The 144,179-nt window shown below is 35.1% G+C and overlaps 1 protein-coding gene, 1 long non-coding RNA gene and 2 pseudogenes across 16 annotated transcripts; 2 read left to right on the forward strand and 2 right to left on the reverse strand.

Annotated features, from left to right (window-relative positions):
* Positions 1 to 1,276: 1,276 nt before the first annotated feature.
* POT1 (protection of telomeres 1) lies at positions 1,277 to 81,445 on the reverse strand. 6 transcript variants are annotated; one of them, XM_044246502.1, is made up of 20 exons: positions 81,379 to 81,445; positions 80,074 to 80,257; positions 71,807 to 71,879; positions 68,554 to 68,645; positions 55,919 to 56,032; positions 55,106 to 55,153; positions 52,800 to 52,914; positions 37,496 to 37,626; positions 33,870 to 34,160; positions 30,691 to 30,846; positions 24,923 to 25,092; positions 23,738 to 23,826; positions 19,612 to 19,668; positions 17,243 to 17,399; positions 14,753 to 14,958; positions 11,432 to 11,567; positions 8,045 to 8,133; positions 6,142 to 6,233; positions 4,336 to 4,441; positions 1,277 to 2,428 (listed from the first exon to the last, which is right to left on the reverse strand). In XM_044246502.1, the coding sequence occupies exons 2-20, from the start codon at positions 80,194 to 80,196 to the stop codon at positions 2,316 to 2,318; spliced, it is 2,358 nt and encodes a 785-aa protein (XP_044102437.1). In that variant the 5' UTR covers positions 80,197 to 80,257; positions 81,379 to 81,445; the 3' UTR covers positions 1,277 to 2,315. The 6 variants fall into 6 exon arrangements, with proteins under 6 accessions (XP_044102437.1, XP_044102440.1, XP_044102435.1 ...); XM_044246505.1 differs by having other exon boundaries at positions 80,074 to 80,254; positions 81,379 to 81,432; XM_044246500.1 differs by lacking the exon at positions 81,379 to 81,445 and adding an exon at positions 81,267 to 81,356.
* Positions 60,981 to 61,077, forward strand: LOC122905738 (annotated as a pseudogene).
* On the forward strand, positions 81,381 to 121,267 carry LOC122905036. Of its 10 annotated transcripts, none has more exons than XR_006384302.1 (8): positions 81,381 to 81,432; positions 82,489 to 82,622; positions 85,170 to 85,215; positions 97,474 to 97,571; positions 101,185 to 101,439; positions 107,241 to 107,340; positions 108,149 to 108,272; positions 118,572 to 119,331. It is a non-coding gene; the product is annotated as an uncharacterized LOC122905036 (long non-coding RNA). The 10 variants fall into 10 exon arrangements; XR_006384304.1 differs by lacking the exons at positions 81,381 to 81,432; positions 82,489 to 82,622 and adding exons at positions 81,692 to 81,991; positions 121,012 to 121,267 and having other exon boundaries at positions 118,572 to 118,708; XR_006384300.1 differs by lacking the exon at positions 81,381 to 81,432 and adding an exon at positions 81,692 to 81,991.
* A 20,502-nt stretch (positions 121,268 to 141,769) lies between these two features.
* Positions 141,770 to 143,195, reverse strand: LOC122905439 (annotated as a pseudogene).
* Between the last annotated feature and the right edge of the window lie 984 nt (positions 143,196 to 144,179).

A 144,179-nucleotide genomic window follows, 5' to 3' on the forward strand; every position in this document is an offset into this window, starting at 1 on the left:
TCCCTCAAATAAAGCGGTGTAGTGGAGGGTAAAGACAGAAAGAGCGCATGCACAGTGCATTTTTCATTGTGTAGCAGACTGCCTCAGATTTTCTAAGCTACGCCTTCTCTTCCTTATACAGAAGAGTTCAGGGGCTAACAAGACAATCCAGTAATGGATGCTGAAGAGACTGGAAATTGAGCAAAAGGCTGTACACAAACTACACTATTAAATTTATGTAATTTTGTATCTGACAGGAAGGCTACCAGTATTCACATGGACAGTAAAGGGGACATGGCTCAAGTGAGGGAGCAACGAATGCCCGTCTACTTGTTGCTCCTGAAACAGAATTCTCCTAGCTTTCTGGGCTCCTGATTAAGATACATACATCATCACTGGATAAAAACTAGGTATTGACAGAACTCTTCTTGTTCAAAGCTGAAAGTTAAAAAACAAAACAAATGAGGACAATGTGAGGGTTTATTAAAAAAAAGGAGAGAGAGAAATGACCTATCACTGTAAAGATTCATGTGAGCAGTTTTATCAATTGGAGACCACTCTGTGACCCGCTGTAACTTCGGACCCCTCCTCTTCTAGACTGAGTGTTTCCTGAAGAAAAAATGGCCCTCTAGTCTTTGTTTCCCCCATGTACCATTGATATTGAAACCTGTGTCTTCATTTACAAGGTTCCTAAACTTTTCCCTGAAGATGTTTTGAACTAAAAGTTTATATCCCCAAAACAGCAGCATCAGCCTCTTTTTCTACCATCTCCGAGAAGCTTGTAACTCAGTGATGGGAGATGGGTACTTAGGTCTGGGGATGGGCTAATGTACGCAGGAACTAGAATCTGGGGTTGTTATGAGCAGAGGAAATCAGATATTTGCCTTTTTTACAAATAAAATATTAAAAGCCTTTTGACAGTGTAAGAAAACATAACACAGACTCCTCTCATAAATCTGTTTCCAATGTTACTTCAAATACTTAAGGGAGGACTCATGTGCAGAAAACCCCATGCTAGCTTTTGCCCTAGAATCCTAGAGTGGTTAGCAGTGCAGCCCCTGAACACGATCACCTGAATGTAAGAACTGATTTACCATTTAGTAACTCTGTGAACTTGGTGAAGTCAGCTCATCAATCAAGCCTCAGTTTTATCAGGAAATGGGGTGCTGTGAAACTCAAATATATGTTAAATGCTTTGCACAGAACCTATTGTATAGACAGTTTTAAATATCTGCTATATTGGCATTCCTGCTCTGATTCCTTACCTTCAATTACACTTCAATAAAGAAAACACGTGAAACATGTGCATTAATTTATTCTTCATTTATACTGGATTAGGCAGATCTGTAGGTCTTAATCTTTACCAAATAATACACATAAGTCTATACATATATATAAATATACAGAAGTATTTGTATAAACCTGAATAGTCATGATTTTAAACTTCACATTGTCAGATAAAAAGCAGACTACTGTACTGAGTTAATATCTCATCCCATGTTCAATCTGAAATACAGATATAAATTACACAATGCTATTAAAAAAGGGTAATGTAAGTAAGTCAGTGACATTGTAATAAATCTGACTGCTTTATTAGATCAAGGTGGAATGCAGTAAGTTCTAATATCACGTAGAGAAACAAGCAATCAAAAGCACATAATGCAGGACTTAAAAAATGGATTTATCCTAAATTGGTCAACAGCACCGAAAGACAGCAATTCTGCCACATACACTTAAACCACTCCTGTGAGTGCCTTCTAACTCACTCAGAAGAGCACTTCTAGACAAGACTACTTGTTTAAGCAGATCCCTTTGTACAAAACCAAACTGCTAGCTACTACATACCTCCCACTCAGTAAAAGCTGAATGAGTTAACATAAGGACATTTTCTAACTCCACACCTATGCTAAAATCACTAACACTACTGATATAAAAATCAGGGCAAGAAAAGGTCAAACATGGATGATGGCGGGCAGACCAATCAGTGGCTGACAGATGGAAAAACCAACAGGGAAAGTGATTTCTTGTGTAGGGTATCAGAATAGTTTCTCTGAAAGGGCTGCAAGGCGTAAATGAAGATAGTCCTTCTTTATTCCCCTTTCTCCTTTACGCCCCTTGCAGCCACCATACTGGAAATTTGAGCAAAAGGAACATTTTAAACTTATTCACAAGAAGGCATTAAGATAACACAATACTATTTGTGAAAAGAATTTACATTGTGGTTAAAATGGAAGATAAACTATAGTTAAACCTTTTACGTGTTTTGTAACAATCTCACAGAAAATAATGTTTTCTAAAATTACAGTATTTTACACACGCTAAGCTGAATGACAATATTAGATTACATCATCTGCAACTGTGGTGTCAAAAATCTGATAGCAAATTTGCTGCTCCATTCCACTTGTGACATTATATGACTTGATGAAACATTCCAACCATGGATATGCATCTACAAATGAGAAAAAAAGGTTACTTAATCATTAAAACTAACCAAATATCTCTGAAATATATACCTAACCATAATGCTTAACTAGAAAAATCAACATTTAACTTAGCTTGAAAAATAAATACACTTACCAAATTTAATATTATCTACTCTTCCAGATATACACTGGGTTCTTGTTACTGTTCTGTAACAATCCTAATTTTATTTTTTCCCAATAGAAAACAACAATTAAATGTGGAGTTTTCCAAATGTTTGATAGCAAAGGTAGCAGCCACCTCATTCCCAACTTTTCTTCCTGCTGCTAACCACCCCAGGTTTTTTTCCTTTTTTCTCTTCCTTGTTTTTCCTTGGTTGACTGTAAAGAAACTGAACCTGAGGTTCACATCAGCTCAGGCTTTTATACACCTGTTTAGCTGAAACTCCCATCAGGTAGCAGGCACTGTGTCCAGACAATGTTGGCAGCTGTAGATGCTGTTTCCAAGCTTTGGTCATGACTATAATAAATCTGTTTAAAACTTCTAGAAAAGTTTCTTAATGCTTCTTCAAGTTCAAGCTTGAAAGACACTTAATATAGTCAATATTGGCAAGAGTCAAGCAAGACAGGCCTCTTCTCCACTGCTGGTGGTACTACAAATACGTAAAATATTCTTGAAAAGCAATCTGGCAGCATGAATCAAAAGACTACAAAACCTGTGGGGTTTTTTTGTTTTTGTTTTTTAAATACTTTATATATTAATTAGAGAGATAGTGAGAGAGGGAACAGAGGCACGGAGAGCTGGAGAGGGAAAAGCAGGCTCCCTAATGAACAGGACCCTGATGTGGGGCTCAATCCCAGGACCCCAGGATCATGACCTGAGCTGAAGGCAGATATGTAACAACTGAGCCACCGAGGCACCCCACACCTGTGCTTTTTAATCAGAGTTTTATTTCCAGAAATCTATCCAAATGAATTAAAACCAAAATTAAAGTGTTATCAAATAGAAGTATGTAAGTTAAACCTTGTTACAACTGTTTTTTCAGAATTGTTATAAGATGTAAAGACTGACCAAGAGAAAATAAAGTCTGATTAGAAATCATTTTAAAAAGTTAAACTGACAGCATCTAAACCTGCGGCTGGCAGAATTTGTTACTGATGAAAAATTGTTAGAAGAGTCAAACCGTCTTACTATGATTGAGATCTTCAAATTTCAATGTAAACAGAAATAATGGCTACAAAAGGAAGCCAGTGTCAGTAACTGTAATTTACATGATTTGACCTGAAGATCTGGTTGATGGACAAATGTTATCCAGAGAACTAAAGTTGATAAAAGAATAATTAGTAAAATAAAATGCATAAAATCTGAAACTGGTTAATACTGAACAGAAAATTCATGAATGAATTAAACTGGTTAAATGAAGTCTGTTACAGAAAATGATTCTTGAGGAAGTTTCATCTCTGTTGGTATAACTTCAAAAAATATATGTTTCCATAAACACAGTATCAAATGTGCTTGTGATCAAAACGGCCTCCCTCCTTTTTTATTATTTCAAAAAATTAAAAAATTTTTCATTTCAGGAACTATGATTTTTTTTTTTAAGATTTTATTTATTTATTTGACAGACAGAGATCACAAGTAGGCAGAAAGGCAGGCAGAGAGAGAGGAGGAAGCAGGCTCCCGGCTGAGCAGAGATCCTGATGTGGGGCTCGATCCCAGGACCCTGAGATCATAACCTGAGCTGAAGGCAGAGGACAAACTATGATTCTTAACTCTTTTCTCCATGCCACTGTTTTCATCAAAAAGCAGATCAAACAATAATTTACTTAGAATCAGACTTCAAAGTTTTCATCCTCTAAGTCTACAGATTAGACACATGTTAAATACTGTTTCAAGAAAAAGAATGATGAGATTGTTAAAAATATTACTGCCTACCAATTTTTGTTCCTGAAGGACAAAACATATCCATGATCATATCCATACTCTGCTGAAGGTCATCATTGATTAGGACTTCTGATGCTGGGATCTGGAAGAATTTGTCCTTAAAAAAAAAAAAATTACGGAAGGAAAAAAGGAAATTAATGTTTTTTTTTTTTAAGATTTTTTATTTTTTTAATTTATTTGACAGAGAGCAAGAGCGTGCAACTACTGGGGGTGGGGGAGAGGGAAGGGGAGAAGCAGACTCCCCACTGAGCAGGGAACCCAAGTGGCTCGATCCCAGAACCCTGGGATCATGACTTGAATCAAAGGCAGATGTTCAACTGACTAAGCCACTGAGGCGCCTTGGAAGTTAATCTTTTTTTAAAGTCATAATTAACATGAAAGTATTTCAATATATTTTAATGAAAATGATCTAGACTATTTTACTCTGTAAAGATTGTAGAAGTCACAGAATTCTAGTCTGATCTCTTAATATCTAATTTACTACTTTAAAAACAGCATTAAGATACACATATAAAAAATCCAATTACTTTGAATTAATGATAATAATAATAATGGTATTTAGAAAAACGTGAGGTCTCTCATTCTCTTTGTATATAGGAAAAAATGGAGTCTTAAGTTTAAAAGAGTGTAATATATGTTGTATATTTATTTAACTTTTCTTTTTTCTAACATATTATACTATACTTTCTTAAAAGAAAGAAGGGATTTTGTTTGCTTTGTTCACTGCTATAACCCCATCATATACAACAGTACCTAGGCACAGAGCAGGTGCTCATTAAATATTTATTCAATAAATGGACAAATGAATTGTTAAGCAGGAGGAAAAAAATCTCTCAACTTTACCCCAGATTGTTTCAGAATGTGTGCAGTAAAAAAATTCGACCTTACCACTAACAGAAATCTAGTCTCGGCCCTTGGCTTCTGGAAATAATTTCTAAGCCCTTAAAATATGCCTGTTAGGAATGTCCTTGTATGTCACACTAGAGATATAGGGTGGGGAGGTTGGGGCATATGATATTAGCTTGATCTTCAGAGGGGCTGAAAACTAAGATCAGCCATATGGGCTGTCAACCATGACTACATGACAGAGCACCAATAAAAACTCTAGACACTAAGGCTCAGTGAGGCTTCCCTGGCTCTCAATACTAACACATGTGTTCTCCTTATAAATCATTATCAGGCTGGTAACACTGCCTGCTACTCCATGGAAGAGGACAACCGGACTCTGCCCTATGTACCTCTTCCCTTGGATGCTTTTAATTTGTATCCTTTAGGTGTAATAAATCATAACAGCAATAATAACTTATAGGAAGTTAATGGGAATCTTCCCAGGGGATTATCAAAACTTAAGGGTGGTCCTGAGAACCCCCAAACTTGGAACTGTTATTAGAAATGAGGGAGGTTTATGGATAGCTCCCTAGTTTCACATAATATAACCACTGACCTTCCAAAGTAATTTAGTTCCATCTAATATGGAAATGTGGAGACTTCAAAAACCTAGTGAAATGCTGCTAGACAGAAGGTGTGGTCAATACCTCTGTCTTTGACTCCTGGAATAAAACTTCTGAAAAGCCTCTTCTCAAATTCCTATTCTTCAATTTTTCATTATATGGATATTAAATTTACAAAGTTAAACCAAAACAGGATAAATACATAGACACTTCAAGATTTATGTGCTTGCATTTTATTTTTTTAAAGTTGCGTTAAATCCTCTCAGTAATAAAGTGGGAATGAATAAATACATCAAAATTTAAAAATATTTTACTTAGAAATATCTATACTACCTCTGTTACTTACAGAATCCATGAGATAAGCTTCCAATACTCCTGTTCCATCATCAAGAGTAAATGTCATTACAAACACATGTTGAAGGGGTACAATACCCAGTACTAGTAAGGGAAAGAAGATGAAACCATATGAATCTTCTAATCCTTATAATCAAAGTAAAGTGAAAATTGCTTTATGATGTTATGTTAGTTTTGTTTACTAAAATAAACATAAATAACTTATAGTTATGCCTTTTGTTCTCCAATAACAACATATTAAACTCATTTAACAGATTCATTTTAGACATTACACTGTATCTATATAGGGACAATGACCCATAAGCATTGATGAAATATTAATATAAAGTATCTTTGATAATTTGATAGAAAACATAATAACCGATTTACGAACTATAATTCATTGCATGACAGCCTCATGAAAGACAAAATTAAAATACCAGAATGTTCTAAAAAAATTGCATGCAATTCAGTATTTATGGTTTTGTAATATATCTCTCCCCTTTGTATTATAAACATAGGGATCACTTATTTTTTAAGATATCATCTGGTAGAATGGATAAAAATGTTAGAAGATGGGATTTCATGATTTGGTAAGATGAGGAAGAAGAAATTAAAGAGATACTAAATGATATGAAAATTCATAGGTTAAAATGGTACTTTGCATTTGGAAATGGAAGACATTTAATATGTTTATACAATGAAATACTGTCTTCCATTTGTGGAATCCATATGTAAAAGGATTAATTAAGGGGCAAGTAAGAAGAATGAATCAGGGTACAGAGAAATGAATTAGGGCATATAGACATGACTAAACTTATTAATACAGAGGAACCTATTTACAGGATTCCAAAGCTCTCCACAGGTTAAAACTGAACTAAAACCAAGAAGAATGAACATAAAATCTACCCTCAAGGACCACACAAAGACTTGCATTAAGAATGGGATGAGGAGACCATGCTGGAAAGCAGGGAGCCTGGAATTTCACTGGACCACAAACAAAATATGAGATAGCAGTATCTATAGCTAGATTACTAAAGAAAAAAACAAAACAAAACAAAACCAAGTATATAAATAAATATCAATACAATAAAATTTTCAGGCTAGTAGAAGCAAAGTGTCCAATTTTAGAAAAACTAAAGTTTTGTTTATATTCTGCATTGGCCAACATTTGTAGCGCTATTTGCAGCTTTTAATGCCAAACTTAAGAACATTGGTAAAGTGAAATGTTTACTAAGGAGGAGAAACAAAATAGTAGGGAATGTGAGAAAATACCAAGTGAAGTGAGGGTGCCTAGCTGGAGAAATAAAGAGTCAGTGAAGGTTTGACAGGTATCTTCAAATGCACAAAGCCTGCTGATCTTATAGAAGGCATGTACACTAAGTCCAGTGGACAGAATGTGGTCTGTGCTAAAATTATAAGTAGGTGGTTTTGCTTCACTAAGAACTACTTAAAAATTAAGAGGTATGCTGTCTTGCAATGTAATGAGTCCCCTGTCACTGACAGAGTTTTAAGCCAAGCTGGGTGAAGAAGTTTCTTGCTCCAGATAAAGATGTGTATTGGGTCAAGAGCTGTAAGAGCCCTCTCTAAATCTGTTTTTAATCCAAAAATACTGTAAACTGGAGGGATTTTTCAGAATCTGTATTTGTGATTAATAATTAATACTATAACAAATTACTGAACATTAAATATAGTAATGATTAAAAATATTGGCAGAAGCCTGGAAGCAAGTTTTCATATATTTTAAACTTCACTTTATAGTCTTATTATAATCACCGTGAAAGGTTTTGCTTAAGTACAGTTAAACTTTAGCTCAGTCTTTGCTCTGGTTTTACTTGATTGACAACTGAAATAGAATCAGTGAGGTCACCTTATATAAAGACAGTTACAGTTGTAGGACACAGAAATTTGCTAACCTTCCGCCACAGAAGAAGGAATCCATGGTGTTTTATCAACCAGGGAATTTAGATTTTGTATCGGTCTCAAAGTAGAACATTGCTTACATCTGAAATTAATGACAGAAAAAAAAATGGGCATTTTAAAATAATTATAACTCATTTAATTATAACTTATCTTCACTGTTCAAACATGCACAATTTAAAGTTAATTATTAAACAACAGTTGCACCTTTCATAGTGTAATGCACATACTACAAGCAGAATTGTAAAAAAATAAGCTTTTCACAATAGAAGCAATTAAAAAGATAGTATGCTTCAGAAAGATAGTAAGTTGAGAATAAGAGAGAGAGTCCAGATTCAGATTGTTAATTTGGCTGATTTTGTTGGCAAAATGAAAAAGTTGAAAGGGACAATCTCTCAGGACTCTCATTCGATGGCTCTGTGATAACAGCTAAGGTCTTAAGTAAATATAATCAATAGGAGAAAATTATTCTAAGGAAGTCAGTACTAGCAAGACTTTGGATAATATATTCAGTGAATGCATATTCAGAGGTTCACAGCTTATAATGCCTAATATTATACTTATCTTTTGTAATAGAAATTAATCTGAAAATATATAATATACTAAAAATGCACATTATTGTATAGGTATTTTGCTTTACTTATATACAAATAAGTACAAGTAATTACTTTTTACTACATATAATCATAAGATTAGGAGATATTGATAAGAAAATATACTTGAATACAAATATAAAAATCAATGTCCAAAAGGTTCATGCAGGCTCCTTTTCACTTCTAATCTGGAGAAGAATAGAGGGTCCCTATATTAAATATTCTTCTCCTCCACCCATCAAATATATAAATATTTCTTCTTTAACAGAGAAAGGCAATAGAATGAAAACATATTATTTCCTCAAAAATAGGCTGTGATATTAAATTTAGACATTGATAAAGCAAGCATGCAAGCTAAAAATTAAGTATATAAATTAAAATGTAAGGGTAACAAGTAAATATTAAGTACAGAATTCATTACTTTGAAAGCAGTAAAAGCAGAAAAAGGGGAAAATCAAGAACATTTTTATAAATGAATCCAATAGAAGACTACAGGGTAAATAAAAAATCTTAAAAAAAAAGAAAAAACCCAACAACAGAAGACTAGAGGGAAAAATAAGCTTAATAATAAAAAAAAAAAGGAGAAAAAAAAAAGGAGAAAGAGTAATAGTGTAAGTGGAGAACAACATAAAATGTAGAAATAAAACCCAAATATATCAGTAATTAACATATTTAAAATTCATCTCTTAAAAAACTAAAATCTAGTCTTATTTATTTATGAGACTTTCTAAAATGTAACAACAAAGAAACATGAAAGCAAACCAGCAAAAGAGCCTCAAAATATACAAAGCAAATACTGACAGAATAAAAGATCACAAATGTTCCACTACAGAGAACATTAAGCACACTCTCGAAGAAGTGATTAAATAGACAAAGTTACAAAGGAAAAAGAAGTTTGAATATGATTAACAAGCTTGACTAATGTGCGTAACTATACACTATTAAACATTAAACACAACTATTAAAGAATACATCTTCTTTTTTAAATATAGGGAATATATATAAAATGTAAACATATTCTGGGATAAAGCAATGCTAAATGAATCTCAAAGAATCATTATGAAATATAGCAATCTATTTGGTTAAAAAGTAATCTAACTAAAATGCAAAAAAAAGTACCTAATAGTACCTAATATAGTGTGTGAAAACTTTAAAATACACAGCTAAATAATTCATGGGCCTAAGAAAAACCATAATGAGAATTAGGAAAATTTAAGAAGAGACAAAAAAAAACCAAAACACCACTACATATCAAATCTTGGTTTCAAGGGGTGCCTGGGTGGCTCAGTGGGTTAAAGCCTCTGCCTCCAGCTCAGGTCATGATCCCAGGGTCCTGGAATCGAGCCCCACATCGGGCTGTTCACTGAGTGGGGAGACTGCTTCCTCCTTTCTCTCTGCCTGCCTCTCTGCCTACTTGTAATCTCTGTCTGTCAAATAAATAAATAAAATATTTAAAAAAAAAATCTTGGTTTCAAGCTATGGCCATTTTCTCGAGGGAAATATGGGCTTAAATGTACATATTTTAAAAATACTAAAAATTAATAATCGAGATAAGCATTCAATTAAAAACATTTTAAAAAGAAAAAACAAACTTAAAGGAAGTAAATGCTGTAAATAAAGATAAAAAAAAAAAAGCCAAGGAAACCCAAAAAAAGTAAATGCAAAAAATAAAGATATGAAAAATAATATAAAAATAGAGCATGTCAGAACAAATCTAGTTGCTTTGGCAAAAAAACGTTAAAAAAAAAGGTGCAAGTAGTATTTAGTGGATTCAGGAACAAAGTAGAGATTTAAAAATCATCAAAAGTACTATAAACAATTTTATGTCACTAAATTTAAATTTACATAAGAGATGAAGACTTTTCTAAAAAAAATTCATTAATAGATTCAAGAAATAAAAAACCATAGGAGGGACGCCTGGGTGGCTCAGTTGGTTGGACGACTGCCTTCGGCTCAGGGCGTGATCCCGGAGTCCCGGGATCGAGTCCCACATCAGGCTCCCAGCTCCATGGGGGAGTCTGCTTCGCTCTCTGACCTTCTCCTCGCTCATGCTCTCTCTCACTGTCTCTCTCTCTCTCAAATAAATAAATAAAATCTTAAAAAAAAAAAAAAAAAAGAAATGTGTCTTTAAAAAAAAAAAAAAAAAAAAACCCATAGGAGATGGAAAACTGTTAAAGAAACTGAAGCATTAGTTTAAAACTGTTTAAAAAGAATCAGGTCCAGAATTCTGAGTAAAGTAACTAAAGCCTAAGTAAGGAAATCCTATAAGGTTTCACAAGCATTTTGAGAAATATAATCATATTAATATTTTAAAAATTTACAAAACAAAAGAAACCATGAAGTTAAACAGGTTCAAGAGAGACTACAAATTTCTTGAAACACATGCCTTTTTCTAACTCCTAATATATTCTGATTATCTTCCACCTCCTCAGTGGTAACTAAACTGTAACTTCCTGGCACAGAAATTTTGGAATTCAATCACTTAACTTTTATGAGGATATAGTTATGAACCTTTCTCTGTATCATTATCTAAATCTTTGTAAAAGAAAACAAATGAGTGTTAGCCTTTGGGGTAGCTTTATACTTAGTGCATTGGAGGTCACTGATGCATATGCTATCAAAAGAATAAATATTTACCATAAAAATCTAGTACATATAAATTTTACATATATATATGTATATATAGATTCAAAGTATCCATTGAATATATATATATAGCAACTACTAGGATAAAATAATAAAAATTATTGCTATGCAGTCTTCTCAAAACTCCCAGATTTGAAAGCATACCCGTAGTGATGTATTTTTCCTTGTATAAGGAATGGTGCTGAAAGATCAAGGACTTCCAAGTCTTCCTGGCCAGATCTCACAGGAATTACACTATGAAACTTGTTTGCGAGTTTGTAGATTTCACCAAGTGTACCTCCTATTAACAAAGAATAAATAAATCCTTCTAGGCAAAACTGAGTGTCTATTAAGTAACATATAAGGTACAGTAAAAAAGACTAAGGGGACTGAAAGAAAAAGACAATGAAGGCATGAATTTAGATGATTAATACATTTATATATTTATTGTAAAATACAGTAATCTGTAAACTTAGTATCCTGCCCTGATTTAAGAAACCGCTACACAAAAATGCTGAGACTTGAGCAAATACAAGGCTTGTGAAATTTTAACCATTTTCCTAAATTTTTATACAAATTGCTTTTATGCCTGAACACTTTGGTTAAGTATTCAAAAGAAAATAAAACTGAGAGCCAAAGTATAACAGGGTTCTCATTAAATTTGCTATACACTAATAATGTCTAGGTTTAGTCTTGAGTTTGAAATACATCTTTCAAACTTTCAGATCAACATTATATTTAAATATAAATGGAAACAGTTCAGGTATAGCGTTTGTTGCTTTTTCCTGGAAATCCTGTTATTTCCAATTCTATGACAAAGTGGCCATTAAAGCCATCATGTTGGCAGGAAGGAAAGAAGACACCCAGTCGGGTGCTACTACCAGAAGGCAATCTTCTCTCTAATCACTCAGACCTACTGGTACCTCTTCTGGTGTATTTGTCATTTAGATGATAATTCTTCCTCTTTAAGGAAAGAGAATATGACTTATACAAATACTTTTTGTGTACTCCTAAAATTTGTAATGTTAAATTCAATCGTGAGGGGGAAGCACTTCCAGCACAGCAGAGTAATACGAACGTCCAAAAATACACTTCTCCATAAAAGGAAAAAGAACATTGGCCAAAATTGTCAAATTTTACTTTTTCGGAACTCTAGAAATTAACCAAAGTCTTGAAACAATCCAAGGAGTATTTATTCAGAAAAAGGAGATAAATATCGGTAAGGACAGCAACTTCCCCTCTTTCCACAACTTTGTGGAAACCACAGTTCTGCCACGTCATTCTGCAGTTAGATCCCAGCTCTGATTAGGGTTATAATACTCAGAAATATGAAAAAAAAGCTTGCATTTTGATAAAACACTTTTAAGTTTTAAAGTGCTTTCAGATATATTTTCATTTGACTTTCATTAAAAAGTTCTGTAAGGTCAAGTGTTATTACTCTGAATATACCTATTCACTCACTATATATTTACTGAGAACCAGTTGCATGCCTATCCTCCTACCCTATGTGCTGAAGATACAGATTAAAATAAACGTGCATCCTGCACTTAAGGGCAGTTACATTCTATTAAGCAAACAAGTCTATAAACAGACAGAGATAATGCAAATATAATACAAGAAGAAAAGTGATGAACTGAAAGTTCATATGCTATGCAGTAAGAACCACTCAAAACTGCCTGGTGAATCAGAAGACTGCTTGGTACTTGTAGATGCTCATTAAATATTTCAAATGAATTGCTGAGGAAAGGGAATTATTGAGTTACTTATGAACACGTGTTAGAGCAAAATTCTCAGAATAGCAATGGAATGGCAAAGAGGCACAGAGAAATATCCTGGGTTTAGGAACTGCCACCAGTTCGATATGGCTGGAAGGTGGACTGAGAACTGAGAAATCGTATGAGATGAGATTGAAGGTTTGTGGGATGAGTAGTAATTAAAGACAGGATCAGGAGCTAAAGGTACCTCTTCAAGCTTCTTTTGGACTCTCAAATTTAACTTGGCTTCAGCACAGAATTGTAGGAGGCCATATAACCTAGAAGAACTCTATGGTATATCTAATATCCTCTTAGTCCTACAAGTACAGTTCTTATAGAATCTGGTAGGTCCAGAGCTTTATTTTTAGGGTACACAAATAGTCTTATTCCATTTCTTGTGTTTGCAGGTGTCTGTGTCTTTTGTTTTTGTATCTACTTCCTGGTAGAGATTAAAATATTGCTAATGGAATAAGATACCATATTTCACTCATCAAGGTGGATAAATTTTTTTGAGTGCTAGTGTATGATGATGAGGATGGGGGAACAGATAATCTTATATGCTACTAAAGCATAGGAATAGTATGACAGCTTTATTGGAAAGTAACTGGGCAACATTTACTTAATTCCTTGTGTCCCTCTAATTACACTTCATCCAGAGGGAAGATAAACTTCACTGTAGAGTTACTGTGTCAAAGAAATAGAAACCAATTCAGTTCCACTTACTACCTACTGGGAAAAACCTACAATTTCCCTATGTTGCAGCTTTCTCATGTATAAAAAACAGCTTATAATGGTACCAACTGAATAGGATTATTGTGATGATTAAATATATATAAATTAAATAAATATATATAAGTATATAGAAATGAAAATCATTTCTGGTACACCATAAATGTGTTAAAATAAAAGATGTTCATGAAAATAATACCAATGGTAATGTTCATCTGTATTCATACATACATATAGACTAAAACAATTACATATTACTTTTATAAACAGAAAAATGTCAGTAATAAAATGATCATAATCTACTGTAATAAAGGTCAGTTCATTTATAAAATTGAACTAAAGATTTCTCTGCAACTTAAAGATGATGTTCTCCTTTTATTATGGAATGTTCTCATGGAATAAAAGTCTCAAGGAAAATAATGAAGTTTTAAATTTGGTAAAGGAAAAAATATTTGGTATATATATGAGATAAACATCAGATTAAAATTAGACAAAAGTAGAAAGGAAATGCAAAAATAAGTAAGAGTTTCATTCTTTTAAAACATATGTTTTACTTGCTTTTTTTTTTTTTAACAAGTTATTTTTACTTGTTTCAAGGGCCCCTTGACTTGTCTATCATTGATGACTTTAGTCATTCTACTTTAATGGAACAACAGTGACATCCAGAGGCAAAAACAGCAGCAACTGTATATAACAAGCAGCCTCTTGATACTCAGCTCCACAATGAGCTTGGATCTGATTAAGATTATATCCAACATCTAAGATGGACAAATACAAACATCTGAGTTCAATGTATAACTTCAAAATGTCATTCAGATTAATTTATATATGTGTGTATGTATATATTTAAATCTACCTATTATATATAATATATTCCATTTTATGGGATTTAAAATAACATTTTGACTTTATATGTCCTAAGTTGCCCCAACGTATATTTAACAATCATTAATCACATAAACAAAAGCTGTATTCTAGTAAAACAGTTACTTAAATACTTTACCTTCTATCAAAATCAGACAGTCATTTGAAAGTGGAAGAATACCGTTATTTTTTACAAAATGAACTGCTACTTTTCGTCCTCCTTGATCTGTAGTGGTCCACATTTTCGAATCATATAATGATGTATTTTGTAGTCTGATATCTGGGGTTTTATTTGCACCCTCTTGTAAAATTGTATCCAAATCACCCTCATGTGGAACTTCTTGCCTAAAATCATCACAACGAAATAATACAAAATAATTGGTATAAGCTTAGAAATTCAAATTTAACAAACTATCCAATTAAAAATAATTGTTCATATGCTGATGGGCCAGCTACTTATTTTAAAATACAGAGATAATTCACTTTGCAGATTAAATGACTCTTATTCAACCAAAAAGGTAACTGACTGAGTAGATCCATATCATAATTACATTAACTGCCAGCAATTTCCTTATCTGATTTTGTAATAACAAGGATCTTACAACTATTTCTAGCACCAATTCATTCTCCTCTTGTAAAGAACATTAAACTTCTCTGTGGGGGATAGAAAGACAGCTGCCCATTAAATATCCATTTACCACCTAAGTAATTCCCCTTTCATAAGTGATCTAATTTTAACTTAGAATAGTAATTTCAAAAAGTCCCATGGTAAAGTATGTATACAATAGAAATGGCATGATCTGGAATCAAAAGGTCTATATCCTCATCCTGACTCTGTCCCCAACCAGCTGTGTAACTGTAGGTACCATCTCTTAACCTTTGAGATGGTTTTATTTGTTTAAAAAAATGCTCAGAGAGGATGATTTTGTTTGGCAAAGCTATATGACTTTAGAGAATCTGACAAACTGTAATTTAGTCATACTTCAGCAAGTACCTAAAATCTGTATTTATATTTAATTCCAACTATCATTTTAAGCTCAAATGAACAGCAGATGGTCCCCATTTTATTTAAGGTTTGATTTGATGATCAAAAATCTCTACACACATGGGGCACCTGGGTGGCTCGGTAGGTTAAGTGGCTGCCTTTGGCTCGGGTCATGATCCCAGCATGCTGGGGATCAAGTTCCACATCCCTGCCAAGCAAGGAGCTTGCTTCTCCCTCTGTCTCTTCGTGCCTGTGCACACACTCTCTCTGACAAATAAATAAATAAAATAATTTTAAAATAAAATTTCTACAAATAGTACCATACTCAGATTTTGAAGGGAAAAATATACATATATTAGTATTAGTATACACACAGATGTGTACATATAAATAACATACACACACACAAATATGTGCTTTAAAATGGAAATGTACTTTATTTACACATTATAAATTTAGAGGGAAGACAGTCAAATTGTATAAAAAAGAAAAAGAGCTTAAAAATAATTTCAGATTATGTCTTAAGCTAATAAGTAAATACTCATTCTATTGTCTCATAAATTTATTTATATATAATAAATGATGTTTGGAATAAAGTCTGATGCACTGGGAATTCTCAATGATTAATAAAAATTTAAATTATATTTGCTGTATTTAAGATAGAAATATTGCCAACAAGTCTTTCTAACTTACTTAGAGATTTCATCTAGGAGTGCTTGGGTGGCTCAGATGATTAAGCATCTGCCTTAGGCTCAGGACATGAGCACCCTGTCCTGGGATCAAACCTCAGGTCAGGCTCCCAGCTCAGCAGGGAGTCTACTTCTCCCTCTCCCTCTAACCTCTGTGCACTCTCTCTCTCAAATGAATAAATAAAATCTTAAAAAAAAAATTCTTTTAAAAAGAATTAAAGAAATTAAAAAGAATTTTTTAAAAAACCAGAGTTCTTTAAAAAATTTTAGTTATTAAAGGTTTACTTATCTTAAAAGATATTATTTATTTGACAGAGATCACAAGTAGGCAGAGAGGCAGGCAGAGAGAGATGGGGGTGGAAACAGGCTCTCTGCTAAGCAGAGAGCCTGACGTGGGGCTCAATCCCAGGACGCTGGAATCATGACCTGAGCCGGAAGCAGAGGCTTTAAAGGTTTATTTTTAAAAAGTTTTGTGAAAAAAGAGTCTCACCAAATATATATATTTCTCTTAAGATTTGAGAAAGAGTGCACACCCTCAAAGAAGGAGAGTGAGAGGGAGAAGCAGACTCCCCACTGGGCGGAGAGCCGGACATGAGACTGGATTCCAAGACCCTGAGATTATGACCTGAGCCGAAGGCAGATGCTTAATTGACTGAGCCACCCAGATGCCCCTCCCCAAATATTTTGATAGTTTATTATTTGTTCGCATGTATCAGAGCTACTAAATTGAATTTCAGATTTCAAAAAAGCACCTAATTTTATTTACCAATAAAAGAAATATCAGAACGATTTACTAAGATTTTAGTATTTTCTCTTAAAAATGTTACCACTCTTTCAAAATACAATACACAAAGTCATAATCTACTCATTGCCAGGACTTAAACTGATATATTTGAAACCATGTATTCATGAACATTATGAAATAAAAACTTGTTTTATTATGGAAAATACTTACAGTGCATGACATTTAGGACAATGAAGTTTAACAGACTGACAGAGTATTCTGGGCTTATATGACCTTAATTTTGCTCGAATACGATACTGTTGAGGAGCTTTTTGTTTCAAAATAGCACATATTGGGGTTTTCTCCAAATACTGATGATCTGTAAGTACTGAAAAGAATTTTTAGATTAAATTAGGATAATCTACAATAATAAGAATATTCATCGTATGAACTCCCCCAAACCAGATACAGAATTGAAATATCTTGTCAGCTTTGTTATTTTGCCACATTTATCATCATCTGTCTTTAGCTCTCTCCATATATATCTCCTTACAGATTCATATATATGAATCATTTGAGAACAGTTTGCAGATATCATGCTCCTTTTCCCCTAAATATTTCAGTGTGCATTTCACAAAAAATTTCATTGACCTATTACAGTGTAATTTTCAATCTCAGAATCTGTAATATTATCAGAATATGTAATATTATCACTGAATCAACAGACATTATTCAAATTTCTCCAAATGTGCCTATAATGTTCTTATTTTTTTTTTTCAGGTCCAGAATCCAATCCTGAACCACGCATTGCATCTGTTTTTCCTGTCTCTTTGGACTCTCTTGATGTAGAACGGTCTCTCAGCTTTCCATCTTTCATGACATTGATAATATCTGGAGTAGAGGCCATTTATTTGGGTGTGTCTGCTTCTGCTCACGATAAGATACAGATCATGCATTTTTGGCAGGATACTATATAATAAGTGCTACAAGTGTCCTTCTCTGTATCATATTAAGAGGCATATATATATGTTATATATGATATGTGTAATAATTTATAATTTTATGTATAAATTTATATAATCTATATAAATTTTTATTATATATGTAATTTATCATTTTAGTTACATATATGTAACTAAGTGTGTGTGTGTGTGTGTGTGTGTGTGTGTGTGTGTATTTTTTTTTTTTTTTTTTAAAGAGCCATATATCTTATGAGTGTTTTCACTCCTGGGAATGTTAACTTCGCTCAGTTGGTTAGGGTGGTATTCAGCAGGTCTCTCCACTATAAATTTATTATTTTCCCCTTTATAATAAGAAAGTACTTGGGGAAATACAAATATCCCACTCCTCAGTAACATTTAGGATCCTGAAAGTTTAGGGCCCACTGATGATTTACAGCTAAATCAATTACTACTATCATGGTTGCAAAATGACTTTCTTCCCTAACTTCATCGTTCCTTTTACATTTATTAGTCGACATTCTTACTTTAACTAAGAGCTTTCCATTTCATCTCATTTATTTATTCACTCATTTGTTCTTTTGTTTATTACCCACATGGACTAACGGATTCCTACTTTATTCAGTTTTATTTCATTAGTGTTTTTCATTTTGATGCTCAAATTATATCAAATTTGGTATGCTCCATCATTCACTGAGCATGGCACAAGATGTTCCAGACTCATCTTGTAGTTCTCCTGCCCCAGTCCTGGAGTCTGGTATTTCTTTAAGCTGCCCTGATTCCTTTTAAGGAGTAATATTATTTATAAGCCAAGATTTGTGTACTAGGTGCATTCACTGCTAGTGGGCTGTGCCATTATTTTGAAGCCCTTTAACTGCACAGACGTACGGTATATATACACACATGTGTTCATACCTATACTTGCACACATGCATCTATGTATGTATGAATATGTATTTGAATGAATACATATATACAAGGACCTATCTACATCTACTTCTGTATCTATCTATAAAACCATGAGTACATATAGACACTTCCTATTCCAGTAATACCACCACAAACAAGCTTCTTTCTTGGAGCTTCCCTCATTTCATAGTTATATGTTCTTTCTCCAATAATGAGAAACTTGTATTTTTATAAGTATATTACAGAATTTCACTTAATAGACTTCTGCTTAAAAATATTTTTTCTTCAACTTTTTAACCTTAGCTGAAATAACAGAAAGAGGGCATCTGACAGATTTACTCTCACTGCTAACATTAAAGTTTTGGGGTATATTGTAAGGAGCTTCTTTATGAGCACAGAGCTAAATACACAGGGTGAGCAGATAAAAATTATGTCATATAAGATAATTTACATTCTCAAAATAAACCCCATTGCACTGTTAAATAGATTATATTTTATAAATCTTACAGCTATGTAACTTAAATATATAGCTGATTTAAAAACATTTATTTTTCTGAGTTCCATTTTATGCCACTTACTATGAGGGAGGGAAATAAAATATAAATAGTGCTACATTTTTGCCCTCATGGATATCTGCTGTCAAAATTAGATAGAAACAAATTTAGTTGGTAACGACAGACTTTATTATGCACAGTATTACACCCACATTTCAGAAATGATACACGGTCTTACTTGTAGCTGATAGTTGCTGACATCTTTCTACCTCATATAGCGATACTGATCCAGAGCCTACATGAAGAAGGGAAAAAGTTATACAGTTTTAAAATCCATTAAAAAATCCCACGTGGCACTGAAAACTATAAAACATTGACAGGAACTGAAGAAAATCTAAACAAGAGTAAAATTTGCTAAGTTCATTGCCTAGAAGGCTCAAAACTGTTAAGACATCAATTTTCCCCAAATTGAACTATAGATTCAATATATTCCTAATCAAAATTGAGGAGGTTTTGCTGCAGAAAAAGACAAGAGGTTCTATCACTTAAGTGAAAATGTAAAGAACCTAGAATATAAAATACAATCCTGAAAAAGGAACAAAACTGGAAGACTTATACTACCAGACTTCAAGACTTACTATAAAGCTGTAATAATCAAGGAAATACATGATACTGGTGTAAAGACTGACAAACCTAGCAACAAAATTACAAAGAAAGCCTACAAAGAAATCTGCATTTCATTTTTGATAAAGGCAGCAAGACAATCCAAAAGGAGAGCAAAACTCTGGTACTGCAACAACTGGAAATTAGTATGAGGGAAAAAAAATGCTTACTTCACACCATACTATTAAGTATTTCCAGCTGGACAGCCCAGAAATAAATCCATGTTTATATTCACTTGATTTCTGACAGACACACAAGTAATCTTATAGAAAGGAACTAATGGTGCTACAATGACTGGAAATTCGTATTTAAGAAAATGTCTACCTCATACCATACTACTAGGAATTAAAAAGGAACAAACTATTAATACATGCAATATGGATGAATTTTAAAAACATACAGTACGTAAAAGAGTACATAATATATTATTCCATTTATTGGAAGTTCTGGAAGAGGCACAATTATCTATGGTGGAAAAAAAAAATCAATTCATGGGGCTGGAGTGGGGATAAGGATTGACTGGGAAGAAGCACGAGGGAACTTTCTTCAACAAGGGTAATGTTTAGATTTTTAAAGGGATTTAACTTACATGGGCTTATATATAGCCAAAGCTCATGGAATGGTACACTTAACATATCCATTTCACTGTATATAATTTTACACCAGGGGCACCTGGGTGGCTCAGTGGGTTAAGATGCTGCCTTCAGCTCGGGTCATGATCTCAGGGTCCTGGGATCAAGCCCCACATCAGGATCCTTGCTCAGTGGGGAGCCTGCTTCTCTCTCTGCCTCTGCCTGCCTCTCTGCCTGCTTGTGATCTCCATCTCTCTGTCAAATAAATAAATTAATTAAATCTTTAAAAAAATTTTTTTACACCAAAAATTAAAAAAAATCCTCAACAAATATTGAATTTTAGTTAATGATATTTATTCTGAAGTGCTTAGGAGGTACATTTACATCTGCAACTTACTTTGAAATATGTCAAAATATAAGATGGACTAATGGATTAAAAGACAGAGAAGTATATGACAGAGCAAAGACAACCCAGGTAGTAGGTATTTGAGTGCTCACTGTACAACTGTTTCAACTTTTCTGTATGTTTGAAAATTTTTATTATTTTGGGAAAAATACATTGCAAATGAAACAAAGGGAGAAGTAGGTAAGATATTAATTAAACTTATTAAACTGAATAGGATGACTTGACGAACACCATAACATAGGATTTTACTTTAACAAGAAAGCAGAAGTAGTGAACAGAGCAGTAGGTTTTAATAGTACTTTCATTTTAAAATGAAGAATTTGAGACTAAAAAGGTATCCATATTTTGCAATTACTTTAGCTTACATTCTATTACAGATAATAGTATAGTAAGTTCTAACTTATTTTATGTGGCATCATATATAAACATACGATTCATTGTCCTTCTTCTTCAACATTACTAAGAAATGTTATAAGAATCCATGACAAGAGAACTTGAATGGACAACTCAAGCTGGCAAAGTATAATTTCAATGAATCTGATTCCTTAGTATCAGCCATTCTGCATGAGTGAAAACAATGGCAAAAACCTTAAAAGCAGTCAAATGATAAGACTAGAAGTGTAATAATAAGTGTAAAATATATACATGGTCTCCCACAAACTGAGGGGAAAAAAAAGGTTAAAAAATCCAACAGAAAATCAGGTAAAGGATAAGAACAGACAATTCAAAGAAGAGGAGGTAAAAAGGGCTGATAAATATGTAATATTTTCAGGTTTCCAAGTACTCAGGAAACTAAGATATCACCTTATACCTGCCAAACTGTCAAAACGTAACGTATACTGCTAACCTCCAATACCACTGAGAGTATGAGGAAAGGACATTTTCCTAGAGTGTTATTTGCATATGAATCTTACGACATTCTGTCATATAATCTGACAGCATCTATTAAAATAAAAGATGTGCTTACCCTTTGATTTGCCAACCTGTCTTTTAGGAGTTTATTTTAGAGAAAGAAAAGCAGGAACATACAATTGTTCAAGGATGGTTTTCAAAGCATTATTTGTTAAGAGCTAAAAACTGGAAACAACCTGAATGTCTGTCAAACGGAAAATAGCTGGATTTACAATGTTAGAATCACATTATCATATTTAATAGTATACAATACTGTATACTATTAAAAAAATAAGTTCGAGTAACATGGATTAGACCATAAAAGGTCTATTATCCACTGATAAATAAAACAACAGTAGAGTATGGTCCCATTTTTAAAATTTAAGTAGGCTTTATGCCCAGCGTGGAGCCCAATGCAGGGCTTGAACTCACAACCCTGAAATCAAGGCCTGAGCTGAAATCAAGAGTTGTTACGCTTAACCAACTGAGCCACGCAGGTGCTCCAAGTTGACAGATATTTTAAACAGAGGGGGAAAGTCGTGTCCGTCTATGTATAGGTATATATATTTGTATAAACATGAAAGTGTTGAAGAAACCACACTAAACTATTAACATAACCTCAGAAGGGGGCACAAGGACATGGGGAAACTTTGTAACTTGATATAATGACATAAGTATTAACTTTATAATTTAAAACAATTTAAAAATCTTTGTAAAAGGAGAAAAGACATTTCAAAAAGCATAATTACAAATTATGCTGTCCCCAAATGACTGTCAATTGAAGTAGATTGGCCTGTTAATGGTAGTTTAAGTAATCACAGATGGGCTAAAATGCCATCACCAAGATGCTAGGAAATGTGGAGAGACTAAATAAGGCAGAGAGAATAAAGAAATAAACTTAAAATACGTACAAAAAAATAAATAAGCTGCACTTGAATCTGACTTTGCCATCAGTTAATAGTTTAGTAACCCTGGGCAAATGACATGACCCCCATCACTCAAAGCCTCAGTTTCCTGTAAAAGGGACAAAAAAATTTCAAACTCAATGGAGTGCTGTTAAGATTAGGCACTTAGTAAGTGGCTAGCCCAAGTAATACATGTTAATTTTAATGCTTATCATTACTGGTATAGAAGAGAAAATACTCATGAAATAGTTAATATCATAATGGAAGGAGTTACATTGAAATAAAAAATATGGGATAAAAACATGACATAGATTCTAGGCCCCAGAAAGTACCAGCATATATGAAAGCAAAATTGTGAAGGAGAAAATCTGTAAAATTTCAATTTGGATTTGAATAGTCACCTATTCAGGTAGGCAATAATATAAATATAGAACCAAGTGTTTGTTTAAGATCCTGTAACTAGGAACTTGATGAATTCGATAAAGACTGGAGACCATGTGTATTTCTAAAATATGTATGATCAAAAAGTAATCTAGCTCTTTGAAATGAAGCAGCAAAAACAACCACTGTTCATTTTAGAAACTGGCAAGTGGTTGCCTAGGAAATACAGAATTTTAATGAATAGATACACATGTACATATATATACACATAACATATCATATATACATAAATAACTACGTATATCACAAATTAAGTAATCACTACCATTCCAATTTGAAAATGCCATTACACAATTAAGGCAGAAATAATGTTACCTTTACATAGGACACAGATATAGATTTACCCTATTCCTTTACAATGAATATGGATTTAACCAAAAAAGAGAGGCAGAGATGGGATGATATTGAAAAAGAGAACTAATACTGATAAAGCCATTTATTTCAGTTAGCAAGGACTAAGCCATTAACATTAAAAACTGTCCTTACTTGAAAGAGTCCGAAAGCTGTCCTCGTGTTCTGAATGGCATATACCATCAAAACACTGATTGGCTGTCAAATCGGCAGCTTCTAAAACCCTACAATTGAAAGAATATAATTTCAAATCAAATTGCATAAAACAAAGTCAATATGACCAGTTTAGTTCTATCCTTAGAAACCAAGAAATCACTGAAACTGTATAAAAATTATGTGTGTATGTGTATAACTTCTTCAGTAGAAGGTCTATGGCTACCCCAAAGGTAACTCTAAATATAAAAAACCGGATTCTACAAAGATATGAGTAAAACAGTAGGATGATGAAATGCTGCAAACAAAAATAAACTGGGAATTTAATGATGGCATTCTGTTAGAAGAATCTCATTCCAGAGTCCAAAGTGAAAGTGCTCTATATCGGGCAATATAAGAAATAAGTAAAACTGAAACAAGATGATTAAAATAGCTAATTTAATTGGTTTTAAAAGTCATGCTGATTTCAATACGTTAAAATGTAAAAATATTATTTCATTTCAACTTACTGAATGGGGTTTATTTTCTAGAGCTCTTTGAAGATAGGCAGAAGATTTATTTTTACTTTTGTAGATTACTGGTGAAAGTTTCTGTACACAGTGAACATTAGGGATGTGTCACAAAAAAGAAAACTGCCAATGTAGCAGGACTTAAGATACTATTCACTTTATGGGCACATCGAAAAGTTTTTAAAATATGATACTCCAAAACACTTCTGATACCTATTTTATCAGTCACAGGCACTTTAAATAGATAATATTTTTCATGGCAGAATTATGTATGTTTGGAATTCTAGATATGTATCAAGTCTTCCAAACTCTAGCTAAACTCCAGTTTCAACTGTCTGTTGGTGTACTTGGGAAATGTGCCAAACGGTGGAAAAAAAAAAGAGCACAAGCACAGAGTAGACCTAAGTGCACAAGTAACTACTGGAAACCTAAGACTACATTCCTCGCTCTATTATTTAGCTATTTGAACCTGTGATTGCTTGATTTCTATTTCATTTGGTTCATCTATTTAAACAAATGGATAGTTGGCACAAGTTATGAGGATCGATTACAAAGAACTTAGCAGATCCATCCACCCCAGTCCAGTACAACAGGATCTTGGAAGCAGCTTCATTAATACCTTATTTACAATTTCTAAATAGGCATATAATATACTTACTTTTTCAATTGATCCACATCAGAGTTACTCTCTGGCAAGACTCTGATTCCCCGGCCGTAACTGGTACCACCATGGAGATGAAACTCTAGAGCTAACAATGTTGCCTGGTTCTCCGAATTCACTGACTGAAGTTTGGTATGGAGGCTATAAATTCTAAGAAAGCTTCCAACCTAAAAATATATGATTTATTATTTAGAAAATGTCAAAAGATCAAACAATTTCTGATACATAAAATACTTAACAAAGCAATGTGGGGCATAAGACCAACAATCAGGGGTACTTACTGATCAGAAAGGTCCTGGTGTGTTATACCGGTCTGTGCTAGGTAATAGCCCTAAGGACACTGTATCAAAACCAAAATGTGTGTGCATTTCTGTGTGTGCATGCACACATGTGTATACATAGAAAAGTATATGGGTGTGTGTGTGTGTGTGTGTGTGTGTATCCATATATATATACACACATAGATATATGTTTACCTAAATGCATGTATACACATCTACATACAATATATAAGTACATGTAAACATGCATGTATCTCTCTCTATATATATGTATCCATCTGTATGTTTTTTTTCCAAATGGAAGAAATATTTCCATGTAAGAGATATTAAAGTGTGAAATAAGACTGAGTCTTAGTATTAATAAAATGCAGTAGTTAAGAAACCATTGCTTAAACTCAAACTCGAGCCCTCTACTTGATTTGGAAAACTGTTTGAGGTTACTGAAAATAACTTGTTTTAGCTACTTTAAGGTAAGATTTGGAACGCCTGGGTGGTTCAGTCTGCTAAGCGTCTGCCTTTGGCTCAGGTCATGATCCTCGATCAGGTGGATCAAGCCCCGCCTTGGGAGGGGGTTCCCTGGTCAGTGGGGAATCTGCTTCTCCCCCTCCTCTCTGTTCATGCTTACTCATCTCACTCATGCTCTCTGTCGCTATCTTTGTTTCTCTAATAAATATAAAAAAAAAATCTTTAAAAAAAGATTTAAATGATTGCTAAAATATTATCATTATGAGAATACTAGAATTTTTTTAAATGTAATATTAAAATATTCCCCTATTCCACAAGTTTTATGGAAAGAAAACTTTTGTAATAAGCACTGTGCCTATACAATTCTGAGTTCAAATACAAGATTAAACCAATTATAATTTTGAACTAAAGATTCTATAATTTTAGATACCTTGCTTAATCTTAAAAATGTCCTTTAAATGTAGAGTATTTGATATTCTTTTAATGTAGAAGACTTAAAATGACAGATACAGAATGTTAATCAAAGAAACTGACACCTACTCAAAGAAAGAAGCTATAGAAACTTTTTCCTCCCAGTACTGTTTTTGTAAGGAGGTAGGGATTTAGGTCTTTTTTTCTCTTTTTCCACTGACCCCTACAATATGGCATGGGTACAGGATAAAAAGAGTCAGAGAAGGAAAACACAGAAAGAAAAAAGAAAACACAACAAAACTGATTTTCCTCACGGTGTCCAAACTAAGACACTGGAAGAAAAAACTTCTATTTACTTTTGTCTCACTCTTTCTGGACATTTATCACTCTGTGATCCTTTTAAAATATAGGTAACACACCAGTATAGTATATAAAAAGAACTTAAAGAAGACCTAAACATGTGCTGGTCCATGGCTGGCTTTGTCAGTAGAGCATGTGACCCTTAATCTTGGGGTCATGAGTTCCAGTCCAACATTGAGTGAAGAGTTTACTTAAAATAAATAAATAAATAAAAAACCACCTCCCTCTAGAGAAATGTCCTACTGTGTAGATATAAAAAAAATTTTTTAAAGGCCTAAACACATGGAGAAAGATATCATATTCATAAACAAAAAACTTCAACATTATAAAGATAGTAATCTCCCCCCAAATTAATTTTTAAAATCAGTGTAATTTCAATCAAAATCCCCAGTGTCTTTTACGGAATTTGAAAAGCTGATCTGAAAATGTGTATGAACGTGAACAGCAAGTCAAGTCTGAAGACTAAACTGGAAAGGGAGAGGGGAAGGTTCGCTTGATCTACAGAATTTTATTTATTTATTTATTTATTTGTCAGAGAGAGAGAGAGAGAGAGAGGGACGGAGCACAATCAGGCAGAGCAGCAGGCAGAGACAGAGAGAGAAGCAGGCTCCCTGCTGAGCAAGGAGCCCTATGTGAGACTCGAACCCAGGACCCTGGGATCATGACCTGAGCCAAAGGCAGCAGTTTAACCGACTGAGTCACCCAGGTATCTCTACAAAGTATCATTTAAAAATAAAGCTATAAAAAATAAAAATAAAGCTATTATAATTAAGAGCCTGTGCTGATAATGCAGATACATATATAAACATGGATTTATCTTAAAAATATAATTTCAAAGAAAGTAAATTAGAAAATAATACATATACCATACGTATTTTTCAGAGATAAGTACTTAAAGCATAATAAACATGGGTGTACATAACTACATATTAGGATAAACAGAAGGGAGGTACTAGGGAGCAAAAACTAAGAATGAACAGAGGTACAAAGAAGATTCAGTATGTAGAGATTTATGTCCTAAAAATTAAAAGTACCTGAAATTAGTGTAGTAGAGCATTTAAAAATGTTAAATTTTAAAGAAAATGTTAAGTTTAGATGATTGATAGGCACATGGATATTTATTACACTAACTTTTCTACTTCTGTCTTTCATAATAAAACAACAAAGACCAAGAAAGAATTTATTTATATAGTCTATCAAGATGACAAACTGTTATTTCCAGAAATTCCTTCTGGAGGCAGCATTGGAATTTTTTTTTAAGCTTGCTAAATATACTATGAAATGTGCCAGATGTTCTACTGTAATAGACACATACCGCTTAGTCTTGTCAGTAATGAGATCAGATTCTAAACAAAGAAGTGAGGGAGTCATAACCAAAATTACAAAAATGCACTTTCAAAAACTGTGATAAAATCATTTCAGTAAACATCAAAAATAAAGCAAAGCAAATAAAGCTATTAAGAAATTATTATCCCTTTAGAAATAATTTTAATATTCCTTACAAACTATCAAGAAATTCCCTCTACATGTCTGAAAATAACCAGTTGAACTATAGCTCTTGGGTCCCTGAAGGCCAAAACATAATTATGACTAAGTATTTTTTATAATTATTTTTAAATTATGTCAGGATAGGACTGATGATTGGGAATATAGCGATTTAATTTCTAGATAAAAAGTTCAAAATATTTGTGTGTGTGTGTGTTTCCATGTATATGTGGGTTTATGCATGTGTGCCTGTGTTAACACTTAAAAGCAAAATTGAGGAAAAATGTTAAGAATGATTTCAATTATAAAACATATATAAAAGCCAATTATATTATACTTTAAGATTGTGTTAATTATTCTTTATTAAAAAATTTTTTCCTGTTCCTATACAACAAAAATCTGTTCCATGTATTTCAGAATAAAAATGCAATTTCGAACAGCTGTCTTCAAGTACTGATAAGAATTCATTTGTATCAATGTCATCTGACCCAGGATTTCTTACTATCAAATTGTATAAAGTTGTCTTAAAACAAATAAACATATACATTAAATAAAAGCTTCCAGTTACATTACTTACAGAGAGAAAATCCTTTTCATTTTTCTATTATATTACAGATAAATAATGTAATGTTATGGTATTTTCAGAAAAAGATTAAGTGCCCTATAGTTTCTTAGTAATGTGTGCTCAGAGCACCCTCTAGTGGGTGAGATAAAGCAGACAAAAAGGGATCTGAAAAAAATCTGACATAAATTCACACTCATTCACTAGTAGATATTATTTACTTCAGCCTTACTATAAGGAAAACACTGTGCTAGCTGTTGTTATGACCTGGACAAGGGAATCAGGACAAGCGAGGGAGAACAGAAAAACCTATAAAAGCAGCACAGAGAAAGAGAAGGGAATTAAATTGTGAAAGTAGAATCTAAAAATGTAAATCTTTTTCATTCATAAGAACTCTATGTGTGTTTTCTTTTTTAAGATTGTATTTATTTTACTTGAGACGGAGCGAGCACACAAGCTGGTGGGTAAGAGAGAGAGGGAAAGGGAGAAGCAGGCACCCCGCTGAGCAGGAAGTAGGATGCAGGACTTGATTCCAGGACCCCAGGATCATGACCTGACCCCAAGACAGATGCTTCACCTACTGAGATATCCAGGTGCCCCAAAACTCTGTATTTAAAAAAGACTCTGAGTTGGTTTTATCATTACATTTGTTTTCAAAATAAAGTAATCAATGTAGAGAAAATTAGGGAAAAGCATCAAAATGCATCTTCAGCGTCATTTTATATGTTAGGTATGAAAGCATGTACACACACACTTAAAAGGACAAGAAAATTCAGTTATCACCTTCCTGGATCCTGACTTTAACCTAATTTATCGATTTGAGTTTATTTGGGTGGGTTTATTTGTGTGTGTGAGAACGATTTCCTTCTTCAAGAACATTTATTTACAAAGGGAAACTGGGCATAAAATTCAGATCTAAAACAACTGCAATTTACTTTTACTGTTTTCTTCCCATAAGTAGGCCATATAACTTTCTATAAGTAGGCTGTATAACTCCCTAAAGGTAGGACAGAATCTATTTGCAATAAAGAAAGTCATTTCTTTACACCGCTTAAAAGGACTGATCCTGGAAACAAATACTATATTCAAATACTGGCTTCACCCAAGTAGCCATGAAATCTTGGGCTTAACCTGTGACTGCTCAGTTTTCCCATTTGTAAAATGTGAAAGGTGGGCACCTGGGTGGCTCAGTGGGTTAAGCCGCTGCCTTCGGCTCAGGTCATGATCTCAGGGTCCTGGGATCGAGTCCCACATCGGGCTCTCTGCTCAGCAGGGAGCCTGCTTCCCTCTCTCTCTCTCTCTGCCTGCCTCTCCATCTACTTGTAATTTCTCTCTGTCAAATAAATAAATAAAATCTTTAATAAATAAATAAATAAATAAATAAAATGTGAAAGGTGACAATACCAACTGCACAGGATAGTACTAAATACATATGATGTGCTTGACAAATATTACTATTATTATTGCTATTATTGATGCCACTTGTTGCTAGAAAAGATACTTGCAAATAAAGGAATTTTAAAAAATAAAATAAAATATTCCCAATATTAATAATCAAGAAGTGCCATATCTGGACAGTTCACTTTTACCTAAAAAATAACTCAAAAGCAGTGAGCAAATTCTAATAAACTATATAGTATATACACACACAATTTATGAGGTGGATTAACAATTTCTGAAACTAGGGCACCTGGGTGGGTCAGGGACATAAGCCTCTGCCTTTGGCTCAGGTCATGACATCAGGATCCTGGGATCCACTCTCCCACCCCCCACACCCACATCAAGCTCTCTGCTCAGCGAGGAGCTTGCTTCCCCCCCACCCCTGCCTACTTGTGCTCTATCAAATAAAATATTAAATCTTAAAAAAAGTTTCTTAAATTAAGGAGTACAAAGTTGTAGGTTAGATTTTGAAAAATCAATTAATAAAGCTTAACATTTAAGCTTACAAATATTTTATACAACTTCATACAAAAAATTTTTCCTGGAAATTTCCAGGGAATTTAATTTTACTTTAAAAAGTTGTTAAGCCACTATAACTTAATGCATCTTCCAATAATTGAGTTTTTTTCCAATATATTTTAAATTAAAAATTAAAGAAAAAATAAATTTGGAGTTAATTTCTAGACCTCAAATATCTGTAAATGTGACTTAACCCGCATTTATAAAAACAAAGAGAGCAAACACTTGCTACTCAACATCACCTTCAGAGATTTTGCCACTTGAACATGATTATCATAGACTAAAATGTCTACTGTCAGATTCTGCAGCCGATGGATATGACTTAAATCTCCTTCAAGTACAAGGTCTTGTATTAAGACTCTCCAAGATGGGAACGGGGTCCTGGTGCCATCCCATACCTGCCATGATAGGGTAGAGCAAAGTTTAATGATCATTTTGTGTAACTGTAAAAGATTTTTAAAAGAGTTTTATTTGCTGTTAATAATATAATTTAAACATCAATAAAAGTATTCCCCCAAATATCTGTTGAACTTTAAATATGGTGTATATTCTGATTGTAAAGGACTGCATAGATACAGGATATGTAGTAAATGTAAACAGGAAAAAAATTCACACTACTTAAAAAGAAGTACTAACATTGTTGAATATATCCTTCTTACCATCTTATATATAAACCCTTATGACTATATCTGCTAATTTTCTTAAGTATAAATCCCTAACTTTTAGGAATGTATTCTAAACTTTGCTCATTTTTTCACTTCGTTCTAATTCGGAAAAGGCCTTTAAAGTACAGACAGAAACATTTGGTTTATGGTAGAGGCTATGAATTCAAATGCCTGAAAATCATGGGTGCTGGAAAAGGAAAAGATATATTGGATTGCTATGTAAACCATGTTGAGACAAAGGGCACAAGATGAGTAAGTATGCACTACATCACCCTCAACATGTCGGCTAGCCTGTGTTGTGCTAGGCTTTTAAGACACTGCTACGCTTTGTTATAAAGGGCATGGCAAGAGACATCTGGCATGAGGTAAGAATGCCTCTGTATGTAAGAAATTTGGCTGGACAAGAGAAACAGGCTTACTGAACAGAAAACACTGATTTTTCTACAAGAGAGGTTGTCTGCCAGGGTCAGCTTACAGAGGAAGTATTCAATAATGTTGGTGACTGTGCCAAATTTCAAATAAACAATCGTTGAGTTTGGGTCACTCACTGTTCCCTAGATTATTCAAAGAACCAGAACAAACACTTTGGGAATAGTTACATTATATGTCCCAAACATTTTTCTCCCCTTGGAAACTGTTCCTTCATTTCATGTATACTGTTTTTGTGACTTCAAAATAGCTTTCTAGACGAAGCTACCAGTCTTGGGGGAGGAGCTGAGAGAGTAGAGTGTTGCTACACTATTTTATGCTTCAGTTTTAATCACTTACAATCTAGTCTTTTTTTTTTCTTTTTTAATAAATTCTAGAACTTTTGTAATTTTGTATCAATACTTAATCTGTTAGGAATTTGTATATTTTATAAATAGATCTGACTCCTTTTTCCAAATAGATAACAATAACTATTCAACATCTGTCTTCATCAATCTGAAATGACGCTTTTTATCATGAATATATTATTCGTACAGTGTACAGTGTTTTTTTGTATGATTATTTATTTATTTGAGAGAGAGAGAAAGAGAAAGAGGGAGCACAAGCAGAGGGAGTGGGAGAGGGAAAAGCAGGCTTCCCACTGAGTAGGGAGTCTGATGTGGGCCTCAATCCCAGGACCCTGGAATCATGACCTGAGCTGAAGGCAGACACTTGACTTAACTTTTTGTTTTTTTTTTTTTAAGATTTTATTTATTTATTTGACAGACAGGGATCACAAATAAGCAGAGGCAGGCAGAGAGAGGAGGAAGCAGGCTTTCCGTTGAGCAGAGAGCCCAATGTGGGGCTCGATCCCAGAACCCTGGGATCATGACCTGAGCTGAAGGCAGAGGCTTTAACCCACTGAGCCACCCAGGTGCCCCAACTTAACTTTTTTTATAGCATGCAATTATTTTTTTTAGAGTATTTCAAGTGTATATAAATGTGCCACTTTCAACTTTAAAAACTTCATCTTTTATTCAGGGATTTCTATCTTCCCCATTCCTTCAAAAGGGCAAGGTATAAATGATGATAAAGCTAAACCCAATACTTGTGCTTTTGTACTGTTTCTTATCCTACTGTTTGAGACAGATAGGAGCAGAACTGAAGCAGTGCTTGTTTAAATGTATTCTGCACAGGATGGGTAGATGTGGATTAATATCAGACAACTGACTTTTTCAGAAGCTATTCATAAGTCGGGGAGCCTGGGTGGTCCAGTCGTTAAGCGTCTGCCTTGAGCTCAGGTCATGATCCCAGGGTCCTGGGATCTGGCTCCTGGGATTGCGCTCCCTGCATCGGGTTCCTTGCTCAGCTGAAAGCCTGCTTCTCCCTCTCTCAGTCTTCCTGCTTGTGTTTCCTCTCTCACTGTGTCTGTCAAATAAATAAATAAAATCTTTTTTTTTTTTTTTTTTAAAGCTACTCATGAGTAAATTGAGGCAGGTATAAACAAATATCAGATGGGTCTTACATTACTATTTATTTATTTATTTATTTATTCAAGATTTTGTTTATTTATTTGACAGAGACAGAGAGATAGGGAGCACAAGCAGGGGGAGTAGGAGAAGCAGGTTGCCCGCTGAGCAGGGAGCCTGATGCGGGGCTCAATCCCAGGATTCCGAGATTATGACCTGAGTCCAAAGGCAGACGCTTAACAGACTGAGCCACCCAGGTGCCCCTTACATTACTTTTTAAAAATTATGCTGATATATATTGCATGGAGTACTGGGTGTGGTGCAAAAACAATGAATACTGTTACGCTGAAAAGAAATTAAAAAAAAAATCATGCTGATTTAAAAACAAAACAGAACAAGAACAAAAATAAACACTTCAAAACTATCTGTGATCTACCCAATGAAACAGGCCGTGAAATGACATGGGAAAAGAACCCAACATGAATTAGCCAAATAAGTAAAAAGGAAGGCTACCCTGACAGGGAAGCAGAAATATGAGTATGTAGAACTGCAACTAAAATATAACATAAAAAACAACTTTATATTTTATTAACACTAATTATTAATTAATACTAATATTAATAAATAAATAAAGCATAAACTATATTTAAACTATTGAGAATGCTATTTTTCCTCTGAAAGTGTAAGTTCAAGAGTAGATTTGCATGAATATCAAGGCTTATCAAAAATGGTAAGTTAGACTTAAAGTTCTTAATATAATACTTAATACTTAATAATAATATAATAGTATGCACATTTATCCCACCAGAATGAAATATAAGCTCTGTTTAGATATGTAGGTGGTGCTAATTTATAATTTCAAGTATTTAAAATACCTACCTTTAGAAGAAATGATGCTCCATCCACTTCTGCTTTGCCCAAGAGCTGACAAGTCAAGTCAAAATACTGCAGTGGTTGAACATCACACAATTTTACCAATGTCGAAGAAGGTGAAATATGAGTTGATGCCCAAACACGTAAAGCTTCTACCATTTTGTGGTCCTCGGCGGTGAAGTTAAAATACTTGCTTGAAGTACGAGGTATGATAGGAGCTCCCAAAGTTCCTTCAAATGTCAAAGATGCAAAGCCAGAGCTGGTGATACCCTGAGTCTCCTTTTTATACACTTGGATCTAAGGAAGTTGGGCAAAGCAGAAAACAAAACAGCTTACTGACGGAGAACCCCAAAACTCAAGAAATTTGAAGATTATAAAGTCTTGCCAGGATAGTTAATAGAAGATATGCTTATTTAATATATTTTACTTAATTAGCACACAAAATTGTAAAAGTCAAGTGGGCTGTAGCAAGATTCACAAGCACCATGTAAACTTAGAACACTATGTAGTATTTATTTCTATTTTTTAAAGGTCTAGGTAGTCGAATCCCTGATCCTACCAGTTGCACTTTTACATTTACTTTTCTTACTAGCGTATAATTTACAAAGGGAAAAATAAGTAAGTGACAATTATTTATGACCATTACAAGGTAAATCAGAATGCTTAAATACAAGACTTCAAAGTGAATAAAAAGCAGGGAGGCAAGGTGTCACCAGTCTGGCTGTGGGCCAAGATAAGCCACAAAGACTGGCTTCCGAATTCTGAGGCCAGGCTGGGAGATGCAGGTGCATTTACCATGGTTACATCTTCTTCATTAAGCAATCTTTTTATCCTTATGAAATCCCCCCACCTTTTAATCTCCCTCAATACTCCGTCTGATATTAATAAAGTGCTTTCATTTTCCTTACGCTTATTGTTTGCTTGGTATATCTTTTCTACAGTTTTACTTATAACTTGTTTGTGAAGTCTTCATTTCTTGTAGGAAATTGGTATTTATTCTTTTTTTATTCAGTCCAGTGTTTAGTTCATTTACATAAAATTATTGATATGATTATATTTAAGTCTATCTTATTTGTTTTCCTTTTGTGTCCTGTTTGCTTTTAAAAACTATTTTTCTATTGTTCCTTTCCTGTCTAATATTGAACTTACTAGTATTGTTTACCTCCTCTGAGCTATAAAAGAATCCTTATCTCAAATTTTATTTGGAATCAATATAGTTCCACTGTATCATCCCTCTTTTCCATGTCATATTCCCCACTTGCCCATATACCATTTTACACTTAAAGTGTAATAATCTTTGAAGGTATGTACTAACCTTTCGGTGGTTAATTCCACTTAACCACCCTAACCATTCTTTGTGCTATCGTTCATATTCTTCTACATATTTTATAAACTCCATGTTTACTAATGTTACCATTTTCCTTTTAAATAGTCATTTATCTTTTAATGAAATTATGGGAAGAAAAACTAAACAGTGTCTTTTATCATTTCCTTTGTTTTTAGTTATTTCCTAACCATCAAGTTTCTAGCTGGTAGCATTCTTTTTTGTCCTGAACACCATCCTTTAGCATTTAATAGTAGTAAAGATATGCTGACCGTGGATTCTCTCATTTTTGAAAAATATTTTCTCTGGATACAAAATTCCAGGTGAATCAATTTTCTATCACCACTTTAAATTTATCATTGCTTTGTTCCTCAAGTGCCATTAATTCTGATAAGAAATCAAAGACAGCTCGTATTACAGTTTCCTATATGGAATGTGTTATTTCTCTGCCAGCTCATTTCAAGTTCTTTTTTCAAATCTTTTTCAGTAGTTTCACAGGGATTTATTTAGGCATGCTTTGCTTTGTGGTGCCATGCATGGAGTGCACGGAGTTTCTAAAATCTGTAAGTCAATGTTTTCCATCACATTTAGAAAAATTCTGGTCATTTCTATGTATTCCTATAAATATTTCTGTTTCCCATTCACACAGTTTTCTTGTGCATCTCAAATGATGTTTCACAATTTGATATCATTGCACAGGTCCCCAAGGGTCTGTCAATGTCTTATTTATCCTTATTCTTCAGATTAGATAAATTCTATTGCTCTATGTTCAAGTAAACATGATACAGCTAATATATTAAGCCTAGCCAGTAAATTTTTCATTAATAATAAAAATATTAATATATATACTCACTAAAAGATATGTATTAGACTGTTTATAGCAGCATAATATCCTCAAACTGAATGCCCCACAGAATATATAAATTCTGATGCATTCACATACTTAACAATGAAAATGAACAAAGTGAAACTATATGCAGTAATATGGTTGACTCACACAAGTATAAGCCAGACATTAAAAACCCAAAACCTAGGGGCACCTGGGTGGCTCAGTGGGTTAAAGCCTCTGCCTTCAGCTCAGGACGTGATCCCAGGGTCCTGGAATTGAGCCCCACGTCGGGCTCTCTGCTCAGCGGGGAGCCTGCTTCCCTCTCTCTCTCTCTGCCTGCCTCTCTGCCTACTTGTCATCTATCTGTCAAATAAATAAATAAAAATCTAAAACAAAAACAAAACAAAACAAAACAAAACCTACAGTCTATTCTCTTTAAAATAAATAGAACTGAGAGATGCATATCCTACTTCAGTTAAACAACAGCAAGAATAACAACTGAAAACATGAGGAGGGAAGAGTGCACTGTCTGAAACAATAGTATGAGAAATAAGTTATTTTTTGAAGTTGGGATAAATTTGCTACAATGATAATATTTCTATTTCCTTTTTAACTTTACACAAATATTCTCTACTATTCATCTATTCTCAGGGAAAGGCATAAGAGATAAAGAAGGTAATTCCCACTAAAACTCAAGAGAGAACACACCAGAATATTGTGCTCATCTATGGGCACTGCACTGACCACGAGGGACATAGATAAACTAAAGTATTAGAAGAAGAAAGACAACCAAGATAATGAAAGAACTTTATGGAAACTCATATAATAAGAGGAAAAGATGAAGGGATTGAAATGTTTAAACCCTAAGGGATTTAAAATATTGAAGTATTTAATTTTTTTAAAAAAATCATATACTATTTGATAGCTTAACCTTCATATTAAAGGTTTCCTTACATTCAGTTGATAGCATAATTTTAAAAGTACCAACATATCTGTTCATGTTTTAACACATTTTTCATAAATGAAGTTCAACTTACTTTGATTTTATACTTAATGTCTCAATGCTTTAATACAACAAATGGAAAAATAATACAACCTCTCAATCACTGTATAATTATTTTATATATAAAAAAAAAAAAGCCCTGTTGGCTTAGCGTGTTTTTTTGTTTGTTTTTTTATAATCAGCTCTACATGGAAACCTTCAGAGCATCAGTCCACATTCAGAAGTGAGAAGACAGGCTGCAACGAGACTAAATTACGGCATCTAATGCATTTCTTGTGGAGGGAAGGCAGAAAGTTTGTCCAAATGAAGAGGTTTCTGAATATTAATATTTGATGTCTAATATTATTTATATTTGTTCTTGTCTCCTGAAATGCTTACTGCCATGTTCTACCACAGCAACTATATAATTAGGGCTAACTAGAAAAATACACAGTTCTCTTCAAACAGATACGAGTTCTGGACAGTACAAACTATACCTTCAACCTATGAAAGCGAACAATATCTCCATTTTTATAAATTATTGGAAGGGCTTCATAATTTCCACTAAAGAGCAGGCAGGTTAACTTTACATTTGTCTGGTCCACAATTGTTACAACTGAGCAATAATCTGGAAAACACAAAAATATTTTACATTTTAGTCCTTCAAAGCTTTTGACAAAGTAAGAATATAGTTGAATTCAAACCACTAAACAAACTCTTATCCCTTCTTTTAATTAAACCTTCTGAGAACAGGATCAAAATACAGAGACAGTTTCTTGGCTCTCAAAATGCACTGCCAAATTATTCTGCAAGAGTATTCCACAAAAATTAATTTTAGAAAGTTTATTAAAACAAAACTAAAATTATTAATTAGAATAAATTGTCTGGAGGGGTAGTAACTTTTTTATTACTTCAAAGTTTAGAAATCATGAAGCAGATAAACATGTTCAATTAAAATATAATTTATAAAGTAAATATAATTAAAATTGGGGTGAAAACAAAGACTAGAAGATATATGAAGCAAATGTGATGAAGAGTCAGTATACTGCATAAAGATTCTATGAAAACGGCTTATAAAGCCCAGGACTTCACTGTGACTATGAAATTCAAAGCAACAAACAATTCATAGAAAATTATAACAATAGCTCAAAAAAAAATAAGGATTTGCTAGTTTCTTACAGAAGATTACACGTAAGAACAAGAAACATATACACTTTAGCTGGCAAAATAAATTAATAGTTGTGATGTTATGAAAATGAAAATTTCAAATACTGGTGGTAGTAAAAACTGTAACAGATGTTGCCTTTTGATATGCATGTTTCAGAAAGTTGCACACTGAGAAAATGTGTTGCCTTCTAGTCTTACCTAATACCATAGTAATTACAATATCAATATTTGAAGAGCATACACCCAGAACAGTGAAGGAAGAGAGGAGAAGGGAGTCAAGGAACAGGGGAGAAGATAGCACTATGTTTCAGGAAGATGGGAAAGCAAAGGGTTAGGGAAAAAAAGTAGAGGGGACACAATCCAGAAGATGGCATAAAGTGGCTACAGTGAAGATGGGAGTCATTGGGATTAAGGGTGCAAGTGAAAAGCAGAGCCAAAATCAAGGTTAATTAAAAGCTGACACACACAACAACTGTTTCAATAACCATGCATCCTGACCTCTACTGCCCAGGAAAATGATTTCAGGTTGGGAGGCAGAATGTTTAAACCGACCAACCACATCCAGGAACACAAGCTGTTTTTCAAGGACATTTCACTGATTAACCAGGAAGTACTAAGGCTTCTGGTGTGGGGGTTACCACCCAGAATAAGACCCTCTGCATTACCACATTAGGGAGCCTATAGCCAGACAGGCAGCTCTCTTCCCACCCACCCCACAGTGCCATTATTAATCAAGGCGCCTTATTAAAATTCTACTTGTTTTGGATTTCCCATTCAAGGAGGAGATAAATAGGAAAAATAATCTTGAGAAAGCACAAAGCTGGAGGTACCACAATCTCAGACTTCAAGATGTACTACAAAGCTGCAGTAATCCTAAAAGTATGGAAAAACAAAGTACTTACATATAAAGCAAACAAGATGAATGTCTATAACCTAGAATAAACCATACCTACATTTTAAAATATGAAGACAGTATACAATTACCAGACATAGAGCAAAAAATGGAAGGAAGGAAGGAAAGAAGGAAGGACAGACAGACAATGCAGATAGAGGGGAGAGAAAGAGATGGAGCAGAAGAGAACAGGAATGGAGGGACAGGGAAAAAGGAACGAGAGGGGAAAGGGAAGAAGAGAGGGGAGGAAAGAGAGAAGGAAGGCGGGAGGAAAAGAAATTTGCTTCTTTGAGGAAGGGGAAATAATTTAGAGAACATTAAAAAAACTTAAAATCAAAATCTTGGTAAGCATCTTCAAAGAGTAAATAATATTACATCTCATTTCTTAATATATCAGCAGGATCCACTGAAACCAAATTTATATTCTGAGTTTGCTTTTTCAGTAGCTCTATTTGTGAGGAGTATTGTTTCAAGACATTTTTCTCATAGCAGTCTTACAAAAAAAATCAAAGATCAATTTTATTTATTTTTAACAGAATGACATTCTTTTTTTGCAAGTATCTTATGGCTCTACTGTACCCTTCTATAAATCCAAGATGCAATATGGAATCTTGATCATCTCTATTCTTGTATCTTGTTTTTGTTTCCAAAAAATGACTTGGTGGACGGCAAAAGACACCATGGGAAACTGAGAATAGGTCCACTATTATAGAGTCTTTATAAGGCAACCCCTAATTTTTGCACTGCTTTCCTGCAAATGAAAAAAAGCCTTTCCATTTTCAAACAGAAATACTGCACAACCCAAAAAGCTTTCCAGAGGAAGTTTACTGAGCCCAAGAGAGGAGAAGTCTTGGCTGCAATCACACATGCATCTACATCTGGCCTTTTCTTAAAAGCCATCAGAAAGAGGGACACAAATGCCACTTGCAATGTACACATTGCTTCTCTAGACCCTTCCCTCTCCCCACCGCCCCAGTATCTGTGTCAGGTTCAGAGTTAGGGTGGTTAGGATCTGTGTCAGGTTCAGAGTTGGGGTGGGAATGGACTGTGGAGAGACAAAAGCAACCTCAGGGGATGCCCAGAGAGCATCACAACAGGTATGTGTGTGCCACATGGGTAAGGGCATGCTCAGAATTCTGAGTGGGTAAACGGGCTGGCTCCATGCACTATGCAGATTTGTGTGGAAGAGGGCAGTCTCCAGCTGCATCAGGACTCGAGTGACAAGGCTAAAATCGCCACACTTGCATGTTTTCATATAAGTGACTATGTGGATGAAAGTGGCATCTCCTTACATGGAGCATATTTGTACACCATTTATCTGAGCTATCATACGCTAAGTCCCTGTTCCTTACTCTTTTTCTCTTGGCTTATTTTTTTTTTTTGGAAGTATCATCCATGACTTTTATTAAGTTTATGATTTCAAATTCTTTAATATGATTTTTATTAACAATTTATTAACAAAGAAAGAAGGAAACAAAAATTCAGATTCAAGAAAACAAGTGGCATTCAGAAAAATCTGTCCAGAGGTGCCTGGGTTTATCCAACTCTTGATTTTGGCTCAGACTGAGATCTTGGGGTCCTGAGATTGAGCCCCAGGTCAGGATCCATGCTTAGCAGGGAGTATGCTTGGGATACTCTCCCTTTCCCTCTGTGCCCACCCCTCCCCCCAAAGATGCAGGCTCTCTCTGGAATAAATAAAATGTAAAAAAAAAAAAATCTGTCCAATAACTAGCTCTCAATAACAAAACAAGTACAATCTAAATGAAATATTAAATAGCTTTCAGGTTCTTTCAATTAACATGATTCATGAGTAGAAACCAAGCTACCCATTTTAACAAATACCAACAAGGCAAACTGCTATATGTTTTATTTTACTGCTTCAAGGAAGTGAAGTGTCTTACCAAATAAATAATCCATCAAAAAAGGCTACATAAACTAATAAAAATAATTTCTTTCCCAATGCCTCATTTTAACTTATTCCCAAATGTAGGAAAAATAACTTGTGAAATTACAACCAACTTACAACTTTATATTTTAACAATGAAGTTACAAAATTAAAAGACAATAGTCCATTTTGATAGTTAACACCAGCAGGAAAGTTAGGAAGAATAGAAAGAGCTTCCATAAATCAGTATTCTTACCTTACCTACCTAAATAGTGCATTTAGGTGCTAATGTAATATAAAAATAAATATAAATTACTTAAAATACATTTTAGGGTATTAAAATATATATTTAAACTTGATAAAGACTTGACTTTCATGCTTTAGTAAGACTTCATATGTAAACTGCTGACAAAGTATTTAACTTTTAAGTTCATGTAACCTGATTAAATCTGGAAAAGATAACAAATGATAAATTAAGTCCTATATTCTGCAATCTTGAGTAATTCACCTAATTTCATCAGCATGATTAAGTGTAAATTGCCTTGGAGTTTTATAAGGGAAAGCTGGTAATTCATCCAATCAAAGAAGCATGCATGCACGTACAAATTATACAATCCACAAGAATATTCCCCCATGAAAGTTGTTTTACCTCCTTTTTATCTACTATAGCACTGTTTATAAACCAATCAGTATTTCAGTAAGTTTCCATTTATATAAAAGTTTATTACTGAAACACCCAAGTAAAAGTTATAAAAGCAAATCACTGAATCAAGACAATATTATATACTACAATCTTATAATTTCACAGGGAAATTTTATATAGTAGCACTTGCTTTATTTTTTATTTTTTAAGATTTTATTTATTTGAGAGAGAGGAGAGAATGGGACAGAGTGAGCATGAGAGGGGGAAGGTCAGAGGGAGAAGCAGATTCCCCACTGAGCAGGGAGCCCCACGTGGGACTCAATCTCGGGACCCCAGGATCATGACCTGAGCTGAAGGCAGTCACTCAACCAGCTGAGCCACCCAGGCACCCAGCACTGGCTTTATTATGTTGGTGTGAAATTACATAAATATCCCCTCATGTTTTGATTATACTGAAAAAGGTAATGGAAGGAAGGAAAGAGAAGCATAAATATTATGCTAGAAATATACATACCAACACTGAAAACAGAGCTACCCTATGACCCAGCAATTGCACTACTGGGTATTTACCCTAAAGATACAAACGTAGTGATGATCCGAAGGGGCATGTGTACCCGAATGTTTATAGCAGCAATGTCCACTATGCCAAACTATGGAAATAACCTAGATGTCCATCAACAGATGAATGGATAAAGAATATGTGGTATATATATACAATGGAATATTATTCAGCCATCAAAAGAATGAAATCTTGCCATTTGCGACGATGTGGATGGAACTAGAGGGTATTATGCTTAGCGAAATAAGTCAATCGGAGAAAGACAACTATCATATGATCTCCCTGATGTGAGGAAGTGGAGCTGCAACATGGGGGGCTTGGGCAGTAGGAAAAGAATAAATGAAACAAGATGGGATTGGGAGGGAGACAAACCATAAGACTCTTATTCTCTCAGAACAAACTGAGGGTTGCTGGGGGGAGAGGGGTCAGGAGAAGGGGGTGGGGTTATGGACACTGGGGTGGGTGTGCGGGGGTAGGTGTGTGCTGTGATGAAGTGCTGTGAAGTGTGTAAACCTGGCGATTCATAGACCTGCCCTGGGACTAAAAATACATTATGTGTTTATAAAAAAAATCTAAAAAAAAAAGATCTCTCCCTTTGCTCCTTGCCACACTTTATCTCACATTCTCTCTCTCTCTCCAAAATAAATAAATACATAAATTTAAAACAAAAACAAAAAACAAAACCCACAGAATAGATAGATAGGTATGTAGGCTGATATTTCATAAGTTCATAAATGTTATTCTGGAATTATGTTCTGGAGTTTTACATTTTACTCCATGTACTGAGCAATCACAATAGATGGTATTCCTAGGTATGAGGATTCATGGTAATACTTTAGCAATGGTCTCTATCCTCACAGAGTCTGTATTGAAAATAAGAAAGACAAAACAATTAGAATAATTTTTTAAATAATTATAAAAGTATACTGATACTCAGCAAAATGAATACATGCTACAACATAAATGAACCTCAAAATCATTATGTCAAGTGAAAGAAGCCAGAATCAAAGACCACATGCTGAATGAGTGCATCTATATGAAGTATCCAGAAGGGGAGAGAGACAGAAAGCAAATTGGATACTGCAAATGCAAACATATTCCTCCAAGTCTTAAAAAAGCACTAAAATGTTAAATGAAGAACTAAAAAACTGAATTTAACAATAAGACTGTATTATTATATCTCCAAAAAGTTTATGTGGAGATTGCAGCAAATACTCTAATGATTAAAAATTGGACAACATCTGAATAGTCCTCCTCTCAGTTATGGAGAACTATCACAGGGTCACATACTGTGAGAAGAAAATTCATCTTAGGCTCTCTGATAAGTGTTGTTTCACAGATCTTTATGTACAGGTATGTATACTGTACGTGACTTACACATCACATTATTTAATAAATGCTTTTAAAATAAGTGAGCTGCCACCAAAAAGATCATTTTGTACTACATACAAAACAAAATTCCAGGAAATATATGCAATATCTGTTTTTAACAATATAAAAGAATTTTAAGAAAATCAGGGCTACTGTTTTTCAGATCTTATAGTGGATGGAAAAGCCTCTCTAAAAAAAATTACAACTCCAAATGCAGGTTAAACATTTGTATTTCAAAGACCATCAGTACTCTAACTAAAATGCTGGGAAAAACATCTTAACACTTATGACAAAAAGAAGAGACTAATATCATTAACACATAAGAAGCTTCCAGAAATTGCTGAAAAAAAAAGACAACCAAACTGAAAAAGAGTATACATTTTGATTTTTCTCAATCGTGATTTGTAAAGTGGAGAGAAAGCAGTAAACAGAAATAGAAGAACTTAAAAATGCAGATGGAAAACAAAGCAATTTGTAACTTGAAAGTAATTTTTGTGAACCTAAATATTACTATAATCCATTTTACCTGAGAAGTAATGTAGCAAAGCATTCCACTGATAGCTGCTTAAAACATTTTATCTGTAATAATTCTGAGTACATCATCTTTTAAAGGCCAACTGCCAACTATATTATAATTCTATCATATAAATAAGGTTACTGGTTACATATTTATTAAAAATCAGTTCTACCATGTATAAAACCATGAATACAAAATATACTTTTAAATTATGGTCTAGAATATAAACAAAGTGTACAGCACAAAGTATCCTAAGTCTTTAATAATGGTCCCTGAAAAAGACTGCAACAAGAGCATGAAATCATGTATCAGTACCCTGCAGACATTCCATTGCTTAAAATTATACTTAAGTCAACTTCTTCAGCAGTTAGCTTTTGAAACTGAAAGTCCACATTTTCATTATAAAAGTCTGACAACTGCTGTTGCAATTCCAAGATCCGCAGTGTTGGCCTCTTCTTCCTCATCTATCAACATCCAATTTATCCTCAAAAGTTCAGCTCAAATTCAGTACCTCTTAGAAGGCTTTCCCCTGTTAGCATTAATCTCTCCATTCTCACTCCCAAAGCACTCTGCTTGCTTCTTTTGTTATAGCATATAACTATGCCTCAGCCAGTTGATTAAATTTAGGTCTTCCTCATCTCCCTCATGATAAACTCTCAGAGAGTTTATCACTTTATCACTATGGACAACAACTAAGTCTAGTACAATGCTATAAAGGCTGGCAAAGAAAATGTTTAATTAAATGAATAAAAGCATGCAACCTAAGTTATAAGAAAGAATGAGGAAATAATAGTACTGGTTTTTATGACCCATTAAAGCAATTCAAATTATAAACTAATGAAACATAAGGGTGGTTTTCTAAATTAGCAGGCTAATAATTTCTTAGAGGAAGAGGTCATAAAAAAAGACTCAGTCCTATGATATGAACTGAAAGCCAGATGGAGACCTCAAGCTTCATCACAGTCATTCCTGAATATAAGCAAGCAAGCAACACAAAAGTTCAGAGACAGGGGAAGAAAGGTCTTTCTCCACCTTCATTTTCTAAGTGGAAACCAACTTCTTACTGTCATGGACAAAAAAGCAGGAAATAGTAATGAAGAGAGGCTTAGCTCACCTCTCCAAGGCCTTAAAGAGGTAAGTAATGACTAACCATGCCCCCTAGATGCCTTCCATTCCTGAAAGACAGTCAAGAACTTGTGAAGAGTCTTATTTCGCTCAACTAGACATAATTTTTTAGCTCTTGGGAAATGGAAAACTCCATGCCTGCCCAATCCACAATCTCTAGCCTTTAGAAGAGGTAAGTAAATTCAATAGACTGTTCAATAGTCTATCTTACATAGCCAACAATAAGTGCAGAAATAAAAGTTGAGTCTTAAAAATTGAGGAAAGACTAAAAACAAAGTGAAATCACAAACAATTATAATCACTGTATTGTAATTACTATCTATCTTAAACATTCCTTTAGGTTGTAGAAACAGTGACTTAGATATCTTTGCGTTTCCCAAGTCTAGTGTAATACCTGGCATATAACAAGTACTTAATAAATGTCTGTTGAATAAATGAGGAAATGAGTGAATGAAAAAAAACTATAAATTTATTTATTTTAAAAACCATGCATTAGGGGCGCCTGGGTGGCTCAGTGGGTTAAGCCACTGCCTTCGGCTCAGGTCATGATCTCAGGGTCCTGGGATCGAGCCCCGCATCGGACTCTCTGCTCAGCGGGGAGCCTGCTTCCTCCTCTCTCTCTGCCTGCTTGTGATCTCTATCAAATAAATAAATAAAATCTTTAAAAAAAAAACCCATGCATTAAACAAAAAATATATTTGTGGTTTTGATATTGGCTGAATATTCATAAGATATTTTTTTTAAAGATTTTTTTTTACTTATTTGTCAGAAAGAGAGAGAGTGAGTGAACACAGGCAGACAGAGTGGCAGGCAGAGGCAGAAAGAGAAAACAGGCTCCCTGCCCAGCAAGGAACCCAATGTGGGACTCGATCCCAGGGCACCGGGATTATGACCTGAGTCGAAGGCAGCCGCTTAACCAACTGAGCCACCCAGGCGTCCCTTGCCTGCATATTCAAATAACATATGAACATACTGTAGATGAGTAGTTTGCAATCTGGGCTTCAGAGGAGGGGGGCATGAACTTTTGATATGGTACGTTTAAGTCTTTAGGCATGCATGTGCATTTTTGTGCGGCAAGCGCTACAGCTGTCATCACATTTTTATAAGGGTAAAGGACTCCTAAAGGGTTAAAATTTCCAAAGATATACACAATTCCGGACTTCAAGCTATATTACAAAGCTGTAATCATCAAGACCATATGGTACTGGCACAAAAACAGACCCACAAATCAATGGAACAGAACAGAGAACACAGAAATGGACCCGCAACTCTATGGTCAACTTTGACAAAGAAGGAAAGAATCTTTGACAAAGAAGGAAAGAATATCTAATGGAAAAAAGACAGTCTCTTCAACAAATGGTGTTGGGAAAATTGGGAGAACCACATGCACAAGAATGAAACTGGATCGCTTTCTCACGCCATACACCAAAATACATTCAAAATGGATGAAAGACCTAAATACGAGATAGGAATCCATAAAAATCCTAGAGGAGAACACAGGCAGCAATTTCTTTGATCTCAGCCAGAGCAGCTTTCTATTAGACATATCTCTGAAAGCAAGGGAAACAAAAGCAAAACAAAACAAACGAACAAAAAACTCAACTACTGGGATACTTCATCAAGATAAAACCTTCTGCACAGAGAAGTAAATGTCAATAAAACTAAAATGCAACCTATGAGATGGGAGGAGATATTTGCAAATGCTGTATCAGATAAAGGGCTAGTATCCAAAATCTATAAATAACTTATCAAACTCCACATCAAAAAACAAAAAAATCCAGTCAAAAAATGGGCAGAAGACATGAGCAGACATTTCTCCAAATAAGACATACAGATGGCTAACAGACACATGAAAAACTGCCCAATATCACTCTTTATCAGGGAAATAGAAATCAAAACCACAATGAGATACCACCTCACACCAGTCAGAATGGCTAAAATTAACAAATCAGGAAACAACAGATGCTGGCAAAAATGCAGAGAAAAAAGGAACCCTTTTATACTGTTGGTAGGAATGCAAACTGGTGCAGCCACTCTGGAAAACAGTATGGAAATTGCTCAAAAAGCTGAAAACAGAGCTACCCTATAACCTCACAATTGCACTACTAGATATTTATCCAAAGGATACAAAAATAGTGATTTGAAGGGGTATAGGCACCCTGATGTTTATAGCAGTATCACCAATAACTAAATTACGGAAAGAGACCAAATGTCTATCAACTGATAAATGGAGAAAGCAGCAGCAGTATGTATATGTACGTACACACACACACACACACACACACACACAATATCAAATACTGCTCAGCCATCAAAAAGAATGAAATCTTGCCATTTGCAACAATGTGGGTGGAACTAGAATATAATACGCTAAGCAAAATAAGTCAATCAGAGAAAGACAAATATCCTATGAGTTCAATCATATATGGAATTTAAGAAACAAAACAGATGAACATAGAGGAAAAAAGGGAAAAAAAAAAACAGAGAAGGAGGCAACCATAAAATAGGGTGCCTGGGTGGCTTAGTGGGTTAAAGCCTCTGCCTTCAGCTCAGGTCATGATCCCAGGGTCCTGAGATTGAGCCCCATGTCGGGCTCTCTGCTTAGCAGGGAGCCTGCTTCCCCCTCTCTCTGTGCCTGCCTCTCTGCCTACTTGTGATCTCTGTCAAATAAATAAATAAATAATCTTAAAAAAAAAAAAAAAAAGACTCATAACTACAGAGAACAAACTGAGGGTTGCCGGCAGGGAGGAGCATGAGAAGATGGGGTAACTGGATGAAGGGCATTAAGGAAGGTATGGGATGTGGTGAGCACTGGATGTTATATGTAAATAATGAATCATTAAATTCTACCCCTGAAACTAATAATACATACTATGTGTTAACTAACTTGAATTTAAATAAAACCTAAAAAAAAAACCAAACCCAAAACCTTTCAAATATGCATTATAAATTTTAAAATATAAAAAATATAATTAATATACATGTAATTTTACATCATACTAGATGCTTTAATCTCTCTTTGATAAATAAGAAGTGTCCTGGATCTAATGGAACACCAATGAGTTAAAATTATTCAGTAATTAATAAATTCTCTTTAATGTGGAATATGTAGTTCGTTATACTTTTAAAAATTGAAAGATACTACATAATCATTTAATATGCAACCAATATTACTCATACAAAAGAAAATAATCAAATAATAATGCTAATGACATTAATGTATATATGTCAAATCATTCTCCTGAGTGAAAATATTTTTACACAGCCAAAAATAGCATTCTATAGCTAGGTGGGATGTTCTATACACAGGAAAAAACTCCCAGGGCCCTATATCCTAGCACCCTATCCCAAGAACTAAAAGAAAAAAATAGACAGGGTCTCTCAAAAGTCCAGTGTTTTGGATACTCCTCTAAAAATTTGATTATAATGCTCAGTTTGCGGCTAAAAGAGGTATCTTTTTATAAGATAATGAATAGCAAAAGAAAGATGTGCTCCTCGAAACACTGTAACATCCAAAACTGTTCAAGATTAGTCAAACTGCTTTCCAAAAATGGAGACTTTTAATGGGAGGCAGGTATGAAAATCAAGTAATTTTGGAACATAACGCATTCCTCTGGTAAGCTAGGGAGTAACAGGCAATGTGCCACATCATGTGGCACAAAAAGGCTGAGACCTGTAGGATCGCAGAGTTTGGGGAAAGAAAAAAAAAGGCAGGAGGGAGCAGAGGTGGACAGTCAAAAAATGATATAAATATTTTGGCTATCCTCTCCTTTCCTCTGATTCGAATATTAGAAAAGTAGCACAGAGTTCCCTGTACTCCTCCAGTTTGCTCACAGAATGAACAGGCATTATGATACTGATAACAAGCAAGGACAAGCCACATACTATTAAGCCAGGAATTATTTTATGGCCAGCTTACATTGATCTTATTTAGCAAGAACAGACAATAGGAACAGAGTAAATGTGTCTCAAGCTTAAAGAAATTGTAGGCTATTTCTTAGAATGTGAGACAAAGCTAAAACTAAACTTCTTAACAAACATTAACTAAAGACATATGTTATCTGTGTAAGGCAAAAACTGACATACCCAACTGTGTCTAGCCAGTTCTCTGAAGCAAAAGTAAATGTGAGGCTTTCAAAGATAATTACTATAAGATCTCAAAATCCTCAGGCAGCAATGCCCTTGCCTTCATATAAAAGAGGACATATCATGTACCCCTGATGAATCATTATCAAAATCAATTTTGATGATGCAATTATCTTTTACTAAATGTTGTTTCCATAATCCTTGAGAAATTCTCGGTTTTCATAATGAATCTTATCACAATTGAGTAAGAAAGAATGTAATTATTTATACTGTCCTTTTAACAACAGGACTGACAGGCTTATAGAAAAAAAGCTACAACTTTTCCAAGACTGAATATAAAGATTGGGGAATAAACATTTGCTACCAGAAATAAGACAGCAGCATGTAGGTCATATGCAATCATTATTAGAATGAAGAGGAAAGTCTTGATGAAAAATTTTAGTCAAGGAGCACAAAGGCTAGAGTGTACCAAATAGCCTCAGTAGCACTGAATTTAACATTTATAAAATAAATCTTAATGAAAAATTCCAGCTAATGATACAGAACAGAATAAACTTCTTTCCATTTACCTAAATTTGAGCTGCAAAAATGTAACTTTCCTCCAAATAACTAGTTATGTACCTCTGGATGTAGTATTTAAAATTGTGGCTCAGTTGGTTAAGCAGCTGCCTTCGGCTCAGGTCACGATCCCAGCGTCCTGGGATCGAGTCCCACATCGGGATCCTTGCTTGGCAGGGAGCCTGCTTCTCCCTCTGCCTCTGCCTGCCTCTCTGTCTGCCTGTGCTCGCTCTCTCTCCCTCTCTCTCTGACAAATAAATAAATAAAATCTTTAAAAAAAAAAATTGTGGTCCCACATTTTCAAAATAATATTGCTTTATGTAATACAAAAAAGGCAGAGCTGTGGATTGTTCCTGCACATTTATTCTGGTACATCTCAGTAGTAATACTAATGAAGTCGATCCTTTCCTCAACACGAAAGTGTTATTTGTCCGACTCTCCTACAGCATGTTGAAGGATGAGTGCTATCAATAGAAATAAAAAGTGTAACTAAAGTTATGTAATAGATAATTTTAAAACTTTACCCTTACTGGCAGTAAAGACATGTGACTGAGTTTCAATGAATATGTTGTGGTAAAATTGATGGCATTTATTTTAATTCAGTATCTCAGAAAAAATAGAGAAACATATTATCGTCGTAATAACAGATGGTTCATTACTACTCCATGAATTTTTTTATTAAGGGACTGGATCCAACTAAACGTATCTGATAGAGACATAAAATGTATATGAATATATAATAAAAATAATAGTTCCCCAAGGCTTTCATTATATACACATGATTTAATAACATTGTCAGAAGAAAACATGATTATGCTGTCAAGTAATAACTTAAAATTAATATTGAGTCATCAGTGTTTTAAAAACAACTATCATTTTAGTCTATACTATTATTTGTTATTCTTGAATACATTTGTTGATTAATTTAATAAAAACTTTCAGTGACAAGAATTAGCGATGTAGCAAGTTCAAAAAGTTTTTAAGTTCTATCTTTTACCAAGTCAGATGGACATAACTGGCAGTCATGTAGCTTCTTCATAAATTCAGCAGGCCAATTAGAGCTGCCAGATAACACTTACAACCAGAAGAGGATCACAGTGATCACACCTTTATAGCAAATTTACAGAATATTAAGATTCAGGTGACAATAAACCTGATGATGCAAACAAACCACCAAGATGAACACATGCAAGTAAATGTTGAAAAGTATGAGAGCTTGGAGAATGCAGACTGTGGGGATAAAGTCAAGTCAAATGAAAATATCTGAGAAACAAACACTTAAACAATAACTTCTCTGCTTCAACCTTACTGTTTAACATTCCCTTTCTGCTAAAACAGAAATCACCAGAGTTTTCAATAACACATCCCTCTGACGCCTTCAGACTTAGTCGCCACCTATTTCAAATTTCTCTGGATTTCATAGTTTTCAGTCACTTTCACAGAGTAAGTCTTTCCATTGTGCATTAACAAAACCCTCTGACTACATAAAAATATGTTTCCCTCATCTCCCACTAAAGAGTACACTTCGAGTTCACTCCACAATAATAAAATTTACATATATATAATTTAATAAAATATTTTTTAAAATATAAACTCAATGTGAACATCTTTGTGTTTCTAGGAAGAACCACGGCACCTGGCATGCAGTAGATAAAGACAGTATTTCATCAACAACACCACTGTGCATTTTTAGTATCTCTAAAATATGGCTACATCTTAAAATTAACAGTGAAGCATAACTTAATTGGCAGAGCTTTTCTTGATGATACATACATAATGGTGCCTTTTACAAATGCTGTTTCAGGTTAGATTAAATAGATTAGTAACTGTTAAATTTCAGTTGAACTGAATTAAACCAAGGTAAAGCTATATGGTGTCTCTACTAAATTAACCCTCAGAAAACTGAAATTCATATTTTTTTATTCTTTTCTATGTCAGTCTGTTTAAAATCAGACTGTTTAAACTGTTTTAAAAACCGTTTAAAAAGTAAATAAATAAATAAAGCTTGTATTTTATAGAATTAGTAGGTTATACCTTAATCATCTTTAAAAACCACCGAAGTACTATGCCTTTTGACTGAGGTGTTTAATTTTTTTACATTTGAAGTTATTACTGGTAGGAAAGGACTTAACTACTGCCATTGTGCTAACTGTTCTTTTAGCACTTTTGCCTCCGTATTTCATTGATTTTTTTTTTTAATGTAGCGACATGCTCATTTCCTTTTGTGTATCTTCTGTAAGTATTTTCTTTCTGGTTACCATGGAGTTCACATAAATCATCTTAAAGTTATAACAACCTATTTTAAGCTAATAAATATTATATATAAAAACTATACTTCAACTCCTCCTCACATATACTTTATTATTAACATTATAATTGGTATCTTTTTATATCGTATATTCATTAACATGTTCACAGATACTTATTTTTTATATTTTGGTCTTTTTTAAGTTCTATACCAGAATTAAAAGTGACTTACATACCACCATTACAGTACGAAAATACTTTATATTTAGCCTATGTCATACTTTTATATGCTGTCATATTGCAGTTTAGCATCCTTTTCTTAATTTAGTCTTTGGAAGTTAAAGACCATACTTACTTTATAAGTGAAAATGGCCAAAAATATGCATATGAATTATTTGGCAATTATAAATCAGACCTGAGGGGTGCCTGGATGGTTCAGTCACTGACATGGCTAATGCTGGATTTCGGCACAGGTCCTGAGTCCACGGGGCTGGGACAGTGCCCTGGGTTGGACTCTATGCTCAGCGGGGAGTCTGCTTGAGGATTCCCTCTCTTCCTCTCCCTCTACAACCGCTGCCCCCACTCATATGCAACCATTTGTGTGTGTATGCTCTCTCTCAAATAAATATTTTAAAAAATTACATAAATGAGAATTGAGCTTCTAAGACTTAACAGTACTGAAGGAGCTATGTTTCTGAAACCAATAAAGCAGCTCCAGCCCATTAAAATCTTTACCAATTTTAATACCTACCAGTTCCTTTGCTTAGATATGGAGGTTTAAAGAACTTCACAACACCATAGACATTGACAATTGTACCACCCTTAAGTTGATTCAGGGGTGTATATATATAATGTGTTGCTGGAACCTAAGAAAGCGAAGACAGTGAATATATCAACACTAAGTATTTACATTTTAGAATAATTTTATAATTCAATTTTAAAATAACAACCAATCTAATTGCATTTTTTTCCTTTTAAGTGTCTAAAAAGAGGATATAGCCTGAAAAAAAAAAGGAAATACACAGCTTATAAAGGTTACTATACAAACCAACCAGTTTTTCTTATGAAGAATTTTGATTATAAATTACGTAATTTGTACATAATTCTAAGAAATACAATTTAAGAATTTTTGGTTCTGGATTTTAACTTTGAGTAATATCACTTTAAAACTTGTGGTATATATTTCTTTTTTTTCCCCCTATATTATATAAAGATTTTACTACAGGTTTTTTTTTTTTTTTCCAATTTATTTATTTTCAGAAAAACATTATTCATTATTTTTTCACCACACCCAGTGCTCCATGCAAGCCGTGCCCTCTATAATACCCACCACCTGGTACCCCAACCTCCCACCCCCCCCACCATGTAAATGGTATAAATACATTAAAAATGGGAAAAACAGAAAAGAAAAATTGTCTGAAATAATTGTACATAGGTTTGGAAAGAAAGGGGAAAGTGATTTACAAGGACATGTCTGCGTATTAGTCAAACAATCACACATCTGGTCCCATCACCTATCCATCCCACCAACAACCAGAAATAAGGTTACTACCTACTGCACTATAAGTTAAAACTTTAAAATTCTAATCAAAATGAGTTAATTAGTTTTTTCAAAGAAGCTGATCCTTTAGTTCAAGTATAAGAAAGGTAATGCTTAGGAATCTCATCAAACTTTGATATAAGTGGGTTGGGCTGCTGCCTTTGGCTCAGGTCATGATCTCAGGGTCCTGGGATCGAGTTCCGCATCGGGCTCTCTGCTCTGCAGGGAGCCTGCTTCCTCCTCTCACTCTCTCTGCCTGCCTCTCTGTCTGCTTGTGATCTCTGTCAAATAATAAATAAAATCTTTAAAAAAAAATGTGGTAGCTCATTAATGATGGAAGAAAAATAATGGACAGCATATGGGACAGAAAGGGAAGATACGTACCTAGCTGACAAATAACTAGATCCAAGATATTAAAGTTATCTCGCTAATGTATAGATGAATGGGGCAGGCCAGCATATAGTTCAATGACACTAACCATTATGGTCATCCATGCAATGTACTTGTTAATTCATGAACAACAAACAACTTCTTGATTGTAATTTGACTTTCCATGTAAATAAGCTAGTATATACGTGCAGAGCATCTAAGTTATAGTCTAATAGATCAGAATATCTGGGATCACTGAAAAAACATTTTTACCAATTTCATAAGTTCTTTCCTTTACTTCTTCCTTATATACAGGTTTGTGGATTTATCAAATATTTGAAGCTGAGCAATGTAAAATAATTTTGAGAAAAACTAATACCTGCAGCTAATTCATGCTTTTAAAAAGGTATATCAACCCTTTTATTGGTTACAGTTTCTTTAAATAACAAATTTGAATTATATTTCCATATAGTATTATTATTCAAATTTAAAAGTTGTACCCTATAGTCACTGTTAACTAAAACAAAGTTCCTGGACTCTGTCGATTAGAAACAAAAGGTTTAAGAACATAGGCAGAAGGTAAACTTTATACTGAACTTCATCATATATATTACCCTTTTTCCAGTTTTACTCAGCTACATGTAGCTCACCTATAAAAATGGGAACCTTCCTATTGCTGTAACAGAATTTTATAAAATATTAAAAATAGATAAATGAAAAATATATCACAAGTATAATAAACTTCTTAAAATTAGATAATTTGTAAAACACAATTTGGCACACGATATTGTTTATAAATATAACTGAAAAAGAAACAAAAGTATCCGCCTGAGGTTTAAAAGTACTAATCCTAGTATCTTCACAAAATAAAATGTTTTCCCTTTTAATTTTTTTTATGTGTAGCTTATAGAAAATACCAACAGGTATTCCAAATAAAAGAACAACCAGTTATTAATTACTAGATAAATATATAACTCAAATTTAACATTATTAGGTATCAAAAAGGTAGATATTTTGTTTTCCCATTATATTACTATTTTAAAAATTAGACTGTAAGTGGGTATCATATATATACACGAAATACATACGTGTGTTATCTTTATGTGTGTGGGTGTGCATATTTTAAATTAAACTGAGTATTATCTTACCAAAGACATTGATTCTGCAGAAGAATCTCTGACAGATTTAACATAAACCTGAAAACAAAAAAAGAGGATTTACTTGTATACAACCATCCTCCAATGTGATTACAGACCATTAACTGCACCAAAACTACACACTTAACTGCGTAATATTCAAATTCACTAGAATGGCACAAAACTATGCCTTACATTAAGACTGACATGGGCAAAACTGTCTAAGATTCAGTCTGATCCATTAATTTCAATATTAGAGGATCACCCCTAGCCCATATATTGTATACTACAGAAAAACAGGCAGATGGTAGCCTGCAAGCACAGGACTTGGCCCAATTCTACTTCTCTGACAGCCTTGACCAAACTGATGGTCTCCATGTGTGCACACGCACACATGCACACACACAGGGCTGTGGGAGGAGGGGTGAAGTGGGAAGCAGAGAATCAGCATCTCTGTAAAGAACAAAATAGAAGGAAATCAGTTTTACCTAAAAAAGGGCACTTGATCAATTTAAAGTGAAATCAAGTAGACCATCAAAAAAGACTGATGATGTAAGAGTAAAGAATGAGATCCAGAGTACCTACAAAGTTTTAAAAATTCCATTAGTAAATAATTATTTTTAAGGGATCTTTTCTTTTCTACCTGGAATCATTCTAAACATAAAGCCTGAAAAGAAAATTTTTGCTTTAAACTTAAAATATTTAATTAAAATATTTCAGTCAGGCTAAATAGTTTATCTGCAGATTTACAGAAATACTGCTCCTATTCCATCCCCTTAGCTCATTAAAACCACAAAATGATTGGACTAAAAGTTATACACTTACATAAACAGTTGATCTAAAATCTTCAAATGCTTTCAAAAATAAGCGATGTTTACCATCTGTGCTTGTAGGTGAAGATGCCGACAACACAGTAAATCCAGCTACTGCAATGGTGTCCTACAGAGAAAAAATGGTTTTAAAGCATCAATATCTGTAATTCTGAATGTCACATAAAAGCTTATTTTTATTATTATTTAAAAACAGGAGTAATTTCTACAACATGTTAGAAAACAGGTTTAATGCTTCCTGAATATAAGACCGAGACTACGACTTCCTCTAGAAGGGCTTCAACATAGTCCTAGACAAGCATAATGTCTCACTTCACAGACCAGGAAAACACTAACTAAATCACTCAAAATTTTTTATTTATTTAGTGGGACTTCAAAAATCCATGTTTATCTCAATTTATATGAATAGGTTTGCAGAAATAATGAAGAGATAACAGATGATCCAAAAGTATTAAGAATGAAATTTAAATGAAACTAAATGTCAGAGTTGAGACTACATTGAGAAAGACATGCCCTTAGTATTAAAAACTCCATACTGTCACAAAGCTAATACATGTGGATATAAATCCAGGGTATGAGACATAAATAAGAAATTTCTATTTACCTACTAATAAGAAAAAAGTATTTTCCTTCTTCTAAACTAAGAAGCCAGTCCCCATTTATTCTTGCCTCTTCTCATTCATTAGTTAAATCTCCTTTTCTTGATTTCCAAATATTGGAACACACATTTAGCAAATTTTGTCTTGCTGCCCTATACATATGTAATATATACTATGCAGTAATATATGCTACATATATATATGTAATTATTATCCTACTCTTCTAATTTTAGCACCAAAATCTTAAGATACATTAAAAATTCCTGGGTTTTAGGCAGCTTCCTTCATAATCTTAATTTCTACCAAATGGAAGTATCCTGCATTACAGGATTGCTTTGCACATTTGAGGAAGGGTCTGGTGTCAAGTCCCAGGATTCTCTATTTAGATCCAGTTAACAAGGCTGTGAACACCCTGAAAGGCAGGGACCATGTCTTTTTTTTTTTTTTTTTAAGATTTTATTTACTTATTTAAGAGAGAGGGAGAGAGAACGCACTAGAGCGGAAGCGGGAGGGAGAGGAAGAGGGAGAAGCTGGCTCCCAGCTGAGCAGGGAGCCCAACACAGGGCTCGATCCCAAGACCTTGAGATTATGACACAAGCAGAACACAGACACGGATGCCAACACAGCCACCCATGTTCCCCATGCAGGGTCACGTCCTATTCTGCTCTATATTTATAAGGCTTGGCACAAAGTAGGCCCGCCATTAACAAACCGTGACTCAAAATATGGATCATATATGGCCTTCCTAAAATCTCGAGCCCTGTTCAGAACTTTCAGCTCTGCAACTTTCTGCATTTTTTTCTTTCTTTACATGAGACTATGAACATAACTGTGTTTGTGCTGATAATGCTAAATAACCACAACTCTTCACATATAAATGGGAGAAAATATTCCTTCTCACTGAATATTCTGTTTTGACCATGTTTTTAGGCAGTATGCATGTATGTATGTATGTATTTGTCAGAGAAAGGGAGGGCACACACACACAAGCTGGGGGAAGAGCAGGCAAAGGGAGAAGCAGGCTCCCACCCCACTGAGCAAGGAGTCCAATATGGGACTCAATCCCAGGACCTTGGGCTCATGACCTAAGCTGAAAGCAGACGACCCTTAACTGACTGGGCCACCCAAGCATCCCCAGGCAGTTTTAAAGGGGAATAAAATAAAAAGTAAGCCTGCTTCTGGAATATATTACTCTTAAAACTGAAAAATAAGCAATGGTTTCAACTGTCTAAAACTTCTGATTTAAATGAAAACTTGAGATTTTAGTCAAAGATTTAAAGTTGTTTAATCAAACTCACAGGGAAAGATAAACAGAAGTAGGGAAGTTTTTCAGTTCTAAATTCTCTTCAAAGCACACACACAAAATAACCTATTTCATGTTATTTTCTTTTTTACTGAAAAATGTCTTAAATATTATATGGAAAGAAATACATAAAATGCAAATGTCAGTTGTGCAGATGAACATTTTTCTATTTTTACATATAATCTAAACTTAATGAGTGTTTATTTTATGATGGAGAAAACATTTTAAATAGAAAAAAATCACTAAAAGCAGGACATCAGCATTCATAAGAAAATTTTCTTCAAAAGTCTAATTCTATTTCAATATTAGCAATATAATTCAGAAGAAGGCTGTATAACTTTTCCTCTAGCACAAATTTTACAACATAGAAATAACCACCAAAAATATTTAAGAAAACTAATGTGTTTATTATATTTCTAAACATGAACTTATATTTGACTATATCTATATAAATTATATGGAAGGCCCTCAATGATCCTATCCCAATCTACCTGGTCTATTTTATTTCCATGTATGTCTATTTAATACTATAAAAATCAGATTCTCTTTCATTCATAATGCTTTTCCATGTATATTCTCTGCTTATTCTGAAACCCCACTAATAACAGCATTTTTCTCTTTTGCATGTCCTGATCCTATCTATCTTTTAAAACCCAGAGTGTAAAAACTTTTCTTATGAGGTCTTAGCTTGTTTCTCTCTTGAGAAAAATAATTCTTCCTTCCTCTGAACTCTCCTATGCAGTATTTTAATATATTTTGCCTGTGTATTATTTACAAATGATTCTTATTGTTTTTAATGCTTTTAAGTTTATAAGCTCCCTGGGACTAAGAATGTCTTATCTACCTTTCTACACCATAAAAGTGGCTGGAAGGAGCTTCAAGTACAAGGAGTACAAGTATATGTTGAATAAATTAATACTAGTAAAATTAAAGTACAAACCTGAACAGAAGAGAGAAAAAAAATGAATGACGCTTAGTATCTAGTTTCCATGAATTTACAAATTGTAATAGCTTTTAAATTAATTCAAATGCACAGAGGATAAGAAAGATAAACACATAATAGGCAGTATTAGTTTGTATAAACACTCATTAGACTGAGTTGAAAATGAGATTTAATACGTATTGTTCTAAGTTCTAAGCTTCTGAAAAGAGCACACTGAAGCCATTCAAACAAGAATAGGAATTACACAGTTCAGTGCTAAGAATGCATTCTGATATACAGAGTAGGTATTTTATCTTAATCTGCTGAAGTTATTAGGAAATCAGCCTGAGAAGAATACCATTATTACTAAAAGTGATAAGGCTTTATTAATATCTGTGTATCAATGGTCTAAAAAAAATAAAAACACATTGGTAGACCTGAAATCTTTGAACTAACTCAGGATACTCAGATATCTGCAAGTGGGACATTTTCCTTTTGTCTAACCTACCCTGTCAGTGTCTTAAAAGGGGTGAGACTTGGTCATTAAACAACTTCCTTTTTGGGTTAGCCAATAGGAATATTCTACTGAAAACCAGTTTCAGAGAAAAAAAATCAATGCAAATAGCATAGATCTTTTTAACATAAAGAAGTGTTCTTAAAAATCAACAATAAAAAAAGAGCAACTTATTTGCATATTAACATGTCATTTTTACAAGCTAATATCTTATAGAATATAATCAGTAGTAGAACAAGAAACAAATCAGTATGTAACTAAAAAAAAAGTAAACTGCAAGACTAGTATATTAACTTGTTAATTTTAAATTGGTAGTGTATCCAAAATTCCCACGTTATTACACTTTAAGCAAGCAGGAAGAGGACACAGGAAATATGAAACAACTGATAACTGAAAAGAAAAACACTTATCTGACTTTGACAGGCATTAAGTGATTTTTACTATGCTGCCCTTGCAAATCCTGTTATTATATTTTAAAACACCAATTAAAAGTGAATGAGTGAAGGGAGAAGCCAGGAATCTGATGCCACTGATAACACAGTGACTGACAGAAAATGTTTCTCTCAGTACTATAGGCAATATTAGCATAAAATCCAAAATCTGTAAATGGTTTACAAATCCCTGTGTGATCTGACGCCCACCACCTCACCAGCTACCTACTACACAACATACCCCTGAACAGTTCCTTTTTGTAATTTTTAGCATTCCAGGCTCCTCAGTTGGGGGCTCTGTACATGTTGTTCTCTTTTACTAACCCACTCTCCCAGAACCCATCTTCATTCTTTCTGCTACTTTTCTAATTCTACTACTCAATTTCAGTCATATTACATCTGGATAAAATAATCAATTACGTAATAACTGTTTAATTTCCTCTGCTCCACTGAGCACTGTCCCAAGATGGCAAGGTCCATTACCCTTTTATTCAGGACATCCAGCACAGAAGACCAAAAACAATCAACAAGTATTTGGACAATTAAATGAATAACCAACTATGTGAATACATATTACTTACATATATGATACCTTCATTAAATCTTAAATAAACTGTATGAGTACTATGAAACTTAATTAAAAAAATCTCAGCATTTCAGAACTGAAAACAGGACTTTAGAGATCATGTAATCAAACACTTTCATTTTTCAGGTAAGAAAATAAGGGCGAGAGAGAATAAATGAACAGTCTAAGATAACATTCAGCTAAGTAATTGTAGATCAAGATAAGAATCAAGATCTCCTACTTTCCAAGACAGGCACTACTCTACAACATCTTTCAAAACTAAATCTCAAATGGAGGGAAAACAATGTATTGACAAACGTCTGTAATTCTGATGGTTTTGTGATAAAATGTTTTTTTTTAAACTTTCAAAATACTTTGAAAAAGTCCTTCCCCATATTTTATGTCCATTTATTAAACATTAAATCTTACTTTTAAAGGAAAGCTAAAACTGAAAAAAGTATTTCATACAAAAAAAGGTTCAATTACAGGGTGTATATTCCTGCAAAATGTATCACTAGTCTCGCAAAGCAAGGATTGAAATTTTGTTAAAATTCATTTTAATGAAATTATGAAATGATTAAAAGTAAAAATAAAACAATTATATTAAGTGGTAAAAAAATTCATTTTAATGTTTACATTTTTTTTTTTGGTAATCAAATGTGGAGCTAACCTTAAGGGAATAAGCCAATGACAAATAACAAAGGTTTAGGAACTGAATTAAGAGTGTTTGCTTCAGCGGCACATACACTAACATTGGAACAATACAGAGAAGATTAGCATGGCCCCTGCACAAGAACTGAATTAGAAAACCCATTCTTCTACACAGAGTTTTACCTCTGACTTTCAATAATTTTTAACCTTACTACTATAAACTCTTAAATAAATAGCCTAATTAGACCTCCCCAATGATCAGCATTCATGGATTTTAAACCCAGAAAGATTTTAAAGTAAATTGTGACCTCAGTCTTGTATAATTATATCTTAAAAAGGAAAAACTTTGGCTTACCATTATTAACATTCTCTGTTAGCTGACAAGTACTAATTAGCCAGTATAGTTCTATTCTGTTTTAATGAATACTTATTTAAAATATATTTCAATTGCAGAAAACACCTTTCATATGTCAGTTAGGGAAAATACTAATATCTCATACATCGTACATATTTTGTAGATGGACTGCACGTATTTTGCTAATTCATTGTATTATAACCATTTTATTGTGTTTCCAAATAATAAGAATCTTCAAGGAAAAGATAAAAATGTATTTAAAATGTAAACAGATCCCTAATATTCAATACCCTAACATTCAGATGTTAGATCCCAAAAATTCAAGATTTTTAAAACCCTTCTCCTCTAAAGATGTCCAAGATATGCTGTTAAATAAAGCAATTTATAAAACATGAATAGTACTGTCATTTGATGAAAAATGTGCATGTATGAGCTTATCTACATGCATATATAGATATAGACATGCATGCATAAGTACACACAGACATACACACATATACATAAAAGCTGGAAAGGTACAGGTAAAGAAGCAGGGATTTTATCTAATTTTATCACACTAGACAATATGAGTGGCTTCAGAGGAAAGGGGCAGCTTCTGCTTTTCTGGTCATACCTTTCCACACAACTTGAATGTTTTTTTAAAACCTTCAAGACCAGGCAAAAAGAACAAAATCTTCTAAATCAAATTATTTACAAGATCTAATCCAAGTCCATGCTACCTTCCTGAGCAGGAAAAGAATACAGTTGTGGAGACAGAGTAGTATCTCCACTTACTACAAGTTCTATAACAATACTTAGGATATTATATTTGTATAAAATCTTACAGTTTACAAAGTGCTTCTGTACATGTTTATCATTTGAGCCTTTAGTAATCTTCCGCAGTAATTGTCATCTGTAGTTTTATGAAGACAGCCACTATAAAGCTAAGGTTTGTTATAGGACTTCCACTAAAAATAATACAGGATTTTTACAAAACACTAATTTCTAATATCAAATCATTATTATTTCTGTATATGGGTACATAACTAATTACTCTTGGAACTTCAATATTAACTCAACTATACACCATAATTGAATCATATGAAATTCTGTCCTTAAAAAGCAGTTAATGATGGGACGCCTGGGTGGCTCAGTTGGTTAAGCAGCTGCCTTCGGCTCAGGTCATGATCCCAGCGTCCTGGGATCGAGTCCCACATCGGGCTCCTTGTTCAGCAGGGAGCCTGCTTCTCCCTCTGCCTCTGCCTGCCTGTGCTTGCTCTCTCCCCCTCTCTCTCTCTGATAAATAAATAAAATCTTAAAAAAAAAAAAAAAAAAAAAGCAGTTAATGATCATGGGTTCATGGATCTTTCTGAGAATAAGAGTTATAAATGACCTTCTCAGAGAGGGAAAAATAATACATACATACATCTACATTTAACTTTTACATTTATATTTAACTGGTTCAAGAACCTCTTCTGAGGCACCTGGGTGGCTCAGTCAATTAAGCATCTGCCTTCAGCTCAGGTCATGCTCTCTGGGTCCTGGGGTTGAGCCCTGAGTCGGGCTACCTGTTCGACAAGGAGTCTGCTTCTTCCTTTTATTCCCCTCTGTGCTCTCCCTCTCTCTCAAATAAATAAATAAAATCTTTAATTAAAAAAAAAAAAAAAAAGGATTTCTTCTGATGATTTGTACACTGCTGGGAGTTCACTGAAGATCCCTGAACCCTAGAATACTCGTCTTCTTTTACAAACGGATCGTCCTTTCACAAAAATTAATTTTACAGCTAGTTGATTTTATTTATTTATTTGACAGAGAGACACAGCGAGAGAGGGAACACAGCAGAGGGAGTGGGAGAGGGAGAAGCAGGCTCCCTGTGGAGCAGGGAGCCTGATGCGGGGCTTGATTCCAGGCGGGAGCCTGATGTGGGACTCAATCCCAGGACACTGGGATCCTGATCTTAGCCGAAGGCAGACGCTTAACGACTGAGCCACTAAGGTACTCCAGCTAGCTGACTCAAAAAAAAAAAAAAAAAAAAAAAAAAGAAAGGATGCTAGAGCCTCCCTCCTTACCATGCATTACAACTGTCTTTTTCCTCTGGTCAGAATCTGAAGCAGAGAGTTGAATATCTTACTTATTAAAAAATATCAGGACAGAAGAAAGGAAAGGCAACTTTAAAGATCTTAGCAAGTTGAAAGGACGGTCTAAAAATGCTAAAAGTGGACCTCTTGGGGCAACTTGTGTCTCAGCTGGTTAAGTGTCTGCCTTCGGTTTGGGTCATGATCCCAGAGTCCTGGGATCAAGTCCCGTACTGGGCTCTCTGCCTAGCAGGGAGCCTGCTTCTCCCTCTTCCTCTGCCTGCTGCTCCCCCTGCTTATGCTCTCTCTCTCTCAATCTCCGTCCAATGAATGAATAAAATCTTGGGGAAAAAAAAGTGGAACTCTTTACAGAATGGAAAGAATGATCCAAAATAAGAACATTAAACTACATTTCATATTTATTTCGTATATTCTGTAATTCTTGAAAACTAAATATTACTAACTCAATGTATCAGGGCAAAACTTCCCTGTGTGTGTCTAGCAGCCTGAAGAATAAGGAAGCTGTTAACAGCATTTATTTGGTTTTGTTTACTTTTTTTTTTTTTTGGAAGGATGGGGAGTCAGAGAAAATATGTTATAGCTTAGTATCACATGCAAATTCATCACTGAACTGATGTATTTTTCATTTTTCCCTATCTCAACAAAGCACTGTAACATACTGTTTTCCAGTTCAAAGGAAAAATGTTATTTATTTTTCTTAATGAGTGAATCTTCCCCTGTTAAACACCTACTTCATGTTCTCACTTTCATCCATACTCTCTCCCTTTTTCCCCCTCTCCACTTCATCATTTCTGGAGACTATGGCCCTTAAAAAAAAATGGCATGACTTCAGATCTCCTTGAGCACTGAATTCTTAATAATTCCGAACTGTCATCATGAATATTAATTATTTTACCTAAGCCGAAATAAAGTCATGCCTTAAAGGGCAAGAATAATAATAATAGGAATAATAATAGTAATGACAACATGCTTTTACTGGAGGCACCCACAAAAAGTGCCCCATCAAAATAGGTTTACAGAGCTACTGATTTCTACCCTACCTAAGTGGCCTGAAGCAAACTGTCAGATAACACCTCTTTTTTAGTATCTTTGCTTCTGGAACTTTGCTATGCCATAACAACTAGATTAGAACTATGTACCTCCAGTTTTTAAAATTGCACCTAAAATTACTCTATTTATCATCCTAAGAGAAAGTCTGATGAAATATCACAGGAGTTTTAGGATGTCAATCACACAGGAAATATTTATTTCCTTAAATTCTAGAATTTTAAAATACACCAGGGATTGAATAACAAACTTTTCACAGAAGTGAAAAATCACTACACTGATTCTCCTTTCCTTTATTCAAATTATGAATTAGGAAAACATTAATGGATTTACCACCTCTTCATAGAAGCTTTGGCCAAAAAGACAAAATTTGAGTTCAGCAATCTATTCCCAAAACACTGGTTAGAAGAAAAAAAAAAGGTAGATTTTCTGACAGTTAACATGAAATAAATCTTTATTCTAGACTCCAAAGACAGGTTTTACAAAAACAGCATTTCTCAAGTCCACTAAATTATTTATAAATGGTAAGTTTCTGAAACCACAGTATTCCAGAATTACTCAAATTCTCAGCTAATCCAACATTCTTACTTTATATTTGATTAAATTTATATCTGGAGATTATCAATGGTTACTCAAAATCCAGTAATTAACTGGAAGCCACACTTCTGGGCTAAGACCAAGGTGCACTTTCTCTTGCTGCTTTTCCTCATTGGGGCTGCACCTAATTACAGCAAGATAGAGAGTCATAACAATAATAACTGGCCACATACTAAGTTCCCACACAGTGCCAGCAGTAGGTACATTTATCTCTAATCCTGACAACAATCCAGTGAGGGTGGTATTAATACTCCTATCTTGATTTTTTAAAGAATTTTAAAATTAATTTTTATTGATTTTACTCTAAAGATTAATTTTTTAAATAAAAAATTTTGAAGAATTTTTTTAATCTTTCAAGAATAAAATTGAAAAACACTGAACAGAGTTAAGCATTTTGCCCCAATCACACCTGCTGGAACTTAGATACTGACCCCCCTGCTGTGTCTGGAACATGCATTCATACTTCTCAGCCTTTGCACTTACAAATTCCTGGTTACTCCAAATATCTAAGGACCACTTTACTTCTTTCAAGTTTCTGCTCAAATGTCACCTTATCAGAGTCTTTCCTTCATCAAATTAAAATATATCCTCACATCTCTCTCTCCCCCTGCTTTATTCTGCACAGCACTGTCTGCCACTTAGAAAATTGTTTATCTGTTCACTATCTACCTTTCTCCAACAGAAAGTATGCTGCATAAGAACTCTGAAGGACTCATTTTCTATTACATATCTGTATTGCCTAAATATTGCACTGCAGACATGTTTTTTTAACTGAAGCAAAACATAATGGAAAACTTGCCATCTAACTATTTTTTAAGTTTTTTTTTTTAAGATTTTATTTGTTCATCTGACAGAGAGAAGGAGAGAGAGAGAGATCACAAGTAGGCACAGAGGCAGGCAGAGAGAGGGGAGAAGCAGGCTCCCTGCCAAGCACAGAGCCCAATGTGGGGCTCCATCCCAGGACCCTGAGATCATGACCTGAGCTGATGGCAGAGGCTTAACCCACTGAGCCACCCAGGTGGCCCATTTTAACCCTTTTTAAGTGTATAACTCAATGACATTAATTACAATCACAATGTGTGCAACCATCACCACTACCTATTGTCAAACCTTTTCTTCACCCCAAGTAGAAATTTTTTAACCACTGAGGAAAAACTCCCCATTCCCCGCCACCAACCCAGGCTCTTGGTAATCTCTCATCTACTTTCTGTCTCTGTGAATTTGCCTATTCCACATATTTATATAGATGAAATCACACAATAGTTGTCCTTTTGTGTTTGGCTTCTCTCACTTAGCATAATGTTTCCAAGTTCATCCATGATGTAGCATGTATCAGAACTTCATTCCTTTTTATGGCTGAGTAATATTCCACTATATGACTATAGCACATTCTTTATCTATTCACCTGCTAATGGACACTTGGGTTCTTGCCACCTTTTGGTTATTATAAATGAGGTAGTCCCCCCTCGTGTGTGATTTTGCTTTCCATGGTTTCAGATGCCTACTGTCAACCATGGTCCAGAAGCGGATGATCCTCCTTCTGACATACTGTCAGAAGGTTAATAGTAGCCTAAGGCTATACTGCGGTGCCTACACCATTCACCTCACTTCCTCTCATCATGTATGCCTTTTATCATCTTACATCATCACAAGAAGAGTAATCACTGTACAATATTTTCAGAGAAAGAAACCACATTCACATTAATTTTATTACAGTATATTACCATAAATGTTCTATTTTATTATTGATTGCTATTAATCTCCTGCTATGCCTAATTTATAAATTAAACTTACTATGACAGGTGTGTATATATAGGAAGAACAATGTATACAGGGTTCAGTACTATCCACAGTTTCAGGCTTCCAGTGGGGGTCCTACAACCTGTCCCCAGAGATAAAGGGGGGAACTGCTGCAATGCTCCATCAAACACTCGTGTACAAATATCTGTTTGAATTCTTATTTTCAATTATTTTGTCTGTATATCTATTAGTGGGGTTGCTAGGTCATATCATGATTCTAAGAAGAAACATCCAACTGTTTTCCACCGTGGCTGTATCATTTTACACTGAATGGATGTTAACACCTTTGTCAAAAATCAACTGCCCATAGATACATGGGTTTACTTCTCGACCCTTAACTCTATTCTGTTGTTATACATATCTATCTTTATAACAGTCCCACAGTGTTGATTACAGTATCTTTGTGCTGAGCTTTGAAATCATGAAGTGTGAGTCTTCTGACTCTGTTATCCTTTTACTAGATTGTTCAGGGTCCCTTGAAACTCTCAATGAATTTGAGAGTCAGCCTTTCCATTTCTAAAGTCTGATAGAATTTTGATAGGGATTACACTAAATCTACAAGTCACTTTGGTTGGTCCTGCTAGCTTAACAATATTGTCTTCCTACCCAAGAATACAAATGTCATTCCACTTATTTAGGTCTTATTTAATTTCTTTTAGCAATGTTTTTTTAACTTTCAATGTAGAAATCCTTCACCTCATTGGTTACATATACTCATAGGTATATTATTCCTTCAGATGCTAACACACATAGAATTGTTTTCATAACTTCCTTTCTAGACCACTCATTATGGGTAAATAGTAACAACGGATTTTTATGTGTCCACTTTGTACCCTCCAATGCTGCTGAATTCATTTATTAATCCTAGTGGCTTTCTTTTGGATTCTCTGGGATCTACAAATACAGAATCCTGTCATATGAAAATAGAGACAGTCTTACCTCTCCCTTTAAAATTAGGTGTCTTTTATTTCATTTTCTTATATAACTGCTCTGGCTAGAACTTTCAGTGGAAGGTTGAAAAGCAGTGGTAAAGTAAGCATCCTTGTCTTGTTCCTAATCTTAGTGAGGAGCTTTGAGTTGTTCACCACTGAGTTTAATGTTACCTATGAGTTTCTCATAATTTCCCTATGGTGTTGAGGAAGTTTCCTTATGTTCCTAGTTTCCCAAGTGTTTTGATTACAAAAGAGTACAGGATTTTATCAAATGCCTTTTGTGTATCAGTTAAGAAGACCATCTGTTTTTTCCCTTTTTCTATTAATGTGATATGTTACATGGACTGATTTTTTTATGCTGAACCAAACCGTACTCCTGGGATAAATCTCACTTTGTCATAGTGTCTGCTCCTTTTAATCTGCTGTTGGCTCAGTTTGGTAGCATTTTGTTGGATTTAACAGGCATGTATTTTGAAACAATTATCAGAAAATAATAAAAAAATACAGTTATAGCTTATAATTTTTTAGTTATTAAGAATTATTTTTTAATTGAGGGGAAAATGTATATATCCTTAAGACATTCTGTTAAATATTAAATATTAAAATGAAGTGAAAGAAAAAATTGTCCATTTTTATGTCAGTGTTAAGTTTTATAATCTCTTTGGAATGTTACAATTTTAAAACTATTTCTGAAGTATCCTTTTTATATACCTGCAAATACATAATATGTAAAACAAAACGAAAGAAAATAAAACCAAAAAAAGATCTACAGAATGAATATAACATCAATAATTTTAAATTATACTCCCAAAACAAAAAGTAACATGAAAATAATTTACCCCTTCATAGAAAACTTTTGCACAGTCCTTTGCTAATTTTCCAAAAAATAATACATTGATGGTGTTGATCTCTGAATTTGAATTTTCTTGTTCTATAGAGGAAAAAACACATACAGAAAAACACTAATTAGATACAGCAGTTTTACACACATAAGAAAACTGACTGATAACTACATTCTAAAAACTGTAGTTATTTCAAAATATAATTATGAAGAATAAGTAAAATTTTTATAATTCACTTTTAGTTTAATACCTTAAGTAATGCAAAGATAATGCACAGAATACTATTAGGTACTAAAACCAAAATTATTATAAGATTCAATTAGAATACATTTTATAAATTTCGATAAATATTACATTAACAGTATAAAATATCCACATTCTATTTACTTTCCATGTTTATAATAAAAAGAAATTGAGTGTGGTAATTATTCAATTTTTATACTATATAACATATCACCCCCAAAATAGTTCATTTTCTGAACTTCCAGCAATCTACAGTGTCAGCACATTAAGTTTTAATATAGGTAAGTGTGATTTTCTCCTCCAGCACACACAAATTAAAGAGTAAAAGAATAGTGTATGTGTAAAGACCAAACTATCTATGATTTTTGAAAATGAAACAATTGGGAAAAAAAAGAATTTCCACAATTTTCACTCTCCAGAGATCACCTTCTACAACCAGAGCAGCAGGGCCAAAATGCTAAGACTCGATTATATCATCTGAGGAAAGTCTCATTCATATCAGCTTTCAAATATTCAACTACTCCAAGAAACTGCCATTGTATCAGATTTTTATGCATCTATAGGAGTATATGAAAGATCTTTCCCAAAATGATAGCCTTTTTTGTGTGACTTAGAATTCTCGAATCTGCTACTCTGTCAGATCTGGTGGCATGCAGCAGTGAAACAACTGCCTCACAGCTGCCTACTGCCTCCCTTCACTTACCTCTTCAACTCCTCAAAACAAGCATACACATAAACTGAATCACTAATGTGTATCAAATATAAAGACACCGTGATTTCTAACATTGTTAATATCTTAAATGACCTATCAGATGTCTGTGTCTGGCCATGACGGACTAACAGGTTTATTCTCCAGTCTTAAAATGACTAGAAATGACTAGAAAGCTAAGGAAAAATATATGAAACAACAGTTTTCAGGTACCAGACAACAGGAAGTGCAGGAAAGTGTTCTGAGAAGGAAAATAAGGCAATACCCCTGGCTTACTTCCTGAAGAATTTCCACGCAGCAGAAAATGGAGTTAAAATGCAACAAAGCTCAGCAGCCTTCACCAAATTCAGAAGAGTTCAGATACGAGGACAGCAAGGTGGCTAGAATTTGCAGGGCAGAGTGCCAAAAACAGCAGCACAGATACAGACTGCTCTGCAACCATGAGATGGGTCCTTCAGGTCTTTGCCTGAATACTTCTCTCCAAGTACGTGGAAGATAAGTACCTCAGGTACAGAAAGAACCCATGAAAGGAAAAGGCAGAACAATTCTGAGACACACAAGGCTAGGAATTGTTCTGGTTCCAACCACACAGAATGGAATCCTCATACACAAGGCAGAGAGCAGAAGTGTCAGAAGGTTATTTCCTTGGTGATAAGGCCAAATTAGTCTGAAAATAAAGGCTGTTCTATATCCACCCAATGAAGCGAATCAAACTGATTCCAGGAAAATTAAATGTATCCCAAAATAAAGACAAGTAATATTTAAAGGATGGGTAATAAATAAATAAATCCAACATGATAATATAAAATTCTAAATGTTTGGTGTCCAGTAAAAAAAATTACCTCCATGAACATGATTAGGAGAAATGGAAGATATTTTAAAAATCTCAAAATGAACTTTCGAAGTTGAAAAATATAGTATTAGAAGTTAATAGTACATTGAGTGGAGATAACAGCAGATTAACAAAAACTAAAATGTTAAAGAAAACTAAAAAACAGAAAAGAATCAATGAAAAGAAAAGGTGATTTTAAATGTCAATAAAATAAATATCTAGCCAAAATGATCAGGGGTAAAATGAGAAGGTAGTCACAAATTATCAAATAAATGAAACAGGATATCACTACAGGTCCTACCAACACTAAAAGTATATCAAAAATATATTATGAATAACTTTTTACCAATATTGTTGACAACTAAGATGAAATAGACAAATTCCTTCAGAAACAAACTACTGAAGCTTACTCAAGGAAAAAAGAAAAAAAAGAAAAGCCCTATTAATAAATAAATACACTGAATTGAGGGTTTAGAACTTTCCCATAAAGAAATTTCCAGGCACAGTTGGCTTCACTGATGAATTCTACGAACATTTAAGAAAGAAATAAAAGCAATTACAGATAAACTCTTCCAGAAAATAGAATAGAAGGAGGCACTTAACAGCTCTTTCCAGGAAGATAGCATTACGCTGATACTAAACTCAAACTCATTACAAGAAAAGAAAGACATGGAACAACATCCTTCATAAACTTAGATGTAAAAATCCTTAATTAAGTATTTGTAAATTAAACCTAACAATATATCAAAAGAATGATTCATCAGGCCTACTACCTTATTATGCTTTATTTTTCTTCAGACCACATTTCTATCTAATACTACATACGTAATTATTTATTGAATTTACGTACTCCCCTAAAATGTAAACTTCACGAAGGCAAAGGCTTTATTTTGGTCACTGCTGTATCTCCCATACCTAGAACAGTATCTAATATAAAACTGGTTTTCAGTAGTTAAAGTATGTTGTAATTCAAAGTCTGTTTCCCACTGACTGCGGCAGGCCATTCTTCAGTCCAATTTTACGACTCGGATGAGACCTATTCCGGTCCTCAAATATTGCATGGCAGATCTTTCTAGCCTACCGGGATTATTTCACGGTTACTAGGAAGAAGGCATAATCTCATATAACTATACCTAGATAACAAATAACACAGTGTTTTAAGTTTGCTAAACTGTTTAGGTCACACTAGTGAAACTAGAAGCAGGGGTACCAGTTAGCTATTTTAACAGTTTAGATGTGAGATTAAAGGAATCTAAAGTAAAACAGAAGAAATGGGTGAGGGGAAAGAGGATAGGTGGTATGGAAAAATTTATTTATTCTATAGTTTTTTTTACACTACTGTATATGTATTACCCATTAGAAATCATTTCTGTGCTCATGCATGTACACATATATAAGTTATCCATTTGTAGATGATAAGGTAAAAAAAAAAAGTTAAGCAGAAATTGTCTTATTACACTGTATACCTTGTAGTGCAATCTTCAAAACAGCTGTTCTGTTTCCACCATAAGTTAAAGAAGAAATAAGTGAGAGTTTTCCCTAAAATGAGAGAAAAATGATTATACAGAAAACCCAAAAGAGCTTATTATAACACGAAGAGATAAGTTAAAATTGGAAAAACTATTTTAAAAGCAATAAACTTTTATTTTTCCAAAAAAAATCAAAGTACTATGTTCAAGTCACCATATTTAAGAAATGAAAGTGATTTTACTGAATAAATTTCAGAAGACCTAATTATTTAGGGTCATAACTTAATTTTTTAAGCAATCTTATTAGTTAAGTATTATCCAATTCCTCATTTTACAGATAAAGATGAGCTAGCTCAACTTCAGCTTCCTTTTAACCCCCAGAAGGCTGTTCTCTACAGAAGAAAAATGAAGAGTCTGCTCCTAGAAAGAAATAAACACTAATTTAAACTAAATAAACACTAATTAAACACTAAAAAATTAAATAAATTTAATTATTTAATAATTTATTAAAATAGCTAAATTATAAAACTAATTAAACACTAAATAAACCCTAATTTAAAGAATTAAAAAATGCAAAATGGTAATGTCATAAATGTCATAAATGAGGGCAGTGTAGAGAGGGCAAAGCAATGAACTAAAGCACACAGAGTTTAGTCCTCATTCTTCTATAACTAACAAAGTCTGTCACCTTAAAAAAGCTATTTAATCACAGTCTCTCAGATAAAATGAAGTATTTAATGTAGGTAGTTTCTATACTTTCTTCTGGCTCTAAAATTTAACGATCCTAACATTATAGGTCTCTTTGAAAACTTCCACGTAGAAATAAAATTTAATAAAATTTAAAAATTTTTAAATTTTAAATTTAATAAAATTTAAAAATGGATCTCTGGGGTGCCTGGGTGGCTCAGTCAGTTAAGCGGCCGCCTTCGGCTCAGGTCATGATCCTAGGGTCCTGTTCAGCGAAGAGCCTGCTTCTCCCTCTCCTTCTGTCTGCTGCTCTGCCTATTTGTGCTCTCTCTCTTTCTCTGTCAAATAAATAAATCTTTTAAAAAAATAAAAAATAAAAATGGATCTCTAATACATATCTCCCACACTAATATTCCAGATTTTGATATAGCCAGCAACAACAAAAACCTACATTCCTACACCAGTTTTACTTATAAAACTAGGAATTAAAAAAAAAATTAAAACCAGGCTTTCAATCACGCATGATTCGGTCAGAAGTAAAAATAGTTCCACTTGGAGGTAGAAAGCTGGAAAGTACAACAAAAGGTTGGACAATGTACAAATTTCAACCTTTTTTTGACCTGCCAGAGAACTAAAATCAAAAGACAACCGACTAACCAGCAATCTAGGAAAAGGAAAGTATCTCCACTAAGAGAGGGGCAACAGTGAGTTGAGGTCACAATGCAACCAACTAATCAGAAATTTTTTTTTTTATTAAAGATTTTATTTTATTTATTTGAGAGAGAGAGACAGTGAGGGAGAGAATGAGCGAGGAGAAGGTCAGAGAGCGAAGCAGACTCCCCATGGAGCTGGGAGCCTGATGTGGGACTCGATCCCGGGACTCCAGGATCACGCCCTGAGCCGGAGGCAGTCGTCCAACCAACTGCGCCACCCAGGCGTCCCCAACTAATCAGAAATTTAAAGAAAGGGAAGATCTTCAAGGAGAGATGGGTGGCAAGCAGTTGCTCACCTGAAGTAAATGGCAAATGCTGCCTGACATCTGTCAGAAAATTCATCTAACATTTTAATGAGTTGCTAAGGCTAAGTGTGGGCCACTGAGAAGACCTGGAACTTGTGGGAGCTGCAAACACAAGCGGGAATTCACACCCATTTATAAGCTCTTCTCCAAAAATCTGATGACAAAAGTCAGGCCAGGAGTCAGGCCTGACTATTGTAGGAAACCCTGCCTGGGTTCCCCATCTCCCTTCCCCATATTTCTCTCAAAATAAAGTCCTTAAACTGCTTAGGAGGGCAAAGCTCTTAAACTCCTAGGAGGACAAAAGCTATGACTCTCATTAGAGCTTTCGTGAAAACGTACTGCAGAGAAAAACCACTCTCTACTCTTCTAGGGATAAGGAGAAAGGGGTATGCAGCTGTGAGCGCCAGACCTACAGCTAGGGACAGGGCAGAATCACTAGCAGACCTCACCCACAAGACCCAAGTCACCTTGCCTGAGTCACCCTGCCTGACAACACCAAGACTAAAGCAGAACAAAGGACATCCACTTATCACAAGATTAATTAACATGATGTACTACTGAGACAGAGGCACTAGAGCTGGGAGAGAAACTTCAGCAGAAGTTAAGCACAAGGAAAAGACCTAACTAAGGACAATGAGAAAACCCCTCTGGCCAACCAAACTTCCTTCTAAATACAAAGAAATTCTAAAGGAATTTAAAGTTTACAGCACACTGAAGTAACCAAAATAACAAAGTCGAAACCTCACTCAACTTCTAACTAGATTAACTCAACACACCACACTAAAGGCCTCGCAGAAAGACCCGCACATTCCCAAGAATAAAAAACTACTGCCTTTGGTTCCCACTGCCCGTCACAGGAGGTACAGCCTACAACAACAAATTATGAGGCATATAAAAACACAGAAAGGACACACTATCAAGACACAAAGTAATCAAGAGAATTTTGATCAGATTAAATTAATCAAAATGAACTTAAAACAGGTGCTTTTGTTACTCTTACACTTGATCCACCTGGATGAAAGCTCTAAGTGAGAGTTCAGAATGACTGAAAAATGACATTCTGCTTTCTGGAATGGGACACCCAGATTTTACAACAATGGAAAGCCAAAAACTCAGGCACCTAGGGAGAGAGGCCCAGCACCTGGGGAGGAGCCCTCAAACCTGGAAAAGGTACTCCTCAAACATCAAGAGAAAAAAGTGGAAGTTGAACTAAACAACAAGCTTTGGAAGTTTAAGGATGACTGAATAGTGAGAGACTTCCAGGGAGATTTATGTCCTCAAAGTTATGTGTTTACATTTCAATAAGGGATGGAGAAACCCTTGAGACAGTTCTTTACATTCTCAATGACGGATTTACATTCAGGAGATGAGATTTCTGTCCTGTCTCTCAGAGGGAGAGGGTAAAGCTGGATAACTGTCCTACATAAACTCCCAGATTCATAATTTCAAGGTTCCTTTTCTACAGTCCAAGAAATCTAATTTTCACCCAGAGGAAGACTTTTGATCCTCAACACATTGCTGTGAATGAGGAAGATGGGGGACAGAAAACTGAGTCATTGCTGAGAGTAAAAATTATAGTTGGCCTAGACTCCACAAATCTTCTATTAGCTTTCAGGATAAAAGTGAATATTAGATATTAAATGTACCACCCCCCCATTTTTAAAGATTTCATTTATTTGACAGAGAGACACAGCAAGAGAGGGAACACAAGCAGGGGAAGTGGGAGAGGTAGAAACAGGTTCCCTGCTGAGAAAGGAACCCAATGTGGGGCTCAATTCTAGGACCCTGGGATCATGACCTGAGCCTAAGGCAGACACTTAATAACTGAGCCACCCAGGTGCCCCGTATCACCCCCAATTATAAGAAGGAATACTAAGCAAATTCATCTCTGGCTGTACTGCAAGAAATGCTAATGGATATTTTTCAAGATGAAGGGAAAATTGGGTCTACTGGTAAAAATAAAACACATCAGAAATAGTAAATATGTCAGTCAGTATAAAAGACTATATTTTTGCCTTCTCTTGATTTCCTTAAAAGACAATTTCCCATTTAAAAGTAAGAGCTAACATTGTAAGGTGGAAGTTTATAATACACATATAAACAGATATATCCTAACAGCTCAAGGAATAGGGGAGTAGGAAATGAAATTTTGATGCTATAAAATTCTTTTATTTGTCAAGTGAGAAGAATGAAGCAGAACATGAGAAATAAAAAGTGTCATGTGAAAAGTGTACAATATTGACTCTAAGTAGATTTTAATAAGAATGTATTGTTAGTACTAGATTAACCATTAATAAGGCAGGTGCTGCTGTTCAAACCAACAGAGAAAATAGAATAGAATGGGAAACAATATTTAACAGAACCCAGAGAACTCAGGAAGGGAGGAAAGAGGATCACAGGAAGGACAAATGGAAATCAAAGAGCAAGACAGTATTCCTTAAACACCATTATAACAATTACTTTACATAGAAATTAAGCACTCCAAATAAATGGTGAGTGTAAAGACCTATTTAGCCAGAGTGGCTCCATCCGGTTAAATAGTGATTTTGCTGGACAGACAGACTTGATTAAAAAGCATGATCTAATGAATGCTATCTAAGGGATGCTTAAAATATAAAAATAAATAAATTAAAAATAAAAGACATACCAGCTAAACAGTTAATCTAGGAATGCTGGCTTGGCTATATTACCAGAAAAAACAGATGCACAAAGAGTTACCAGAGACAGAGACAGCTGATAATGACAAAAGGATACATTCATCAAAAAGAAATGACAATCCAAAATACATAGACACTTAATAAAAAAGCTTTGAAACAGATGAATATTGATATAACTAAAGGAAGAAACAGACAAATCCACAATCATACCTGGTATTAACACCTCTCTCTCAGTAACTGATAGAACAAGGAGAAATAAAATCAGTACAAATAGAGAAGACCTGAAAACACAATCATACAAGTTTATACCATTAACATTCACAGACCAACAGACCAGACAATTGCTGAAAACACATTGTTATCAACTATAGGAATGTTCAGGAAGGCAAACCATATGCGACCTATTCAATTAAGTCTTAATAAACTTCAAAAAACCTGAAATCTTGCAGAAATTACAAATCAGTAACAATAACATATTTAGACAGATCCCTGTGTTATTAACTGTCCCCAATGTTATTAACCCTTTACCCTCTTTAAATGCAACCCTTCCTCTTCTTTCCTTTACAACAAAATGTATTCTTTAATATGAAATGGAATATTTAAAGTGAGAAATCATAATTATTTTGTTATTGATAGTTTACAACAACTGTATTTACTTCACCACTTGTTATTAGTAACCTTGTGTAAATTTTTAGGACTGCTGACAAGTTTGAAAAAATTTCTATTAAGTTTCTTTCCTATATAAGCCTAAGATTTGTAACAACTGTCCTTGAAGTAGCTTGATTCCATTGTTTCAGTACCTATTTTTATCCACTAACTATACATCCCATGCTAGGTTTAACAGTATATATTCATACCCTCCTACAACTTCTGACTCTGTACTTTTCTTCTATACTACCCAGGGAGTGGGAGTGTTCCTGGAGAACATTTCTTACACCAGGAGAGGTGGTATACTGGCTATAAATGGAACTGCAAAGCACACAAATACAACTCATTAAACCTATTCCACAAGTCAACTTCCCCCTACCTACATGTTCCAAAAATGTTCTCAGCCATTCCAATGTCACTTGATAAGACAGGAAATGGGATGGAGGGGGAAGGCAAAATGGAAAGAGATAGCAATTTTAGCCATTTTAGGTTAAAACATTCCACTTGCGTATATTTTACAAATATGAAAATGTAAATTCGTTTCTAAGACTCCTAACATGGTACTGGGCTTGTTCAAGTAAAGCCTTTGAAGCTTGAACTTCACTAATTGCAAAATCATCCTGTCTCTGGTGAATGAGATTATGATACATTATTTTCACTGAAAACTATGAGATTAGGTAAATTCCTGTCCAAAGGCACGTTAATGATACCTTTATACTGACCACAGTAATCAGCACTTACTGAATACTTAGAATTCATTAAGTACTTTACATTTTTTTTTCCAATTTATTTATTTTCAGAAAAACAGTATTCATTATTTTTTTCACCACACCCAGTGCTCCATGCAAGCTGTGCCCTCTATAATACCCACCACCTGGTACCCCAACCTCCCCCCCCCCCCCGCCACTTCAAACCCCTCAGATTGTTTTTCAGAGTCCATAGTCTCTCATGGTTCATCTCCCCTTCCAATTTACCCAAAAGCACATACCCTCCCCAATGTCCATAACCCTACCCCCTTCTCCCAACCCCCCTCCCCAGAATTCATTAAGTACTTTACATTTAATCCTCATTGCATTTCTATGAAGTAGGTTCTATTACAATTCCTAGCTCACAAATGGAAAAGATAAGGCACAGGCAGATAAAATTACTTTCCCAATTACAACACTAGTAAATGGTGGGTCTGTGCTTGAATCCAACCAGCCTGGAAGTCTCCAGGGCTTCCACTCCTTTTCAGGGTGCTAAACTGCTATAGGATAAATTTGTGAACGTGGTCTATGAGTTTTGAGTGTGAGTGTACTGGGAGGAAAAGGGGACAGGGTGAGGAAAGAACAGAAGAGGAAAGGAAATGCAGATAAATTTTTAAAAATGTAATGTGTTTTATTTCACTTTAGTGCAGTAGTTGTGAAGTTAACTTTAGATAGTATAAAAGCCAGTCACTGTTAACCAAATGCAAAACTGACTCAGCTAAAATTTAAAAACTTTTTGTTCCTATTACAGGACTATGACTTCCATAATCAAAATATCTAAATACCACAACATACTCCAACTCCCTGAAAGACAATTCCTGCTTTCACCTTCTCACCCAACACTGAATCCTCAAACCACTAAAAGCCAACCCAGCAACATCAGTCTTTCCAAGTGACCAGTACTTTCTTGATTATTAAATCTAACAGATATTTCCCAAATGTTTTTGCATGTTTAGCAGCAACATAATGCTTTGGTTAGTAGCAAAGACAATGAAAATTCAAATCACAGCTCAGCCACTTACTAGCTAACCTTGGATCTAACCTTGGATGAATTACTTAACCTGTATCTGTTTTCCCAACTATAATATGGGAATAATAGTATCTATTCCCAGGGTTCTTTCAAGACTTAAAAGAGGGAACATATGTAAATCAATTGAGTGTGTGTACCAGAAAGCAATTTATCTAAGAGTTACTACTTGTGAGTTACTAGTTATGATACTACTCCTTGAATCTTACCTTACTAAGTATACAAAACATCACTCTCTCCTGGTTTTTCTCGTACGCTTCTGGATTATCTGTCTCTTATTTATGCTACTTTCTTAATATTGACATCCTTCAATACATCTTCTCATTCTGTTCTTTGGCCCAAATCTCCCTGAGGAGGAACCCTATGAGCTCCAGAACCCCAAATCTATTTGCCTACAGGACATTACTACCTGGATACCTCTAATAACCCCTGAAAGATATCCAAAACCAAACTCGTTATCTTTCTTCCTAAATGTATGCCTATTATTCTCGCAGGGTTGGCAGGACTTAAAACCAGGGAAATTTCCAGAACTCCTTTTTAACCTCTCTCATCTAATCATCTTCTAAAACCTATTGATTCTGCTTCTTATATTGTCAGTTCCAAAGCAAGAATGTCTAAATTCTAACACCAGCTCTACTACTTACTTATTAACTGCATCTTAAGCCAATCATTTAACCTTTTGGAAATGCAGTCTCCTCACAGCCCAAGAATAACAGTACCCATCCACAGGGTTTTGTGATGATTAAATGAGTTGATATACATAAAGCACTACCAAGTTCCTAAAAATGTTAAATTCTGTTATCATTATTATTTCATTACTATTTTGTCTGTGTCCATCCCATCATCTCCTCTTGCCCCTGGTTCAGACCAACATCAACTCTAAACTAAATTACTGCAACTCTCTTGCCCTTTCTGATATACTCTTCACCCAAAAGACAGAGTAATCTAAACTCAAAGTAAATCATGTCTTTTTGTCCTGCTTAAAATCTATTAAGGGTCTCCCACAGTTTTTAGGGTAACATGCAAATTCTTCAACATGCACTTGAGGGCTGCTTACACCCAAAATGAAAGGTATAATCTCAGTCATCCTTTTAAGTTCCAGCTCCATCTTCCTGACCTAACTTGTCAGAACCAAAGGTTCTCTCCTAAATGTTCACATACCACAATGCTAATACCAACCTATTAATTATAATCAGAGATTAGGTAAACTGTCCAAACCCAAAAGAATTCAGTCCCCTTTAGTTCAAGGATCATATTCATTCATCTTTGTACCCTCGGAATTTATTCCACTGTATCACAGAAGAATTCAATAAATGTTTGCTAAATGAACACTAGATAATTAAGAATAACAGCACCAAATAACGACAAACATTGTGACACACATAAAACTATTCCTAAAACAACTCTTAGAAATAAGCTAAACATAAAAATAAGCATTCCTTTTAGAAGAAAAAAGCATTCTGAGTGATGAAAATTCTTACCTGGATGTATTTTTTGCTATAATCACAACCTGGCTGTAGAGAACTGATATCTACTTTGTTTAATTCACTTAGCAGCTCAACTTCAGGCACTCCATTGACTTCTTTTATTAATTCAAGTGGCATATCAGCTCTGTTTCAAAATGTTGTCCAAAGCAAATTCAATTAGGAAATTGACAGCTTGCTGCTGAAAACACAAAGACCAGCGTTTTACCCAAAGTATAGTCAGTAGTTTTAAGTTTCTTTGACTTAGTTTTGCTTTTTCTTTCCTTTAAGTTAGTAATCACTCTTGGGGGGTGGAGTGGATTATTCTGTAATTTTATTACAAGGGTTTACATACACCTTGCCCTAAGACACTGAAACTCAAGCCTTTCTATTTAGTTTTCTATTTAAAGAAGTACCTCTAAAAGCCAGTTTTTGGACCTGTGAAAACTGCACTGACAACGTCCTTTGGCAAAACTGTGCTTTAAAATGTACTACCGGGGAAGGGGAGAGGGATTGAAAAATTTGGTTTTCTTTTTTCATCCCTTAGCAGTTGTAATATTGTGTACTCAAATTGGGCACCTGAGACGCCTGGATGGCTCAGTGGGTTAAAGCCTCTGCCTTCAGCTCAGGTCATGATCTCAGGGTCCTGGGATCCAGCCCGGAGTGGGCTCTCTGCTCGGCAGGGAGCCTGCTTCCTCCTCTCTCTCTGCCTGCCTCTCTGCCTACTTGTGATCTCTGTCTGTCAAATAAATAAATAAATAATTTAAAAAAAAAAATGGGCACCAAAAGGTTATTACTCCAAAATATATGTTGCCTCCTGCCTCCAGCCCCTATACAATCTCAAGGACTATTAAACTGATACTAACTTCTGATTTGTAGTTTCAATCTTTTTTCTCAAACGTCTTGAGTGGGACACGCACCAATGCCAAAACTTAATTTTAATATGTGCGCATCAACCTTCCCCAAGCCCCTGGAGCTCTGTGAGGGCGAGGGCTTAGACTACCTCAACTCAGAGGCTCACAAAACGCCAAGCAAGATACTGAACACAGCCCTCTCACGCTAAAGACAATTATGAAGGGTTTTTTTGCAATAACGACACCAAATTTTGATCTAAACTAAGCTTTTTTTTTTTTTTTTAGCATACCCGCTCACAAACCGAAAGACTTCACACCCATCCAACGAACTGCACACCCACGTAGAAATTCACTCACCTACGCACTAAAAGAAAAACAAGGAAGTTTAGAAGGGCGCGCAAGTGACATCACACGCGTGCGGCGGCCCAGTTCTCACGCATGCGTATACGGTCTCTAGGGCTGAACTTACTGCTCCCAGGCCCGCGGAGGACGAACTGCATGCGTGATGGTTCCTAGGCCTAAGGTATCCTGGAAGTTCCGCATTTTACGTAGATGGTGCGGGCCAGGGGAAGGACGGGTCCTTAGTACAGTGTCCGCTAGCAATTTTCGTCCCGCCGCCGGTCTCCTACGGTCCAGGCGGAAGGCGCGGGCAGGGAAAGCGGGGACGGCCCGCTGGGCGATTCATAAATCCTGTAACCAGTAAAAACTCTGTTCAAACCCGGGGCGGGATTTGAGATTAGAAGTTCCTGTGGGCAGGGCACTTCTAGTGCCCGCCCGTTCTCCCTGCCCTTAATACGCTTAGGCTGTGGATAAATACGTTTAAATGCCAAGGGGAAAAACTAAGGAGAAGATGAAAATCTGTTGAGAGAAGATACAGAACTCATGATAGGAGGTGAAATGAAAGTGGCCAGAATCCGGAGCCAAGGTGGAGGATTTCACTTAGGGAGAGAAGGCACAGTATTTCTGAGTTGGATGAGACAATAAGAACTAGAAGAGGATCTAAGCCTTACTTAGCATCGTTTTTTTCAAATGGACAGTTCAGCCCCTGAGCTCAGCTTCTTGTCCCCGCTGACTTGTGCACGGTATGTGAATACAAGGGCGTGAGGGGAAAGAGAAGGTGGGCTAACAGAAAGCTTCCTGCTTAAAAAATAGTTACTTTAAACATAGCTATTTCCTCCTGCAAATGCGTCTCAACAGCGGATATCTTAGTCCAGATTAGCCTTGGAACCAAATATTTATGCAATTATTTATTACATCCTGTCTTTGCATTGAGGTGGGTTTCACTTTTATCAAATGATCGGAAATATAAATAGGAAATTAGCAAAAGATTCACAGTTAATAATACGTCTTATTAATTATATTCCCAAGCCATAGCTCTATAAACCAATGAAGACGTTAATCCAGTCTATCTAAAAATAGCATTACTCATTGATTAAGTTATTTCTTCGTAAAATCTGGGCGCATCTGGGCGACTGCGTCTTAGGTAGAAAAAACGGGGGCACAGGAAGTGCCCTGCCCACAGGAGCTTCTAATCTCAAATCCCGCCCGGGGTTTGGAACAGAGTTTTTATTGGTTACAGGATTTATGAATCGCCCAGTGGGCCGCCCCGGCTTCCTCCTGCCTGCACCTCCAGCCTGGACCATAGGAGACTGACTCTGAGCCACCAGGCACCCCCCCAGTCCAAAGTTTTATAGTCCAGTTCAAACAAAAGAGGTAAAGTACTTTCTCTGCAGTGGACCCTCTGGCTCTATTTCAAAATGGCTGCAATCATGTCAATTTTTCATACTACAATGTGAAATGCTCAATTTTTTCAAAGTTAAAATGAGATTCTCACTAATAAATAATGAGCACTAAAAGTCAGTAAGTATTTTTTTAAGATTTTATTTATTTATTTGAGAGAGAGAGAGAGCATGAGAGCTGAGAAGGTCAGAGGAAGAAGCAGACTCCCTATGGAGCTGGGAGCCTGATGCGGGACTCAGTCCCAGAACTCCAGGATCATGACTTGAGCTAAAGGGAGTCGCTTAACCAACTGAGCCACCCAGGTGCCTGATAAGTATTTTTATTAATAAAAGCATAAATATAAAGATATGGTGCTGTTTATAAGTTATTAAGCAAAGATAAAAGGAATTAATCTGCATATTTCTGGTACTTCTGTAATGGAGACCAAGCTCCTTCTGTTCACTGCACAGTAGGCCTGTCAAGAGGAAAGATGTTGGGTAAGGAGAGCAACTTTATTTGGAAAGCCAGCAAACTGAGGAGATGGTGGACTATCATCCCAAACAACCATCTTCCCTAGTATGAAATCAAGTTTCTTTTATGTTAGCGAAAGGAGGAAGTCAGGGGGAGGTTGGAGTCAAAACGATTACTGACCTCTGTAGACATCTCAGGAAGCTTGTATAACTTCTTTGTCTTTGGTCAGTTGATCTTTACATACAGGAATCTGGTCATGCCATTTCTTAAACATAGCATAGTCAATTCTATATGTATTTCCTTATCCTTGGATGGGGTAGATTTGGGGTAAAAATCAATTTTTATAAATCTTAGTTGTAGCATGCCTATGTGCCGGGCTAAGCAGAAGTTTCTAAGCTTGAGGTCACAGTGTCAAAAGAAGCAAGCAGTGTGGAGTCAGACATGCTAAGTTTCTCCCTGATACACTTCTCTCTTGTTAGCATTGCTCTTTACTTTTTACTTTTTAACCGGAAACTCTGAATTGAATTTCCTAGTCACCCAGTACTTCAAATTTATTTTCTTGGCAATAATTGCTGCATCATTAGCCCATTACTATTGTGATTTACAATCTTCCTGAAAGCTGTTGTTGGCACGTTGCATCCCTACAGTTTGACAATATCATCTTACATTTTCTGAGATTCCCTAGCAGATTTCCTAGCTAGGTGACATTGGTCAGAGTTCATTTCCTTGTAACCTAAGGGAATTTTTGTCCAACCCTATTGAACATCTAGATCAATTTATAAAATCCTATTTCAATAAAGCATCAAAATTTTATATGATATATTTGAAACAAGATAATTCAGACATAAATTTATAGCAAATTTATGTTTAATAAATTTTAATGATGAGATCTGTAATCACTTGGTGCATATTAGGAAGGTAGCATAACAGGGAATCTAAATGTGCAAAGCAAGGCCTGGACTAAGCAAGAAGGCCAAGATTTTCATATGAGGAGGAAAGGGTCATTCTCCTGTTTTGCATCCTGCCACATGGCACCTAGTGACTCATACTGAGTGAAAGGGTTAAGATAGGCTGACTCCACAGAGATAACCTTCTGTTGAGTTATACTAATGATATATGTTGAGATGGAAAACAAAACCTCCATTCAAAAAAATTAACATGAGTATTAATTCAGATAAAGATTCTCTGACAAGTTGGCTTATAGAACAAAACCAAACTTGCAGGTGCCTATGTGTGGGAAGAACCATGTTGCCTAAAAATATGGTTGGTTCTTCAGGTTTCTCTGTACAGGTGAAGAAGAGAGAAAGCGGAACCATCAAAAAGCTAGATGGTATGTACTCTCTGGTGCTTGTGCTGTCTTCCATTCACAAATTTAAGAAAACAAAACAAAACAAAACTTTACTAGAGTAAAGTTACTGAGCTCACAGTAAGGAAGCAAGGAGCTTTGTTCATGTTCATATTGATACCAGTATAACCGAGGCAGCACACAGAAGAGATGAAAAATAAGAGGAAAAGACCTGCTGGAAATTAACAAACATGAAGGATAAATTAGAAGATCTTTCAACTTCTTAGCACTGTAAAGGTAGAGGTTTATGTCTAGAGTTTAGAGTGCCTCTTTTTTACATGCCCTATATTTTATACCTTGAGGATATGTCCTGGAAAATCCTGCAGTAACACTCACGTATAGAACCTCATTTCTATGTAATCTTAGAATAAAATATTGCACTGATGGCTTGTTTGTTTTGGAAAGTCAGTCATCTAAAAGTTGGAGAGCACCATAGCAGGTAGCTATTTATCTGCCCAATATTTTTTCTCTTTTTTTCCTTTCTTTATTGAGTGACCCAAAATAGGAACACTTTTAAAGCCTTTATAATGAAAGATTTTAAGTAATGGAAAATTGATGAGAAGGTTGCATGTTTTTTAAATTCATCATGGTTATTTGGAATAATAGAGAGCCATTTGCTTTAGGTTCAAAATGCATTTTTAACACAAAAAGACATTTCCTAACTTTGTCAGATCTTCTATTAAATAGAGTCTGCATTTATTCATTATATTCCTACTTTTTTTCAGGAATGGAGAAGCCAACATCACAGAGTTCCCTTAATGAACACTGAAGGTATTTTATTCTTTTTTCACCTGTGTACAATAACAGTGAGACTTTCTATGGCTAAATGGCAGTGTATCTTTTCTTCCCACAACTTGCCTATCAAAGATTATGTGTTGTTAGAATGATAGGGCTCTAGCCAACTGAATTAATTAGAGAGTAAAATATCATTTGTGTTGGCCCTACTTTTATCTAGTTCTCCATAGTAAAAAATTAGTCTAAGACATCCTTCCTATGATTACAGCAGAATAGAAATGATTACCATATAATCACATTGGAAAAACTTCAGTTTAATTAGGGTATATTCAACCCAGAGTGCAGTGTCAGAGTCTGGCACAGCCAAAGGAATACAACAGATGGAGAAAAACAAATAACTCTGCCATTCCTACTTATTTTCATATTAAAATGGTGTAAATGGGTCCAAGGTCTAGAGGCATGTTTATTTAACAGTCTTGTAAGTGTATTAGAATTTTTAAAAAAGATAAAGAGGAAATACATTCTTTTTCGTTTTGTTATTTTTCTCTAACCATTAAGATTTTTTTTATGTACTCCAAATAATCTGCTAATTCTATACATATTAGACTCCCAAATGCTAATAATAACTTTAATCAGTCTCATCCTAATTTTTCTTTATCTTAGAAATGCCTCTTTTCCTTCCATTTATTCCTGATTTTTTTTTTAGATTTTATTCATTTATTCGGCAGAAATCACAAGTAGGCAGAGATGAAGGCAGAGAAGGGTGAGGAAGCAGGCTCCCCACTGATCAGAGAGCCTGATGCGGGGCTCAATCCCAGTTCCTCAGGATCACGACCCAAGCCAAAGGCAGAGGCCCTAACCCACTGAGCCACCCAGGTGCCCTCTCCTAATTTTCTTTATATCACGTCATCTAGTCCTCCATCAAAAAATCCTATCCTCTTTGCCACAGTTAAAGATTCAGGAAGGAGCACATAACCTAATGCATTCCAAGGAGAGATGAAGAGATATTTGCTGGAGACTTACCTAGAAAAGATAAGTCTGTAAGTTACTAAATTACGTTCTCGAAATGTTTAACCCAGGCCACAGGAAAAAACAGGTTTCAAATCAGTAATCACAGAAGTGTTGAACAAGGACCTTGGATGATGATGGCTAACAAAATATAAAAACTCTCTCCAACACAAATCACCTTTAATGGCCATAAATATTATAAAATATTAAATCTAAAGTGGTGATGGAAAACTAGAATGTCTTTTATCAATTAGTCATGTCATTTGAGGACTCCATTAAATACAGAAAAAAGAGGAAAGAGGCTTACAGAAGAGGATTGAGCAGCAGATGTGAAATGGTACCAAAGGATGCTTCTTGCCCAGAGCAACACATTCAAACAGTTGGGGAGGCCCCCAGAGAAGGGATTATTTGGGTGAATGCATGTGGAATAGCTGGATAGAGTCCTCTTCTTCCCTGGGCATCAGCTACATTTGTCCTTGGAACAAAGTGGCAAGGGTGAGTGCCTGCATCATTGAAGCCAGACATAATCAGACAGAAATTTCTGGCATAGTCTACCAGCATTTTGCTCCCACAGTCTCCTAAGGCCAGCTCTTATGTCAGAATGTACATCCACAGTCAGGCAAAAACAAATTATCAAACAAAAATATCAGGAGCTAGCAGAAGTATTGCCAAAATTTTAAGGAAAATATGCTTTACTAACGTCAGTTACCAAACCCAATCTCTCAAGATTGTAGAGAGCAAACAGTAAGTAGACTTTAAAAGAAATCTAATTAACTTATTCAAAGTGAGTCAAAATGTTACAAAAATATCAGAAATAATAAAGGGACCTATTATAGATGTAGGATATTAAATGAGTATAAAATAATTGGTGTGACAAGTTTTTTGAAAATATGAAATATTTTGTATGTAAATATTAAACAACACATTACTGCACAAGCAATGGGCCAAATAAGAAATCAAATGGCAAATCAAAATATGTCTCAAAAAAAAAGTGTGTCTCAAAACAAAAGAAAAAGAAAATGCAATATTCCAAAACTTATGGGATGTAGCAAAAGCAGATAATAGAGTGAAATTTATGTAATAAATGCTTGTATTGAGGAAAAAACAACATTAATCATAAAAATTTACACCAATAAAATTTAAAGGCTAAATGAAATGGGTAATTGTGGGGGATATAAATTATCTAGATTTGCTCTAGAGTGATAGAAACCGAATTAATGAGAAATTATAAATAAAATGGAAGAGACAGTAAAAGATCGACTCTTGAAAAATACATGAGTCCCTGAAAACAATACATTATCTGTTAATAAAAAGAAAAATACTCAATTAAAACATTTCACTTTTAAGCTGGGGAAGAAACAAAATCTCTGTCCACTTCTAACAAAGAAAAATGATGAAGTAGAACTTTGATATTCAATGATAATAGCACAGATGATCCCAAACTTCAAAATATTTTAATAAGTCATACCATACGTATTGAACCAGGGGACCATTTTGAGAGAGAAGGCTGAGAGATCACTGACCACTTCAGATCATGAGCAAATCTGTCAGAACAGCATGTTTCCGAGTAGTTGGCGCCATCCAGTGAAAAAGTAACTCTTGTGTTAGACATCATGCTCAAGTGTGTGGGCTGAAAAAGCCTTCCTAATCCTTTGTCCTCATGGAATGGCAAGGGAGTTAGAGTTGAAGGAAAAAAACCTACATATATTCCATTTTTGCAACAAAGCAGTTTACCAGACTCTTCTTCATGTTAATCCCCAAAGTTCTCATCTTGTCTCCTCCTGCATCAAATCCCATAAAAAACTGAAGCCAGAAAAACCTTCTCACTTTCACAGGTATGCAGCATTCTAGAAGGAATGTACAAGGCAAAAAGTCATTAAAAAAAATGAAAAGCTAAAAACAAAGCCAACAAAATATTTCAACATGGAGTAGATAAAAACTTTAGTGAAGTATTTTTCTGTGAAATCAAGTAGATTAATTAAAGAAAAAAATTCTCCATGTGTGAAGATGTCAAGACAGAAATATGGGAACTCAGAGGAGAAATAACACAACAAAGTAAGTGGGAACAAAGATAAAACCATATGAGTGATACAACAGTTGAAGCATCCACACCACTGAAAACAAATCTACCTAAATGAAGAACAAATTCCAGTTTATTGAATTACATAATAGAAAAAAAAAGGCATTTAAATAACTAGGAAGAAAGATATGTGACAACTTGCCAAAAATAGATCATTATACCCATACCCAGGGTCCACATAAGAAAGAAAAGAACAATTAGAGCAGATAGTAGACTTAAAAATAGAAATCAAGAAAAAAAAATCCCAAATTAAGAAAACACTTGACAACAAATTGAAGGTTGACATCATATTCTAATTAAAATGGACTCAGACTTACTAATACTGTGGCATTTTCACATAAATTTCCCGGACTTAAAGAGAGATGTCTATGGTACATAAGCCACCAAAACGCAGTCAAAACAAAACAAAAAAAACCTCTGTTGGTTTTAATCTTCTCTACAGCATTTTTCAATTTGAGAACAAAATAAAGCAATTCTAGGAAATCCTCAAGTAGATGAAGTGTGATTTAAATATTTTATACCATTCTAAATTTTGGTTTATCTATAAAAGGCAAGATAAGGGATAGTGGCTGACTCCCTTGGTACATAGCCGGCTCTGAAATTATTTGCTGTTTGCTCTCATTTGCGTAGCCTATATAATTTCTACCAAATTTAAAAAGACTTCTTAAAAGCTTCATAGAAGCTTTAATATGGAAATATGCCTTGTGAACCTCCAACACAGGAAGGTAAAATAAATGTTTCTTCTACTTACTCTTCTTATTCTATGCATTCTTCTTTTCTCGGAGCACATTCCCAAAAGTGAGTTTGTGGTAATGTCGTACAGATCTTCCCAGCGCAATTCTTTTTAGTTTGTCAGTTATCTTTTTGGGAAAATAAATAATGGTGCCTGGACACGAAGAAAGTTTTCTTTTTCCCCCCCACATTTGTAAGCATAATTTTATTGGGCTGAACTTATATTAGATATAAATGGTAAATAGTTCAAATAATTTTAAATTATGCTATGATATGTATTTCTTTTTTTAATGGAAACCATCTGCCTTGATATTACTCATTTCTTTATAAGTAGTTAAAAAACAAATATCCTTAATTTCTCTCTTTATCCACTTGTATTTTCTGCATCTTAAATCTGATGGTATATGGCAGACACTCTCTCTTTGCTTTTTCTCTTCATTTCCAATTTCTTTCTTCAAATATAAATTAAAAATAAGAGATGTAATTCTCCATGTTGAAAATAAGAGACTCCACCTCACCCATTTTCTTAGGGAACTTTAGAAAACTTATAAGTTCTTTCTCTATCTCTTTGAAATGTATGTAAATCTTTTTAAAGAAAAATAGACCTGTCACCAGCTTTATGACCCAAGTATATGTCTTCCAAGGACCTGTGAGCCGTCTCTTGGAAATATAATTATGAAGAGAGATAGCATCCTGATCCCTCCCCATTCCTGTAGCTTCCTTCATTTAAGTGGCTGTCTTTCTCCAAGTTGCAAAACTGCCTCCTAGCATAAAATAGAAGTTTGTCTTTCCCTTGGATAAAGCCAATTAACTCACACAGATGGTCATGTCAATTACCAGGTAAATTTAGAATGAACTGTGTGGTGACAAATAGTGCTGTCAAGTTCTCTTTCTTGGTAAACTAAATTCCTCTATTCTAGACTTGGCATTTAATTTTAAAAATCTAAACATAGAACTATATACATTTTGATTCAGTTTTATCTGGCTATATTCAGCTCGTTTTTTTCTAGCAGGTCTTTTTGAATGTCAACGTGTTCTCCAAGTATTAGCTGTGATTTCAGTTCTGGGTTAGTAACAGATTGGATAAGTTTATCTTATTTTTCCTCTAGGTGAGAAATTGACTAGCATTAGTTATTCTCTGGAACAATACCATTTCCAGAAAGATAATAGAAACCACAAAATTGAAAATGTATGTCATTCAACACTTGATGTAATAATATGTTATTAGACTGAGTATGTCTTGAACTCATCTATAATGTTCATATATGCCAGGCATTGTTCTAATAGATATATAAACCCACTTAACCTTTATTGTAGCCCTGTGAAGTAGTACAATTATCACACCATTTATAGATGACTAAACTGAGGTACAGAGTGGTTGTATAATTTACCCAAAAAAGCTTTAGATAGTAAATAGTGGAGCCAAGATCTTAAACCAGAAAATCTCACTCCAGACTCATTGTTTTAAAACCAAGCTCAATTCCTGTTCTTGCCAATGTATTACTTTGTAGTAGCATTGCAGTTTTATCACATGATAGATGAATTCAATGTTATTTTTATTGTTGATAAAATCTTTGGCAGCATTGTAAAATGTTTTTTGTGTTTATGCTCAGAAATTTATTTTACCAATTATTTTCATTAGTTCTAAGAACCCTTTTTGAAACAGTAGTGGTTAAGTAGTAGAACCTAAGAAAAACATGAAGAAATGAAGTTATTTAATTAAGTTTCCATAACTGGATCTGAGCATTTTTATGTTGGAATATAACTGCAAGCACTGAAATACTCTGAAGTTAACACTTTATTAAGATAAATAGAGGAAATTCACACCTCCCTTGGTGTTAAATTGTTCCAGGCTTCATAGCAGTTTACAAGAAGCTAGTGCATTGATTTATAGCATGAAAGCTATCTCTGCAGCCAGAGAGGCTAGCTGTTTTATTATTTGGTAACTAGAATCTTAGATTGTGAAAACACAGCAAAATCTATAGTGAGAAGAGTATGCCCTCACAATCTGTTTTTCATGTACAAAGCTCATGTGAAACAAATCATCTGAAAAATAAAGATATTTTAAAATAAAAATAAGAGTCATATTTACTATAAATTCTTATGGTTAGCCATTTTCTTACGCTGATCTTCAAAATCTTTCTATGAACACATTAGGAAAACTGCTAGGTGAGCTTTAACACCAATGAAAATCTCTTTAGAAAATGTAAATATAACAAGTGACAAAAACTTATACATTATATTTGTAATTGACATTATTCTTGCAATTCTAATTGGTTCAAAATATTCAAGAATTTTTTAGAACTAATTTTTAAGTTTTAATATCTGGGAAATGAAGTCATTTTCAGAATCTGTTGGAATGGGCAATAAATTCCCCTTTTTACTGTGAATTTTTATCTATTAATTATGAGTGATGTAGGCAGTCATATCTTTTCCCTTCATCTTAACAGAAAAAAATTCCGAGATAAATATAGTGAGGCTTTTCTTCCTAGCATTTTGGGGGAGAATGCAGTTTTTATTTATCAATAACTCATTGAGAGACTATTAGATCTTACATATATTTAATGAAAAGTCCTTTATATTTATTTTATGGCACTATTGTTATTTGACATCAAACAACTCAAGGGAAACTTGTATTTGTTTATTTTTAAAGACTATATTTATTTATTTTAGAGAGAGAGTGCATGAGCAGGAGGAGGGGCAGATGGAGAGGGAGAGAGAGAATCTCAAGCAGAGTCTGTGCTGAGTATGGAGCCCAATGTGGGGCTAGATCTTAACCCTGAGATCATGACCTGAACAGAAATCAAGAGGTAGTTGCTTAACCAACTGAGCCACACAGGAGCCCCTCAAGAGAATCTTTTAAATGATGAATGATATAAAAGCAAATAAGCTATAAAAACAGGTATGTTAAAAATATTTTATACTTTCGGGGCACCTGGGTGGCTCAGTGGGTTAAAGGCTCTGCCTTCAGCTCAGGTCATGATCTCAGGGTCCTGGGATCGAGCCCTGCATCGGGCTTTCTGCTCAGCAGGGAGCCTGCTTCCTCTTCTCTCTCTCCTGCCTCTCTGCCTACTTGTGATCTCTGTCTGTCAAATAAATAAATAAAATCTTAAAAAAAAATTTTTTTTATACTTTCACCTGAAAGTGAAAATGAGTAGATTATTTCTACAGGGGGAAGAAATATTATTTTCTAAAAAATATTTCTCTAATAAAAACAACACTTCTTAAGAATTTAAAAGATTAAATTATGAGGAAATGAGATTGACATCAATGGGAAATGCAACTGAGCATAACAATTTTTTATGAAGTAAGTTCACATAACTAAGGCAGACTGTATTAGCTGTTAATCATGTTGAGAAAGCATGTTTAAAGCTTCATTCTATGTTAAACGTATAGAATTATGCAGAGCCAAATGTCTATTTTAATAAATTGGAAGTGCACTTAAATTAGATTAATTTTCATCCACAACACAAGTTCAGAAATATATGAAATAATTTTAGCATGTTATATAAAATCAAACAGTTTTACATTCTCTAGAACTTACCCATCTGCTCTTGCAAAATCTTTGCGTTGAAGCTAAGAAAAATTATGGCTATACAATGTATTAGATATAGTTATGAGGTGTATCGCTTAGCAGTTTTAACTGATGGAGTAAGCCATATTGGTAAATTTATACATGCTAAGCACATTTTATATCTTTGTTTTTGCTCATCTTTCCTAAATAAATTAATAGAAATTTAATACAGATACCAAACTTGCTAGCTCTCTAAGATAGAAGTAGTTAAAGTTCTATGACTAGAAAATATTTTGGGGACTATGTGAAATCACTTGAGTTTTGTAAGAAAACCTAGGATTTGTAATTAATGTTTCTTTAAGATATTTACTAGGAAAAAGTAAGTGCTAGTACAATGCTGATTTGTTGCTTCTCAAATGTATTTGACAGCATATAACACAGGAATAGCTTTCCAGAAACAAAGACATTTTGATAAGAAAAAATTTAAATATTTAAAATTTTAGGGTTTTTTTTAGTTTAAAAATATATTTCATAGATGAACTTTTAGAATAACATCATCAATATGAAGACAATCAGAGCTTAAAAGTAAAATTAGAAATAAGTATCTTATTACTCCTTTAGTAGAAATGAGAGATGGATATAGTTCATCTCAGGAATTAGAGGTAAATGTTCTGAAGACTATTGTGGTTTGTTGCATCATTTCTATGCATTAATAATTGAAATTAGAAACTTTCCTGTAGCTAATTATTTTTTTCAGTAAAATAGTTAAATTTTCCTCTGGAACATTTGTTAGGAGACCCTTAAAAATCAATTATTCAAGTCATGTATCTCCATGAATGTTTCATTGCAGTGAGAGAGAAACAACATTTAGAAACTGTATGCTTCACTGTAATATAACCTGCCTATGTATTTGACTAAATGGTTTCAACTTCAAGTAAATACAGCCTTATATATAATATAGAATGATAGACACCACTTCTTTTTATTTCAAAATCCACTCATAAATTAGTTATTTGGAACTCAGAATGCACGTTTTCCTATGAAGAAAAAATACTGTAATATTAACTCCAACGGTAAGTCAGACATACATGTAATTCAATGTATAACTAAATAATAATAACAAAATTAATGTAATAATTCCATTTATTGAGTGGCAACTGACATATTCTAATTATTAATATATTGGCTTGGCTCAGATTATTTCATTTAATCCTGATAATAGCTTTGTGTATTCAATATATAAATAATTTTAGAGTATTCATGATAATGTAATTTAGAGTACTTATTTTTTGTTTCCATATGAGAAGATAATCCATATTTGAACTCTTTCAACTGTATTTGAATTTTCAATGTGGACCTTTGAAATTGTCAAAGATAACCAATATATTTGAATTCTGCTTCCAGCAAAGTTTTTGACCAAAATATCTCAGCTCCCATAAATACTTAGAAGACATTATAAATTGTAACTCAAAGTGATACAGATATTAATATATAAACATGTATCTATATGTATGTTTGCAATGAATGAATGCAAATCTTGAAGTGTTAAAAATAAAGATTAAGAACACAAGTTGCTATACATTTGGAGGTGATTTTCAGATTCAGAGTTGAGTTACAATGCCCAAAGTCTTGAGTTTAATGGCCATGCAGAGACAAAAGGTGAGATTTTGGGGGGCAATCAAGAAATGAAATTGGAATGAAGGAACTTGCAAAATCTAGGGTCCTCTGATTTTTTTTAACCTTTGGTGATAAAGGGGTTACAAAATGTTTCTAGTGACCTAATATGAATCAAGTTACCACGTGTATGTTCAGTTCTCTGGGTAGAATACAGAAATATCTCACAAGAGTTCAAAAGCAGGTGTTTGCCATGCATGGGTTTGAACTCTGATCCTAAACTACGGTTCATATGCATGAATCCAGTATGTGTAAATCCTGAAATAGAAACATAAATATTAAAGTTAGTAGTTCATGTTTAAGGATAGACCAATAGAAAAATGGAATAGAAGGAAGAAAATTGAAAGTCCAGAAATAAACCCTTACTATTGAAGCCAATTGATTTTTGACAATGGTGCTATGTTAGTTAGGCTTGTCAGGGTTCTCCAGAGAAACAGGATAAATGTGTGTGTGTGTGTGTGTGTGTGTAGATAAATAGATACGTAGATACATGATGAATAGATGGATTTTAAGGAATTCGCCTACACAGTTGTGGAGGCTTGGCAAGTCCAAATCTTTAAGGTAGGCTTGCAGACTGGAGAACCAGGGAAAAGTTGCAGTTTGAGTCCAAAGGCACTCTGCTAGAGTCCCCTTCTTGGTAGGGGGAGATCCTGGTTCTATTAAGGCCTTCCACTGATTGGGTGAGGTTAACCCACGTTATGGAGAGTAATCTGTTTTCTCAAAATCTACCAGTTTAAATGTTAATCTCATTTAAAAAACTCCTTCACAGAAAAATTCAAAATATGTGACCAAATATCTGGCTACTGTGGTCCAGCCAGATGGACATGTAAAATTCATCATTGTAAGTACCAAGACAAGTCGAGAACAAAGATTGTCGTTTTCACCAAATGGTACTAAAAAACCCCAAATATCCACATGCAAAAGAATGAAATTGGACCCCTTCCTTAAACCGTACACAAAAATAAACTCAAAGTAGATCATAGACTTAAAAGAGTTAAAACTATAAAATTCCTAGATGAAAACATCAGAGTAAAAACCTAAATCTTCATGAACTTGGATTAAGCAATGGTTTATTAGATTTGACACCAAAAGCAATGTGGATGAAAGGAAAACAAGCAGGTAAATTGGACTATATCAAAATAAAATTGCTCTTTCTCAAAATCATACCATCAAGAAAGGAAAGGACAACCTAATGAATGGGAGAAAACATTTGTAAATCATTTATCTGATAAGGGACTAGTATCTAGAATATATAAACACTTATAACTCAATAATAAAAAGACAACACATTCGAAAAAGTGGGAAAAATAATCTGAATAGACGCATATCCAGAAACTATATACAAAATTCCAACAGGCATATAAAAAGATGCTCAACATCATTAGCCATTAGGGAAATGCAAATCAAAATTATAATGAGATACCAATTCCTACTCACTAGATGGTTTATAAAAAAACAATAGATCATAACAAATGATGAGGATGTAGAGAAATCAGAACCCTCAAACACTGCTGTTGGGCATGTACAATGCTATAAACATGACAGAAAACAGTTTGGCAATTCCTTAACATGCTAAACTGGAGTTACCATATGGTGTAGTAATTCCACTCCTGAGTTTATATTCAAAGAGAAATAAAAACATACATCCATGCTAAAACTTTTACATGAATATTCATAAAAGCATTATTCATAAAAGCATTATTCATAATAATCAAAAAGTGAAAACCACCCAGATGTCCATCAACTGATGAAAGAATAATCAACATACAGTATAGCTATACTACAGGATATTATTTGTCCAAAAAAAGGAATAAAGTATGGGTACATGATACAACATAGACGGACCTTGAAAAGATGCTCAATGAAAGAAGTCAAAACACCACATATTGCATGATTCTGTTTGTATAAAAGAATTCCAGAATAGACAAATCATTAAGGACAGACAGTATATTAGCATTTCCTTGGGGAAGGGGAAGAGATGAGCACTTTCTAATAGGTACAGTGTTTCTCTTTGGAGTGATAACTTTTTCTAGCCTTAGATTGTGATGATGGTTGCAGAATTCTGTGAATATACTGAAGCCTTTGAATTGTGTGCCTTAAACTCATGAATTTTATGGCATGTGAACTATATCTTAATAAAGATGTTTTAAAAAATGATTCCTGGATGACCATTTCTTCTAACACAGTTGGAAAAAATAAATGTAAAACTACTTTGAAGAGATTTTTATAATCTATGCTGCACAAAATGCCTCTGGAGTAAATAGTTGACTTGCAAGATATAATCACAATAAAATATTTTTAAAAATCACAAGAAAATGATCTACCTGAGACCTAGCAAATGTAAGAAACATATTTGGAACATATAAGGAGTAATAAAACAGTTTGAGACAGAAAATAATAAAAGTTTGTTTAATATAGTTAAAACCATATATGAATGGAAACCATAAGAAAAGAATTAGGCACTAGGAAAAAATTCAGACTGATTTGAAAACTCATCACTTAAAACTTTAAAAAGTAAAAAATTTTAAGGATTCTTGGAATAAAAATGAACAATGAGCAGGTCAAACAGTAGATGAAATAAAGCTGAAGAGAAAATGTTGAAATGTTTGAATTTCTCAGAACAGCCCAGGAGATACAAAGATTAAGCAAATGAAAGAGAGACTAAGACATGTAGAAGACAGAATAGAAAATCATATATATATATATATATATATGTATATATATGTATATACATATATATATAAATGTATGTATATGGATCTCTCTGGGTTGTTCTGAGATATATATATGTAGAGATATATATCTATATATATATATATAACTTAAGTAGAATAAGAGAGGGGCAATATTTGAAGTAATAATAATTAAAAGTTTTTCCAGGTTGAGGAAAAATAAATAAGATTCCTTACAGTCCAGAGGCACAATGATTTCTAACCAGAATAAATACAAATAAAGTTATGCCAATAATATCCAACTGAAACTGCTGGACACCAGAGGCAACAAAAAAATAAAGACAATCAGGAGAAAGAAGATTACCAGGAAAGAAAAGGTGAGAAAGAGGAAGAGATTAACTACACAGAAATAGCATTTGGACTGCAGCAGATATCTCAAAAACAGTAAGAAAGCTTAGAAAATAAAAAAATAAGTAATAGTCTCACAATGTTTAGAGGAAATAACTACCAGTTTAGAGCTCTGTACCCTACTAAATAATTCTTCAAGAGTTGTGGGGGAGGGTGGAGATATTTTCAGATAAAGGACTTTTCATTTACTGGATTTTTGTTTTTAGTCACTAGAGACTCCATCATTTAAAGTACCACTCAGTAATTGACTATCGGAAGAAAAAAATTGTACCCAGACGGTAGGAACAGGATTCATAAATGGATGGTAAGAATGGATATTGATAAATATGAAGTAAACCTAAATGAAAATTGCTGTAAAAATAATGACTATTTGTGTGTGGTTTAAAAATAAGATGATGAAAATATTAGACATAAATTACAGGGGAGGAGTTAGAAGTTACTTATATCATGGGGTGAGGAGTATAAGGATATTGATTAATGTTAGACTTTGTTAGGTTAGGTTACTTATATTAGAAACTTAAGGGGAACCACTAAAATAACAGAAAAATAATGTATAACTTCCAATAGTTTAGAAGGAAAGAAAATGAAATAAAGACGGTTTGTCAGTGCAACTGGAGGCAGTAGAGGGAAAAAAAAGAACATAAAATACAAAGTAAGTTGGCAGGAATAAAATACTAAAAAACATGATAAAGGAAAAAGTAATAACCTCGACAATTAAAAGGTGAAAATTTGATGACTGGATTCCAAATTTCCAGCTACATGCTATTTGTTAAGGGGTGAGAGGCAAAGGGAGAGGAAGAGAGAATGTTAAAACAAGCTCCACGCCCAGGATGGAGCCTGACACAGGGATTCCATCTCACAACCCTGAGATCATGACCTGAGCTGAAACCAAGAGTCGGATACTTAACCAACTGAGCCACCTAGGCACCCAGCTATATGCTATTTTAAAAGGCACATCTTAAACATAGTCACATGGTAAATTTGAAAAAGCGGAATAAAAATTATATACCTAACAAATATCAACCATAAGAAGCTGGTGTAGCTGTACAACTCCCAGGGAAAAGAGTTTAAGGCAGAAAACAGTAGTAAGGTTAAAGAGGGTCATTGTAAAATGATGACTTTAAAAAAAAACTTCACTAAGACGATGTGATAAGAAAAAAAGGTAGAAAAATCCATTTTCCTATTACTTAATTCTCAAAAGGTTTAAAACTAGATTAGTCCTACTTGAACAAACTTCCTTTTATTTCTTGACATCTCTCCTTGAAAGCTTAGAACACATTTCTTTCACTAAGCCTTCCAGTATTGATTTTTTTCCAACTTTTTCTGTCTCCCCTTTTGCTCTTACATGGCGTATTGTAAATCGAGTTAGATGGGAAACCTCACTGGAGCTTTGTCTTTTAGGTGTTTGTAAGTGCCATGTACCCTTACAACTATTATAAATAAATAATCATCATCATCTTGGGATAAAAATGAAACATAAAAGTGTCAATCTTTCAAACAAAAATGAGTTACCTTTCTCTCTTTATACCTTAGAGATGCATTCTTGTAAAATTCTAGAAACTCAAGTGTATTATTTAAGTTAAAAAAGAAAAAAAAAGTGTTATATCAGTCTAGGGAGAATAAGCATGCTGTTTTGCCTGATTTTAGCACTGAAAATCCTGTATCCCAGGAAATTCTTTGGGCATCTGGAATGCTTGGTTGCTCAATAATATCACTTTTAAGAAAGTCAAAGCACATACATCTTATACCTTTTATTGAAAATTCATCTAAATAAATGTTCAGGCAAAAAGACCAAGAGTTAATATCCACAATGGAGAAAAATATTAACAGTTTTCCTTAATGCATCCTATATTGTTAAAAAAAAAGTCCACATTTTTGTATCCTGTCTCTTTCTAACTTGATTAAATGTAAGGCATCTTATTAAGCGAAAAGTTTGCAAAGCAGTGGAAAATGACTTTTCCTTTAAACTAATGTCTGTTGTCAAGAAGTCTCTGGTATTCCTGGAATTTTTATTAAGCATGCTTGAGAAACTCACAATTATTTTCAAGCACCACAGCATCTAAAAGTTGAAGATGGTGAAGTATAAGGCTAGAAACCAATTCTTAAAAAGAATACAACAGAAATGTTTCTGAGCCTTAAATTCGCCTATATTAAATAGACTTTTTTTTTTTTTTTGCCAAGGAAGTGGATAAAATTGACCAGAATTATAGGCAAGAGGAAAACATATAGTTAGATTATGATATATCGCCTTAAGCAAATAATATAAACATCTCTACTATCTGAATTATAAACTATATTTTCTACATCTGATAGCTTATGAAATTTTAATTTTCTCAGGTAGTCAGTATGGCTCTGGAAACCTAATAATATTTTCTCAAAACTGTTCATCTGCTCACAAAACTATATACTAAGTGGTTGGGAAATCCAACAGAAATAATACATGACCCAATCTTTAGGGGACTCATATTTTATTAGATATCAAAAGTAAACAGATGTGTTTATTGAAATAGAATACAACTGTATATAGGAAGTGCTGTCATTATAACAAGAAAGAAATTACTAAGGTATGTAGCAAAAATTTACAAGATATGATGCTTAAACTGGATCTTTATTCGTTTGTTCATTTATGCACGCATACATTTATCAAAGTTATTAAGCATCAATTTTGTGCCAGGTACTGTGCTCAGTGCTGGCTATCAATGTTTGTTTGTTTGTTTTTCTTCCAAGATTTTATTTAAATTCAAGTTAGTTAACATATAGTATAGTATTGGTTTCAGGAGTAGAATCCAGTGATTTTTTTTTAAAGATTTAATTTATTTGAGAGAGGGAGAGCACAGAGGGGGAGTGAGAGGGAGAAGCAGACTTGATCCCAGAACCCTGAGATCATGACCTGAACCAAAGGCAGACGTTTAACTGACTGAGCTGCCTTGGCGCCCTGAATTTAATAATTTATCACTCACATATAACCGCCAGTGCTCATCACAACATGTTCAGTCCTTATTGAGTTCTGGCTATAGTTGTAAACAAGAAAGAAATGCTCCTAATGTCACATAGCATACACTCCATTAGGAAGGAGAGACAGTAAACATATTCACAAATAAATAAAATACATTAGTTTTAGTTGGCAGCAAATGTTCTCAAAGGAAAAAGCAGGTGATAGAAGAGAGACCACTGGAGGAAGCTGAGGAATGAATAGTTGTTCAGGCAGATGGGATGGGGGTAAACAAGGGCATTTCAAGGGACAGGTCCTTCTAAGCTGTCTGGCTCCTTTCTGCAACATGAAGTTTGGCATTTCACATAAGTGGTCACCAACATACTTGCATTTTTCTTGGTGACTGTCTTAAAGAATAAATCCTAACACTGTATCTACCACATTCTAGTTTGTCTTTGATCTTTCACTTTTTTGACCTCACATCTTTTTTCTCTCTTTCTTTGCCTTGCCAGACTGTTATTTAACACCATTTTCTTGTTTGCAAACTTTCCATGATTCTGATTCCTATTTTTTCCCTGGCATGGCAAGAGGTAAAGGGAGTTGGAGAACAAGAGGTGAATACCAAGCCAGAAAGCCATTATCTTCCATGACTTTCAGGGCCATACATGTAGGAGCAGGAAGAAGCAAATAAAACTAAGAATCAATCTCAGGGGAGTGGAGTAATGTAGAAAAAAGAAAAGAGCAAGAGGAGAATGTCCAGATATTTTACAGGGATGAAAGAACTAAAATTCTACCTTATTAGATACAAATATGGGAGGAAGTCAGACCCAGTTGAAAGTCCAGGGTTTTTAGAAACCCACCAGCTTTTGGCACCAACTGATACTGTTACTGTTATGAACTTGGGGACCAAATCCTGGCTATATAATGAACTGTAGGACCAATGATCCAAGGCAATTTTACCACTAAAAAAGCTCTATCATTGTAGGTCTGTGCTTCCCTGCTAACCAGCCCTCTGTCCCTCAAGACATTTATGATCTGTTCCAACAACTGAAAAATGGGGAGTTAGAGTACACAATATATGAAAGCTTATATTCCTCCTGCCATAAATGTCTACTTTAGAACCAAGATCTGAAGAGAATAATCATCTTTACCTCTACTCTGCTTGCGTCTACCTTGGCCCTACATTGAGCAAATTCCATCGATAACAGTTGCTTTGACGGAAGACTGTAGAGGTTATAAGGTAATTACACAATTATTATGTTTCAAGGTATTACTGTCTTAACAGTTATTAAAAGTGGCCTTATAATCAGAAAAAAACACAGCAGCTTAAATAGAAATGCTACATGATCCATGATCTCATTGATGCTTGTCATCCTTTTTTACTATTTTCACTATTAGTGTGAAAGTTTGTAAGTTAAAGTAGGTGAGAAATTCATTTGGAGATTGTCATTTCCTTTACATACTTTAAAAGAAAGCTGAAGGGTCTGTTTAAAATGAGATATCTTGGTTTGGCACCCAAATATGCCTTCTTTTCATTTAGTGTTACACTAATTAGTTCAGCACTATCATCCAACTGTCAGATCATATTTACTTCAGTTAATTTCATTTCCACCCGGTGCTTTTCCATAAAAGTGAACAATAGCTTATTGTTTGTTTTCATCAATAATTTTTCATAGTGACTGCTCTGTATTCAGGTGTAATATCCCTTACCTTGGAAGATAAAAAAATTCTGTGTACATACATAGACATATAAATACCAGTTTGCTGATAAATTCTAGCAAAAAAAAACTGTCCTTACTTTGCTAATGAAGTATTTCATAAAGGAGTTTTTGTTATGTAACTTTGTATGTGTCTTCAGGGTTATTTCATTTTAATTTTCTAAGTGAAGGGAGGACAGTATAGGCAGATGGCATTTTTAAAATACAAACTTAAAATTATTTTTAATACAGGTTCACTGAGAATTTAACAGTGTAAATATTTGCCCTGACTATTTCTTTATAAGATACTTAAAAATTATATGTGGCTGTATTATCTGTGACATGACAATTTAGTAGCCAATTAAATTTTGAAAGTTGGTCTTAGAAATGAAAGAAACAGGCACAAAATAAACATTCTATACTGAGCAATTGTGAGTGGGATGTTTTTAAGGATTCAAAGTTATTTTTGTGAGTGCAGTTTTACTTCCAAGTGCTGGCAAAATTATTTATGTATCTGTCTATGTGAAAAGCGATTCATATTTGAAAACATTATCAAAAATTTTCCCTGTTTGGTACAGATTTGTTCCCAAATGTGTCCTAATTCTCTCAGTGCTTTAGGACAAAGACATCTGCCAAGAAGATAAGCAGACATGACTCCTAAGATGACTAAACTTTCAGTCTGGAGAGGAATGAAGTTTGTTAATCTCCCAACCACTTTTTCTCTGTGTGGAGAATTCTTGGCTCTCCTTGGTAGACTCAAACATGCACTCAGGATTGGCTTAATGTAAATATCCATAGTCTGTGTGATTTCAAGGCATTACCCCTGGTTTAGGGTTAGTTTCAAAGACTAGGAGAGCAGTCCTTTGTGTCTCCCTGGGAATAAAGGTAAACTCCAGGACAATGGGATTAGCAGGACAGTGACAGTGGGAGGTGAGGAGCACCAGGAAACCTTAGAGAGGGAGGCAGGTTGATCATAAAGGAGGAATTTCATATTTGCTATAGATTTGTATTTTTTTTAAGATTGTATTTATTTATTTGAGAGAGAGGGAATATGAGAGAGAAAGAGCATGAGAGGAGAGAGGTCAGTGGGAGAAGCAGACTCCCTGCTATGCAGGGAGCCCGATGTGGGACTCGATCCCGGAACTCCAGGATCATGACCTGAGCCGAAGGCAGTCGCTTAGCCAGCTGAGCCACCCAGGCGCCCAGATTTGCTATAGATTTGTATTTTTTAAAAGTAAAGTTTAACTTTTACAAAATTTGACAAGATTTCCTATATCTTAGTATTCATAGAGTAAAATTACATTAATAAGGAACACTTTAGATCTTAATGCCACAACAAGTATAGCATCTTGTCCTAAAATACAACTTTTGAAAGGTAAATTGCAAAGTTTTGGCTTTACCACGTCCCATTCCAATATGCTGTCATTGTTAGGGGAAATGGGGAAAAATGTGATTGGTAGTTTGGCCAGGTAGGAAAGAGCATATTTCTAATGTTCATGGTTTGTGGAATAATTATTCATAAGAGTGAAAACATAACCCAAAAGCCCAACAATGAAATATCTGTTGTAGATATCATGAGTATTAGACATTAAGAAATATGCATGTCTTTGGGAAATGTTCAAAATTAGATGAAATTAATTTTGAAACGAAATAATGAAATGAAATTAATTTAATTTTCAAAATTAAATGAAAAAACTAAATTATAGAAGAATAATCAATAGATAATGTCTTAAATACATTATGTAGGGGACATGCAGATACCCCCTTCAAGGACAGATTTCTTGCTCAGCCACAGGGTGTGGTCGGCAGACAGCCTCCCCCTGACAGTTCCTTCTGGGTCAGCGTCAGCTTCAGATAGCTACTTTGCCTAACCTCACTCCCTTCCTTTGACAGCCCACACCGAGCACTTGATGCAGGTTGGGGTAGGATTTAATAATCTGGACCTGACATAAACCACTCTGAAAAGTTAAGACTTGCTCTAGAGTTCCTCTTGGTTGGCTGAGGTTTTTCAGACCTGACAAAGTCTGATTTCTTCCTCCACCCAGGCCTGTTGTAAATTTGTTTTTAAGCCTCTAAAGTTTCGATAATTTGATAAAACAGCAATAAGAAACTAATTTATCACCAACATTTCATTTTGTATGATATCATTTTCGTGAAAAATATTTTTCAGGGGGAAAAAAGTCTTGGGACAATATATACTGAGAGGTAAATAATTATCAATGAGTAAGATTTTTCCTCATTTTGCTTATATTGTTTTTTAGATTTTCTATAATAAATACATGTTTCTTCTGTAATACATGAATTTTTAAAGGAGAAAAAAATTGTCTTCATGACTTCAATCAAGATACTCAAAAGTAATAATGGAATATATGCACCCAACTTTTCTAAAGGAAAAGTGAGAAAAAGTTGCCTATTATCCACAAAAAATTATTATTATTACTATTATTTTTTAAGGCAGGAATTTATTTTGCTCTTAAGTAACGGGTAGAAGGAAAACAGTTCAAGGCTGGCAGGCCAGTTTCTCCAGCCTCAGCAACGTACAACTTCCGTAGCTCCCATAACACTGCTTAAGTACCCCCTAGAATCTCAGCCAGCAAGAGGAGTATACACCCGATCCCTTATTTAAGGGCCCAGTCTGGAAGTTCCACTCCCATCCCACTGCCCAGTCACGGGACCACAATAAAACTATAAGGGAGGTGGGGAAGCCAAATCTTGGTCTGAGCAGCCAGGCATCCAGGTAAAACTCCAGAATCCAGAAGCTCTTCAGTAAAGGAAGAAAGGGAAACATACATGACAGCAGCAATCTTTGTCACATGTATTTGCGAATACATGGAAAAAACAGCCTGGAAGAGTAAATACACACTAATTATTGTCCTCATCTGTGGAATAGGAGCAATAATTACCTGAAATTTTATAGATGGTGATAGTATATTCATGTATGAACTAGGAAGTTTTAAAATTTTAAAATTTCACAAAATTTTAAAATCCTTTATTGTTACTTTATTGTTTCTCTTTCATAGTAATAGAGTAATCCTTTACAAACAGAACTGTGAAATCAGATCAACTCAACTGGATTAAATAAAAGCATAATGCATGCAAAATTAAGTCATTAATAATAATAATAATAATTTTGTTTCATTCAAAACAATGTTTGTTTGCATTGGTGGGGGCAGAGGAAGAAGGATAAGCAAACTCCACACCCAGCACAGGGCCCAACACAGGGATCTATCTCACAACTCTGGGATTATGACCTGAGCTAAAATCAAGAGTTAGAGGCTTAACCAAGTGAACCACCCAGGCATCCCTCATTCTTCTGTTATGGTGGTTATTCATATTGGGTTTTTGTTTTTAATTTTTTCTTCACCATTAACAATGTTATCATATATCCTTCTACCTAGATTTTTATCTACTAGCTCTTAAATGTTTTTAGGATAGATTCTCAAGAGATGAACTCCTGGGCAGAGAATTTATAAATTTTCATTTGTAATAGATGTTGTAAGATTGCTCTGCAAACATGCTACAATTTAAATTTTCACTAGCAATGCATAGGTACTACCCATTCCCCAGAGCGCTCTTCTAGATTTTTACAAACTCAGACACAAATGACATTACTGGACTTAGGAAGCAGGCAGAACTTGTAGTAAAGGTGACTTGAAACTTAACTCAAGGTTTTTGGCTGGGAAATGTTTATATATTTCTTATTTCTGATCGAGACTGTCCTGAGAGCAGGAGGTTGAGCTGTTGCTGTTGGCAGCTACCTTGGGTCATACCTGGCCCACCTTTCCAGTCTCATCTCCGGTTAGTTCCCTTAGCTCCAATCCAACCACACTGAGATGTATTCTCCTTGCCATCCTTTCTTTATTCGAAGTTTAATTTTATTCTGCCTGAAATGTTGCCTATTATCAATCTGTTTTCATATTATAAGATGATGGAATCGAAGAAGTTCAGAATTTGGTGGTGGCAGTGGGGCGGGGTGGTAGACAAGAGATGTATACTTTTACCTAACCCAGTATATATGCTTTTCTCCTGAACTTGTCCTTTAACACCTAAACTTAAAACTGTGCTAGTAGGAAGCTTTCCCTCATTCCTTCAGCTGACGTCATTTTCACGTCTATTGGAATCTATAATGCCTTGCTTGTACTTTTTTTTTTTTTGAAGAGGTTGAGTACAGTAAGTGCCTTATAATTTAGATAATCTTCTTCTAAATTAAAACATCCTTGGGACACCTGGGTGGCTCAGTTGGTTGGACGACTGCCTTTGGCTCAGGTCATGATCCCAAAGTCTCAGGATCGAGTCCCGCATGGGGCTCCCAGCTCCACAGGGAGTCTGCTTCTCTCTCTGACCTTCTCCTCACTCAGCTCTCTCTGTCTTTCTCTCAAATAAATAAATAAAATTTATATTTATTTATAAATAGATAAATAAAATCTTAAAAAAAAAATCCCTGAAGGAATGAGTTGCCCTTACATATTTTTTGTAACAGTATCTTATAATGAATAGAGATGTAAATATTTATTGAATGAAATGTATATCTGTTTATAGTACAAGTGTGAAAGCATTTGAAGTTATCGCAAACAAAATAAAGAACAACAACAAAACCCCTAAACCCCACTAATATGAATTAGACAAAGACTTTGAGAAGAATCTGAGGCAGAGAACCATACCTATAGAAGCAGGAGTATATTTATCTGAAGTCATAAATTCTAATAATTTTGAATAGTCCTAAATTTCTGCTATCAAATGTGACCAGTCAGCGTATACCACTTGTTATAGATTTAAGTGCATTCTCCGAAAAGATATGTTGAAATTCTCATTTCTTCTATCTCAGAATGTGATTTATTTGAATAGAGGGTTTTGCAGAGGTAATTAGTGAAGATGCAGTCATACTAGAGTAGGGTAGGCTCTTAATCCAGTACAGATAGTGTCCTTATAAGAAGAGAGAAGACATAGAGACAGACTCACGGAGAGAACACCATGTAAGGATAAAGCAGGCATCTTGGAGTGGGTACCTCAACAAACCAGGGTCACTGAGGATTGTCAGCAACCACCAAAAGCTAAGAGAGAATCATGGATCAGAGTGTCTGCCTCACAGTCCTCAATAGGAACCAAACTTTTCAATACCCTCGTTTTGGACTTCTAGCCTCCAGAATTGTGGGAGAGTAAATTTGTTTTTTGAAATCCTGTGGTAATTTGTTATGCAGCCCTGGAAAACTGATAAGCCATTCTTCCCCCTGATCCTTTCTTCACAGTAAAAATGTAAATTCAATGATTTTAATAAGCTGATGGCCAACTGGTATTTGAGACAAATTAAGAAGGTGAAAACTGTTATTTGTGCTTACCTCTTCAGCCAGTGAGTAGAGAAGCCCTTTGAGGAACTGTAATTAATGAGGGAAGCCAAACACAGACAGATATGCTATGTCCCGGCAAGGGAAGTATCCAATGGCCAGGTAAGTAGATAAAAGAGCCAAAGCAGAGCAGGAGGTCTAAGCTTCATGTATTAATCAACATCGGGGAGATCTGAAGAAATTGAAGCAGCAGGTAGGTGATGGGTTGGTTTCTAACACTGATGGATCAGAAGTCTTCATCAATTGAAGGATCAAGGGCAGTCTAACTCGAGAACAGAGACACAGAGCCAGAGGAATGAGAAAGAAAAGGAATAATTCTGAAGTTGAAGCTGTTTGTTTCCCCAACTTCAACTTCCTTTGTTCTTGTCTCACAAAGACAAGTTTCAGTCTTAAGGAACGCTTTCTTCCCTGGATGCCTATGGAGGTCTTACAATGTTAAAACAAATAGCTGAGTCGCAAGATTGCTGGAGCAGGCAAACACATGATTTTCTGGCGGAGGTAGTTCTTATATTGATCACTTAAGCCAGTCTTTTCATAAAATATTAACATTACAAGGCTTAGTTAGAAGATGTTAACTGCTGAGAGCTCTGGTGAGGTCTGAGTTTATGTTGGACTGTAACTCCAACATAGTATTTTTCTTTTAAATCAGTAAACACAAAGACACATTTCCTTTTTGCTAGAGAGGAAACTTCGGGATATTATTGTGGAACACCCTGCAGTTATTGCACGGTAAAGAAATAGTCCTCATTTTAGTCTAGCATCTGAAATTTCACGTAGATATAAAAGTACATAAAGTATATAAAATTTTATATAAAAGTATATAAAGTATATGAAATTTATATAAAATTTGTACTAAAATTTTATATAAAAATTATTGTCAACATTTCATGCCTCCAACTTTAACTTGCAGCCTTCAGAGTACAGTCAGTGTGATGTTTTGCCTGGAGACTGCTGTTATCCCAAATGAGAAGGAATGTGTGGTACTATTAGAAATGAATACATCAAGCTATAGTCAAACACCAGGAGATAAATGGGTAAGTATGAGAATTTTTCAAAGACATGTCATTGCATTAGAATAATACCTGGGTGCTCAAATGGCAAAGGAGACCCTGGCAGAAGACCCCATAGGATGCTTCCCCAATTTATATAAAATGGGCAATCAAGGTCTACAAAGACTTTTTGAGGTTTTGGGTTTTGTTTTTGTTTTGCACAGGATATTTAAATGAGACATTATCTGTCAATTAATTCACTTACAGTTAACCCTTGAATAACATGGGTATTAGCGGCATTGACGCCCCCCATGCAGTCAAAAATCCCCATATAACTTGATTCCCCCCAAACTACTAATAGCCCACTGTGAACTGGAAGCCTTTTTAATAACATAGTCAATTACACATATTTTTAAAGTTATATGTAGTACATACTATATTCTTATAATAAAATAAGCTAGAGAAAAGAAATGTTATTGAGAAAATACATTTACAGTATTGTACTCTATTTATATAAAAAAAGAAAACTTCCTATATGTGGACTTATGCAGTACAAACCTATCTTCTTCAAGAATCAAGTGTAGTAAAATTCCACAAAACCTTTCAAATATAAATGAGATACAAAGTGACTAATATAGTTCCTTGTGCTCTAGGACTATATATAGGGAAGAGACAGATGTATAAAATTAACCATAATTTATGGCAGAATGTGATGAAATCAATTATAGAGTCAAATCAAAATCTGTATGTACACAAGAGAGCATAATTCCCACCAGAAAATCAGAGGCGTTTTCTTAGAAGATAAGGGGTTTGAATATTTGAACAGAGTTTAAAAAGTTAGACAAAGTTTCACCATTCAGAGGCAGAGAAAAAGAGGAATTCAAAGGGATAAGTAGTGAAGGCCTGAAGACAGTAAATGTTGAGATTAGGTAAGAAGTCTGGTGTGTCGGGAATGTAAGGAATAAGGACAGTCATGTGACATTGAGATCACAGAGTGCCTAGAATGCGAAAGTTAAATTAGTTGCATGATATTCCTTGAGAAATGGCAAGTCAGAAAAATATTTTAGTGAGTGATAGAGTTTTTTTTTAATCACCTTCCACTCAACATGTCAACTATACAACTCTTTCTTGATCTCATTACTCAGTTGACAGATTGCAGGTTTTGTCTGTTTTCAGAGAAGTACCCTTCTTTCCCTATTCCCTGACAGCTTTTCTCTTCAGATTCTAACTTTTGACATTTGATACATAAGCCTCTGAACCACAGTGTTTGTGTTGAATTATTTGATCAGGCATAAACTTGTATTTGTAGATTATCAATATTTGTTTTAAATCTTGGTAATACTGAGCTTATCCTGTGATAAAATTTTGGCGTGGATGTTAACATTAGCTAAATGCTTCAAAGTCAGTCTGATTCACTTTACATTAACCTGATTTTTAGCATGAGATCCACAGAGATTACTCATCTAGCATCAAAATATGATGTAGAAATAAGATAACTGAATTGACATGTATTCCTTAGAGCAACTCTATCCACTATTTCTTTCTTCAAAAGAGTTTTGACAGCTTGTCAAACATTTTCTTACAAAGAGTCATCATATGACTGCCTTCATCAAACTACCTGTCGGTTAACGCCCATTCAGGCTTAAAACAGAATCAGTGTATACCCATTTGTTTCTAGCGTTGTGAATAAGAATTGCTCAATTCAACACATCCTGAGAGAGAATATGGTCCAATGGATTGAGCAACAAAAAGGAAATTTAAAGTGTAGGCATCTATTTCTGGCAGGGTATTATTTTTATTTATTTATTTATTTATTTTTTACAGACTTGTCATATATTTGGGAGGATTTTACTTTATTTCTGCCTAAATTCTCTTCTCCAGCCCCTAAACTTCCTTTGTGGTATTTGCCATCTGTCATCAAGAAGGTGATGCTGATGTACAAGATGTGATCTATAGAAGAGAACATTATTTCTAAAAGTTTTTGGAAAGATACTTATTGAGAAATAAGTTATTCTCCATTCTCTTCTCTAGTTATAAGTTCTTGCACCCTGATTCATTGTGCAGCTCCAAATTAAAAAGAGTCTTGGGGTGCTGGGTGACTCAGTTGGTTAAGCATCTGCCTTCAGCTCAGGTCTTGATCCCAGGGTCTTGGGATCAAGCCCCACGGCAGGCTCCCTGATCAGCAGGGAGTCTGCTTCTCACTCTTTCTGCCTCACCCCTTGTTCCTGCTCTCTCTCTCAAGTAAATAAATAAAATCTTAAAAAAAAAAATAAAAAGAGCTCTCATTCACTCTTGTTAAAATTCTTGTCACCTTTTGCCTTTGTCTTCAAGATGTCAGTTCTGTCAAAGTAAAATGTTCCATATTACATTTCTATTTCTTTAGGACAAAAATGAAATCTAAGTTATTTCTGAAGGAAAAAAAAATTGTTACACTGGATGCTTGTGTGCTTTTTGTCTCTCTTTTTTTCTCTGATTCTCTTTTTCATTCTTGAGAATGATTACAAAAATATGTGCTTTCATGAAATACCCCTACCCAATCTTGGGGCTTATATATTTTTTTCAATATTAATTTTTGTGTCGATAAACTTATTTACCAGTTCAATTTTACTTTTTGAATATGTGTGAAAATGGAAGATGCACCACTTTATCTCAGCACACCTTAATCCTTACTACCATGAAAGCAACTTCATTTCAGTTCTACATGCATCTCAACTTATTTTAAGAAACAAAATAGTGTATGATCTATCAATAAGGAAAATGTTCATTGTAAAATTATTTTTCAATTACATGATGCCATACATGTTTTCATTATTGGCTATTACTTTAAATAGTTCTGTTGCAAGTTTTCCCATGAAAGAAAGAAGTTTTAAAACTGGCTGCCAGGATTAATTTTTTATTATTTTTTAATTTAATTTTTTTTAAGTCAGGAGTAATTTTAAAACCCAGAAGAAAAAAATAAATAAGAAAATATGAAATGTCAACAAGAGTAAAGATGGTCAAAAGTGGCTTCTTAGTCCTCTTAACTGAATGGTGAGTGATCAATGGAAATCCTTTGCAACCCTTGATGAAATTATGCATCAATTCCATCCTAACCTTTTTTTAAAGATTTTATTTATTTATTTGACAGAGCAAGACACAGTGAGAGAGGGAACACAAGCAGGGGGGGTGGAAGAGGGAGAAGCAGGCCTCCCACAGAGCAGGGATTATCAATATTGATATTGATAGATTATCAATATTTGTTTTAAATCTTGGTAATACTGAGCTTATCCTGTGATAAAATTTTGGCGTGGATGTTAACATTAGCTAAATGCTTCAAAGTCAGTCTGATTCACTTTACATTAACCTGATTTTTAGCATGAGATCCACAGAGATTACTCATCTAGCATCAAAATATGATGTAGAAATAAGATAACTGAATTGACATGTATTCCTTAGAGCAACTCTAAGGGGCTCAATCCCAGGACCCTGGGATCATGACCTGAGCCCAAGACAGACACTTAACTGAGCGACCCAGGTGCCCCCTAGCCTAGCCTTTTAAGAGAACTAGTGGCAAATACTTTATATTTCTGTGATAATCAAATTCATTCTTTCACTATACTATGCATAAGCATATTGAGTCCATTTATATCTAAAGTAATATAATTGACTTCTTTGGTTTGTTTTGTTTCAAGTTTTTATTTAAATTCTAGTTAGTTAGCATAGAGTATAATATTGGTTTCAGGAATAGAATTTGCTGATTCATCACTTACATATAACATCCAGTGCTTATCACAAGTGCCTTCCTTAATACCCACCACCCATTTAGACATCCCCCACCCACCTCCCCTCCAGCAACCAAGCCTCAGTTTGTTCTCTGTGGTTAAGAGTCTCTTATAGTTTGCCTTCATCTCTGTTCTTTCATTTTTTATCTTCCTTCCCCTATGTTCATCTGTTTTGATTCTTAAACTCCATATATGAGTGAAATCATATGGTATTTGCCTTTTTCTGACCAACTTATTTCGCTTAGCATATTATACTCTAGCTCTATCCACATCATTGCAAATGGCATTGTTCCAAATTTAGTTATTGTTGATAATGCCGCTATAAACATCAGGGTGCATGTGTCCCTTTGAATCGGTGTTTTTGTATCCTTTGGGTAAAACCTAGTGGTACAATTGCTGAGTCAAAAGGTAGTTCTATTCTTAACTTTTTGAGGAACCTCCATACTGTTTTCCAGAGCGGCTGCACCAGTTTGCATTCCCACCAACAGTGTGAGAGGGTTCCCCTTTTTCCACATCCTTGCCAAAATCTGTTATCTCCTCTGCTTAGCCATTCTGACTGGTGTGAGGTGATAGCTCATCATGATTTTGATTTGTACTTCCCTGTTGATAAGTGATGTTGAGCACTTTTTCAAGACATTTGTATGTCTTTGGAAACATATCTCTTCATGTCTTCTACCTATTTCTTAACTGGGCTATTTGTTTTTTGGGGGACTTGAGTTTGGTAAGTTCTTTATGGATTTTTGGTAGTAGCCCTTTATCAGATATGTCATTTGCAAATATCTTCTTTCATTCCATATGTTGCCTTTTAGTTTTGTTGATTGTTTCCTTTGCTGTGCAGAAGCTTTTTATTTTGGTGAGGTCCTAATAGTTCATTGTTTTTGTTTCCCTTTCCTCAGGACAGTTGTTTAGTAAAAAGTTGCTAAGGCTGATGTCAGAGAGGTTGCTGGCTATTTCTCCTTGAGTATTTTGGTGGTTTCTCACATTTAGATCTTTCATCCATTCTCATTTTATTTCCATGTATGGTATAAAAAAGTGGTCATTTTTTTTCTGTGTGTGTCTGTTCAGTTATCCCGACAGTATTTGTAGAAGAGACAATCTTTTTTCCATTAGATATTTTTTCTTGCTTTGCTAAGGATTGGTTGACCACATAGTAGTGGGTCCATTTCTGGGTTTTCTACTCTGTTCCATCGATCTATGTGTCTCTTTTTATGTCAGTACTATACTGTCTCAATGACTACAGCTTTGTAATATAGCATGAAGTTGGAATTGTGATGCTTCCAGCTTTGCTTTTCTTTTTAAGGATTGCTTTGATTACTTGGGGTCTTCTCTAGTTCCCTACAAATTTTAGGATTATTTGTTCTAGCTCTGTGAAAACTTGGAATAATCCTAGAATACAGTTGACTTGGATATCACTATTGAAAAACACTACCACTTCTGATAGATTTGACCAATCTTTCTGAATGTCAGTTTTAAAACTTAAAAAACAATTCAATTGGTATCTGGAAAGTTGGTTTCTGAAAAGTCTAGACAGTAAGTTCTTCAGAAAATATTTAAGTCTCAGTAACAGGGAAGCTCTTGATTTTCTTTGGATTTGAAGCAACCATTGTAAAATAAATGGATTGTTCGCAAGATTTTTGAGCATTTCTTTTTCTGTATTTTCTTATATTGTATTATGCTTGCCTGAAAACTTGATAACTTGTTCAGATTGCTGAACCTCATCACTATTCTCTTTCAGGGATGGAAATGCATTTCTCTCAGTAAGTAAAATAGTCTATGGCAAAAAGGTTTTTCCCCTTTGAATATGATTCACTATCATCCTCTCTCCAAAATCTATGAAAATTCAAATTGAAAGATATTATTCTTTTAAGAGATGACATAATTTATACTCATAATTACATATATTACATTTGAAACCTGCTTATTTTTCTGCATCCTAGAATGAAAATAATTTGGTTGGTGTGATCCTTTGTGATCTCTAATGCTATTCATTTAAGCTGGTCTTTAGTTATAAAATTTCTCTATGCTTCCTTTTTTCTAAAGTTCCAAATAACCAAAAGTTTTCAGGGAATAGGAAGATTCCATTACATATAGATAGATAGCATATCACAAAGACCAAATAACAATACAAAGAAACTTAGATTACTGATTTTCCTCTCAAGTAAGTATTCACCTAATTTTATTTGAAGACTTTAATTTAGCAATGCTGCATACACATCAGACACTCAATTAAACCTTGTTCAATAAGTGAATGAACTCCAGATAAAACTTGCATTTAATTTTTTTAGTTTATTTAATGTGATATTAACATATTTTACTATATCATTTTAATATGTGCAGATAATTTTATTACTTTGTCAAGGAGAATTTTTTCATAATTAATTTATTTTATAATGCACAGATTATGAAGTAACCGTACTTGAAAGATCTTACATAAATAGCAATGAATATTAAAAAAACAACTTATCACTTTCCACAAGACATGTTTTAAACTAGTTCAAATTGTTTCCTTAAAATTTTAATATTTCTTTAAGTTACTAACTCAAAACTTTTTTTGGTACCTAAAGACTAAATTAGGCAATATTTCTGGTATCTCTGAGGCTCATAATAATAAAAGTTTATGATACTAATAGTATAGAAAAATGTTATATTTAGGAAGGAACCCTTATATTTAGCTTGTATTAAAAGAGAAAGGTGACATACATCTAGGGGATATATCAATTATTTTCTATTCATAGATAAAGTGTGTTAGCAAAACTTTACCTAATATTACCTCTACTTAAATATCATTTTGTTTCAGTGATATTGTTAGACATAGCCTTTATGTCAATAATGTTATATTATATATTCTTATTAATGTGTGACATTTAAAATTTCAGAATGAACATACATTTCTCCAGAAAAAAGGTTACCAGATTACTCACTTCATTGAACGTAATTATTTTATACGTTAAGAAAGCATAATTATTTTATGGTTTAATATGATCTTAAAGATAATATAGCTCAACTCCTGTTGTCTCGTTTCCCTTTCTTGTACTCACATTATACATGGATATTGAGGATGGATGAAATTATGTGTATTAAAGGTCATGCTATTATTATTGACAAGGAGACAACCAAAATATCTGACCTGCAATTTGTGTGTTTTTGCCCACTACACCATTCTATTTCTTCCCAAATTTGGGGTTTTTAAATGGCAGTGACTTATGGTGAATCCAAGTCTTCTAAGCCAAATTTTCCATTAGTTCCTTTTAATCTGTGCATGAGTAATATGACCAGCAAATCTGGTTGAGATAAGGGGCATTCACAAAGTTCAAGGGACATGTTCAAGACTGTGTATATACTTAGCATAAGAGCCAGGATCATAAATCAAACGTAAGACTCTATAGTCAGTACATCTTTCACTATATCTCACAGCTTTTGGTCTAAACGTGCATTCAAGCCAGAGCATATTACCATGCTGGGGGAAAGGCGAGGGTAGTTATGGCCAAAATATGTAAATGAGCACCTGCTGAAGACCACCAGAGCCATCTGCTGCTTGGATTCTCATACTCATTTGCCGATCTCTTAATGCTCGCTTTCTCTCTCAGTTTTTCAGGATGTGAAGGGAGGGCCACATTCTGTACAGATTTTAAGGCATTAGCAATCATTGAGATTACCTCATAATGAGCTTGTTGAAGAAGGACCCGCTTGATTTAGTGTAGTAGGGTCAGTCCCAAACTGCTTGAAGACTCTGTGGGTCATTCTTAGAAAGCAGCTTATAAGAATACTTGAAGTTGGCCTTATGGATTCTCAGTCATTCATTCCAGTATTCATTTCAACATTGGCCATAATTCTTGATTTATGATTCTAGGAAACTTTACAATCTAAATTTTCAATTCAAATCAGTGTACTCACTAAATACTTCTCCTAGTCTTATCAGCACCTCTGAAAAAGTCCTTTAGAAGATCATTCACTTGATTATTAACATTATAAAAATAAAGCAGAGTCAGATGGAAAACTGGAAATCCACAGAAAAGAAAAAAAAAACAGAAAAAAGAATAAAAGACACAAGTAATAACACAGACATGACTGTTCAGTTTAGGTGTATATTTTTCATTATGAGTGTATGTATAATTTATATGTAAATTTTAAAATATAAGTAATATCAATGTTATTTACATATATTCAAAACATAGTTAGTTACATCATCTCTGGTGTACGAATTTTACCATTTAGCAATATGCCATTAAAAATGTATCCTGGGGGTTGGGAGAAGGGGGGTGGGGTTATGGACATTGGGGGGGGTATGTGCTTTGGTGAGTGCTGTGAAGTGTGTAAACCTGGTGATTCACAGACCTGTACCCCTGGGGATAAAAATACATGTTTATAAAAAATAAAAAGTTATTTAAAAAAATGTATCCTTCCATCCAGTATTATTCTTCAACATTGTTTAAAACAGTTTCATAGCGTTTTGTGATTCATAGTGAATCATGATTGATTTAAACATTGCCTTTTTTTTTTTTTTAAACATTGCCCTTTTAAGACTTAGGTTGCTAACAATATCTTTGTTCATATTAACTTCTGTGAAAATCATTGCATATATATCTAATAATTTCTGTACGAAAATCTTTAGGAATCTTTAGAAAAAAGTGGATATTGCTGTGTCAAAGAGTATGAAATTTACTCCTAACAGATAAAAACTTTTTATGGTTAGACTTTTGAGATGACTTCATTATCCTTCTTTTTTTTTTTTTTTCCAATTTATTTATTTTCAGAAAAACAGTATTCATTATTTTTTCACCACACCCAGTGCTCCATGCAAGCCGTGCCCTCTATAATACCCACCACCTGGTACCCCAACCTCCCACCCCCCCGCCACTTCAAACCCCTCAGACTGTTTTTTAGAGTCCATAATCTCTCATGGTTCACCTCCCCTTCATTCCCTACTCCTCTCTAACGCCCCTTGTCCTCCATGCTATTTGTTATGCTCCACAAATAAGTGAAACCATATGATAATTGACTCTCTCTGCTTGACTTATTTCACTCAGCATAATCTCTTCCAGTCCCGTCCATGTTGCTACAAAAGTTGGGTATTCATCCTTTCTGATGGAGGCATAATACTCCATAGTGTATATGGACCACATCTTCCTGGCATAAAAACAGACACATAGACCAGTGGAACAGAGTAGAGAGCCCTGATATGGACCCTCAACTCTATGGTCAATTAATCTTTGACAAAACAGGAAAAAATACACAGTGGAAAAAAGACAGTCTCTTCAATAAATGGTGCTGGGAAAACTGGACAGCTATATGTAGAAGAATGAAACTCGACCATTCTCTTACACCGTACACAAAGATCAACTCAAAATGGATAAAAGACCTCAATGTGAGACAGGAATCCATCAGAATCTTAGAGGAGAACATAGGCAGTAATCTCTTTGATATCAGCCACAGCAACTTCTTTCAAGATACGTCTCCAAAGGCAAAGGAAACAAAAGCGAAAATAAACTTCTGGGACTTCATCAAAATCAAAAGCTTCTGCACAGCAAAGGAAACAGTCAAAAAAACAAAGAGGCAACCCACGGAATGGGAGAAGATATTTGCAAATGACAGTACAGACAAAAGGTTGATATCCAGGATCTATAATGAATTCCTCAAACTCAACCCACACGAAACAGACAAACACATCAAAAAATGGGCAGAAGATATGAACGGACACTTCTCCAATCAAGACATACAAATGGCTATCAGACACATGAAAAAATGCTCATCATCATTAGCCCTCAGGGAGATTCAAATTAAAACCACATTGAGATATCACCTTACACCAGTTAGAATGGCCAAAATTAACAAAACAGGAAACAACATGTGTTGGAGAGGATGTGGAGAAAGGGGAACCCTCTTACACTGTTGGTGGGAATGCAAGTTGGTGCAGCCTCTTTGGAGAACAGTGTGGAGATTCCTCAAGAAATTAAAAATAGAGCTTCCCTATGACCATGCAATTGCACTCCTGGGTATTTACCCCAAAGATACAGATGTCGTGAAAAGAAGGGCCATCTGTACCCCAATGTTTATAGCAGCAATAGCCACAGTCGCCAAACTATGGAAAGAACCAAGATGCCCTTCTTTTTTTTTTTTTTTAAGATATTTTTTTATTTGAGAGCAAGCGTGAGTGAGAGAGAACAGACGCAGAGTGGCAGAGGAGAGGGAGAAGCACACTTCCTGTTGGCTGAGCAGAGAGCCCAACAGGGGGCTCATAATCATGACCTGAGCTGAAGGCAGATGCTGAACCAACATAGGCACCCAGGCACCCCTCACCTGCTCACCAGAGCTTCCATTCTTAAACATTTACTGTGTGCTGAGTTCGCTTTACATGGATTTTCTTTTTTATTTTATACAACGAAATCCTTGCTGTTTACTATTATTATGCACAATTTACCAATTGGGTAGAATATAACTCAGATTTTAATTTATTATGTTTTAACATGCTTGGTCATGTCAGAGGTATGTATCCTTGTGTTTTACATAGCTGGCTTTATGTGCCTTTACTTACTACTGTTAATATTCCCATGTGCTTCAAAGATCTTTTATTTTTCTAATGTAGAAAGGAACAAGTTAGAAAACCACCCTGCTAACTCCCTCATGCACTTGTGACAAAGACCTTCCTTCAATCAAATCATGGATACAACTTCTTCCTACCATTCTTTTCATCATTCTCTCGGGCCATTATTTGCAAGTCAAGTGAGTAATTCGTCGGTGTGTGCTCATTAAGAACCACTGCATGGAGTCCTTCTCTCTTTGAATTAGACATCAACAAACAGAACTGACTTCTAAAATAATTGGTGAGAATGAATTTTACTACCAAATAGAGATACTATAGAGGAGAATTTGGAGAATGATTAAGAAGTGCCTATAGTGAAAATCATCATACTACATATTACATTATATGTGGGTGATGTAATGTTATACATCTCATATTCAAGACTATGTTAACAACAAACTTTTTGGTAATGAATTACAATAGCTTAACTGGTAATTCTTTTTTGACTCATGGTACAGAATTAGGCAGAAAAGGTTTTCTGAAAATATGGTATTTCAATATTAAATCATTTTATGCAAATCATTTCATTCTATTTTTACTTTTTATACTTCTAGTCAGGTATTTAATTCTTCTGTGTCGGTATGTCAGGTTACATGTCTATGCTTGTCCATGGGTAATAATAAACGTTTATTAATGACTTATTTACCAATAATGATGTTTTAACCAGAATAACTCAATATATTGTTCTTTCTATACAAGGATCAATAAAGTTGTTAAGATAGATGCAATAAACCAGATTCTTAAATATATACTAAATTAAGAAAAATAGTTAATTGAATTTAACATTCTCAAGAGTATTATTTGCTTATAATTTCAAAAAATTACCACTTTTTTACTGTAATTTGAAGGATAGCTAAATAAAATTTTAGTCACCTCTCTTGAGAATTCATTTTTAATCATCATGCTTTTCTAATTAAAAATTTAAAAAGCTTTGTAGTTCTTAGACCCATAGTTATATTTTGTGGTTTACAGTTATTTCACAACAAAGAATACTTTTCAAGTTATTTTCAATGCTTTCAATACTCTAAACTTTTAATAAGAGTATTTTTTAGTTTGATTATCTAGATTTGTTAACCAACTGTCTCTGAAAATGTAACAAAAAGCTTGCATGAGTTTGGAGAGGAAGAACATGCTGGCCAAGCAATTTATCACTTAGTCTCACAAGCCAAAAAACACTTTGGCCTCCGTTAAAGCACTTTTGAGAGCTACAGTAGTTCCCCCTTATCCTCAGGGCATCCATTTTACACCCCCAATGGATGCCTGAAACTGCAGCTGACACCAAATCTATATATACCATGTTTTTTCCTATCCATGATAAAGTTTCATTTGTAAATTAGGCATAGTAAGATATTAACAATAATAATAATAATATAGAACAATTATAACAATATAATAAGAGTTATATGAATGTGGTCTCTCTCTTTTTCAAAATATATATTTTTAAAAGATTTTATTTATTTACTTTAGAGATATAAAGGCAGCACAAGCAAGGGGAGAAGCAGAGGCAGAGTAACAAGCAGACTGTGGGCTGAGCAGAGAGCCCCACATGGTGCTCCATCCCACAACCCTGAGATCATGAGTTGAAATCAAGAGTTAGAAGCTTAACCTACTGAGCCACCTAGGTATTCCTCTCAAAATACCATATTGTACTGTACTTATCTTTCTTCTTATGATGTGAGATGATAAAGTGCCTACATCATGATAAGAAATGAGGTCAATGACATAGGCATCATGAGATAATGTTAGGCTACTACTCACCTTCTTCCCACTTGTCAGAAGGAGGATCATCTTGACTGTAGGTAACTGAACCCACAGAAAGTGAAAATGTGGAGTAGGGGGGAGCTCCTGTACATTGAAAACAACCAGTTTGTTAGTGTCATGGGTGTAGAACTTCCATCTTTTTTTAAAAAAGATTTTACTTATTTATTTGACACAGAGACAATGAGATCACAAGTAGGCAGAACAGCAGGCAGAGAGACGGGGGGTGGGGGGGAAGCAGACTCCCCGCCGAGCAGAGAGCCCAATGCGGGGCTTGATCCCAGGACCCTGAGAGCACGACCTGAGCCAAAGGCAGAAGCCCAACCCATTGAGCCATCCAGATGCCTCTAGAAATTCCATCTTTTAATTATGAAGTTTATGTTTTCCCAAGGATTTAGCAAAATTTCCAGTTTGATCAGGCTACCTTTTTATTGTGGAGTGACTTAATCTCCCCTTCTCTCTTTGAAATTTTCCTGCTAAGAATTAGCATGTACCAAAAAACATGATGGCCTCATTTCTTTCCCTAAGCCAGTTTTTCATTAGCTTTGTAGCAATCCAAACAAATTTTATTTTTACCTTTTATTATATGTGCCATTCATACATTTTTAGTTTAGTACTGAAAACCCAGGGGTGCCACTTTATTTTCCACATTACTGATTTTTTATTGTACCTAATTCATCCGCAGATTTTGAACCATGCAAAATGGCTTATTGGAGTTGAGATCAGCATGCGTTCTACTGAAGCATCAGCTATCCAAGATCTCTCTCATGGAACATCAGCTGTAGGCCCTATATTTTCATATTCCCAACAGTTGGTGTAGTCATAGGGAATCACAGATAACTAAGCTGGAAGAGATTTTTAAAAATCATTTGGTTCCAACCATTTGTGCTATATTCCAATGTAACTTCCCAATTGCCATTAAACCACGCTCCTAAATTCTCCTGTTTTGTTGATCTTTCCAGTGAAATAGTTCTTGCATGTTGCCAACCTATTGGTAACTTTTCACCTTTATCCTACTCCATTTCTCAGCAGCATTAGACACAATAAACCATGATAGCTTTCTTGAACCACTGTCTTGACTTTGCTTCCATGACACTTTTCAGTGGCTGCTGCTTCTCATCTTACTTTTCTGGTTCCTTTTACACCTGATTTCTAAACATCCTCTGTGCCCCAAGGATCAGACTTAAGCCCTTTTCTCTTTTTTCCATAGATAATTTCATCTAGTCCTGTGGCTCTAAATGCCATCTAGATTCTGTTGACTCTCAAATTTATATCTTTATTGCTGAATATCCAGGAACTCCAGATCATGTGGTATGTCCATTTCCATGAATCAATTTAGACAGCTAATAGGCATCTGAAATTTTACATGTACAAAGAAACCAATTGGTTCCCACAATCCTTTCCCTTGCACTGTGAACTTACGCAGGCCACACAGGCAGTGGCACCTCGGAATTCTTTATTTTCCCTTAAATCCCATGTGAAAATGCATCAGCCAAACATGTTAACATTATTAGCAAAACTATTTCAAAATTGTAGTGGATTTATTATGTGTAAATTACCCCCTAAGTATATCTCCAAAGAAAAGCCACATGACTCTCTTTCTCTAGGCCATGAGAAATAAATGGTGAGTGGCATGCCAACATCCTTCAGAAATGAATTGTGGAGAATTGTTTTCTCTAATGTAGAGATTCTCATGGTCTTATTTGCTGATATAAATGAAAATATCAACCAAAAAATATCAAAGCTACTATAGATTCACTATGGATTCAAGCTCAGCAAAAATCAACAAAATGGAGTTTTGTCATGAGAGACACTACAGATGAAAAGGACTCCCTGACTATTTTTTTTTTCAAGATTGATTGACTGATTGATTTGACACAGAGAGAGAGAGAGCATGCACAAGGAGGCAGAGGGAGAACTGACTCCCTGCTGAGCAGGGAGCCTGATGTGGGGCTCCATCCCAGGACCCTGGGATCATGACCAGAGCCAGAGGCAGATGCTTAAGGGACTGAGCCACTCAGGCGCCTCAACAACTCCCTGATTTCTATGAGAATCTTCACACCCCAAGGTTGTAGAGAATAAGGAAAGATAAACTAACAGAAACAAACTAAGTATGGGTTGCTCAATAAAAAGAAGCATTGATGTGGATTATCTAATTTAGGAACTTGGTGTAGCCAATGATGGGATTATGACTGAAATAAATGGGCAACTCCTTGAATAAAGGAAATGCTGCAACAATAATAAGTATGTCCTATGAATTTCCATCTTAGTCTTCTGTATAGGAACCTGTGGCCATTTCCACAGAAACTCTATGATAGGAAAGAAAAATACTAAAAATTCTTGGTGACTTTGGACACTGGATTTCACCTTGAATGAGCAGAAATGCCACAAAGGTGTCTTTTAGAACAGGAGATTGTAGAGATAAGGTAATAAAGTGAGTGCTGATCTTAGTTCAAATATATATTAAACCTAGTATTCACTTCTGTGTTTTTTTCTTTTTGAGTGGGTGGGTGGGAAATAAATATACTGAATGTTTCAATTTGAGTCCCAAGGGCAAACAGCACACTCAAATTAGTATAATTCTAGTTTTTATTTATTTGCTTTTAAACAAAGGGGCTAATTTCAAAGGCATACAAAGGTTGGAGAGGAACACAAAGTGAGGGAAACATGGGCTAACAACAGTGCAGTTTTTACCATCCCTAGGCCCAAAGGGATACGGGGAAGGAGGGATTCCCAGAAACTGAAGGTAAGATGGAAGTTTAGACAAGAAAGCTTTGAGAACAGCAACTTTCTATCTAGGGGTATAGCTAGCATGATTCGAACTCACAGAGAGGGAACCAGAAAAATAAATACTCTGACTTCACTCCTTTGCAAAGAATCATTAGCTAAAACCAACCAGACATCAGAGGACTCAAAATTTCATGATGTGATTCATACAGGTCAGCCTCCTGGGAAGAGATCAGGATAGAAAAGGATGGAAAGTGAATCTGAAGGGGCAATATCAAGCACAGTTCAAAACTGTGGTGTTGGTCCCCTGACTCATAAAGAAAGGGACAATGTGGAACAAGGGAAGATTCTAGAGCTTTTTTTCTTCACAAAAACAATATATCAAAGGTAATATTCGTACTTTAAAGTTGCAGTTTTGGTGATTCTTATCACATTCTTATTTAACCATCTGGCTTGGCAGGGGCAAAAGTTAGGTGAATTTTGGAGAATATTAATAGATTACCATAAGGTAGTTAACTGTTGGTCCAATCATGCTTTTCTCACTGAAGATTTTATTTCTACCTCTGGTGAATGGTAAGCAGATATTAACCTTAAAAATGACATTTTGTCTTGCCCAACATAGTTGAAAACTCCAGAAATTTGATTACACTGAGCAGGGATAGTAATACAAATTCATAGTATTGTCTCAAGGATTTATGCTAAATAGAGTCACAGCCTGTGGAATTTTGATTATCTTATCATGCTATAGGTTATCACTCACTTACTGATGTCATTAAGCTGACAAGACTTAGAAAGCCAGTTTGTTTTTGCCTCCAAAGCCCACATAGGACAAGTATGTACCCAGTGAAGGGTGGGAAATTCAAGGAAATACAAACTCCTGAAACCTCACTGAAGCTTTTGGGGGATCAATGAGTAGAGTAGCTGTCAACACCAGGGGATAAGTTGCTTCATCATAGATCACTTACTTTAAGAAAGACGCACAATGCTTATTAGACTACTTGCTATTTTGATGATGGAGTATAGCTTTGTGTAATTCAAAAAGACAAAAATTCAGTATATAAATATAAAAGTGCATTTATCAATATTTTGAGGTAGAACAAAGGCTTTCTTTGTGCAAAAAAATGGGCTTTGCTTTTCTTTGCTTAGATTATCATTTTCTTTTTTATAACCATATTTAAACTTTACTAAACTGGGTGAGAACTTAGAAACACGTGCAAAACAGTTTAAGTGCAGAGATCTTTACAGACATAGATTTTCCCCAGTTTTCATTGTCTCATACCTAATTGATCATAATTTTAAAGAATTTAATTTTATTAAGTATTTCCATACATTTAACTTAGTTTTTTTCTTTGAAAGATTTTATTTACTTATTTGACACAGAGAGAGATAGTAAGAGAGGAACTACAAATTGTGGGGGGTGTTATGTGAAAGGGAGAAGTAGGCTTCCCAGTGAGTGAAAGCCTGAAGCTGGGCTGAATCCCAGGACCCTAGGATCATGACCTGAGCTGAAGACAGACGCTTAAGGTGCCCCCATTTAACTTAATTTTTAAAGAATCAGCTTTCTTTTCACATTCATATTTCACTTAGTTTATATAATAATTAACAAACAATTACCGATAGAAGCAATATATACACAAATAGGTATCAGAATAAGTACAATGGAATTTCGGCAAGCATATCAACTCAATTAGTGGACATAAAAGAGCGTATATAAAAGCATTTGTTCATTTTGCAAATAGGTAAAAGTTAAGTGGAGATAGGTTAACCAAGACCAAGAGAAGAGAAGTGTGTAAGCAGCTTTACTGCCTAACCCTTACGGTCCAATAGATTCAATGGTGCTGAAATTGTTTGTGGCAGATTGGAATACTCTATGGCTCTTAAAGAACCCCATATTTTAGCGGTCCAACCAACTATGTAGTGGCAGGCTAATTATATTGGACAGCTTCTCTCATTCTCATGAGAATAGATATTTATTTTGGAATTTAAAAAACACCCAAAACAAACAGACTTACTAATACCAATGTGCATATAGGGAAAACCTTAAGTGTTGACCTAGGCTATTTAATAGACAATAATATATTGACACACAGTAGGAACAGAGAGGAGTATGAACAAAACCCAACTGGTTCCCTGGGGAACCTCATGATATTTGACCCAGTGATAGATGTAAGAATAGATAAGATGGCTAGGAGAGTGTAAACCTATATTGGATGTATAAAGGTTTTACTTACTCTTTAACTTTGGTGGAAGCTAAAGTGGAGTATAAAACCCTACCCCTTGCTTTTTGGCAGCTAAACATAGACTTCAGATCTAGTTCAGCTATAGCGTTGCTTTAGTTTCAGATATTTAACTTTGATGCTGCTGGGGAGGAAAATTTTTCTTGTACCCTTCAAAGATTCTTCCAACTGGTGTGAAGATTAATTTGACAGGAGACAAAAAAAAAAAAAAACAGGAGAAAATAAAATTTAATTTTCTATATACAGGAACCCCATATACATGAGAGATTCAAAGACAGAAAGGTAAAATGAGGCATATGTGCCCATCCTGAGTTAAGGAATGTCAGAGGGCCCTGGGGATTCAAAGGGGAGGAGGGCAATTCACAGGGCACTGTGAATTCACAGGGCATTGAAGAACAAATAATTTGGTAATTAGCTGTTTGCTCAGCCATACATATAGACCACTCAGTTAAAATATATCTCTAGTAATAATTCATTCTGGGAAAGACACTCAGTTTAGATTTTTCTATATAGTTAAGAGAGGGGCAAAAGTTTCTCTCGAGGCTACATGGTCTCAGTTGCCTTCAGCTTAACAGTACACCTACTTTTGCAAAAATAGCTTATGGCATACTTTTTTTTTTCTTTTTTTCTTATTGATTTTAATTCAGCCTAGTATTTATTGAGCTACTACAGCTCAAAGTAGCCCACATGCCGAAGTGGCACATTTTGGGAATACTTGCACTGAACCCATTCAAGGTTATGAAGTAAAGGCAGGGGCACTTGTTAGTGTTTATTTTTGTGGTAATGCTCAGCGCTTGGTTCAATCATTGCTGCAGTCAGTAGCAGAAAGTCAGCAAGCATCTAATTGCCTTGCTCCTTGACCTCCCATGGACTTTACTTATTTCTAAGCTTGCTCATTTACATACCAGCTGATTCTTTGGGCTTTCTGTAAATCCTTTTATAAATTCCTCCTCTGAAATAGTGGGCCAGAACTAGATTCTTTTGTTTGCAATTAAGAATTCTGATTTGGTAGTGTATTTTAAACACAAAAACATATTTCGTCTTTCACAACAGGCATAGATTTAGTACATTTATGTGGCAGGAATTCCAACTAGGCTGAAACTGAAGACAATTTAAGCAAGAATAGAATTGTAACTTTACTTGTGATTTTCTTTCCTTTTTTTAATGATATTTGCCTAACCCATTTGTATGCTTGCACAACAACTACTCTATACATTAGCTACTATTTTTACAAATGTTTAGAATTAATATTTACAAAGTTGGCCTGGAGTTTTTCCTTTTCAATATTCTGCTAGAATTAAATATATTTTAACCTTAAGAATAAAAGTACACCTACTATTGCAAAAATAGCTTAGGACATACTTTTTTTTGAACATTGAAAAATTTTTGTTTACATTTACGTTTCTTCTTCTGCAAATTATCTTTAAAGTATGGAAGATTTTATGTATGTTACCCTTATTTTTCCCCATTTTATTAGCCCCTTAAGTTGACTTTTATACTTTTTGCCATATGATATGAAAGTTTTAAGTCGCTATTTTAGTGAACACAATAATCTTTTCTTGGTATTTTTCTTCTTTATTTTTGATCCTGGGCCTTGATTACACTGCCACTACCCTTTGTCCCTTAATTACGGAGGAGTAATAACAGCTTCCTGCTGTTGCTACATTATGCATTACCTTTTTGGGTTTTCAGCTGTACCATCATAGGAAAAATCAATTTTCTGTATTAAACTTTCTTTGTTTAAAATCTTTAGATGGGGAGGCACTTTTAATTAACTGGAAAACCTCTGGACTTTGTTTCTCTAAATAGTATAAGAAATGAATTTACCTTGGTCATTTTTTTAACAATTTGACTAGTTGTTACAAAAAGAGTTGTTTAAACATCCAATGTTATATGAGAATTACAAATGCCTGTAATTTGTTATTACACTGAATAAATCTGTTTCTGTACTTACAACCTGTTCCATTAGAGTTTGTCTATATTTATGCCCTTCAACAGTTTGTTTATAATCTGATAATATCTGAAAGTTTAAGATTATCACTATTTGATGTGGTTTTCAAAATTATCTTTGTTATTTTCTTCCATTTATATTATTTCATTATATTTTTCCGTTATAGTATTCTCTCAGAAAAATTGCTATCGTTTTTGTTAAATCTGATAAGGAATCCTTTAGGATATTTGTAAGAGTGGCATTACTGTAGAAAGAACAAACATCTTTATAATAGTCTTTTTTAAAAATAATTTTTTTATTTTTTTATTAACATATAATGTATTATTAGCCCCAGGGGTACAGGTCTGTGAATTGCCAGGTTTGTACGCTTCACAGCACTCACCATAGCACATACCCTCCCAATGTCCCTAACCCAACCACCCCTACCTCCTCCACCACCCTGCAACCCTGTTTGTTTTGTGAGATTAAGAGTCTCTTATGGTTTGTCTCTCTCCCGATCGCATCTTGTTTCATTTTTTCCTTCCCTATGCCCCAAACCCCCTACATTGCCTCTCAAATTCTTCATATCAGGGAGATTATATGATAATTGTCATTCTCTGATTAACTTATTTCACTCAGCATAATAACCTCTAGTTCCATCCACATTGTTGCAAAAGGCAAGATTTCATTTCTTTTGATGGCTGCGTAGTATTCCATTGTATATATACACCACATCTTCTTTATCCATTTATTCTTTGATGGACATCTAGGTTCTTTCCATAGTTTGGCTATTGTGGACATTGCTGCTATAAACATTCGGGTGCATGGGCCCCTTCGGATCACTACATTTGTATCTTTAGGGTAAATACCCAGTAGTATGATTGCTGGGTCATAGGGTAGCTCTATTTTCAACTTTTTGAGGAACCTCCATGCTGTTTTCCAGAGTGGTTGCACCAGCCTGCATTCCCACCAACAGTGGAGGAGGGTTCCCCTTTCTCCACATCCTCGCCAGCATCTGTCATTTCCTGACTTGTTAATTTTAGCCATTCTGACTGGTGTGAGGTGGTATCTCATTGTAGTTTTGATTTGTACTCCCCTGATGCCGAGTGATGTGGAGCACCTTTTCATGTGTCTGTTGGCCATCTGGATGTCTTCTTTGCAGAAATGTCTGTTCATGTCCTCTGCCCATTTCTTGATTGGATTATTTGTTCTTTGGGTGTTGAGTTTGATAAGTTATTTAAAGATTTTTGGATATTAGTCCTTTATCTGATACGTCTTTTGCAAATATCTTCTCCCATTCTGTCAGTTGTCTTTTGGTTTTGTTGAATGTTTCCTTTGCTGTGCAAAAGCTTTTGATCTTGAAGTCCTGATAGTTCATTTTTGCCCTTGCTTCCCTTGCCTTTGGTCATGTTTCTAGGAAGAAGTTGCTGCGACTGAGGGTGAAGAGGTTGCTGCCTGTGTTCTCTTCAAGGATTTTGATGGATTCCTGTCTCACATTGAGGTCCGTCATCCATTTGGAGTCTATTTTCATATGTGATGTAGGGAAATGGTCCAGTTTCATTTTTCTGCATGCGGCTGTCCAATTTTCCCAACACCATTTGTTGAAGATACTGTCTTTTTTCCATTGGACATTCTTTCCTGCTTTGTCAAAGATTAGTTGACCATAGAGTTGAGGGTCTATGTTTGGGCTCTCTATTCTGTTCCGTTGATCTCTGTGTCTGTTTTTGTGCCAGTACCATACTATCTTGATGATGACAGATTTGTAATAGAGCTTGAAGTCTGGAATTGTGATGCCACCAACTTTGGCTTTCTTTTTCAACATTCCTCCAGCTATTCAAGGTATTTTCTCTTCCATATAAATTTTAGGATTATTTGTTCCATTTCTTTGGGAAAAAAATGGATGGAATTTTGATAGGGATTTCATTAAACGTGTAGATTGCTTTAGGTAGCATAGACATTTTCAAAATATTTGTTCTCCCAGTCCAGGAGCATGGAACATTTTTCCATTTCTTTGTGTCTTCCTCAGCTTCTTTCATGAGTACTTTGTAGTTTTCTGACTATAATTCTTTGCCTCTTTGGTTAGGTTTATTCCTAGGTATCTTATGGTTTGGGGTGCAATTGTAAATGGGATTGACTCCTTAATTTCTCTTCCTTCTGTCTTCTTGTTGGTGTATAGAAATGCAACTGATTTTTGTGCTTTGATTTTATAGCCTGACACTTTACTGAATTCCTGTACAAGTTCTAGAAGATTTGGAGTGGAGTCTTTTGGGTTTTCCACATAAAATATCATACCATCTACAAAGAGTGATAGTTTGACTTCTTCTTTGCTGATTCGGATGCCTTTAATTTCTTTTTGTTGTCTGATTGCTGAGGCTAGGATTTCTAGTACTATGTTGAATAGCAGTGGTGATAATGGACACCCCTGCTGTGTTCCTGACCTTAGCGGAAAAGCTCTCAGTTTTTCTCCATTGAGAATGATATTCTCTGTGGGTTTTTCACAGATGGCTTTGATGATATTGAGGTATGTACCCTCTGTCCCTACACTCTGAAGAATTTTGATCAAGAAAGGATGCTGTACTTTGTCAAATGCTTTTTCAGCATCTATTGAGAGTATCATATGGTTCTTGTTCTTTCTTTTGGTAATGTATTGTTGACATTGAATGATTTGTGGATGTTGAACCAACTTTGCAGCCCTGGAATAAATCCCACTTGGTTGTGGTGAATAATCCTTTTAATGTACTGTTGGATCCTATTGGATAGTATTTTGGTGAGAATTTTTGCATCTGTGTTCATCAAGGATATTGGTCTTTAGTTCTCTTTTTTGATGGGGTTTTTGTCTGGTTTTAGGATGAAAGTAATGCTGGCCTCATAAAATGAGTTTGGAAGTTTCCCTTCCATTTCTATTTTTTGGAACAGTTTCAGGAGAATAGGAATTAATTCTTCATTAAATTCTTGGTAGAATTCCCATGGGAAGCTATCTGACCCTGGTCTCTTGTTTTCTGGGAGATTTTTGATGACTGCTTCAATATCCTTACTGGTTATGGGTCTGTTCAGGTTTTCTATTTCTTCCTAGTTCAGTTTTGATAGTTTATATTTCTCTAGGAATGCATCCATTTCTTCCATATTGTCAAATTTGCTGGTGTATAGTTGCTCATAATATGTTCTTATAATTGTTTGTATTTCTTTGGTATTGGTTGTGATCTCTCCTCTTTTATTCATGATTTTATTTATTTGGGTCCTTTCTCTTTTCTTTTTGATAAGTCTGGCCAGGGGTTTATCAATCTTATTAATTCTTTCAAAGAACCAGCTCCTAGTTTCATTGACTTGTTCTCCTGCTTTTTTGATTTCTATTTCATTGATTTCTGCTCTGATATTTATTATTTCCCTTCTCCTGCTGGGTTTATGCTTTCTTTGCTATTCTTTCTCCAGCTCCTTTAGGTGTAGGGGTAGGGTGTGTATTTGAGACCTTTCTTGTTTCTTGAGAAGGGCTTTTATCGCTATATATTTTCCTCTCAACACTGCCTTTGCTGTGTCCCACATATTTTGAACCATTGTGCTTTCATTATCATTTGTTTCCATGATTTTTTTTTCAATTCTTCTTTAATTTCCTGGTTGACCCATTCATTCTTTAGTAGGATGTTCTTTAGCCTCCATGTATTTGGGTTCTTTCCAAATTTCCTCTTGTAATTAAGTTCTAGCTTCAGAGTCTTGTGGTCTGAAAATATGCAGGGAATGATCCCAATCTTCTGGTACCAGTTGAGACCTGATTTGTGACCCAGGATGTGATCTATTCTGGAGAATGTTCCATGTGCACTAGAGAAGAATGTATATTCTGTTGCCTTGGGATGGAATGTTCTGAATATATCTGTGATGTCCATCTGATCCAGTGTGTCATTTAAGGCCTTTGTTTCCTTGTTGATCTTTTGCCTGAATGATCTGTCCATTTCAGTGAGGAGGTTGTTAAAGTCCCCTTCTATTATTGTATTCTTGTCAATGTGTTTCTTTCATTTTGTTATTAGTTGGTTTATATAGTTGGCTGCTCCCATGTAGGGGCATAAAATTATTAGATCTTCTTGTTGGACAGACTCTTTGAGTATGATATAGTGTATTTCCTCATCTCTTATTATAGTCTTTGGCTTAAAGTCTAATTTATCTTATATAAGGATTGTCACCCCAGCTCTCTTTTGATGTCCATTAGTATGGTAAATTGTTTTCCACCACCTCACTTTAAATCTGGAGGTGTCCTTGGGGCCTAAAATGGGTTTCTTGTAGACCGAATATTGATAGATTTTGGGGTTTTTTTGTCCATTCTGATACCCTGTGTCTTTTGATTGGGGCATTTAGCCCATTTACATTCAGGGTAACTATTAAGAGATATGAATTTAGTGCCATTGTATTGCCTGTAAGGTGACTGTTACTGAATATTGTCTCTGTTCCTTTCTGGTCTACTACTTTTAGGGTCTCTTTGCTTAGAGGACCCCTTTCAGTATTTCCTGAGGAGCTGGTTTGGTGTTTGCAAATTCTTTCAGTTTTTGTTTGTCCTGGAAGCTTTTTATCTCTCCTTCTATTTTCAATGATAGCCTAGCTGGATATAGTATTCTTGGCTGCATGTTTTTCTCATTTAGTGCTCTGCATATATCATGCCAGTTCTTTCTGGCCTTCCAGATCTCTGTGGATAAGTCTGCTGCCAATCTAATATTTTTACCATTGTATATTACAGACATTTTGTCCTGGGCTGCTTTCAGGATTTTCACTTTGTCGCTAAGACTTCTAAGTTTTATTATTAGATGATGGGGTGTGGACCTATTCTTATTGATTTTGAGGGGTTTCTCTGCACCTCCAGATTTTAATGCTTGCTCCCTTTGCCATATTAGGGAAATTCTCTACAATAATTCACTCCTATATACCTTCTGCCCCCTCTCACTTTCTTCTTCTTCTGGAATCCCAATTATTCTAATATTGTTTTGTCTTATGGTATCACTTATCTCTTGAATTCTCCCCTAGTGTTCCAGTGTTGTTTGTCTCTCTTGCTCAGCTTCTTTATTCTCTGTCATTTGGTCTTCTATATCACTAATTCTTTCTTCTGCCTCATTTATCCTAGCAGTAAGAGCCTCCATTTTTGATTGCACCTCATTAATAGCTTTTTTTAATTTCAGCTTGGTTTGATTTTAGTTCTTTTATTTCCCCAGAAAGGGATTTTATTTCTCTGGACAGGGCTTCTCTAATATCTTCCATGCCTTTTTTGAGCCTAGCTAGCACCTTGAGAATTGTCATTTTGAACTCTAGATCTGACATGTTACTGATGTCTGTATTGATTAGGTCCCTAGCCTTAAGTACTGCCTCTTGTTCTTTTTTGTTGTTGTTGTTGTGAGTTTCTCTGCCTTGTCATTTTATCCAGATAAGAATATATGAATGAGAGGCGCCTGGGTGGCTCAGTGGGTTAAGCCTCTGCCTGCGGCTCAGGTCAAGGTCTCAGGGTCCTGGGATCAAGCCCCGCATCAGGCTCTCTGCTCAGCAGGGAGCCTGCTTCCCCCCTCTCTCTCTGCCTGCCTCTCTGCCTACTTGTGATCTCTCTCTGTGTCAGTAAATAAATAAATAAACTTTAAAAAAAAGAATATGTGAATGAGAGAATAAAATACTAAAAAGGTGGCAAAGTCCCCAGGAAAATATACATAACCAATCAGAAGAGACCCCAATCTGGGGGGAGAAGAAAGGTGGTAAAAAGAATATATGTATGTATATATATATACATATATATAAAGAATTTATATATATGTATATATATATGTATATATATATGAAAGGGTGTAAAAAGAATATATATATGTATGTGTATATATATATATACACACACATATATATGTATGTGTATATATATATATACACACACACACATATTAGACTGGTGAATAGAACAGAGACACCCACTTGGTTTTGGGTGTATTTTGGTCTAAGAATCTACCTCCCCAAATTTTAAAGAAAGAAAATCTTATATATTTAGAAAATATAGAAAAAAAAATATATAATATATTATATATATTTTTATGCATTTACATATAATATACTAAAACATATATTATTTATTATTATATTATATATATGCAAAAACACATATATATATATACAAAATAAGGTAAACATGATGAAGGGATGGAATATGACTGTAAAGATGAAAATTTAAAAAATTCTAAAAGAATTGAGAAGATAAGTTGGTTGGAGAAAGAAAGAAGAAAAAAGGGTGGGGGGGAAGAGAACGTGCTCAGGCTGGAGACTAGAAAGTCCTGTGCTAGATTTAGGGTATATTTTGATCTATGAGAAGAAATTGTATACAAAATTTTTTAGAAAAAAACCCCTATATGTACATGAAAAATAGGTTAAACACAATGAAGGATAAAATGTGACTATAATAATGAAGGTTTATTTTTTTTTATAATTAAGGTTTAAAAAGATTTTTTTTAGAAAGGTATTGTTAAGATAAACTAGTCAAAAAGCATTTTAAAAGGAAAGAGGAAAAGTTAAAAAAATTAGAATAAGAATAGAATAGAATAAGAAAAATTAGAAGAAGAATAGAATAGAAAAATTAGAATAAGAATAGAATAAGAAAAAAATAAAATTAAAAAATTTAATTAACTTTGGAATACTAAAGGATCATTGGGGGGAAAGCCATGAATTCCATGCATTGCTTTCCCCTAGCTCAGGAGGTCTGCTGTTCACTCTCCTTGAATGGTGAGCTTGGTCTCGGCTGGATGTTCTTGATGATCTTCTGGGGGAGGGGCCTGTTGTAGTGATTCTCAAATGTCTTTGCCCAAGGTGGAATTGCACTGCCCTTGCCAGAGGCCAGGCTGAGTAATCTGCTCGAGTTTGGTGAATGTTTACGGTAGAGCTCTGGAGAATGGCAATGAAAATGGTAGCCTCCCAATCTCCAACCCAGAGGAGTCGAGAGCTCAGGGCCCCACTCCTCAGTGTGCCCTCACAGTAAAGGGGTCAATCACTCCTGTTTCCCTGGTCTCCGGCTGTGCTGTGGGCTCACCTGACTGTGACAGAGCATTTCTGTCTCTGGCGCACAGCCCCATTTGGAGTTTCCAAACCCAGCAGATTCCTGCCTCCAGAGGAGGAAGGTGAGTGTCCTTGGATCTGCCACTTGTGGGGTCCCTGCTAAAGAGCAGTGGACTGAGTGTGCCTCAGATCACGGTTTAAGGTAACCCCGAGGTGAGAGCTCACTCTTCAGTTCTGTTTATATAGACAGCTTCCCCATTCTGATACCTGGGGGCTCTGCCACACTCAGACACCCCCTCTCTTTCAGTGACCCTGCAGGTCCTAAGACCACACTGTCCCTGTGAGGGCTCCACCCTTGCCTTAGCCTCTGGAGTGATGTCCGCAGTGGAGCAGACTTCTAAAAGTTCTGATTTTGTGCTCCATGGCTCTACCACTTGCCGGGAGCCAGCCCCTTCCCCTGCGGTCTATCTTTCCGTTGCTTCAAATTCACTTCTCCACATGTCCTACCTTTCAGGAAGTGGTAAATTTTCTGTTCCCAGAATTACTGCTCTTCTTCTCTTCGATCTCCTGTTGCATTTGTAGGTGTTTGGAATGGTTTGATACCTATCTAGCTGAACTCCTGGGATCTGATGTCATTTCAGTCTGCTACTCCTCTGCCACCTTGCCTTTCCTCATAAGGCTCCATTATTAACATCCCCTTCCAGAAATGGTGCATTGTTGCAACTGATGGACCTGCACATCATCACCCAAAGTCCATAATTTATTTACATTATGGTTCATTCTCGGTGGTATACATTCTGTAGTTATGGGTGAATGTATAATGACATATATCTACTATAATAGCATCTTATCACATATTTTAAATATACAAAACACCTAATTTATTCCCAAGTATGCATGAGCCAGCTCTATCAATTCTACCATTCCTCTATTTTTGACTTAAAATTTAGAAAATGAAAAAATACATTATATACTACTGAAACCTCCTACAGACCATTTGTCAATCACATTTTCCTTCCTCCTCTGCTCCCAGAAATAGTAACGCACTTGAATTTGTTGTTTATCAATCCTATGCATAATTCATACCATTACTTTACATGTAGTGATTCACAATGAATATATTATGTTGTGTGTTTCCACAGTTTTTATGTGACACCATACTATGTGTGACATCTGTAACCTCTGTTTCATTTCTGCTTGTTTTCATTTCAAACGGTGTATCTGCATTTAAGGGGTAATATTTTTTCATTTATATCTGTGAATAGCTAAACATTGTTGTTTTTAAAGTTATTATCTGATCTTTCTAATAACTTTTATAATAAATTCATGATCTGATTTTTATTTTTATGGCTGGCTTTCCCCATGAGCATTCTGTTTTGTCTGCTGACTTATTTCATTGCATTTTTATACATTTTCTGTCTTCCCCTCCCTTCCCCTACCTGGCAGCCCATCCCCTTTCCTCTCCTTTTATCTCTTTCTTCTCTTTGGAGGATTCAGAAAATTGCCATTGCTTTTACTGGGATCTTTGCTTCAGACCAGATCCTACTGTGACTCCTAACGTTTCAACCCACCCACAACCCCACAATGACATATCATTTATTATTGCTTCGGACTTTTGTAACAGGATCCCTGGAGCAAAGTCCAATGGAGTATGTCAACTACAATGTTTTCATCAAAAAGAGATTAATTTTTCTCACATAAGAGAATTTCTGGACATAGGCTATCTATGAATTCATAGATGTCCAAGCTTTTTCCAACCTTCTGCTTCCCCATTGTTAGGATGTGTTTTTCATCCTTAAAGACTCCAGAGAGCTCTTTTACTTCCATGCCTCCTGAGGGAGAAAGGGGAGTGAAGAGAGCGAAGGTCAATAGAGCATACCAGCTGTACTTACACTTGTACAAAAATTGCTGGAAATTCCACTAAGTGTTTTCCATTTATCTTCTTGCTGCCATTATGCGTGTGTGTGACAAATTCATCTCCACAGGACTCTGAGGAGACAAGTATTTTTAATTGAATGTATTTTTCATCTGAGAAAAATCAGGAATCATAAGGAAGAAGGGGAGAGGGAACATTGGGTGGAATACTTGCACTGATTTGACAGAGATGTTGAGGTTACTATGGATTTAACCTCCAAGCAGGGAGCCTGATGCGGGCTCGATCCCAGAACCCCGGGATCATGCCTGAGCCAAAGACAGACACTTAACGAATGGGCCCCCTGGGTGCCTCTTTTCTTTGATTTTCTGTTTCGGTGGGAATTTCACAGCTCTTTCACTTGGCCTTTCTTACAATAAACATTTGGGGTCAGCCAGCTAGGTGTCTGCTCACTTGGCTATGTCCCTATTCTCTCATCTCTTCCTGGCCTACAGCTTCCTCTTTTCTTCTTTTCTTTTCTTTTTCTTTATTTTTAAGATTTTATTTATTTATTTATTTATTTAGCGGGGAGAGTGAGCAAGAGTGAGTGAGCACCAGCTGGGGACTAGGCAGAGGGAGAGGGACAAGCAGACTCCCTGCTGATCTGGAAGACTGACGTGGGGCTGGACACAGGGCTTGATTCCAGGATCCTGAGATCATGACCGGAGCTGAAAACAGATGCTTAACCTACTGAGCCATCCAGGTGCCCCTGGAACTATAGCTTTGTATAAAGGAGGACTGGTAACTCCTGCTGGAAGGATTTTTACATTTTTTTTTAAAGGAAGTTCAAAAATAAGAGAAGAATATGTGTAGAGACCCTCAAAGCCTAAGATATTCACCATTTGGTTCTTTGTGAGAAAATTTCATGACCCTATTTTAAAGCTCCTGGCTCAAGCTCCAGCAGGCTTTCCCCTCATCTTCTTTTTTAGTTAACTCTAGCTACTAGATATTGTGGAACACTTTTATTTTCCCATTACTCTATAGGAATTATGTTCCCTACTCTTACTTTCTGCTTTAGCTTGGAAGTCCAACATCCCTGCAACTTCATCCTACTTGTTATATTATACACACACATACACATCTACACAAACGTGTTTATGACTATATATGTATATATATTGTAATGAGAGTGAATGACTCATGTATCCCAGTTTTGAGTCAACCAACAGATGGCAATTTGCTGGCTGCAGAAACTGCTTCAATAGGTCCAGGGAACATGAACTCAAGGCTTTGGTTAATTAGGGTGGGCAGTGTTCTCTCCAGCGAGATAGAAAAGAGGAAACATAAAGCTCCAATGCTTCTTGCAGACCTCTCACGATCAGGATGAAATCAGTCTTAGAGCAAAAATGACATTGTGAGGGGCAGAGGAGGCAGCAGAGTAAACAGAGTAAACCAATCACAAATTCTTTCCTGCCTCTGGATTTCCAGTTATGTCCTTACTGTTTTAAGTTTTGCCACTCAGAGTGGTTCATGGACCAGCAGCATTACTATTTTCTGAGAATTGTTAGAGGCCAAGACTCTGAGACCCCATCCTAGGCCAACAAAATCACATTCTATATTTAATCGGAATCTCTGAGTGATTAGCAGACATCAAAATTTCAGAAGTATTTCTATAGCCATCACTCTCCAGATACAGTTTGTTGGTCCCTGAGGATTTTCAAAGCTTTTCTGTAGGGTCTGAGACACCAAACCTGATTTCATAATTATAATAAGACATAATTTTCCCTCTTTGCTGTACCCACTACTAGAGTCTTCATATTCTTAGTGAGAAATAAGGCAGAAGGGAGTTTTTCTCCCTTTTCACATTATAGTGGATTTACGCAGTTCCTGGTTTTTTGGCATATTTGTCTCTTCTTATGCCAGTGATGTGATTATACTTGGAAGAGACCAATCTTAGTCCATGCAGTTTAGGTGTGGATAACCATCTTCCCCTACTGCTCTCCCTCTAGGTAATATAGGGAGAGACAATCTAAATTTGGCCAATTAACTCAATTCTCTTGGTCAGTGATTGACTCAGAAATTGGTATATGATTCATGTTGGTACACTCAGAAGAAATCCCAACCCCCCCCTTTTTTCTGATAATATTGGGAACAAGAAGCTCTCTTTATCTTACTTTCTTTTTAAAAAGATAGCATAGGCTAGCACAGCCAGGAGTTTCCTTTGGAGATGGCTTCTCTAAAATAACTTTGCTTTGAATATTGAAGCATATGCTATGTTACTGAAGGCCAAGTCTATTTTGTGAGACCATGGCAAGGTAGAACATTAAGTAAGACTTGGACATTTACCAGTTCACATTCATTTCCTTCCAGATACTGGTATTGATTTTTACTTATCTTTGTAATTGATGATATTGAAATCATTATTTCCTCCTCTGTTTCCATGAGTTTTTGAGTGAAGTTGGGTAAGCTTCATGAATGTCAAATCCAGACACATTTTGAATTGAAGCTTCTGGCAAGCTTTTTTTTTTTTTCTCTCTCTCTCAATTCTCAGTAACTAGCGCACTGCCTGCTTCATAGTTATTGCTGAAATGAAGAAGGAGTTTTGAATACAGGTACTGTAACTTCAAATCTCTCTTTGGCTACAATGAACTCTTATGTTAATTTTGTAAGGAGTCAAAAACATTTTTTAAGTTTGACATCTTATTATCCAAGGATCCTCAATTATATTTTGATTTCTAAAGCTTCCAAGAATATTATGAAAAGTCTTATAGAAAAATGTTCCTTTAATTTAACATTTATTGTGTACCTCATATAGGCTAGGCCTTATCTTGGTTTGAATAAGATACAACACACAACCTTCCTACTCAGACAGGTCCTATTTAGCGAATAAATGGACATAAGCCTACTTTTTAACTTGTTGTAAGAGCAGCAGATGCAAAGCAGGAGGTGAGAAACTATCTGTGAAGATCAGAGACTTGTCACTGAAGTGAAAGAGGGATAGGAGGAGATGAGACTAAAGAGAAATGCCTAATCCAGATCAAGAAACACCGTGTTTGCCACATCAAGGAACTTTCACATTAGTCAGTGCTACTTACTTTGAAAGAAAATCCACTTGAAAAACATGCAAATCCCTCCTAAATAATTTGAGATTATAGTATCTTCTATCTCCCTCCTTCTGTGGAAATTATATAGACAAAGAGGATCCTTTAAAACATCTTGTGGAAGTCAGAGAGACATTCGAGAAACAGTGGAAGGTGGGTCAGATGATAGACTTGAAAGGTAGACTTCAGGCAGTGGCTCTGTGAATGGGGAAGTAGAGTGATCTGGAGATTGAGGGGGCGGAGGATCAAAGGAATTCTATAATTCAGGGCTTTAACTAGCTTAGTGATATTTTACTAAGAAGAAGGAATCTTTAAAAATAATTATCCCTAAGGGTTTCATGGACATAACCAGTGGACTTTAGATATGATAATATATGTGATTTAATTTTACAAAATGGAGGCTATTTGTAGCCCCTTTAGAGAATGATATTTATAAATGTATTACATAAAGGGGCAGGGGCTCCTGCCTCATGAACTGAAACGATGAATTTATAGTTTCTTTGAGACTTTTTTTTTTAAGATTTTATTCATTTATTTGACAGGCAGGGAGTACAATTAGGCAGAGAGGCAGGCAGAGAGGCAGGCAAAGAGAGAGGAAGGGAAGCAGTCTCCCCACTGAGCAGAGAGCCCCATGTGGGACTCGATCCCAGAACCCTGAGATCATGACCTGAGCCGAAGGCAGTGGCTTAACCCACTGAGCCACCCAGGTGCCCTCTTTGAGACTTTTGACAAAAGATGCCCAGGTACTCCTTCACTTTAGATCCAATGTCATATTCATGTATAGATTTACGTTTTTTTTAAATATTTTGTTTGTTTATAGCAGGAAAGAGAGGGGCAGAGAGAGAGGGAGAGGGAATCTCAAGCAGACTCCCCACTGAATGCAGAGCCCTCACAACCCTGAGACCATGACCTAAGCCAAAATCAAGAGCCAGGTACTTAACCAACTGAGCCACCCAGGTGCCCTGATGTATGGTTTTATACCCTCTGAAATAGTCTAATATCTGTTGATTCCAATTTTACACAGATGATATTAAATTAGTTTTGGTGACCCTGACTGTGGCCCTTTCCTAAATTTCTTCTGGCTTTATTTCTTTCCCTTCATTGTAATTTGCATTTTTGACTTTATAACTTGGTTGGTTAGAGTAATACTTCTCAATTTCTTTTACATCATGACATACTGAAAAATGACATCTGCATATAGTACTTGAAAGGCAACAAATATGGCTGCTTGCTTTAGACCACAAGCCCGATGCCCTAGCCTACCACGCCTTAGATCAACTGATGCTGAAGGGAATTGCTTTCTGCTCACAACCACAAAGCTTACCCACCCTGGTTGGAATGTTCTGAGTTGTGGAATGGAACTTAAAGAGCTCATGATTCTGGGATGCACACCTGCAATGTTTAACAAGTATTGTGGTAGCACTTGACATATCATATAATACAAATGCCATCTGGTTCAAGGAACAATTGCCAGCGGTCACATAGGGATCTTGCAAACACGGGGTGCATAGCTCAGGACAACTTACAATCATTACAGAGAACAGGACTAAAAGCAAATATTTTACCGATGAAGGCTCAGGAGCATTTGATAGGATTTTGTAAATACCCAATTCTTTTATTTTATAGATGAGAACACTTGAGACCAAAGAAATTATGTGTCTTGACTCGAGGTTAAATGACTGGACTGTAAGCTCTATGAAGTCAGGGACATTTTGTTAACTGCTATATCCCATTACATAGTAGAGTTCATTGCAGATGGCAGAAGTTTTCTGAAATGTTGCTGAGTGAATGAATGAGTGAATTGGCCAGGGCCACATGGGTAATGACAGGCAAAATGAGAATTACAGCCTTCACCTCCCAGTTCAGTGATCTGATCCAGTGTGTCTAAGACTGTATGTCACATTCTTTTCAATGCTCTATGAATAATTCATTATGTGGCACAAAGCACAAAAGGTCATGAACACATTCTAGAATTGAATATATTAAGGATTTACCTTCTGTTTTGTAACAGTTCCTATCCATCATATTCATAAATCAAACATGATATATTTGGGTTGCCATAAAGCTTATATTTATCTTAATATATTTCTGTAAATAGAGTTAAAAACAACAAAGTTGGTCTTAGATGAGCTTTTGTAAAAATTTTTTCTTTTTTGGTAGTTATTATATTTTGCCATTTTCTTCAGTAATAAAACACATTTAGGTTTGTCTTTATTTCCTACTAATTAAATAACGAAAGGCAAAACTTTAAATGAGTAATTACTGATGTATCTTATATGCATTGAAATCAGAGTGAGCACTGTCACTGAAAGGTTATGTCACTCACAAATTCATTAAACATTCATTAACCTCACCTCAGGTATAGGTGTCCTTGTTTACACATTTTAGATTTGCATACACATGTCCTGAACAAGATTTCAAAAATGTTTATAACCCTATGACCACCATAATTATGAATCCCCAGGTATTTGTGAAATCCTTACCCAGTGTGACTTTTCCCCCTCTACCGCGTTTTTATGCACTTCAGTATACAAGGTGACACTAAGATAAGACAATAAAGTTTCAGCGTGGGTGTCTCCATCTTCCTTCTATGATTCCTCCTATGATCTTGTGGCCAGACCCAGAAGGGACCTGGGATAGAATGCTTGGTCATGGGGAAAGCTGCTGTGATTGGCCTGGCTGCTGGGGAAAGAAGAAGGCTTCAATTTTTCACAATGAATGACATTTTCATTCTCTAATGCATGGTCTTAACCCACTTATTGAGAATCGTGTTTCACAGAGAGACACCCCCCCACCCCCCGACTAAAAGACGTTTAATTCTTTGATAAGATTCTTGTGAATATTCGTGTGGAAATCCTCCATGTGATCCTGGGGTAAGGTGGCACTATTGGAGGTGTGTAATCTGGCAACTGCCCTTTGGGCTTGGTGAAATCCTCACTAGTTTTTGTTAGTACCATATATTTTCCAACAGGTCACCAAAATTCCAGCAGTGATAGGCAGAGATAAATGCATAGTGAGGCACTTTATAGATGATATCCAATTCTTGAATGGAGATCTGATCAATCTTATTTAACACATAGAAACAAAGGATATAGACTCTATTTCCTTCCACCATGTCAATGAAGTCATGTACTGTGGCATCACTGTCAGAGCCACACCAGCATTACTAATTTTATATTCAGCTGGAATGTTCTGCACAATTTCAGCATCCAGCTCACTTTGAGGGCAAGTGACAGTGAGCTCGATGCTTTCCTTACCCCCTTCTTAAAGCCAATGTTAAGGGGTTTGCTGTCAAGAGTGAATGCTAAAGCGTCCCAGCTTGTATTCAGTGATCTTCTCATGTCCCAGTGGCTTCAGGACATCCAGAACAATCGGGATCAGGTCACACACCCGGGCCACTACAATGACTTCCTTTACTTTTTTTCCATTCTTGGCACCCTCATGGATAACTGGGAGATCCAGAAGCTGGGTCTTGGCACCTTTTTATGTGATGACACCAGGAACTGTGTCGAGAGTGGTGAACTCAGGCTTCATGATGAAATATACCGCTGCCTGTTACTGAGCCGTGTTGACTTCTCCACAGATGGAAAATCCACAAACCCAGTATTTATTTGTGCATCACCAGTCTTGGCCACATCCAAATCTTCTCCTAGCCCACTACCGCCACCTTCTGGAGTAATGAGTTCTCTGCAAAGCTTAGAAAGGCAAGCCTTAATCGAGCTTAGGTAGTGTGCGATGGCCTTGTTTTTCTGGAGTCTGAGCCATCTCAGCTTCCATCTCTGGGATCTTGGTTAAAGTGCGGCTCCTGGTAGTGAATCCCAAGGGATGCAGTGGTCTCCACGCCATCTCCTGTCCCACACCTGGTGCAGATCAGCCAGTTTCATCAGGTGCTAATGCAATGCCCAAGGAGGTACTTTCTAATTCTAGTGAGAATTAACAGCTGTGAGGCTCACGTGGAGACGCAGTGTGGAGCATTCTCCTCCCCTTTCCCCCAGCCAGCTTCCCATTTTTAAAAGTTGTTTTTTTGGTTTTTTTTTTTTTTTTTTTTTTTTTTTTCTTGCTCATTTCTTCATTGGGGAAGGGGATGCATCATTCACTGTGGAGCTTGGTCCTGGTCCCCATGTGCACACAGGTTTGTATTGCTGAACTCTGCATATTGAATAAAAGCAGACGAGCTTATTGCAAGGGTTTTGACCTGCAAACTGGGAAACTCAAGGCTATGGGAGCTGTGAATTCCGAGTTGCTCACTGACTAAAGGGCTTTTGTTTTTTTTTTTTAAATGTATTTATTTATTTGAGAGAGAGAGAGAGAGAGAGCGCGCGCGAGCAAGCCCGTGAGTGGGGGGAGGGGTAGAGAAACAGAGGGAAACTCTCAAGCAGACTCCTGGAGGAGCAGGGAGGCAGTGCTGGCTCTGTTCCAGGACCCTGAGATCACCACCCGAGGCAAAATCAAGAATTGGTTGCTTAACTGACTGAGCCACCCAGGCTCCCCCAGACTAAAGGATTTTAATAAGGCAAATGCAGAATGTTGCCTAGTTGTGGTCTTTTTCCGTATTTGGATCAGGGTAGCCCAGTCAGTGGAACAAGGAAGTCCCAAGATGACATAGCAGACTTGGTGTTTGGCAATTGGCTGGCATCCTTTGCTGATTTTTGAGAAGAGCTGTACATTTCTGTAACTTAGGTAAGTTTGTTTTGTTTTTCTTTAATGTGACTGTATTGGCCAACTTCATTTTGTCCTTAACATAAGTGACTCCATTTTTGTTCTAGTTCTACAATATGCACATGTATATATACACACCACAGGAGGTCAGAGATCTGATGGGTTGAGGAACTCTAGCTCTTTGGTAAATGAGCGTATTAGAAAGAGGCTGATTCTAACAGATGGGTGGCTGTACCCCTACCCTGGTGGGAAGTCAGCTCTGTCTGCATGTCTGGTACAGCTAAAGCACTGGGGGTTGGTTGGAGGTAACTAGACAAGGAGAGGACCTTGGGTGGACATAGAAGCTCCATC

Source organism: Neovison vison, chromosome 4 (assembly GCF_020171115.1).
Source record: "Neovison vison isolate M4711 chromosome 4, ASM_NN_V1, whole genome shotgun sequence".
Classification (NCBI taxonomy): domain Eukaryota; kingdom Metazoa; phylum Chordata; class Mammalia; order Carnivora; family Mustelidae; genus Neogale; species Neogale vison.

Bases quoted from the DNA above. Each gene is read 5' to 3' on its own strand.
- POT1 (XM_044246502.1), bottom strand. From the start codon at position 80,196: ATGCCACTTGAATTAATAAAAGAAGTCAATGGAGTGCCTGAAGTTGAG. The intron at 17,400-19,611 runs GTAAGACCGTGT...AATTCTTTTCAG, and splicing joins TCAGCAACTATCAGCTACAA to TACTTACAGATCATCAGTAT. The intron at 4,442-6,141 runs GTAAGTAACAGA...TTTTTTTTTAAG, and splicing joins AAGCTTATCTCATGGATTCT to GACAAATTCTTCCAGATCCC.